Genomic DNA, 120,824 nt, shown 5'->3' on the forward strand with positions numbered 1-120,824 from the left:
AGGGCAGGCATATTATAAAAGAAGTATTTATTGCAGTGTATGTTCATCAGAAATGAGTCTAAAGAAGGAGTAGAAAATCATCCATCTTCCCTCCATCTAGAAAAGAGTTAAACTTTGCTGGGATGTCCACAAATTTCCTTCACTATTTAAAAATGCATGAAATACAAACAGAATTCAGAGTCATGTATATATAGACTGTGACATCCTATTTTTTACCCCTCACTTAACGTGGTACCACAAATAATTAATTTCCTGTGCCCCTCATCTTTGAAAGTAGATTCCTAGTGACTCTTCCATACTTCAGTTGTCCATTCCCACACTGTTGAAATTTTGGTTATTTCAGATCTTTTGTTAATGTCAGTGATACTGTGTTGAACTGTCTTTTGTATAAATCTTTGACTATATCTTTGATAATTTACTTAGGATAGAATTCTAGCAATTGGATGGAGCAGAGGGGTCTCACATTTCTGGAGTGATTACCAATTGATATCACCTTTTAGGAGCATATATCAAGGGAATGCTTCTCTCTAACCCTTTAGCTCGTGTCCCGGTACATTTACTGAGCCTCCATGTGAACAGTAGTGAGAGGACAGGGTCATGGCAAGGGCCTCTGAATGTACCCGGATCATTGTGTTTCTATGCTTAGTCTTCTCTCTGCTTCCCCTTTATCTCCCATCCTTTATTGACTCATTTCCCCTTGTAGTCAGTGTTTTTTGGAAACACTATTTTAAAATAAAAACTTAAAATAAAAGTTACAGACAGGTCTTTTTTGTGTGTATGATACACAGCAGTGATTTGCCATCCTAAAGTGAACAAGGCACAATGTTCAGGGATTTGTTGCTTTTTAAGAGTGCAGCCATAAGTTACTTATTCTTATCCATGTCACGGATGGAGATCAGATGACAAAATGTGTTCTGTTGAAATAAAGCCATTTTAATCCCTCATTTTAGACTCTTAGGAGCCCAGCAGGCAGAAAGAGCTTTTATTCAGCTTCCTTTCCTACCTGTTAGTGTGGGGCCCTAACATTTGACTATAGTCTGAATTCTCAGTTTACCTTACCTCTCTGAGTTTTTCATTCATTCGTTGATCGTTTCCTTCTTTTTTTTTTTTCCTTCATCATGTCTCATCATCATGCTATCACTTTTTACTGTTAAAGAAGATAGTTTTTTGGTTTGCTAGTTTACTAATTATTACATATTTTAAAAGAGTCCTTCTTTTTGATCTTTTTTCTTTTCTGTTGCTAAGTGGACATTTTTAGAATGCCTGATCTTTCAGGAATACAGTGGGAATCAGTTTTTCTTGGATGAGATAAGCTGAAAGAGGGTGTAAGAATGACATTGCTGTGATGAACTCTTGATCTGAATAATGTAAATATAATACGTAGTCCCCAGAATACTTTTGCTTTGGAATTCAGTGATATACTTTAACTATTCACCAAGTTACCTCCTCATGCTGAAGCCTTATACCTTCTTCTTGTCCCCAGTCCTAGAACAGTTTCATGTCCAGTGATGGTCTGGGGCTTACATGCAGCTGGGTAGCTTGCTTGTTCCAATTACCTATCCTACCAGCCTGCTAGGAGATGTTTTAGTCACACACACACACACACACACACACACCGCCTTTTGCTTGAGGCACCAAGACCCTCGCTTGAATACCAGCATGTTATCTGGGAAAGTGGGAAGTACATTAGACTAGTATTTCCATCTAACGAGGTCTGTCTATATGGCCCACTCTTGTTGGAGGTCCCTAGATACTGTGGGTAACTAGACCAAATGGGTAATCATTTGAGGGATAATCAGGAATTGACTTCCTTTGCACAGGAATAGGGAATATCAAAGGACCTGGTTCACACATCCTGGGTTGCATCCTCTTCAAATGTAGTATACACTGCCTTACAAGGTCATTTTCTGCTCTGAATGGAAGTAATTTCCCTGCCTTCCAGACTGAATCCAAAGCATTTACCCTCCTTCTAGCTTCCTTATTTGTTATTAATTCTTGCATTTTCCTCTTGCTAAGTGGGTAGTCTGTTGCCTTTTCTGCCTACATAAGCTCCAAAAGCTGCTGAGTTTGGAGTCAGCATTAATATAAGCATGATGTGTGGTCCAGAATATTCCTGAGTTGGAGAGGCTACTTTTACTCTACTCCTGCTTCCCAAAGATCTCCCTTTTCAGGCTTCAACATGCTGGGGCAGAGTTGGGATTCTGACTCTCCAGGCCACCAGTGTATCCATTAAGTCCTGGATAAGAACCAAACATTTGAGCTTAGTAAGCTAACAGCTGAAAAGAAATGGGAGATTAAGATATGGGTAGTTTTAAAAGAGATATGTTTATTTGGTTCATGGGTTGATGGGGTTGTAGCCCATGGACTTAACGTTCTATTTTGCTTTTCCCTGTACTCAGTTCTATTGTGTGTTAAAGGATCAGAGGAACAGGCTGGTGACCTAGGTTTTGGTTCTGGCCATTACCTGTGTATCTTTGGACTAATCACTTAACTTTTCTGGGCTCCTTTCTTTACCAATAAAGTTAGAAGTTAAGATTAGATGTGCTGTAAGGACCCTCCTAGCTGTAGCGTTCGGCAATACATCCCACTGTTTCTTATGTGGCACTTTCCCTTGGAAGCCGTGTACCTTCTGCTTCATCGTTGCACACCCTCATCCCGCCCCCAGCTCTGGGAGTGGAGACTATGCACGGAAAGGGGGGGAATGAGGGAAGCAGGATGCCACACCATGTCCTCCTGGCCTCATTGACTAGAGAGAAGCCTGGTTCCTCCATCTGGTGTTCCACCTGAGGTCAAAATATACTTCTCACCAGAGATGTGCTGTCTGTGGCCTTAGGAACTCACAGTTCACTATTCAGCAATAAAGAAGGAAGAGAAATTTGTATCTTCAGTTTCATTGCTTGTGCTGTAAGGTTTAACAAGAGATAAGCACAAAATGGAAATGAGGCAAGTTTGCCAAGTATTGTAGATGGGAAGATAATGAGAAAAAAGGAATGAGTGTTTCTCATTTTAAGGATAGGAGAAATTAAGACTATACTATAGAGGACTGAATAGAATTAGGTACTTTAAAAGGAAAACATTAAACCAATGAGTTAAAAATATTCTCTCTTTTTTTATGTTGTCATGACTGCCTAAGAAAATTTGAGGGATCCAGTGTTAACACATTGTTACCCATCCGTAAGTCCTAAAACATGATCACCTCACAGGGAGACTGGGAAGTTTCTGGGGCCTGCATCTTGTATAACCCTGACTGGCCTTGGACTTTGTCCCTCTTACCTTTGGCATCTATAAGACAGACATGCATAAAATATAGTTTATATTCTATAAACTGCTGAAAGACATTTCTGTGTATCTATATATGTTCCCTATAACCTGACAAAAAATGTTTCCCTGTTCCTTTTTGTGCTTCGCTCAGTCCCAAAGAGGGTGTTGGTGTATTGGCTTTTCTTTGTGTAGCACATATTTGGACCAAATACGCTAAGCTTGCAGCTCTTTTTATAATAGTTACCCAGATACAGACATGAGCCCCCATTTTCTATCAAATTAGGGTCATTTTGTTGCATTTTGTTGCAGTTTAGTTCCAGAAAAAGTAACCAGATAGCCAAAAGGGAGGTTAAAGTATATTTCTCTGCCTCTGATGGATGAACCCTAACTTCATCTAAGATTCTGACATCTTCCATCATATCCCATAGAGCCAACTAGAGTCCCAGCAAGTTAGCTTAGTTTTTTTAAATTAAAGTAGGTATGTATGGGCCCTGGAGGTTTGGTAGGCCTGAGCTGTAGTAGCATACATGCAAATTCCTCTGAGTTCTTGGATGCAATGAGCAGGACTAATGTTGGCTCCAAAAAGGGACAGAAGATGGCTTGGGGTTAGTTTTTCTTTTTTTAAATGTTACACAAGTGCAGAGCAGTTGGCTGCTGTCCCCCTCTCAAACCATCAGCAGAGCTTGACCTTGGCCAAGATTTTGCCTCATCTTCTCGGCATCTCAGCACAGAGTTGCGTTTCAGCCCTGGAATGCTTAACCAAAAGCACATGCTGTAGTGATGGTTTCCAAAGAGCAAGTTTTTGCAGAAAGTCTACACCGTGTTGTCTTCTCAAAACCCTAGTTTTCTCTGAACCACCTACCCAATAAACCCCAAATGGCGATTCTTTGACTCTTTCTTTCTTCACAAAGGCTAAGCTCTTTGATGTTGTTAATAATACTTTATTGAAGCACAGTGTAATGAACATACAATGAAGTACAAATCTTGAGAGTACTCTGTGAATTTTGACAAATTGTATGCAGCCATTTAACCATTCAGGGCTGGGGTTTCTTTCTTCCTTTTCCTTTCTTTCTTTCTTTTTTTTTTAAAGATTTTATTCATTTGACAGACAGAGATCACTAGTAGGCAGAGAGAGAGAGAGAGGAGGAAGCAGGCTCCCTGCCAAGCAGAGAGCCCGATGCGATGCGGGGCTTGATCCCAGAACCCTGGGATCATGACCTAAGCTGAAGGCAGAGGCTTTAACCAACTGAGCTACCCAGGCACCCCTCCTTTTTTTTTTTTTTTTTTTGAGCAGCCACTCATCACAGCCTTTTGTTGGCCTGGACTAGCTCTGTAGGACCTTCCCAACCAAACCTGGGACTATATGCTCCTTGGGGGCTCCCAGCTCCTGGCCTAGGTCAGCCTGGCTCTTGGGAGCCCCTTAGCCTGCCCAGAGATCATGACCTCCTCTAAGTCCCTTGGCCAGGCCTGAAGATGAAGGGGCAGCTAGAAGCCCCAGGGCAAGGGCCCTGCCCTCTCCCATAGGCTGAGGCAGGTTTCAGAAAAGGCCATTCACTGCCCAGTGGTGCAGGGAAAGGAAAATGATGATTTGGGAAGTGAGGGGCTGGACAGTGAGTGAACAGACACTCAAGATTGGGAATCACGCGAGAAAAGGGTGCCCCATCTACTCCTCAATGTGAGAGAGTCAGTCCTTTTGCACACCCCACACCAGCATCCGGCTCACCTCCGTCATGCTCAGCACGTGGAGACCTTTGCGTTCCAGCTTGTCCAGAACCATGTGGGGAGGGTCACTGATGAAGTACTCAAAAGTTGTTTCCCAACACGCTTCTCTTTGAGGCCCCCCAGATGCCACATCAGCTCTGGAACTGAGGGCTCAGCACCCATTAGGGTGAGGCCCACTTCTGTGTGGATCTGGGTGCTGATGAGCAGGTAGGGCGTGATGCATGAGTCCCAACCAGGCCCCTACCCAGGGCTTTGGGCTCAGGGCACATGCCAATCCCACCAGCTCCAGGACAGTCCTAAGTCCAGTTACTCCAGCTCTCAGGGCTTGGGTTTCCTTCCTTCCTTCCTTCTTTCTTAGATTTTATTTTTTCATTTGACAGAGAGCAAGAGAGAGACCATAAGAGGGGAGAAGGTCACAGGGAGAAGCAGACTCCCTGCGGAGCTGGGAGCCTGATGAGGGACTCGATCCTGGGACTCCGAGATCATGACCTGAGCCAAAGGCAGTCGCTTAACCAACTGAGCCACCCAGGCACCCCGGAGCTCAGGTTTCTTACATTACATGAAACATCTATTCTGATGATGTATGGTCTTGGATTGGAAGGTTGTACATTCATCTACCTGAGCAAATTATTATACGAGTGCAAATACAGGTGAAAACATGAAGAACTGGTAGTCTTGAGTCTGGGCATTTTGCTCTTTTGTCATATGTAGTTGGTGTGGTTACTGCAACTCTTCACGATACTTGTTCTTTACAAGTTACTATTGAAAATAGGTAATGTGGGAGCACCTGGGTGGCTCATTTGGTGAAGTGTCTGTATTTGGCTCTGGTCATGATCCCTGGGTCCTGGGATCAAGCCCCACATTGGGCTCCTTACTCGGTACGGAGTCTGCTTCTCCCTCTCCCTCTGCCTGCCCCTCTCCCTGCTCGTACTCACTCTTTCTCTCTTTATTTTTTATTTAAAGATAAAGAAAATCTTTAAAAAAAAGAAAGAAAATAGATGTGTGCACATAGTACAAAAAAATCTTTTTTAATGTGTAATGAAAAGGGACTGTCCCCCCTCTCTACCCACCCCCCCCCCCGTCATTTTCCTCCTTGAAGGGAACCTCTGTTACTGTTCCTTGGGAGTTGTTCAGCCTGGGGCTGGGGGGAGGGGGAGTTTTGTTTTTTAAGTCCCAGCTTTCTTTGGTTGTTCACCAAGAATATATTTCTCAACCTTTCTCTTTATACTCCAGGCTGTAGTCTAAGGCACTTATGCAGAAACTTGGACCTACAGCCTCAGTATGACTAATCATGTTTGTCCTGTCCTATAAAATTCATTCTCTGTATCTGTCATCTGGCTCAAAAGTCCATGTTTCTCACAGGATTGGCCAGGAGTTGCTAATAGCTGGAGTTGGGTTTTTTAATTATTAGGCTCGCTACATCTAAAATACATATTTGAAGTGTTCCCTAATCAATTTTTAAAAATTCATATTTCTTTAGCGGGGCTTCTGCAACATACCTATCTGATAAGTTTTTTGTTTGTTTTAAAGTAATGTTGAATCCCAATCTGCAAGTGAACTATAGCCGGATCTCTAGACAGTCATGCCCCCACCCCACAGCCACCCAAATCAGACATTCAGAACTCCAAAGTTACAGACATGAACTGGCATGATTTTTCACCTTCACAGGCCATTCTTCTCTTTACACATAGGATTGACCTCAAATTTACTTTGAAAAGCCAACTTCTCTGGCAGGCAAAATTTGATTTGATTTATACACTAAGTTTTTCAAGAATATAAATGTCATGCAGAGCTGAGGACTTATATTCAGCCAGGAACAGTATTTTACACAATTTACAAGCTCCAGGGCCAGGGAAGGAAGACCTCTTATCCCCAGCCCTCTCAGTCAGACAGAAACCAAAACATGATGGATGGATGGCTCTTCTACGCCACTTTGAGCTCCCAGCCTTATTTTGTACTCTTTGCGGCAGGCGGGTAAAGAGTCAGGTCTTCCCCAGATTAGAGTTTCCCAAAGATATACAGTCCAGGGAAAGGAGTGAGGCTGTTTGTGTTTTCCAATTCAAGTCCCATCTGGTTTCCCTGGGGCCATTTTATCTGCGATGTTCTCTGGTGCTCTCTTCTTTGTCTTGCTGTTATCCGATCACCCAAGGCTTCTCCAGTCATCATTGTGAATATTCCCACTGGTCAGGGAGCTCCCTGTGAGCATCCTTTAGTGCAGCTGTCACATTTGAACAGTATCTGCTTTCTGACAAGCTTGAAGACAGAATGAAGGAAGTCGTGAAGAAGTGAAAAACACGAGTGCCTTTGGGACTTGGATCAATAGCTGTGAGTTTAGTGGCCTGGAGGCTGATTCCCAGAGCGGGCAAGGATCTCTTGGTCTCGGCTCATGGTCTTGGTCGTCCATGCTGGAATGGTTCCCTAAGCCTTTGGTTCCAGCATTTTCTAGCCAGGGAAACAGACTGAGGTAAAATGCTTGCTGTGTTTTAAGTAGATTCTGCTCGCTGCAGCCAGTAAGCCCCACAGCTCGGGAGGTGAATGATCCTTCCCGAGAGGGTTCTGTTGCGCCATGCCTCCTGCCTCCCGCCCCTCCCATGCTGCCCGCCCCAGCCCTCCTGCTCCTTCCCTCTGAACTGACTCCACTGGTGTCATGCGTCCGCTTGCTGCTCCCTGGATGGTTTCTCTTCAGGCCTTTCTGGTTTTAGTACTCATTATGCTTTTATTGGTTTTCGCTGTCTGCTTTTTCTTTCCCTGAAGCTGTTTTTCCTCATACTCTGTATCTTTCCATCTCTTGTGTCCACTCTGTCAAGTGCATGTCTCCATCTGCTGCTCCTTGTCTGACTCTGACATGGCTTCTCAGGTTGTTTTCTTTTTTTTTTTTTTTTTTAAGATTTTATTTATTTATTTGACAGACAGAGATTACAAGTAGGCAGAAAGGCAAGCAGAGAGAGGAGGAAGCAGGCTCCCTGCTCAGCAGAGAGCCCGATGTGGGACTCGATCCCAGGACCCTGGGATCATGACCTGAACTGAAGGCAGAGGCTTTAACCCACTGAGCCATCCAGGCGCCCCCTCAGGTTGTTTTCTTGCCCGCACGTTCCCGTAGCCTGCTGGGGGACAAAGTTGACCCTGGAAAGAAGTCAGGTACAGGGACTTCGAACGGACGATGGAGGAGCCTATCCCAGTTGTGGGGTAGGTGGCAGCACCAGTCTGGGTGGTGCTGGGCAGTGTGGCAGGGAAGAGGGTGAGTCAGAGGAGGGTGGAAGTAAGTTGGGGACACAAATGATGGCCAGCACCCTTCGAAGGTGATAATCAGAAAAGGAGGTAGAAGGCGGCTGGGTGGCAGCTGGATGTCACAAGAAAAAGCTGAGCAGGAGCTACACTAGGGGAGAAAACCAGGCGAGCGGGACCTGCTGGAGATGCTACAGCCCAGCTCCACCGAGCAGAGGCCAGCAGCGGTGCGGGGGGGGGAAAGGGGAACCTTAAAGACCCTTTCTCTCCATGCATCTCTGGTCCTTTTCTTCTGTTTCCTTTCATGCTCCTGCCCTCATGTTATATTAGCAACAGAAAACAAAACAAAAAGCAATCTGTCTTTGAAAGGGAATGGTAAGATCTGGAGAATTGAAAGCTAGATGCATGTACTTCCCTGTTTGCTGGACTCCTGGGCCCCTTTGCCCACAGGCTGCTGGAGCTGGGAGAGTTAGCCTCTTCCTGGAGCACCTCGAATGGAGTCCCTATAGCATTTTGACTGCTCAGCCGGAGTGCCCGCGGCAAGGGCAGCCCGCAGTGGTGCCCACCCACGGAACCCCTCCACGCACCTGGGGCGGCTATTGGCCATGCCCAGCTGGAGGGATGGGGCTGGTCTTGAGCAGGGCCTGGGCTGAGGAATGGCTTCTGGCCCATGATGCCAGCCCTGTCCTGGTCTTCTCTGCCCCCCAGCAAGTGAGCTGCAGAGAGGCTTGTGGTTGGAGAAGGAGAAAGGAAAACTCTTCCCTTGCTTAAAAAATGTTTGAAGAGGTAATAAACACATGTGGCAAAGAAATCAAAGGATACAAAAGAATGTATGATGAAAAGTCTCCCACTTCTCAAGTTCCCCTCCTCAGGCATCCTGGATGTACCAATTTCTTGTACATTCTTCTTACTTCTCCTTTTTAGGTCTGCTGTAATCCAGAAGTTTTTAGGTTCTTGACCCAGTGGAATATTTCAAATTGTTTGGATGTACATGTATGTATGTAATGTGTGTGGAGGGACTAAATGATAATAAAGAAAACTGTGTCTCCGTTTATTGCCAGTAATTCTTGCTGGGGCAGGAACGGTTTAAAATATTAAAATAACTAAATAAACTCTTAAAATGTTAGCACTAGAAAGGACCTTCCAAATCCCTTGTACCAAAGCCTTCATTTCAAACACAAGAAAGAAGCCCAGAAAGTGACTTTTCCAGGGTCACCAAGTGAGGCAATGGCACTTTTAGAGTGGCCTTTAGAAAAATAGGGATCCCAAAATGAAAGACAAATGATTGGGCATGGGTTTAGAAATTTCCTCCATTGGATACAAACATCGGGAAAGAAATCAGTAGTTTCCAGGAAAAGCCTGAAGTCACATTCTAATTGAAAAACAGCACACCGGCGTGCCTGATGCTGGCACATACACACAGCAGTGGCAGCGGACAGAAGATGAAAGTCAGCAAAGTCGACTGTCTCTCCTGCTGAGCTGGGCAGAGGCTGTAAGAGGCAGCATGACGTCACTCCCCTCCTGGGGAACATGCACCCCTTGGACCTGGGGTCACTGGGCCGGAAGCAGAGACAGGCATTTTTTGTTGGGCAGGAGGGAGAAATGCCCACCCAGACTCAAGAGGACAACCTGTGCATGGAGCCCAGATCAGAGATGCTGAGGGTGCGAGGAGGGTGTGCCTGGCCATGCCACCAGGGAGCTCTGCCACTGTGGGATCCAGGAGCACTGGCAACCCCAACTGTTTACGCCACCTCCCAGGAGGCAACTCCCCCACCCCCATGATTTATATGCTGACAAAATGGCAGGATAATTTTTAAAAATTCTGCCTGCTTTGACATTTGCTCCAGACACTGAGCGATTTCAGTGTCCAAACCCAGATTGATGGGCCTTTTGATGGCTTCAGTGAGAGGGGACATGTATGACTATAAACACTGGCAGTAAAAACCCTCAATTGCTTTGAAATGGTAAATTTCCAGGCAATGTGGATCTGATGTTACACGCCTCCTGCATTAACAGCTTTTTCTTCCTGTTCAATTATTTTGGCTGGTAAGGAAGTGGAAATTACACTTCAAAATATATCGATGGATATTTTCAGCCTTGCTGAGAGCTTCAAAAGATGTACCAATCCCAGGAACATTCCCTTATTTTCCACCTCCAAGTTTGTCAGGGAAGATGGAGGTACCAGCTACAGGCCCAGTTAGACTAAAGGAGGCGCAGGAGCAAGGCCGGGGGTCTCTGCATTTCAGATTCTCTCTGGTCTTACCACATAATCTCTTTCTCAGCCAAATTTCACTCCAGCCCTAAGTCTAGGGGTCAATTCTAATATGTACCAGGTGATGAGGTCCTTGATAAAGAAATGAGTATTCCCAAGAGCTTGGGTCCAGGGCCTTGAGACGTGGCATCCAATGGAGGTGGAAAAAACCACCAGTTCTCTATGGCTTCATTTTCACTCGAGGGATCCAGAAGTCCTAATCTCTGATGCACATGGTTCTCTCCTATGCCTAGGTGCTGGGCGCATGCGCAGCCACCCAGCACATTTGCCCCAGTTGTGCTTCTGGTTTTCTCATCTCTACCTGACCTGGCTCCTTCCACTCCTCTTCCTGATCACCAGACCTGGATTTACAGCTGCTTTTGTGGACAGACCGCAGAGAGCTTCAGTTCAGTTGAACATGCCTCCCAAATCTGTTCCTCCACCTGCATTTCCTGTTTCAGTTAATAGTGGGTTACCTTACACCAAAGCACTTGTCTGCTACATGAGAAATGTGCATGCTATTCTTCATCCCTTTCTCTAACCCCACTTCCAACAGATCACCAAATCCTTTGACTCTGCCCTCCCTCTCTTTCCTCCAGACTTTCTGCCCTAACCCAGGCCCACAGCACTGCTTGCTTGGACCATCACAGTATCCTTGTCACCCCCTGCTACCACCTGTCTCCAGCCTCCTCACTAAAATTTGTAACCGATCATGTCACTCCCTGGTTTAAAATCTTAGATGGTTCTCCATGGCTTACCAGAGTAAGTCCAAATGTCCTACAAAGACAGAGAAGACATTGGTTAACTGATCAATGCCTACACCTCTGCCCTTGTTACCATCACCACCCCCTACCCCCAAATCCCTCGCCATTTCTTGAGCTCCCACACACTTCCACATCCTTGTGTCCTCTGTTTGCCTCTTCCTCTTCCCAGAACACCCTTTCACTCTTGCCTACCCGCCTGCCTTTTAAGATTCAGCTCTCAGATGACTTCTTACTTGGAGAAGCCCCCTTTGTGCTTCGAGAGAGTTCCATTATATCCTCTTATGGATGTGTTTTTCCCCATGATCAGTTACTGGGCTCCTCAGAAGCTGCGGTCCAGGTTTTGTTCATTTTCATGTCCCTAGAACCTAGAATTGCCTGGCATGGTAGGCACTCAAGAAGGAAAGGAAAGAAAGGGACTGGGTATACCACCCTATGTAAGCAGGCTCTGTCATCTGAGCAGGCTTGTGGGATTTTCATGAGACAGAATGGAGAGTAGCAGCAGCCCTTGGGTGGACCCTAGGTATTTACTCACTCATTCACTCGTTGCACAAATATTAGTGCTGCCACGATGTCCTAACACTGTGCTAGAAACTGGACAAAAGAAGGCCGCCAGGCCCTGCTCAGAGGAACTCCCATTCAAGGGTGAGAGACAGGCATGTGACAAACACTGCCCTGGCATTTTGGGCCATCTGTTTGGCTCTGAGGACCTTTGCCACTCATCTCCTTAGAGGCTGTGGAGAGAGTAAGGGATGAAGTAGAGCACCTGAGAGATGGGGAGGTCAGGAAGGCCTTGCAAAGGGCTCTGCCTCCAGGACCAATTCTGCTGACCAGCTGGCTTTATTTGTACATTTCTCCCTTGTAGAAATTCCTTACTGTTAAGAAAAAGCATTCTTGGGACGCCTGGGTGGCTCAGTTGGTTAAGCAGCTGCCTTCGGCTCAGGTCATGATCCCAGTGTCCTGGGATCGAGTCCCACATCGGGCTCCTTGCTCGTCAGGGAGCCTGCTTCTCCCTCTGCCTCTGCCCCATTCTGTCTGCCTGTGCTCGCTCTCTCTCCCTCTCTCTCTCTCTCTGACAAATAAATAAAATCTTTAAAAAAAAAAAAGCATTTGACACATTTCTAATTAACCCTCAGCCTCTGCAATCTTATTATTCCCAAATGCAACAGCTGGCTCCTTTCATGATTAGTAATAATATTCCTGGAGTTATCCACCAGAACCAGGGTCACTCCTCCCAAATTCTGATTGGACTTTCTGCTCCCCGTGCCCCACCCTGCCATCCTGCGGCCACAGCATTTGGCCCCGGTCCTGGGGTTGCAGGGAGGGGGGCAGTGCTCCCGAGGAAGCACTGTTGGGGAATCTGAGTGAGTCCCCACACTGGCCCACACTGACCCCAGAGGAGTCACCCTTTCTCAGCTCTACTCCTGCACACAGCTACCCGCTCCTCTTCCCTCCCTCCGTTCCAGCAACAACTACTTAATAAGTTCGTACTATGTGTGGCTATATGCCGAGCTGTTCTAAGTGCTGGGGAGACCATAGGGAACAAAACACAAGTACTCCTGGCCTCATGGAGCTTACACCCCAGCGGCAGAAACTGATCTGAAAAGCCAAATAGAACGATGACTGATAAGACTCTTGGAGTTCCTTTTTTTTTTTCTTTTAATATACTTGACAGAGCACAAGCAGGCAGAGTGGCAGGCAGAGGGAGAGGGAGAAGCAGGCGCTCCGTCGAGCAGGGAGCCCGGTGCGGGGCTTGATCCCAGGACCCTGGGACATGACCTGAGCCGAAGGCAGATGCTCAATGACCGAGCCACCCAGGCGCCCCTTGGAGTTCCTTTCAAAGAGCCAGGTCCTCTCCTTGATGGTTTATAAGGAACTTAGCTTAGAAATAATGTTCCCTTAGGTGGTGTCTTCAGTGCAGCCCGCTGGCTGTGGGGATTGTTTGTGCCACTGATCCCCCAGTGGGGGCTGAGGGACTCCTGCAGGCACCAGCCCCTTTGTGCAAGGGAGAGGGTCTGGTTCCCCCTTCCTCACAGGGTCATTGTGAGTATTCTGAGATCTTGCTTTGGCACAGTGCCTGTTGCCTGGTAACATACGCTCTGTTCACCATGTCTGCCTCCTTTGCTGCTTAGAGCAGACATGGTGGTCTAACAAGTCCCCCTCACTCACCGTCCGGGTCCCTGCTGCAGCTGCAGACAGGGCGAGAGGCTTCCAAGCTGACCGAGTCGCAAGGGTAATGGGTATGATGGCAAGAATGGAAACCCAGCAACAGCTGGGGTCCCGCATGCTGCCTCTCCCCAGCCCCCTCCAGGCTGCTCAACACAGACTGTGGAGACACAGGCAGCCGTGCCCCGATGTGGCAGGACAGTTATCCTTGTTGGGCCTGTCCAGGGTCTGTTCTCCTTCCCAGCCCCAGTGAGCATTCCCCTGCATGTGCCCTGGGCAGGCCTTTCTAGAGCCCCATGGCCAGGAGCCAGCAGCACTGCCTGTGAGAGGCGCGCGGTGGGGTGGGGGTCTGGAATGGGGATGGTTACCAGCACTGGAGTTTCTGTGCCTTATTTCCTACCTTTCCCAACAGTGCTGTCAGTTAACGGCTGTCAATGCCCCTTATAGGTGAAGAAAGGGTAAGAATTCACCCAAGCCACTCTCCTAATAAGGGACAGAACCAGCATTTGAATGCGGGTTGTCCAAGTCCAGAGCCAGGGTTTTGCCTGAACTCCACAGCCTTTCTCCCCTCTGTGATCCACCCACACATCAAATGCACGGGGACAGAGAGCTCCCTGGGGCCTCTGGGAGCACGGGGAGCACTTGGCTTTGCCCAGTTGAGGCTCCTGAGTGCTGGCTTTGACAGCTTTGAAAGAGAAGAACCATGTGGGGAGCAGTGCCACATTTTGGAAGAAAATACCCAAGGAACTAGCGGTCCTAAAGGGCACAGTTGGAGGGACCTTGGAGGTCATCTCCCCGCATCCCTCATTTTCCAGAGGAGAAAATGGAGGCCCCTGTGGGGAGGGGAGGTCCCTGCGTGCAGAACTTCTGACCACCCTGCAGACTGCCCAGTGTGCTTGGAAGCCCTGTACTGGTGCCCAGATACCGGCAGGGGGAACAGACTTGAATCCAGCCCCGCCTCCTCCCTGCTGGGTGGCTCTCGGCCACTGACACTGAGAGTATCCCCAAGGCCAGGTCTGCAGGTTGTGTTGCGGGGCTTCAGAGATCGCGGATGTGGGGAGCCCGTTCAGCACCTGGCCCCTGCTGGGTACCCAGTGAACCTCAGCTATTATTACCACCCTGGTTCAGTGAGTGCCGGGCAGCACCAAGTCTCTTAGGTGTCGCTTTGCTTCTCTGGTTTCGCGGGACTCCATTCCTAGGACTAGGGAGGAAACAACGCCCCCTGTCATCATTGAACACTGAGATCCATCTCGGGGAGGACTGAGCTTCAGCTCTGTACCTATTTAGGATTAAAATCCCTTGGGCTGTAGCTGAGGTGGCAGCCCCAAGTTCCCAATGTGCCTGTGGCTCCAGGCCCATTGCTTAACCTCTGCCTAGGTCAGATTTCTGTCAGCTAAATGAGCATGGTAGTGACCTGCCTCCTTACCCCCTACCCCGCCACGGGAAGTTTACTATGTCCATCTGAGGGAGGGATGGCTGTGAAGTCTAACGTCATTCAGAGAGGCTATGTCCCTGTGGGGTTTTTCTTGTGGTGGTGACATGGGTGTGTGTTGGGGGGGGGGGGCAGACAGACTTCTCTTCCAGAGAGACAGAGCTACCAGGGAGTGACAACTGATACAGAAGTATAGCATCCTCGCCACTGAACCCTGGGGAGTAAGAGGTGAGACCTGTGGAAATCCTGCCAAATTCCACCTCTTCCTTCCCTCCCTCACCTCATACAGCCCTCCTTCTAGAGCCACCAGAAACCCCATCAGCCTGACTGCAGTTTCTAGCTTCATCCCCCATGCCTAGGCGTGAGTTTGGAGCTTCTCACTAGGGGTTGATGTAATGTCTTTGGATCCCACATCCTCTCACCTGGTTTTCTCAAGACTAAAGGCAATTAGGCACAGGCCAGGCTGGGCTGAGGGAAGCAGCCAGTGGCAAGGGAGGGCCATCCTCCAAGTCTTTCCACTCTGCTGACCCAAGAGCCTGTGTGGAAGTGGGGGTACGAGGAGGGCAGTTCCCTTACATTTCCTTATGGTTTGGGAATGCCCGTGGGGCTTGACTCTTAGGCAGCAAGCTTTTCCTGGCTTCCTACAGAGGGCATGACCCCTGGATCAGCCTCATGATTCCTGGGGAAACCAGGAATGGCTTGGCTTGACAGTGGTTTTCTCTATGGAGATGAATCCTGGCCCCTCTAGCTGTCTAATTAAACTTCCCAGGCAAGAGACACCCAGGAGAGCAAGGCTGGCCCACGGCTCCAGGGCCAGTGGCATCTCCATAGCATCTCCTGTTGTTCTTGACCTCCACCTGCCTCGGGCCTCAGATTCCCTGCTAGTCTTTGTGAGACCCTCTTTGTACACTCTTTCCAGGGTCCTATTCTCGATGTGGATGTTTCTGGACTTGTTGACGTACCCTCGCGGTCTTGTTCGGAGTGAGGAAGAGGGTACTGCAGTAGCGACCATGATCCTTCTGCAGCAAGAACTCATTAGGTTTTTCTTTCTTCATTTTCCTTCATTCCAACAGAAATGGAATGAGCCTCTCTTACACGCACGGTTCAGTCCTGCATGCTGGAGAAATGGGGGAAAATGAGTGCTGCTGATGGAGGTGGTTGGGGAAGACATGGGCTGTGACCTCACCTTTGCCTGAGTCCTGAGGCTGCTTCGTTTAGAGTCGGGGACCTAATGTGGACCAGGACACTCTGTGAGAGCCAGTGTCCAGTAGCACCAGCAAGAAGCAAACTCCGTGCTAACTCTGCCCACGTCCAGGGACCAGCCTGCCCAAAGTCAACTCCTAAGTCCCTTCCAGCATCCTGGGCCCCAGCAATATCGGGCAGCTCTTTTTTCTGGAACACATCAAGCACTGCCATCCTCTGGACCTTTGCTCTCACTACTCAGGCATCCAATACCTTGCCCTGCCCTGCCTCTTAAGAATTTATTCAGGGCGCCTGGGTGGCTCAGTGGGTTAAGTCTCTGCCTTAGGCTCAGGTCATGATCCCAGGGTCCTGGGATCAAGCCCCGCATTGGGCTTTCTGCTCGGTGGGGAGCCTGTCCCCTCCCCCCTGCCTGCCTCTCTGCCTACTTGTGATCTCTGTCAAATAAATAAATAAATAAATAAATAATCTTTAAGAATTTATTCAAAGGTTTATTCACCTTCTGTGAGAAGCCTCCTCTAAGACTACCTTGTAATGCATTATTCCTTCCTTTGTGATCCCTGCTCAGTTTATGGGACATTTACCCACTTCGAGTCTGCTCTGTGCCGGACACTGTGTGGAGCCCACCTTGCCTTCTGCTCTGAACACAAGCGGTTCACATCGGATTCTCAATGCCTCCGGGGCTGGGGCCAAATCTCTGTGATTTCTGTGTCTGTGTCTCACCACTGTGTTTTGCACTCTGTGGAAAGTGCAAACGGAGAGATGGCTTCTAGACTGGGCTCTGCCCACTAATTAGTCGTGTGGCCTCGGGCCAATCTTCCAGCCTCTCTGGTCTCCTTTCTCCCTGACAAATAGCGGTGATGATACCCATGGTTGTTCAGGGGACAGTGAAAGGTCTGGAGAGAAGACTCCTGAAAGCTGGGAGCCCCAAGCCAGTGAAAGATGTGGGGGTAGTTGTACCCCCATCCTTTCATCGGCGGCGAAGCCGATTCTCAAACCCTCCGCTCTCTTCGAATGTCAAGTGCACCAGCTTCCAATCCCTCCTCGGGGCGGGCCTTTGGGCGGCTGGGAATCCTAGGCTGCAGAGGATTCCGGGGCAAACTCCAGACTCTCCTCCCGCACATCCGTCCCTTCCCGAGGCCTCGCAGAACACTCCTTAAACCCGGCGCCGGAGCACAGCTCCGAGCGCAGCCCAGAACCGCAGCTTCGCGGCGCGGGCCCGGGCCGGGGTCGCGCATCTCCAGCCGTGACTCAGGGCCGCTCGGGCCGGGGGTGCGTGGAGGTAGGCGGGACCGACTAGGGCCGCGCGGGGGCAGGCGCCGGGCGCTCGGTCGCTGAGCTGTGGGAGCAGAGGCTGGTTCTGGCCGGTCGCCATTCCACCGCGGGCGTCTGGCTCGCGGGGCCTTGCTCCAGTGCCGCTTCGCACCCGCCGTGCTCCTCTACCCGTGCGCCGCGGCCGGGGCAGCCCGCGGGGGCTGGAGCGCGGGGCGGGCTCTGCGCGCGAATGAATGGTCGCCCGGGGGACGCGCGCGCTCGGGGCTGAAGGGCATTAGGACCGTGAGGATCGCTCCGCGCTCCTGTCTCTCCCTATCACCCCCCACCCCCCACCTCTCTCCCTTTTCTGCTCTGCAGGACTGAGCAGCCAGGCGCGAGCGAAAACAAACAGCAGGGGCTGCGAGCGTCCCCACCCCGGCCCCGAGAGCAACCGGCCCGGGTCCCCACTCGGGGCGCCCGCCCGCCCACCATGAGGAAGATCCGCGCCAATGCCATCGCCATCCTGACCGTAGCCTGGATCCTGGGCACTTTCTACTACTTATGGCAGGACAACCGAGCCCACGCAGCATCCTCCGGCGGCCGGGGCGCTCAGAGGGCCGGCGGGAGGCCAGAGCAGCTCCGCGAGGACCGCACCATCCCGCTCATTGTGAGTACGCCCTGCGCGCCGGGCGGCCGGCCGGGGAGCCGCGGCGCGCGTCCTCAGCCCCGCGCGGCTGCAGAGGGCGCGGGGCAGGGGGCTGCGTGCCCGGCTCGCCCTGCCGGCTTTGTATATGTTGGAGCATTCCTGTCCGTTGTTATGGCAACCTCTGTTGGGCCAGCCGGGCCAGGGCGCACGGATGGAGGGAGGGTGACAGCGGATGGGGGCTGGGAGAAAGTGCTGCAAGTTTGGTGGGCCCGGCGAACGCGCGCGACTGGGAACGTGGCTCTCTCAGCACTGCGCGGGCGGAGCCGGGGGCTGGAGGTCGGGGGCCGGGGACAGTCCGCACCTCGCCAGCCCCAGGAAGGCAGCTGGACCTTGAGCGTAGCGAGCCGGCAGTGGGAACCTCGCGCGGCTGAGCGCGTAGGAGGCGGTGCGCAGCCCCTCTCTAGTCTCCCGGGGGCAAAGGACGTGGGGTGGGGGCGTTGGGTAAGGCAGGGTCGCTAGGGGCTGCGCCGGGCTTTGCGCCCCCATTTTCGGCTCGGATCAACTTGAACTTGCTTCTCTCGCACGGAGGACTCGAGTTCCCACTGCACCCGCGGTGTTCTCTGGGTCCGGGAAAGGTCTCTCTTCCTGTATGCGCCCTTCACCCCAACACGAGGGTCCATCACGACTGGCGAGCTGGCAGTGTGTGCGCTACGGCTGGGAGATTCCCTCTCTCGCGGTCTACTCCGCGATGCGCTAGTGGGGAAACAAAGGTGGCGGAGCACGGCTGGGGCCTCCGCGACGTTGCCGGGGCCCTAGGCGCTCCGGGGACTTGGGCTGGGGCGTGCGGAGACCCCGTCGCCCTGCAGGGGGCGTTGCTGTCGCCGCCTCCGCCGGGTCCCCGGGTGACTGCCCTGTGTGGCAGGGGCACCTGTTGAGGCGGGAGGCTCTGGGACCCGCGGAGAGGCGCGGTCGGGGGACCGCGTTCTTCCGACAGGGGCCGGTGGTGGGCGAGAGCCTGGGGCGACCCTCGGAACAAGCTGCTGCGCTGGGGCAGCTCTGCCAGAAGAGGACCAGGAAGAGGGAGAGCAAAGTGTGGGGCCAAGGGGGGAGAGTAGAGCTGGGTGGCCATTCTGATGGAAAAGATCTGGGCCTGGGGAGGGAGGAGTGCGAAGCTCCTCTGGGAGGGGAGATGCAGGTTCAGGAGGTCGAAGGCTTGTGTGGAGTAGAATCTGGGATATTTCTGCAAAGGCAGCTGAGCCCCAGGAATATGGGGAGGCGGGTGTCAGTGTGGAAATGTTCACATATTCCCAACCTGCCCCAGATGCCGTGTCTTGTCAAACCCCCCCCACCCTCCCCACCTCTGGAAGACGTAAAAAAAAACCCTGCAGGGGAACCGTATTTCCTAGCTTTGCCTCTGGAGACCTTGGGGTTTATGGGTTTTCTCCAGCCCCCACCCCCAACTCCCAGATCCCTGTCCAGCTGAACTCTGTGGGTGAGCCTGATTAGGTGGCTTGTTCCCTTCTGAGCCCAGGGTCGCTGTCACTAGGAACTGTTTCCAGAGCACTTGAGGATGTTTGGACGGAAAGGCTGATGAGCATAAATCTTCCAGTGTAAAGACTCCAGGGTATTGGGATCTGGGCAGACTGACAGAGTGGAGTGGGAACTGGCCAAACCAGTAGTGGCCCCAGACCTGCAGGGAGCTTGTGCAGGACCCATCCGAGAGACCCTGTTCTTACACCCTGAGAGGGCCAGCCCAGGTCTCAGGGTAGGGGGGCTTGGATGGGCCGGGGAGAGGCAGGCTGGCCAGATGTTCTGTCCTTCGCTCTGGTGACGCTCTAGTGACGTGTGGGGAAGAGGGTCTGAGGTGAAGCAGGAGGGGGAGGGGAGAAAGGAAGGGAGAAAGGAAGGGGAAGGGAAGGAAGAGAGCCCAGGGAAACTGTCGGTGGGAGCGGAGCTGGAGTATGGATCTCCTCACAATTGTCTCTCCTTCAAAATCCTGACCTTGCTCTTGGACCTATCCTTACTCCTCCTTGCCCTCCAATATGCCGGGAGGGCCGCTCAGACCAAGAGCCCTGGAACGGTGCAGGGGCTGGTGAGGGGGGGCGGGCTCTGCTGGAGGCCCCCGCCGAGTTTTGAGAGGAGGAAATTGGAGGTCGTGAGGGGGCGCCCATGAACAATCTCCGGCCCGCTCCTTGTTCCCATGGGGTTCGACTTGCTGCAGATTGGAGCAGGGCTGTGAACTGGAAGCTAAGTTTAAAGTGTGAAGGATTATCAAGAAGATCCCGGGAGCCAGGGAGTGGAGGTGCAGGAAGAGAGGGAGAGTGGGAGTTCCGGGGAGCGAGCCACAGCCTCTTCTCCGGCCACCGCGGGCCCTGGCCAGCGCCCTCTCTGTTCTTTAGTTTTAGCTCTGTTCTGCTGCATAGATTGGTCCCCAGTCACACACCTCCCTAGACACAGCCTTGCATTGTCTTCCTATCTTCCGAGGTATTTCAGTTCAGGAGGGTTATTAGTCATATAGGCTGTCACGCAGGGACTATGCTGGAAGCTTCTTACATTTCCATATTGATGCACACAGCCAGACTTAATAAGTACTTGTTAGGCGAATGAAGTAGGATTTCTGCCCGTCTCTGGGAGCAGCCAAGCTTCACCCCCCGCCCCAGGTCCCCCATCCTAGTGTTTTGTTTCTGGCTCCAACCTGAGCATAACTAAGGAGGTAGGGGAATGCATGTTCATCTCCCCTGGGGGTTGAACCCTTTGTCCTGCCTAAAAGAGGCAGGTGCCTCTGAGGGTTGCTTTCTCCCGGAACGCTGTGGTGAACCTCTCACTGGTCTCCCTGCCCTTCTAAAACATGTCTCTATCTAGTTGGGCCAGGACGCTACATGTGGGTTTTCAAATTCTTAGGGAATGATGTGGCCAGCGCTGCTGACAGAGGCTGAGAAAATTCAGACAAGCGTCATCATCACTCCCCTGGGGAATTGGAGAGCAGAGCTGGGAAAGGGAGGGTCTGCCTAACAGCCTGGGGCGGGGGCGGGGGGGGGGACACGCAGCTCTGCCTTCACAATGTCTGGGCTATTCGAAGCCGGCCAAGTTGCTTCTAGACCTTGGAGGCCCTGTTTGGCATTGTGGGGTGTCGGCATAGCAACCGTATGGCCCGGATTTCTCAGGGAGGTCCTGATTTTTAATATTCTGTCCTGCTGTCAGCCCATGTGTCACAAATTTTGATGTGAAAAATTGGTTATGGAATGTGTAAAACTACAGGGAGATACTGACTCCGTCCCTAAGTGTCTGCTGACGATGTGGCAGGACTCGTGATTTTTCCATGCCGTTTTTTCTGGGCAATGCAGTGGGTTTGGGGAAATCCACTTGAATCTACATTGATGCATGCTGGCCCCGGACAGCCGCTAAAGCAGGCGGCCGAGCAGACGCGGCCGAGCAGACACGGCCGGCCTCCGGTCCTCAGACCTCGCAGTCGGGAAGAACATTTGTGATTGGTTTGGCACCCAGGTTTTCCATATGCTAGTTCTCTAAGAGGCATGGGTGGGATGCTAAGGTGCTACACGGAATTTCACTTTGCAGGCATATTTTTAAAAGACTGTCCATTACGAATATTTTCAGGAAAGGGGTACTCATTTGCAACATTGCCTGTTTGGAACCGTGAAAGTCTTAGGCATGAGGTTTTTTTTTTTTTTTTTTTTTTTAAGATTTTATTTATTTATTTGATGGAGATAAAAAGCACAAGTAGGCAGAGCAGCAGGCAGAGGGAGAGGGAGAAGCAGACTTCTCTCGACAAGCAGGGAACCCGATGTGGGACTCGATCCCAGGACCCTGGGATCATGACCTGCACTGAAGGCAGACACTTAGCCAGCTGAGCCACCCAGGTGCCCCAGGCACAAGTTTTCTTATCCTCCAGTTCGAATCCTGCTGATGATTATGGACAAAATATTTATATCTCTGGACCTTGGTTATTTTATGTCAAATGGGGGTTAAATGATTTCTAAGGTTTGTTGATCCTTAGACAAGCTCATGAGAACTTCATTTCTAGAAGCAAATAAATTGGCTTCAAGGGAATTTTCCTGAGGGGCGTTGTGAGGTTTATTGCTTGTGGAGGGACAGGTCCCTGTCAGGAGGAGGTCCTGCAATGACCCCCGAGGCCTCAAAGGGATCTCTGCTCACCGAGCAGGAGGGGACACAGGTGACGGACGGCTTTCCTGGTGCTGTGCCCTGAGAGTGGAGGCTTCAACAAGATCTTGATGGGTTCATATTTTATTTATCATGTGTGCATTTCGGAACTGTGGAATAGGGTTTGCCTAAAAGACAGAAAATGATTTTATATTTCATTTGTCTAGGTGCCACACACAAGACAGAGGATGGGGAGGGAGATGCATGTTCACCTGTAGCTCCCCTTGCCAAAGTGCTCAGATTGGGAAGCACCTGGTCTTCCGTCACTTGGGTCTCAGCCTGGGTCATGCTGAGACCTTCCTGTAGGACTTGGGGACAGCACAGAGGCACCAAGACTGGTAAGGGCCTGAGAGCCCAAGAGTCACCTCCCTGGGAGGCCTGAGGCCCGAGGTCCCAGGATTCTAAGGTGCTGCTCACTCTTCAGATGGGCGCCATTATTTCTGTGCAGTAGCAGTAGTTCCCGCACTGGCTGCTCCAGGCCTTGGGCCTGGCTTTCTCCTCTGGTAGTCGAGTTTACCAGCTCTGGGAGCAGAGGAAGCCCTTGGGTCTGGAAATGCCACTTCAGGAGATGTGGAGGGGCGCAGGCCAATCAGACAATTTCCTGGGTGCACTTGCAGACGGTGTGCAACGGCTCTGGAAATGGCCTGCAGGGTCTTGGTGTCTCTCCTCTAAATAGACACTTGTGCTCTTTGATTCCTACCTGTCTGGCCTCTGTCAAGGCTGTTACCTCTGTGTGATATTTATGGAGGCTGCGTTTGTTGGCTACTTCTATGGTAGATGTCTCACAAACTTCAACCTCTCAGATTCCCCTCAACAACCTGACAAGGTAGGTGCCATTATCAGGTCCGGCTGACATATGAGTAAACCGAGGCTTGCTTATCCACAATCAGGCAAGTAGGAAGTGCCTTTAGAACAAGGTGTTTCTGCCTGTGAGGCCCAAGTTATGTCTTCTTTCCCCTGAAGCATCTTTAGGGCAAGACCAAGGCTGATGCCCCAGCGCCTCTTTCCTGGAGTACTTAGATCCGTGTTGTGTTGACTCCATAAACATTTGGTGGGGGAAGAAACGCAAAAACCATTGAGAAAAGATGTTAGCAGTAGAAAAGTAGGATTATGGGTAATCCCCCATCTGTCTTTTGGCTTTTCAACATTTTTTTTAAGTAGGCTCCATGCCCAGGGTGGGACTTGAACTAATGACCACGAGACCTGAGCCAAGATCAAGAGTCAGACGCTTAACTGACTGAGCCATCCAGGTGCCCCTCAACATTTTTTTTTTAATATTTATTTATTTATTTGAGAGAGAATGAGAGAGAGAGAGCGTGGTAGGGGGCAAAGGAAGAGGAAGGGAGAAACCCAAGCAGACTGTGTGCTGAATGCAGACCCTGACGCGGGGCTTGATACTATGGCCCCGAGATCAGACCTGAGCTGAAACCAAGAGTCAGACGCTTAACTGACTGCACCCGCCAGGTGCTCCTTGACGTTTTTCGTTTTTGTTTTTGTTTTTTTTAAGATTTTATTTGTTTATTTGACAGACAGAGATCACAAGCAGGCAGAGACGCAGGCAGAGAGAGGAGGAAGCAGGCTCCCCGCTGAGCAGAGAGCCCGATGCGGGGCTCGATTCCAGGATCCTGGGATCATGACCTGAGCCGAAGGCAGAGGCTTTAACTCACTGAACCACCCAGTGGCCCCACCCTGACGTTTTTTATAATAAACATCTTTTAACATTATAATGACAAAGCCCTTTGGGATAATTATTTTAAAAAGTATTCAGTGCTGAATAAAATCCCTCTCGACTCCTCGATGGAAGTAAACTTCTTAACCACATCTCACACTTCTGACTCTCCCGTCAGTGCTCAGGATTGAGCCAATGGAAAAGGCAAGAGGTTTATGTGACTTATTCCGTAAGGCATGAAGGAATAGAACTAGGGCGAGTGGGTAGAAGTTGCAGTGAGAGAGGACAACTGTCACTGAACCATCCATCTCTGGAACAGTCCAAAGGATGACCAGGGTTTCTCTTCACCCCCTGTCAACAGGTCAGCAGTTTCTTCGCAGCAGTTGCCCGGGAATGAGAAAAGGCTTGCTGTCCGTCCATCTCCTAAGACATCAGGCAGCTCTGTGATGGGGTTTGAAATAGGGTCCAGTTCTTACACCACAAGGGACCTGGCGCTGTAGGGAGCAGGGCTGGCTGAGAACACGGAGGCCAAGCCAGGGAGGAGGATGACTGAAAGACCCATAATGGTCGGCCACTGTGCTGTCCCCTCCCTGTTCCTTTGGAGCTACCAAGTAGGCAAGCAGTGGGGGGCGAGGTTGGTTGGAGGCAAAGCCACGAAACAGCAAACGTATTTAGTGTCTTTCCTGCTCCTCAGAATGAGGCCCACAAAGCTTTCCTGCCCAACTGAAGCCAGGCCTGCCCATCTCCCCGACAATCTGAATTTCAGCTATACCTTAGAACAGTATCTGGCTGGAGACAGTGTGACCACCCGCAGGATTTTTGTGAACATATCAGAATAGGTAGGAGTGGCAGCCTGGAGTATTTTGGAACTCAGGGGGCAAATGGGAGAACGCTTTTCGATTATACTCCCTAGGCAAGATAAGGCTCAGGCCACATTGGGAAGACATGGAGGCAAGTCTGTCCCAGGGAGAGCCTTTCAACTCTTCTGGACCCATTAGGGAGAGCTTCAGGTGTGGTTTAAGGGCCCCAGTGTCTCTTTCTTGCCATTCCATGAAGTGAGGTGTGACTCAATGTACATTAGGAATAGCATGTCCCAGGGCTCAGAGGTGGGTGACATCTCTTGACATGCTCAGAGTGTGACACCTGCCATTAGAGGCCCTTGAAGGGTCAGGACCTGGCAGAACAGAGTGGCCCGAGATGGAAACAGGTGTTGGCCACAGGGGAATGAAAGTGTGAGGGGATGGAGAGATGATGTGGAATGAAAACCAAGTGACCCACTTCTAGGGTTAGTCTTGCCCCCAAGGGGTGACGTTTTCTTAGGTGAGTCACGCCCCCTCTCTGAGCCTTCGTCCCCTCATCTGTCAGATAAGGGTTGAACTATAGGACCTCCGAGGCACCTTCCAACTCAAACCATCCTTAGCTTTGTTTACCTACTTCTGAAGAAGTGAGGTGGCCCCAAACCAGGGCTCAAGGTCTGCTAGTGCTTAGATGAAAGAGAATAAGGCCATAAGGTGAGGTGTACAAAGAGCCAGGCCATTCATGTGCAGAAGAGCATGAAACCTTCAAGGTTTCATAAGGAATAAGCTGGACCTACTCCGCCCCTGTTCTCTTCCCTTCAAACGCTGTCTGATGGAGCTGCGCAGCTCCCTTTCTGCTACACTAGAAGCCTGCGGTATTTGTGTGTCCGGGTTTGCTCACAGACACACATGTAGGGGTGTCTGTGGGTGGACTTCAGACATCTGGGCCATCTGGGGAGACCAAAAAGAAACCACAAAGACCCCTGAGCAGAGAATGGATAGTCCTGCATCCTTGCACTTGAGTCAGAAGACAGGTGTGGGATTGCCCTTAGGCCACAACCTGGAAATGAACATCGTAAAAATCAGTTTAAGGAGATCAGGAAGTTGGCCATCTCCTGGTAGCCTTTCACTTTTCTGGGGTTACAAATCCGGCAGATTCGAAGAAGTGAGATGAGAGAATTGCTAGGAGCTGCAGCTCCACCGAGAAGGGACGACGGTTGACAACAAAGGAACCAACCAGGAAAGGCCATAGGAGTTTGGAGCAGTCCTCCTCTTCCTGAACAAACACACACTGGTCAGAAGTGCTGATGGCATCATTATTCCTTCTCTTGACAATTATTTGCTGAACGCTTACTATGTGTCAGGACTGTTCCAGGCTCTGGAGATAACAAAATGGGTAAAAGGCCCTGGTCTTGACAAGCTCGCATCCTAGTCTGGGAGAGACCATAAACAGATAAATATACAATGCATTAGGTGTGGAGTGGGGGGCAATACCATAAAATAAATACCATGAAAATAAAGCCACAAAAGGGGACAGAGAGAAGAAGAAGGATGGCCAGGAGAGGCTCTCAGATAAGATGGTGTTTGAGCTGTGGCATGAATGGAAAGAGAGCCATATGGGCATCTAGCGGGAGAATGTTCCAGAGGGCCAAGGCCCAGGGCACAATCTCTGCAGGGTGTGTGCCCAGGGCACTTGGCTGGGACAGGCTCAGCAAGGGTATAAGTGGCCCAAGGTGGAAGTCTGGGTCATTAGGCCCGTAGGCTGTGGGGAGGAGGCTCAGGAACATGTCCCTGAGTCATCAGAAGTGATAAATTACACCCAGTGTACAGGCTGGGTACGTCAGCGGACTGTCATTCTGTTCAGAAAATCTTCCAGAAATGTGATCAAAAATAATGGAAAGTGTTGATTCTTTTTTTTTTTTTTTTAAAGATTTTATTTATTTGACAGAGAGAGATCACAAGTAGACAGAGAGGCAGGCAGAGAGAGAGAGAGAGAGCGAAGCAGGCTCCCTGCTGAGCAGAGAGCCTGATGCGGGACTCGATCCCAGAACCCTGAGATCATGACCTGAGCTGAAGGTAGCAGCTTAACCCACTGAGCCACCCAGGCGCCCTGGAAAGTGTTGATTCTTAAAGAGGTAACTAAGTTCTTCGAAAAACAGTCTATGGCTGGAACCTGGAACATTTCATTTCCTTATAATGTGAGATCAATGAGGTACTTGTGTGTGCTTGTATGTCTCTCTCTCTCTTTCTCTCTCTCTCTCTCTCTCTCTCTCTCTCTCTCTCTCTCTCTCGGCTGGTGAGGGGGAATGGAGAGTGCTGGTGCCTGAAGAAATTTAAAAGACAAAAGATAATGGGGCCCTTGTTGAAATACTGGAGTGACGCAGGGTGGGGGAGGGCTCTGTCTCGGGAGGGAGAGTTCTGTGTGGGAAGAATTCCTCCATATGGTGGTACCTGGTCGAGTCCCCCTTTGTTTCCTCATCTGCTTCACTGCGTTCTCCTCAGGTGCATTTGGGACCCCAGAAAGGATGTTTTCTGGCAATGCAGGAACTTGGAAGTCTTGTCCTTGTGTACAAGCAGGTTCCCCTTCTGTACCGGCAGAACCCCGAAGGCAGAAGCATCCGGGGCCTTCCCTTAGACATGGACGTGGGCCCCCAAGGCCTGGCAGGATCAAGGACCCCACATGGCTTTTTATCAGGCAGGCAGTGGAAGAAAGGGGCTGCTTTCAGGGGCAAGACCGCTCTGCCTAGGCCTGTCTGAGACTGTGTCCACTGATGTCCAGGTGGCTTCCCCAGTGCCCGGTGGCTGGTATGATAAGGCTTCATGTGTTCCCGGACAGCCGCCATTGCTGTCTCTGTGGTTCAGGTCACACACCCTCAATTCCAGACCGCTGTCAGTCATGCCCTTTCAGAGGCTGCTTTTCAGAGTTCAGATTTTCATCCCTTTATCTTCTCCCAGCAGTGCTGGCTTTTAGCTTCTTTCAACCAACTGTTGGGGAGTACTTCTGACATTCCAAGGTCTTTCATCTCAAGGGGTTCTGGCCCAGGGAGGCCACAGCCAGAAGGGACCCATGTTGTCAAGTTGCCAAGTCTTCAGTCGGTTTTGAGGGGTGGGGGGTAGCTTTTGGCGCCTCGCACTTCTCTGACCAGGTTCTTTGCTTAGAAACGAGCTTTTCCCCTCCAATTGAAGTTCCTCCTTGCAGGGTTGGAAGGGGATGAGGCTGAGGGGAGTAGGAGAGGTTGGGGGCATTATCCAAGTGTTTGGGGTAGAGCCCTTCCTGAGGCTCAGGGAGAAAGAAGATGCAATCCATTAGTGATGTCTGAGCTGGTGTTGATGGCTTAAAGGAGTCAAGTGGTAGGATTGAGCCAGAGCCCCCAAATAGTTCACCAGACCTGAGGCCAGAGGGAGAAAGGGAACCCAGGGAGAGAGCACACACACTGCAGGGACCAGGGAAGATGATAGAGGACTTTTGGGAGCCATAAGCCAAAAGGGATGTGCCAAGTAGAGCCTGGTCACAGGGCATCTGGTGGAGGGTGGCCCCTGTCCCTGGGTAGCCAGAGCGCTGCATGGTCCAGATGTGCACTGACCACTATGTGACCACAGCCACATGTGGCTACTGAGCGCTTGACGTGTGGCTGATGCAAAAAGGGGAACTGAGTTTTAATTTTATTTAATTTTAATTGATTTAAAGTGGAAAAGCAAACACTCATTTCAGTTATTGGGCAACTTTTAGGAGTGTTTGGAAGAACTGAAGTTTGTGGAATCTACATTTTGAACTGTAAAGTTTATGAACTGTCAATATGGAGCAAGTATTTCCTGTGAAAATTTAGTGTCTCAGTTGAAATGTGCTGTAAATGTGACATACACTGAATTTCAAAGACTCAGTACAAGAAAAGGATTTTAAAATATTGACTACATTTTGAAATGATAATATTTGGATGTATTGGGCTAAATGATATACACTATTAAAATCATTTTTATCTGTTTCTTTTTACCTTTTTAATGTGGTTATTAGAAATTCGTAAATTCCGCGTGGCTCGCCTTCTATTTCTTTGGGCTGAGCTGGTCCTTACACGTGTTCAGAACCATCTCTAAAGTGCTAGGAGGTTGTCGGCAGAAGGTTTTATGTAAAGTGAAGAATGTAACTACATTCCCAATTTACCTTGACTTCGGGGTAAGTCCTTTCTGGTCCTGCCGCTGCAGAGTCTGGTTCCTAACGCATCGTCATCTATGGGCACGGGACACCTCCCAGCATGGGCCTTCGTCCTCATACCATCATTAAAACCAAGGCCAGTGTTTTCTTGAAGCCTCTTCTCTTTTCAAAATCCCTTCTAAGCTCTCGCTGTGATGAAAATGGGTTTTGGGTAGGAGGGGTCGGAGCAAGGGAAGCAGGGAGCATTTTACTCCCTTGGAAAGTAGAGGGATTAGTTCTAGTCTGTTGCTTTCGGTGTTTCGTCTTTATCCTGTTAGAGCCAGAATGATAAATAGGTCTCGGCTCCACGGCCAGGCCAGAACCTGTGGAAGAGGCCGCCTGCAGCCCCGCGGGGAGAAGGTTGCTGAGGCTACCTCAGGACTGAGTGGGAAAGAGGCAGCTGATTAGCCATGTCTGTAAAGGGCACGGACTGGGACTGTAGAACACGTGCTTTGTATATCTTGATTCTGCCTGATGAGGTTGTCTTCTTAGAATTTTCCTCCACTTTAAAGACCTGAGACATGTTTTAAGAAGTTGGCCACTTAGAAGAAGCAGGGATGAGGCTTGTGCTGAGTTAGATGTGCAGAGGGGAAGTTGATCATCTCAGCTGGTCAGAACCCTAACCAAGGAGATGTGACAAGAGCTTTAAAACACTGTGTGGACTTTTAAAACACTTGTTCACTGACTCAGAAGAGGTGTGTTGGCTGTTGTCTGGGACCAGTCTACTGGCAGGATAAAGACAGATCTGTAAACCCAAGGAGAAGGGTAGACACCTGGAGGGGCTGGGAGAAGAGAAGAGGCTTGGTTCTTTTTCCTTTTTTCCATATCTTCCCTCCCTTAAAAGTGGGCTCTGAACTGGAGAACATCTGCTTCTTGGTGCCACATTTCTGGTTATGGCTTTGTTTGAGATGCAAAATGAGAGTGGCCAGGAGCACAGCCCCTGGAGCCGTGTTCCAGCTCTGCCACTTACTGCAACTTATTTAAACATGCCCTGCCTCAGTTTCCCTATATGTAAAGTGGAGATACCAGAAGTCCCCATTGCAGATGGTTCCCATGAAGATTAAATGAGTTAATCCCCATAAGGTGTTTGGAATCATGCCTCGAGCGTAGTAAGTGCTACACTAGCATTGGCATACAAGTTAGTAACGATGATATAAATTATCATCATTTGTTAGCTTGTGTATTACTTATTTAAAGCTGTGTAACAAATCACCCTAAAACTGAATGGCGGAAAGCTGCACAAATCATTTAGTCTCTCTCTTCTATGGGGTCAGGTATCTGGAAGTGGCTTGGCTCCGGGTTTCTCAGTGAGGTTGCAGCCAGACGGGAGCTGGGGCTGCAGTCACCCAAGGGAGCGAGAGCTACTCTCTCACGTGGCTGGCCGGCTGGTGCTGGCTGTTGGCTGGGGGCCTCCGTCCTTCTCCATGTGCGTCTCTCCACATGTCTGTTGGAGTGTTTTCATGGTGTGGGGGCTGGCTCCTCCTGTAGCAAGCAATCCAGGAGACCAAGGCGGGTATTGCAAAGACTTCTTGACCTAACCTGGGAAGTCACATAAGCAAAGGAGTGATGTGATCAGAGTTACATTTGGAGAGACCTCTGTGGCTGTTGCTTGGAGAAGAGACAGGGGAAGTACAAGGGCAGAAGCACTTTCTGACTGCCTGGTAAGTGGTGGGAGCCTACCAGCTGGGTTTCATATACTTTCCCCTTTATCCATCATAGCAGGCCTATGGCCCGAGTATTACTATCCCCGTTTTACAGACAGGGAGCCTGACTCAGATTGGGCAGGTTACCTACCAACAGAGCCAAGAGTTACCCGGAGTTGCCTGGCACCAAAGCCTGGGGAGACACACGACCTCTCAGGATGACCCCCTCGTGATGCTGTGGCTTACAAGGGAAAACACTTTGTGAAGGATCTTAATTCCTCTATTTCTCCAAGTCAGGATAAGGAACCTGAGAAAGCCAGACAGGGGAGGAACAGGCCCTGGTGATCTCAGCACCTGCCAGAGCTGGGGGTGGAGTTGGGTGGGTAGGTCAAGGGGCTGGGGCAAGGTTTGGAGGATTGTATGGACCAAAAGGGGTGCGCTGGGGTGAGACCCCCACACTTGGCTTAGTCTCTCCAAATTAGCAAAACTTCTGAGGTCAGGGAAGCTTTAGTGTTACGTGAGCCCTAGAGATTTCCACGCAGAGGGATCAGGCCTACCCACCTGCCAGCTGGCAGCAGTAAAATAAATGAATTAGACCAATATACATCTGTGCAAATGGAACTTAAAAACATGATGTTAGGGGCGCCTGGGTGCCTTAGTGGGTTAAGCGTCTGCCTTTGGCTCAGGTCATGGTTTCAGGGTCCTGGGATCAAGCCCCACATCGAACTCTCTGCTCAGCAGGGAGCCTGCTTCCCCCTCTTCCTCCATCTGCCTCTCTGCCTACTTGTAATCTCTATCTCTCTGTCAAATAAATAAATAAAATCTCTTAAAACAAAACAAAAAACAAACAAAAAACTCCATGATGTTAAGGATGCCTGGGTGGCTCAGTTTGTTAAGTGTCCAACTCTTGATTTCGGCTCAGGTCATGATCTTGGGGTGGTGGGATCGAGCCCCGTGTCAGGCTCCACACTGGTCATGAAGCCTGCTTACGGTTCTCTCTCCCCCTCTCCCTCTGCCCTTCCCTTCCTGGGCATGCACTCTCTCTCCCTCTAAAAACAAAACAAAAAACACCACACGATGTTAGAGGGGGGATTGCAGATGATTTTGTATACTTTTATGCAAATTAGAGTAATACAGTTGTGCTGTTGTTCCTGGATGTAGGTGAGTGTGTGTGCATATATCTCTCAAAGTGTAACAATGGACTAAAGAGGAGAAGCAGCACACTTAGAGCAATGAGTGTTCCTGGAGAGAGACGGAGGAGGGGAGTTTGATTTTATCTGCAATGTTTTATTTCACTTCTTTTTTTTTTTTTTTTTTTAAAGATTTTATTTATTTGACAGAGAGAGAGTAGGCAGAGAGGCAGTCAGAGAAAGAGGAAGAAGCAGGCTCCCTGCTGAGCAGAGAGCCCGATGCGGGGCTCGATCCCAGGGCTCAATCCCAGGACCCTGGGACCATGATCTAAGCCGAAGGCAGAGGCTTTAACCCACTGAGCCATCCAGGCGCCCCGATTTCACTTGTTTTTGAAAAGAGAGGCTTGAAACCAATCTGACAAAATGTTAGTAAGTTGTTAATTCTGGTAGCTGTGCAGGTGATTCCTAGTCTTTGTACTTTTTAGAATTAAAAAACAAAAACCAAAACCCAAAACCTTAAGTCTAAAAACATTTTAGAAGGAAGGGAAAGAAAGAGCGGGTGCCCCAAAGTTGCTGGGTCTGAGCTGCATGAAGATGGAGAAGGAGGGTAGTGGAGGGAGGGTTGAAGGCAAGATTCCTGCCCCCTAGCCCCCCAGAAATCCTGTCACCCACATAGCACCTGAAGATCAGCCGAGGAGGGGCTGGCATTGGAGGTAGTGGTGCTGGAGAAAGCACTCCCTCCAACAAAGTCCCAAGAGTTGGGGGTACAGGGGTCCGGGGGGAGGGAAGGGTGAGGGAGGGGGAGCCCAGGCAAGCAAAACTGAGAGCCAGAGCCTGGGAGTTCCATCTGTGAAAGGACATGAATAGTAAAAATGGGTTCTTCACTTCTTTTGGGGTGAGGGGATGACAAAGTCTTGTGAGATAGATTAAAGGTATGAGGTTTCTGTCTATTGTTCTTTTTTCTCCCTTTAGACACTCACATGTTTAATATACAAAAGACAGGAATTCGGGAAGGAGACGAAAATCACTCCAAATCCCATGATTGGGCTTACTATTACTAACATTTTGGTGAATAATCAATTCAGATCCTTTTTGGTGGATTTTTTTTTATGATTTATTTATTTATTTGACAGAGAGAGACACAGCGAGAGAGGGAACACAAGCAGGCGGAGTGGGAGAAGGAGAAGCAGGCTTCCCGCCACCGAGCAGAGAGCCCGACGCGGGGCTCGATCCTAGGACCCTGGGATCATGACCTGAACTGAAGGCAGACACTTAACAGCTGAGCCACCCAGGCGCCCTGCTGGTGGATTTTTAAAAATGAAATCGTTGGGGCATCTGGGTGGCTCAGTCAGTTAAGTGTCTGCCTTCCGCTCAGGTCATGGTGTTGGGGTCCTGGGACCAAGCCCCGTGTCTTGAGCCTGCTTCTCCCTCTCCACCTCTGCTTATGCTCTCTGTCTCTCTCTCTCTCAAATAAATAAATAAAATCTTAATAAAAAAAAAGAGTTCGTATATTTTATGCTGTTTTGTAACTGTTTTTTTTCATTTAGCACTGTATCATGAACACTTTCTCTGTCATAGTCTTCTTCCGAATTTTTTTTTATGGCTGCCTAGATTTTCATTGGGTGAATATTTATAGATTATATAATCACAATTCATGGACACCAGAGATTAGGTTAGATTGGATAATATGAAATTGTTGGTTTTAGGTAAAAAATGGCCAACTATTGGCAGTTTCAAATGATTCAACCAAATACATTTTCTAGTTTTTCATTTTTATGAACAACACAGCAACGAACATCTTTATGGGTGCACCTTTACGCATAGCCTCAATTAGTTCCTTAGATAGAATCCTGGCAATGGAATTGTTGAACAAAATATCAAGCATTCTACTAAAGACAGATCGGATAGGACTGGGATTAGGGAGAGGTGAGTGGGGTGAGTGGTTTAAGTCAGGGCCAGATCTGTCCATATCTCAAATGTTAGTTCTTGCTTATTCTGGATATTTTGCAGTAATTATAATTTTTAAAAATATTTCTTTAAAATATCTATCTTGGGGCACTTGACTGGCTCAGTTGGTCCCCTACAATTTTTTTTTTTTTGGTAGGCTCCATGCCCAGCATGGAGCCCAATCTGGGACTTTGAACTCACAACCCTGAGATCAGGACCTGAGATCAAGGGTAGGATGTTTAACCAACTGAGCTGCCCAAAATAAAATCTTAAAAAAAAAAAAAAGATAAAATATCTATCTTGAGGAGCACCTGGTGCCTCTCTGTGAATGAGTCTTTTAAAAAAAGGAGAAATGACGGGGTGCCTGGGTGGCTCAGTGGGTTTAAGGCTCTGCCTTTGGCTCAGGTCATGATCTCAGAGTCCTGGGATGGAGCCCCGCATCAGGCTCTCTGCTCAGCAGGGAGCCTGCTTCCCCTTCTCTCTCTGCCCACCTCTCTGCCTACTTGTGATTTCTTTCTCTGTCAAATAAATAAATAAAATCCTTTAAAAAAATATCTATCTTGATCCCTGAGTTTGTCTAGCGTCCCCTTACATTTCACACCCCTCGTGAGTACCTCGCTGCCTCCCCCTGCTCTGGCCCCGGATAGCAATAGTGTTTCCCCTGTGGCATCGTCATCATGAGTGAGGCTTGTAAACTTCTCAAAACAGTGTTGGTGTGCTCAATCAGCATGTTTATCTCCTTTCAGAAAACATGTGTCGTCGAGCATATGACAAGCGCCAAGCTAGAAGTTGGGTTGCCAGGGTGCGTTATGTTCCTGCCCTCAAGCTGCTTAGGAGTGTAAGGGAGCCCACCGGGGTGGGGAGTGGGCTGGGTGCCATTGCAGGACAGGACCTGGATACAGCGAAATCTTTGCCTCGTACAGCGAGGGGTGATGATGTGGGCTTAGTCTTTCATCCGGGCACATTCTGGTTGCCCACGGAGCGAAAGGGACATGAGGCAGGAGGTGCGTCCTGAGCCAACCATGCGGCATGGAAAGCCTAGTTCCAAGTCATTCTGTTAGTAAGATCGTAGTCTGCAATGGGAGGAAGACCAGGCGGAGAATGAGCCTCAGTGGCGGTGGAGAGACACTGGGATACTGGGGTTCTGCCCTGAGCCCCATATCTGTCTGTTCCAAAGTCACACTGACCATGGGAAGGCCAGGCTCCTGCGGTCCGCTCACCCTCCCAGGGGCGCCTGCTTCCTTGGGTCATAGATAATGGTGACATGGATGTCAAAGGTTGATTTCTTCTTTTTCTTCTGATTTTCTTATTTTTAATCGTGGCGTAATATACATAACATGAACTTTACATATTAACCATTTTTAAGGGTCCACGGTGGCATTAAGTAGCATGAACCCTCACAGTTTGTGCATCCATCATGACCGTCCATCTCCAGAACTTTTTCATCATCCCAAACTCAAACTCTGTCCCCATGAAACACAAACTCCCCGACCTCTCCTTCCCCACCATTCTACCTTCTCTGTGAATGTGCCGATTTTAGGTGCCTCCTGTAAATGGAATCGTGCGGTCCTTGTCTTTTTGTGACTGGCTTGTTTCACTGAGCATCATGACCTTGAGGTTCATCCATGTTGTAGCCCGTGTCAGAATTTCCTGCCCTTTGGAGGCTGAATAATATTTCATCATACGCATATACCACATTTCGCTTCTCCATTTATTCATGAATGGATACGTGGGTTGTTTCTGCCTTTTGGCTGCTATGAATAATGCAGCCAGGAACATGTGTGTGTAAATATCTGTTTGAGACCCTGCTTTCAATTCCCGGGGGTATAGTCCCTAAAATGGCATTACTGGATCATATGATAATTCCATTTTTAATATTTTGGGGAACTACCATCCTGTTTTCCTATTCTGATTATTTTTGCCAGATCGGTCAGCTGAGGCACCAAGCACAGTGCCTGACACACTCACAGTGCCTCATGAGTGTGCAGTGGACACTGGTTGCCAGGATGAGGCTCCTAGAGATGGAGTAACTCACCCAAGGCCCCACAGCTGGAGGTGGGGAGAGGGGCCAGAACACACTGGAACCCTGGGGCCAAGCCCAGAGGCCAAAGGCTATCTCCAGGCTGCACCTGCTGTGTGAGAAGGCCTGGCTTTCCTTGGTTCTGGGAGAAGCCTCATCCTCCCTACTCCCGCCTTCCCTCCCCTGGGGACAGAAGCTGAAGACACAGCCCTTAGGGAGCCCCCAAGCTTCAGAGCAATCAGCTGCAAAAGTTGCCAGTGACAGTCGTGACCCTCAGGAAAAGAAAGGGGCAGACAGGTCCAGTTTCGGTCACCAGAGTTCAGGAGGAAATCTCAGCTTGGGCAGCTCAGGGCAAGTGAGAACGGGGAGCATTCGCCACATGCCCACAGCATGCCCCGAGCACCAGGACTGCTGCTGCGTCTCAGCCCAGTCACGTTGTAGACTGCTTTTCTTCAGCTGTCCCTCGCACACCAGTGGACAGGGTCAGCAGTCGTACGTGACCTCTGCGGCGCCTGGTACACGGTGAGCACTCCCAGAGTCTGCCGATGGTTGAGCCCGTAGGGCGCCTACGGTGCTCCAGGCCTGGAAGACCTTGATGCACGTTCTCAGATATAACTCTGCGAGCTAGGGACTGTCCCCATCTCTACCCTGCCCCATCTCCACCAGCCAGATGGAGAATCGGAGGGTCGGAGAGGGAGTGACTTGCTGTTCTTGCTGACTTGTTGGATGTGGTCAGCTGATCAGTCACAGTGCTGGGCTCAGAAGCAGGCGTCTGCACTCCTCACCACACGCTTGTCTAAGGAGAAGGGAACCTGTCTCAGCTCTAGACCTGGGCAGGTGGGATGCTGCAAGGGAAGCACCTGCTTGGATCCCTGGCGTGGGAGCGGTGGGGAAAGGGACGCAAGGAAAAGGCAGTTCCCAAGCTGGTGGACCCCAGCGCCCTGCTTGTCTGCCCTCCCGGCTCTTCAGTGTTCTGTGAGCTCTGGCAGTGGAAATCTCTTTCCTCTGGCTGTGTGGTCATGACACCAGCCCAGCCCTCCAGCCTCCCGGGCTCTATAAGCTCACGTGACCCCGGGGAATCTGTGCTTGTTTCAAAACGATGACATCACTCTCTTTTCTCGCAGGACACTGGCTTGTGGTGTTTCTGAGACCTGATATTTCTCAGGCCTGGGGACCCCAATATAGTCCCCCTTCACTCCAGACACAGCCCTCTGCCCGGGCATAGGGGTGCTGGGTAGGAGCTGAGCCTGTCTACACCCCAAGCCACTATGGTCGTCATTAGAAAAACAATATTCATTCTGAAATGACTTCCTGCTGGTGAGAGCTTGCATACACAGAGCTCCTCAAGGACCAAGTGCTAGGACTCTTCCTTTGCATAAATTACATGTTGGGGTTTGCCCCAGAGGACCTCTGAGAGATACTGGAATTGACATAGATTATGTCTACACTAGCTGGTTTTTTCTTCTTTACATGTAGACGGTTTAAGCTGCATGGTGAGGCTTTATATCTTTCAGAGGGGCTTGGAACCCAAGACCACCCTTGTCTTCCAGACATGAACTCTGTGTAGTTCCCTGCACAGTCGGCTGGACATAGCATTGTGCGTGGGAGCCAGGCCTGATTTGAGATCCCCACCTTACTGATCTCTTTCGTTCCTTCCGTCCACTGTGCCCCAGCCACACAGCCCTCCTGTCTTTCCACGGGCGCCTCAAGGTGTCCTGCCCAGGCCAGCCCCCACTCCCAAGCTGACTGTGGCTGGCTCCTCTGCTCAGCCCTCTGCAGCCCTTTACCTGTTTTACTGCCTTCCACACACTTATCACTCCCTGATCATGCTAGCAGGCCCTTTACTGCTCTTCATCTCACAGTTCCCTGGAATGTGTTGCACGCGAGAGGGGAGATGGTGTGGCGTGCACGTCTGTACCACCGAACAGGGCCTGCTCTGCAGCTACCTGTAAATATGTGTCCTTAACCACGGACGAGTGACTGACCTCTCAAACCTGTTGCGTCATCTGCGCAGTGCACAGGAGTCACGAGGATTATATGAAAAGAGCTCTACCACCCCCATGGGCTGTGGCCCCCAGTAGACACGTGAGCCAGGGACTGTCCATCTGGTTCACCCAGGCAGTGCCTGGCACCTAACGGGCTTGCCAGATGTGTGGATAGAACTGGAGGGAGGCTGATGGTTCGGGGCATGGCTGCTGTTTCTTTGCTCACAACACGTCCCCTTGCAGGCTGTATCACCAGGTCTGGGTTGTCAGGACGTCGGCGTGTTTGCCAGGTTCACACCTGGCCTCTTATAGGTCCCGATTCTTGGGCTCGCGCAGGTGAGGAGCTTGGTGTAATCTGCCAGGAACTTTTCCCGGGTCGGGAAGAGAGGGTGATGGGGCTCACGGGAGCTAAGACCGTGGACTCTGCCAGGGTTCAAGTCAAGCTCCACAACTGACTAGCTGTGTGATGACGGACAAGTTACTTAACCTATCTGTGCCTCAGTACCTGCATCCCAGGGTCGTTATGAGGACTGGATTACGTACTCTAAGTAGTCTCTTCGAATGGTGCCTGGCACTCGGTAACGCCACCTTACCTTACCTGTGCTGTTGGTATCTCTCTGTTTTCTCGGCTTCCCTGTGTCATGTCTTCATGTATTAAAGCTGTGGTCATTACGCACCTATCATGTGTCACGGGCTGTGCCGGGTGCTGGGGGGTCAGAGATGAATGAGATGTCCCAGCCCCTGTCCTGGAGGTGTGGGAAGAGACGATGACGGGGTCATGGGCAGATGCCAGGGGAGGACATACCTAACTAAGAGTGATTTGGCTCAGCCGGGCCCCTCCTGCTTTGCAAAAATAGATTCTAGGTGCTCACACCTGTCCTGCTGAACCATCTCTCTGGCCCTGTCCTGGATCCAGCATTGTCTTCACAGGGCCATGGAGACCCTGCATCTCGTTCATATCTTCCAGCCAATCCCCTGCTGCAGTTCCTCCAGGAAGGGCTGCCCGCTCTTCAGCCCCAGGGAGCAGGGAGTGGTAGCTGACGAGCCACTATCCAGACTCAAGGGACCATGGGCCGCCACCATCAGGGAGGAGAGATACACAGAGCTGTCCTGGGGATGGGGATGCGGGTGGAGTGGCAGTGTTGGCCGCCAACAGATGGGTATCAATGAGGGAAGCACAGTCCCGGGTCTACTCTGGGCCACCACTTGAGGTCGTCACCCTGTTTGGTGTGTTCCAGGAGAGGGGAGAGTCAGGAGCCAGAGCCAGTAGGCCCTATCCATGTGGCCTGCTCACTTGGGAACAATATTCCGGAGCAGAAAATTTGCTCCCCACCCTGCACCCAGCACTGGGGCCTTGACTGAGCACCTGCTCATATGCACAAGCTGCTCTTCCAGCAAAGCGTGGGCACTGGCAATTCCTGGACACAGCGAGCTCACTTCCATGGCTTACGGCGAGCTGGGGCAAATTATGTCTCTGTCCTGTGTCTGTTTATTCACCTGCAAAACGGGGGCAATGAGAGCAAAGTGCCTCTGTCTGGAGAAGATTGCTGTGAGGATCAGCCGAGATTGTGCATTAAAACGTGTAGTATTGAACTTGGCTTTATTACCCTTTATTAGGCTGATGTCATTTATTTTGGCTGTCATTTTCCAGGGACATTCAGGTCATACCCAGAGCTCAACCCACACAGAAATAGGATGGCTGTCATGTAAGAAAGATCCCTCTTTTCCAAAACAAACTGCCCTAGGTACCACATGTGTATTTCTCTTTTAGGGGTGCTATAGTCATTGCACAGAGAGACCCATCCAGGTTCCCTCAGACTCTGGACACCTGAAGGAAACTGAGGTTCTCTCACCTGTCCCTCCCTTAGGGACCATGTCGTCCCTCACGCAGAGGCGCTGTCTCTCCTAGGTACACACCCAATGTTCCTCACTAACTCTGACTTCTCTGTACTTCTGCTCGGTCCCGGCATGTGGCTCGGGACCACTGCGACTCTGTCCCCATATCTGCCTTCAGCTCAGTGTTTTGGCCCAGCCAGGGCAGCCTCACTTTCCGGCTTCCTGAGAGAGATTCTCATTGGCCCAGCTCATCCTGCTAAGCCAGACCACAGAGATTAAAGGTCACTAGTGAACCCCTAGATGGGCTGCCTTTGGGTCAGGTGCCCACCTGGGCAAATGGCTGGATTAAAGTGTTCGGAGTCACAGACTAGGGCAGCAGGGGGTCTGGGGATGCTGGGTTGAAAGAAGGGCAGAGGCCTTTGGAAAGGGGTGGAAAAGGGAATTCTCTGGAGTGATACTGATGTTCGATTTCTTGTTGGAGATTTGGATCACACAGGTGTGTGCATTTAACAAAATTCCTCTGAAGATACTCTTAAGATCTGTGCATTTTATATGCACTCACACACAACCTTAAACAGATGTTGATCTCTAGTTAATGACGTGCATGCTGGCGGGATTTAGGGGTGAAATACAGTGAGGTCTACAGCTTCCTTTGAATACACTGGACTGTGCGGATGGACAGAATGGATAGAAGGACAGATCTATGAGGAAGTAAATACAGCGAAATACTAATGGTAGAACCCAGGTGGTGGGTATAGGGGTGTTCACTCTATAATTCTTTCAACTTTCAAACATTCAAACAATTTTCAAACATTCAAAAATGTTTATGAGACAATGTGAAAGCTTTAATAGGAAAAGAAAAAGTATGTGAGCGGGCAGGCTCTGTCATCCCAACACTGTGCTCCTTCTCCAGGACACCTGTGCCCCAGGCTGGCTATTGAAGGCCCAGCACAGGCTGACCAGTATCTCACTCGTATCAGAAGCTGAGAGGAGTTGATGAATAATTGAGAGGCTCTAGGATATGTGTAAGGCACCCACCACTCTTGGTTGTCCAGATCAGGCCCACATCCAGCCGGGTCACTGGAGAGGGCCATACCTGGAGGCCATTCAGGATGTTGCTCACCTTTGGATGGTCTTTGTAGAAGTGCAACTCTGTGCCACACCCTGACTTTTATAGTGAGTGTCTCTTGTGTCGTCGCTATTGACATCATTGTTGTATGTCCACAGCGTGAGCGTCCCCAAGATAAAATCTCTGTCTCAGAGCCTCGGGTCTGGTTGCTTTTGCAGCCCAGCATGGAGGGCCTCTCCCAGGTGCTCGGTCAATGCTTACTGGCTACATGCAAGGACGAGTGTATTGTAGAATTCAGCGCAGAATAGAAGCATCTCTCTCCCGACTGATGGGCAAGCTTTCTTTTAGCAAACAGTGAGGACAAGCAGCATGTGGTGCTTCCCTTTTGGTGTGGGTAGAAATTCAATATAGCAATTACAGCTGCTCTGGTGGCCTGGGGTCCCTCACTGGGAGTGGGAGGGCTCCCTACTCCTTCCCTTTAGTAACTCTGGGGTTTTTGCCTTCCTATGTCTAATGCTACAGGGAATACATAATAAATAAATGAATAAAATCAAGGTCAATTCTTTGATTTTGCTGTGAGGAAAATGATGCAGAGAGGTCTAGTGACTTGCCCGAAGGTAAGCAGCCGTCTGATGGGCAGCCGAGTCAACCCAGATTCCGGCTCTCCCGCCTCCACAGTCCTTTCTCCCGGACCACACCGCCCCCCATGCTCAGATCTGAGCCAAAACCACAGCGTGGAAATGACGCAGCTGGCCTGGAGTGAGATGGGCTGACCCAAGTCTGGACTGTGGGGCCCAAATCCAGTAGAGAATTCTCCACTTGATCCTCATCTGGGTAGTGAGTGATGAGTTCTGAGGACTCAGACAGAGCCCTCCCTGGTACCCTGAGCTCTGAATGGTCCCTGAGGTCTCCTGAGTCCCGAAAGACCATGGTGCTAAGAAACCACCTTGGCATCGGTGACCTCCCAAGTCCAAAGCAAACCAGCAAAAGTATCTGCCGCCACCTCTCTCAAGTCCTGGCGCCCTGCTTTCCAGTGGGGACGGGAAGAAAGCCCAGGAGGGTCTGAGGAAATGACCTGGAGGGCCACCTAGTGGTCTGATTTACAGGAGGAGAGAGGGTCCCTTGCTGAAAGTCACTGGGCTTGTTCTGGCCAGCTGATGGGGAGCCGAGGGCTGGGATTCAGGCCTCCCGGCCTCCGGCCACAGCTCTTCCCACAACAACATGCTGCCTCTTTAGAAAGCCGCAGGACAGTTGTTCTGCACTGGGGCAAACCAGAAGGCAGCTGGAATGGGCTGACCGCCAGCTGTGAAGACACCTCTGATGCAATCGCTGGTGAATGAATTCAGCAGAGACGCCGCCAAACCTGACCCGCATGGACAGCTCAGGCCCTCTGGGCCACAGCACTCCTGCCAGAAACCCCAGCACCGGAGTGTCCCCAAAGCCCCACAGGGCTGGTGGCACTGCCTCCGTTTACCCCTTCCTTGAGGGAGCTCCGAGGCTGGCCCAGCATGTTGTAGCCCCGGACCTTATAGGACTCCCTCGGACATGATGCGATTCATGGGCCCCTCACAGGGTACATCCTTGAGGACCAGAAGTCTCCATTAGGTTTCCTGAATACTATGGATTGGAAAATAGTCTTTAGGGCATCAGACACTTAAAAACTCAACCCAAGGTCTGTAAAAGTCAGCACCTGGAGAATGAGAGCGTGCGTGTGTGGCCCAGGCTCCTGTTTTGAGTCTGATGTTGACGCGGACTTTTTTCCTGGCCAGTGGACAGAGATCATTCGTTGCTTTCTTTTGGGGCCTCTGAGGGATGCTGAGGGGCTAGAGGCCTTGGAAAGGCCGAAAAGGGCTGAGCCTATGTGTAAGTCTTCGCTTTGATGGGAGTGCCATTTTGGAGTCTCTGAGGGTAAGTTAACATGAAACGAGTCATGGGGCAGGTATAGGATACCTGGAAGGCTGGGAACCAGCCACATCTGGTGGTCCAAACCCCTGAAGGCCTCACTTTGCTGGAAGGTTGACTACAGTTCTCCTGCCGCCCACCTTCTGTCCTGTGGTTACCCTTTGGCAGGAAGAAGGGGGATGCCTCCAAAGGAGCCCTCAAGGACCACTTTGGCTTCCGTGGTCATGTTGGAGGGGGTGGAGAAGACCCTTGGATTTACCCTCCCAGTGAGGTTGACTCAGAGACAGGAGGCAATTCCTTTAAAGGAAACGAGGGTGCTCTTTAAGGGGTGCCTGGGTGGCTCAGTCAGTTAAGCATCTACCTTCGGCTCAGGTCATGAAGGACTGAATCTGCTTCTCCCTCTCCCTCTGCCCCCTCCCCCCACCTCGTGCTCTCGCTAGCTCTCTCAGTCTCTTTCAAATGAATAAATTAAAAAAAAAAAATCTTAAAAAAAAAAAAAAAAGAAACCAGGGTGCTCTTCAAAAGGGGAAACGGATGCTGGCTTCCCAAAACAGACTGTCTTCCATGCCCAGTGCAGAAATTGTTCTGAGCTATTTTTGTTCATTAACTTAATATGACCATATGCTTTGTTGGTCAATGCCAATGATCTAATATGTATGATTCTTTTTTTTTTTCATTTTTTCATTTTTTTTTTTAAAGATTTTGTTTATTTATATGAGAGAGAGAGCATGAGCAGGGAGAGGGGCAGAGGGAGAAGCAGACCCCCCCACTGAGCTGGGAGCCCCATGCAGGGCTTGAACCCAGGATCCTGGGATCATGACCCAAGCTGAAGGCAGACGCTTAACCGACTGAGCCACCCAGGTATCCCAATATGTACCATTCTTAAAAGCGAAAGACAGTGCCACGGGACTAATTACTGTTGTGAACTGGTGCGTGCGTCTCTGTCGTCAGAACTCCTCTTTGTAGGTGTTCCCAAGTTTGCCCTTTGGCCCACACCGTCTCGCTCTGTCTTCCCAAGGTTCCTGGGACACAGCTATGCTACATTCAGTCCTTCCAGGAGAAGGACACTTTGCCTCTGGAAACTGACATCTTGGATGGCCTTACAGGCAAACAGGAAGGTGGGGGAAGAGAAAACCCAGGACGTCAGCAAGGAACCCCCAGCTGCCTGAGCCGGGAACAGCTCTCCAGGCACCGTCTCCGCAATCATCTATCTTTGGTGCCTCCCCAGAGGCACTAAGACAAAAACATCGGCATGGGCTTTGCCCTTTGGTTTCACTGTTGATGATTTTAAACTGACGGAAGCAAATAAGAAGGTTATAAACATAACAAGGTTCTCATTGACCCCTAGATGCTATGGTGGAAAGTGATTGAAAGATTCGCATTAAGAATGTGACTCCCGAGAGCACCTTCTGGCGCTCAGAGCTGCAGAGGAAAATTCCCTGTACGCTGCACCTCTGGGCTGGGAGCAAAATCACAGCCCAAAAGCTAATGGTCTCAGAAAATCATCAGCCCTTGAAAATGCGGGTGGAGGATGAAAATGTGATTTCAGCCCTCTCTGTAAAGAATGAAATGCCAAAACCCTCCATCCCAGTTCCACTACCAATGACAGTTAAATGGTGTCAGAGGAAGCAAATGTCACCTGGGAAGGCTCCCCAGAGCTTTCAGGATGCATGGAGCTCCCTGGACGCCTGTGATTCTTGGAGGAGGTGGGGACGGTGGCCCACAGCGCAGGAGAGAGGATTGGAGGTCTTCCAGACCAACTGGGGCTCACCGATTCTCCTTTCGTGTTTAAATTCTTAGCTCCGGGGGCGCCTGGGTGGCTCAGTGGGTTAAGCCTCTGCCTTCAGTTTGGGTTATGGTCTCGGAGTCCTGGGATCGAGCCCCGCATTGGGCTCTCTGCTTAGCAGGGAGCCTGCTTCTCCCTCTCTCTCTCTGCCTGCCTCTCTGCCTACTTGTGATCTCTGTCAAATAAAATCTTTTAAAAATAAAAATAATAAAAAAAAAATCTTAGCTCCATTGGTCTTTGCCTCAAGTTAAGGGATAAGAGAGATTCTTTTTGGAAGGACTGGTCTTTTTGGGTTATATTTAATATTTTCAAATTTTACATAGAGATGTTTGAAGTTTGTCCGCAAAGTCTCTTGGGGGGACTCACGTCTGACCTTCTCACATCTCGACCCTGGGGGTCCGGGTAGACCAGGTAGTGCAGACAGCTGGGCTGGGGCAGAGACAGCCTGGTGGGACTAGGGCCTGTCCCACCTGTCCTGTTCTTTGGGGCCAGGGCAATGGGAGGGCCCCGCTCCCTCCACAGACATACATCAGGTCCAGACCTTGGCCCTGGCCCACCAGGCCTATGTTTGCTGACTGCTGGGCCCAGGAGCTCAGGCAGGGTAGCCACGTCAAAACTCCCCTCTGCCAGGAGGGCTGAGAATGACGTGGAACATGAGCTTGATGTGCTGGCTTTCAGGTCCTCTTCACCCGCTGTGGAGCCGCTCTTGAATTTCTCCATTTTCTAATGTGTAAGGTGGCTATCATGGTAATACACAGAGGATTATCAAGTGAGATCGTGTACTTGATGTTTCTTTACAAACTATCAAGTGTCTTAAAAGCATAAGGAACCTGCCATCCTTACTGTAGTGGGTGCCCCAAGTCCCCTAATGGGTGTGATGTCACAGGCAAGGCTCTGTAGGGAAGGATGTGGGTGTCCCTCCTAGGCACAGACCAGGAGGCGTCCTGCTGGGTCCCTCTTTCAGACAGGAACCTGGGATGGGATAGGGGACATATGGATGGCTTGCCCTCAGCCTCAACACCAGCTTCTGTTTGTGGAACTTTAACTCGGTGCCGGGAGCTGTGCTGAGCGTTCTACACCCACCATGTCATTGTCTTCTCCCAGCATCCCTGCGGGGTAGGGACTGGGGCACAGAGAGGTGAAGTAAATTGCCCAAGGCTGCACAGCTAGTGACAGAGCTGGGACCGCCCCCACCAGGTTGTCCCCTTCTTCAGTTAGTGTTCTTAGCCTGTATGCCTGACCACCTCTTCATTTTCCATGATGACCTCTGTGCTGGCCCGGATGGGAAAGGGTGTCTCGGCCTCTCAGGGGCATTGCCTGTGCTGGGCCCTGTGCCTCCGGGGAGAGAAGACGGAAGCCAAGGCGGGCAGGGTAGGGAGTGAGAGCACCATCCCAGGATCCTGGGGAGCATATCTGACTGCTCTTCCCCATTTATGCCCCGAAGACACCAAGGGGGGACTCCCTCCATACGCTTTGCTGGTCTCAGTGGCCCTACCCCTGCCACCCTTCTAACCCCGCCTCGACCTGGCCATGCTCTCTCTGCTCTCTGGGGAGGTGGAGAATTATCCCATCCTCCCATACATTTCTTTTCCCAGCCTCACAGAGCTACTTCAATCCCTCATCCTTTGCTCTTTACTCTAGTGATGCTGGCTTCCCCTCCCCCATTCGGCGGGCAGGCACCCTGAGGGGCAGCTGGCAGACGGCCCTGGGGAAGACAGGGTGGGCTTTCTGGGCAGCCTTGACCCAATATGGAAAGGCGCTGGGAAAAACGTTTCTTTGAGTGTTGTTCATCTTCCTCTACAAAGAGCAATGCTTTCTTAACAATTTGCGATGAGCAGTATATCTGTAGGTGACAAGAAATTTAGAGAGAAGACATCGCCTCCATTTGTTAAGCCCTAAGTGCATGTTGGGCACCTGTAGGCTCACACTACACAAATCGCAGTCCTCACAACCCCCGAACTGGCACTTTTCTTTTCTGACCCATTCTACAGATGAGGAAGCTGAGACTTAACTGAAGTGAAGTATCTTGTCACTGGTCGGATGGCCAAATCGGAAGAGGAGAGAGGGTCAAACCACCCCGTTCTGTCTTGCCCCAAAGTCTTGGTTCGAAACTTGCCCGCATACTGTCCCAGCGCCTTGCAAAGGAACACAGGCACTGAAATAGACATATTAGGGGTCGCACTGATTCCCCGCTCCTGTCTCCACCTCTGGATTTCTAAACCAGAGAGAGAAAGGAGCTCTTCATGGCTCATCTGTAGGGTTTAGCACTTTCCTTTCAGACAAATGACTTCTTTTTTTAAGGTGTTTTGGTTTTTTGTGGGTTTTTAAATTTTTTTATTTTTTGAGAGGAGAGAGAGAGAGAGCACGAGCAGGGAGAGAGGCAGAGAGAGGAAGAACCAGTTTCCCTGCTGAGCAGGACCCCGGGATCATGACCTGAGCCGAAGGCAGACGCTTAACTGACTGAGCAACCCAGAAACCCCCAGACAGACTATTCCTTAAACAGGTTTGGCTGTTTACTCCATAAATATTTCAGAATACAACTGGACAACCCCAAGCCATTTGAGCCAATTAGATAGTGGTTTCTTCCTTGGCTAGCATTTATTGAGTATTTAACATATATCAAGCATTTTGTGTTATTTTTATTTTGTTCTCATACTAGTCTGAGTTAGGTGGTGATATTGTTGAGTGCAGTACATGGTTAAGCACTGGGCCCTTAAAATCAGGCTACCTTCTCTGCTGCTTGCTAATCATCTGACTTGTGCAACCAAGGGCAAGTCACTTAACCTTTCTGTGCCCCATTTCCTCATTTGTAAAATGTCATCCACAGGAGAGTTGGGAGGCTTAAATGGATTAGCCATGTAAAATACTGGGACACTTGGGTGGCTCAGTGGGTTAAGCATCTGCCTTTGGCTCAGGTCATGCATGATCCCAGGCCCTGGGTTCGAGTTCTGCATTGGGCTCCTTGCTCAGTGTGGAGCCTGCTTCTCCCTCTGCCTGCTGCTTGTTCACTCTCTCTCTCTCTCTCTGTATGTGACAAATGCATAAATAAAATCTTAAAACAACAACAACAATGTAAAGTACTTGGAACCACTAGTGCCTGCCATTGTAGTAAGCCTTAGATACTGCAGACCACTTTACAGACGAGGACAGAGGAAGGCAAGTAACTTGCCCAGCTACCCTGGGAGAGCGGGCATTTTAATGCAATGAGTCTAATGCCAGGACTCATGCTCTTAACCACGACCACCTACCTCTTAATGGCCCCAGTTCCCTTCCTTTAAAAAAATATCACTTTACTGGGATGTTTGGCTGGCTCAGTTAGGGGAGCATGAGACTCTTGATCTTGGGCTTATGGGCTCGAGCCCCACAGTGGGTGTAGAGATTGCTTAAAAATAAAATCTCCAGGGGCGCCTGGGTGGCTCAGTGGGTTAAGCCTCTGCCTTCGGCTCAGGTCATGATCTCAGGGTCCTGGGATCGAGTCCCGCATCGGGCTCTCTGCTCAGCAGGGAGCCTGCTTCCCTCTCTCTCTCTGCCTGCCTCTCTGTCTACCTGTGGTCTCTCTCTGTCAAAAAAATAAAAATAAAATCTTTAAAAAAAAACCATTTTACTGAGGTATAACTTACATACCATGAAATGCACTCGTTTTAAGTGTATATTTCGATGACTTTTACTAAATTTATAAAGTTGTGCAGCCATTACCATAATCAAGTTTAGAACCTTTCTATGATTCCCCGCCCAAATCTCTCCTGCCTATTTGCAGTCACTTTCCAGTCCCACGGACCCAGGCAACCACTAATCTACTCTTTGTCTCTATGGATTTGGTTTTTTGGGGTATTGCATATAAATGGCATCATTCGGTATGGGGTCACGTGTCTGGTTTCTTTCACTTCCAGTGATTCTTTTGCAGTTTGTATCAGTGGTTTTTTTCTTTTAATTGATGAGTAGTATTCCGTTATATGAATAGATCACATTTTATTCACTCATTCGCTAGTTGATGGACATTTAGGGTATCTCCACCTTTTAATTTGTATGAAAACCTTTTAAACTGTATTAATTTATTATGAAAAATTTCAAACATACCGTGAGCCCCGCAGACCCATCAACCACCTTTGACAGGAGCACCAGCACCCACACGGGTGGTTTTACGTAGACCCCCACCCAGACATCGTATCCTTTTACTCTAACTTCTTCCTCCAAGCATATGAATTTGCATTTACTTTTTTTTTTTTTTTTTTTTTTTTTTAAGATTTTTTATTTATTCATTTGACAGACAGAGATCACAAGTAGGCACAGAGGCAGGCAGAGAGAGAGGAGGAAGCAGGCTCCCTGCCGAGCAGAGAGCCCGACGCGGGACTCGATCCCAGGACCCTGAGATCATGACCTGAGCCGAAGGCAGCGGCCTAACCCACTGAGCCACCCAGGCGCCCCAAGAAATTGGAGGATAAAGAAAGTTCAATGTCATACAAGCGTGCAGACCCAGAACTGGAGACCCCGGCCAGAGTCAGGACTGGGACGAGGCCGTTCTCACCATTGCTGTTGGTGCTGCGGTTGCTGCCAGGTCCACCTCCAAGAGCTGTTCTTCCCCAGGGCCCTGGGGACGGTCTCTGATCCCTCTGGAAGCCATCTTGCTCTTGCCTACTCAGAGCTGAGGTGGTGTTTGAAGGGTGCTAGAGAGGCTTTGAGTGTACCTTGGGGGCATGCCCAAGGAAGCACCTGCAGAATTTTCACAGCATGCACCCTGAGGCTGGAGGGAGAATGGGGTAGGCTGGCTTTATATGTGATGGCCTGGGTGTCTCTGTCTTTTGAAGTGCTGGGCATCAGTTTGGGGCCCCCAGGAGGAGGGCCGAAGATTAGGTTTTTAGTTTAGTTTTGGGTGGGAGTTGGAGGTGGAGGAGGGGTGCTGGTCCACTGTGGAGGCCCTGGACTGGGGTCCTGCCCAGACCAGGAAGAAAAGGAATGCCTGCCCAGTTGCAGAGGCCAAGGACATTGGTTGGCCAGTACCTTCTCAGGTAGCAGTGCTCGGTTTTAGGGCTGCACGCTGTGCTCCTAACCTTGGCCTAGCCAAACAACACAGGAAGGACTGGAGCTTGGCAGATCCCTCCAGCGGATCAACAGTCACACGGCAGGCATGGTCCCCATTTTACAGAGAGGACATCAGGTCAGACAGCTCATAAGTGGCAGAACCAAGAATAAAAGCCCATGCTCTTTCTTTGAAAAAGATGATTAGATTTTTAAAAATCACCAAACCGTGGGGTGACTCCGTGGTTCAGTCCACTGTTGACTCAGGTCATGATCTCAGGGTCCTGGGATCGAGCCCCGAGTCTGGTCACCCTGCTCAGCAGGGAGTCTGCTCCTAACCCCCAACCCATTCTCTTTAGCATGCTCTCTCTCTAATAAATAAATAAAATAAAATCTTTTAAAAATTAGATAAACCACAAAAGCTACACATGCCTATTTCAACAAATGCAATAATACAGAGCTATCGCAAGGAGATATTAACTGTCCTCCTGCCCCTGCTGGCCACCCCACTCCAATACCGTCTACCTGAGCTTAACATTCACAGCCTGCCATGTGGTATTCTTTTCCCTATCATCACAGAAATGCACACACACAGACATAGCTCTCTCTACCCTGTGCTCGTTACACAGGAGATGGAATCTTACCCTTACAAAAGATCCATCCAATGTGCTTTTCCCCTTAAAATACTGGGGACATCTCTCCAGGACAGGGTGCTACGATCTACCTCATTCTATAGAACAGCCTTATGACAGTTTGTATAATGGGTCCCCGCTAGTGGACATTTGGGGTGTTTCAAGCCCTTGCCAATATACACGACGCTAGAAGAAACATGCATATGTGGGACTTTACACACTCGTGCTTTTCTTTCTTTTGTGTAAAGCTCCCAAATTGGGATTACCACTCAGAGCTCCATATGTTCTATTTTTTAAATTATTTTTAAAAAATATTTTATTTATTTATTTGCCAGAGAGAGAGAGAGAGAGCACGAGCACATGGGTACTAGCAGGGGCAGAGGCAGAGGGAGAAGTAGGCTCCCAGCTGAGCAAGGGGCCCGATGCAGGACTCGACCCCAGGACCCCAAGATCATGACCTGAGCCAAAGGCAGATGCTTAACCTACTGAGCCACCCAGGCATCCTATGTTTTATCATTTTTTTTTTAATTTAAGACAATTTTTTTAAGCTCTGTAGGTTTTTTTTTTTTAAGATTTTATTTATTTATTTGACAGAGAGAGAGGTCACAAGTAGGCAGAGAGGCAGGCAGAGCGGTGAGTGGGGAGGGGAGCAGGCTCCCCGCTGAGCAGAGAGCCTGATGCGGGGCTCAATCCCAGGACCCTGGGATCTGACCTGAGCCAAAGGCAGTGGCTTAACCCACTGAGCCACCCAGGAGCCCCTAAGCTCTGTAGGTTTTAAATGTAAACACACCTTGCTAAATTATTTTCCCCGGAGTGGTAGAAAGGAATCCTGCTAGCTGTGCTGTCTGTAGCCTCCACAGCTGTGCTTGGTTCTCTTCCTTTTCGTGTCTGCCTATCTGACAGATGAAGATGGCGTCCTCTTTCACTTTGATTTTCTACCTCTCAGTTGTCTCATATGTTCATTTGCATTTCTTCCTTGAGGAATTGTCTGTGTCCTTTGCCCATTTATCATTTGGTTGTTTGTCTTTTTTTTTTTTTCCCTGAGTAAGCTCTTAGGCCCAGCATGGGGTTCAGACTTGACCCTGAGAACAAGAGTCCCACGCTCTACCGACTGAGCCAGCCAGGCGCCCATGTTTGTCTTATTCATATCAGTTTGGCAGAGCTCTTAAACATATTTCAGGCATTAATTTTTTATCTGTCAAGTGTATAAATATTGACTTATTAAATAATAGGATATTATTTGTCTTTTGAATTTGTTAATAGTACTCCTGCCATGTGAAAATTCTTGATTTTTGTGTAACCCAGTCTAGCTACCTTTTTTTTTTTTTAACCTGTTTATGGGCTTCCTGCCCTCCTTAAGGATCTTACTCACTGTTTGGCTATTTTACTAAATTTTATTACAATATATATTCTTCCATAGGTATATTTTATTTTATTATCTTTTTCTTCAAGTTTTTATTTAAATTCTAGTTAGTTAACATATACAGTGAAATTGGTTTCAGGAGTAGAATTTAGTAAGTCATCACTTACGTACAACACCCAGTGCTCATCACAAGTGCCCTCCTTTTTTTTTTTTTTTTTTTAAAGATTTTATTTATTTGAGAGAGAGAGAAAGAGAGGGCGCACCTGCGAGCACAAGCAGGGGGAAGTGGCAGAGGGCGAGGGAGAAGCCCCAGGACTCTGGGATCTGTACCTGAACCCATCTAGCCCTGCCTCCGGCCACCTCCCCTTCATCAGCCCTCAGTTTGTTCTCTCTACTTAAGAGTCTCCTATCATATGTACATTTTAAATTCATCTGGAATTTGTTTCAGTATCTGTTGTGAAGCGAGGGCCTAATTCTGTTTTCTTCCATATGAATAGCCAGTTATGTCAACACTGTTAATGCCAGACTCTCTTTTCCTCCCCGAATTAGAATGCCCATTTGTCATATACTGAGTTCTTCTATATATTATTTCTAGATTATATTCTGTTCTACTGACCTGTTTGTCTTTTCCTCAGCCAGCTCCATATCGTTTTGATTAGAGAGGCCTTGGATTAGGTTTAATAACTGGCAAGGCAAGTCTCTCCCATTGTTTTTGGCTTTCTTTTTTGGGGTGGAGGGGGTGGGATGGAGAGATCAGGGCTCTTTTCAGATGTTTGTTCTTCCCAAGGAACTTTCAAATCTTTTTGTCAAGATGAAAGGAAAGAGAGAGAAGATGATGGGTGTTCCCTCTGGAAGGGTATCCCGTGGGTGTTGGCATGAGTTTGGGAGTCTAGGCTCCCACCACCGGACCCCTGGACAGGGCTGTCGCCGGCCTTGGCTGGCCTTTGTGACCCCTGGATCACACAGGAGCGCTGTGAAAAAGATAAAGGCAGCTTTAGGCTGAGCTGGGAACTTCTTTGCAGAGGATTGTTGTGTTTTCCCTCGGAAGAGAGACACAAATTCATGTTATGGTCATTGGGTTTGGTGATTATCTTTTGGTTGAAAACCGATCATGGGTTGGAGAGAACTTTGTGCTGCTTGACAGACTGAGGAAAAATGCCCTGTACCTGTCTTTTTGGGTATGTGGGTAAGTTCTGTTGGTGCATTTTTATAAAAGATGTCGGGAGGCAGAGTTGCTAGATGGGAGGGTGTGCAGAGTTAACATTTCAATAGCTCCAGCCAGACTGCCTGGCCCTGGGTTGGGGGGGCAGCCCTCCTAGGCTCCCAGCATTCTCCCCACCTTGTCCAGGGTGCCTGTTTGGTTCTGGGGGTGGAATCCGGGTTGGTTCACTGAACAGCTGCTTGAGAGAGCTACTGCAGAGAGTGGGCGGCAGCCGTGGGGCTGACACAATACTCCTTTATCCACCCCCCCTCCTCCCTGCCCCTTCACCCCCCACCAAAGGCACAGATCACACAAGTACGAGGCACCAATTTTGCATTTCCCTTCTGGTTCTTCTTCCTGTCTGTGGAACCGGGGCCAGCTTGAACACTTTCCAGCAGTAATTCTCCTTCTGCCTTGCAGCTTCCCCCCGCCCCAGTCTACCCCAGCACCCCCTGCCCCATTGCTCTGGAAGCACTGGTTGTGTGACAGTGGCCTGGGAGTACTGGACTAGATTCTATCCCTGGCTTTGTCTGTTTTTGTTTTTTTTTTTTTTCTTCAAAATCTATATTTAACTAGTTTGGCCCTAAGGGGAATTAGCCAAGTCAGGGCTCGAGTGAGCGCCAAAGGCTTGGGATTGCACCAGGAGTTCCGAACCCGGAGTCCAAGAATGGACCTCTGGGAGTTTGTGAACGTCTCAGGCCGCCCGCAGAAGCATGTGGGGCTGTGTGGGCTTTTTTTTTTTTTTTTTTTCCTTAGCTTTTAACGGTGTCTCAGAACAGATGTGTGACCACAGCCCTTCTCCCCAAAAAGAACCTCTGCCATGAGGACAGGATAAGTAACTTTATAAGCAAGCAGAATAAATGAATGGCATTCTAGAAACCCAGGGAAAGGTCTTAACAAGAAGGGATGGGAGGGGGAACTGTATGCAAAATTTTGTGTGAATATTGCTTCTGAGAATAGAACAGAGAGCTTTCATTAGATCCCCAAAGTGTTCATAACTTCCAAATTTAAGAATCACAGATACAGAAGCTCAACAACATTAAAGTATTAATGTCATCTGAGAGGATAGATATTTCTAATAGAAATTTTTTTTTTTTTTAAAGATTTTATTTATTTATTTGTCAGAGAGAGAGGGGGGGGGAGAGAGAGCAAGCACAGGCAGACAGAGCAAGAATGGCAGGCAGAGGCAGAGGGAGAAGCAGGCTCCCTGCTGAGCAAGGAGCCCGATGTGGGACTCGATCCCAGGACACTGGGATCATGACCTGAGCCGAAGGCAGCTGCTTAACCAACTGAGCCACCCAGGCGTCCCTCTAATAGAAATTTTTTTCAAAATGTAAATATCCATAATTCATTGTAGAAAATCTGAAAAACTGTTCTGGAAATCTTCTAAAAGTCACTTATAATCCCGATGTCCACTTTTTTTTTTTTTTTTTTTAGGATTCCTCTAGAATGTCTGCTGTCTGTCTCTGATTCTCTCACTCTCCCTCTTCATGTATGTTCGTGTGTATATGCAAACTTAGAATCATAATGGTTTTTTTTTTTTTTAAGATTTTATTTATTTATTTATTTGACTGACAGAGAAGACAAGTAGGCAGAGAGTCAGGCAGAGAGAGAGAGGGAAGCAGGCTCCCCACCGAGCAGAGAGCCCGATGCGGGGCTCGATCCCAGGACCCTGTGATCATGACCCCAGATCATACTGTTTTTTTAACAAGATTTTTTCTACTTATTATTTTATGAGCACTGTCACCTATTGTTAGTTTTCTAAAACAGTTATTTTTCAAACTTCTCTTAGGAGTGGAACCCTTATTTTCAAGCCAAATCTTATGCAGAAAGCTAAAATATGAACTAAAAGATGTGAAGGTCTAGCTAACACACAGGGAGAGAAGAAACAACTTGAAAACCACTGTTCTAAAAAATGAGTTTTAATGGCTACATGGTATTCAATCATATAGATGTGTAGTGTAGCCAGATTTAGCAAATAAAAATATAAGACATCGAGGTAAATTAGAATTTCAGATAAACGTCAAATAATTTTTTAGTATAATCATGTTCCAATTTGAATCTCAGAGAAACAATGAGTTCTTTTTTGGAATAAGCAAATCCCATGCAATATTTGGGACATACTTATACTAAAAAATTATTCATTGTTTATCTGAAATTCTCATTTAACAGGGCATCCTGTATTTTACAGGGCACCTTATGATGTGCCCTAGTTTATCTAACCAAGCTCCTATTGTTGGACATTTAGATTATTTCCAGTGTTTTACTGGTATTAAAAAATACTGAGTGATATATCTCTGTACCCCCATCTTCATAGATGTCTTATCTTATAACACCCTAGAATCAGAATTGCTAGACCAAAAAGGTGGTAAGCACTTTAAAGATTTTTGGTACCCGTGCCATGTTGTTTTCCACCAAGGAAAAGGTACCCTCAAGAGCGGTGTCTAAAAGAGCCTGTTTTGGGGGTGCCTGGGTGGCTCAGTGGGTTAAAGCCTCTGCCTTCGGCTCAGGTCATGATCCCAGGGTCGTGGGATCAAGCCTCGCATCGGGCTCTCTGCTCAGCAGGGAGCCTGCTTCCCACCCCCCTCTCTGCCTGCCTCTCTGCCTACTTGTAATCTGTCAAATAAATAAATATATCTTTAAATAAAAATAAAAGAGCCTGTTTCTGGAGGAGTTAAATACGCACCAATCCATTATTCGTGATTCGTTTTGGGTGGGTGCTGTGCCCTGGCAAGACCCTGAGGCAGTCAGCTTCAAAGCTGGCAAGTTTGATCCTTGGGGTCCAAGATAGCTAGACTAGGTCTGCTTAGTCCAACAGCATCTGGATGCTTGGGGTCAGGAGTCAGGGCTGATAAGAAATAGGGTAGAGATGTGCCGGCCCCTGGGGAAGGGGTCACTAGGATAGACTTGACCCAGGAGAAGTGAAAACAAGCTGTACAGAACTAGACCCATGGTAAGGCATTATTTTTAGTAAGCAGCCTCGCATTCCATAAAGACAAATATTCCAAGGAGGGGAGAGGCCACAGAGGAAAAACTCTCAAAGGAGGTTTTTTTCCACTTGAAAATAAACATTACATAAACACAGTAATAACCAAAAGGATAGAAAACCATCCGTAATCTCCCGCTCCTAACAAACCAGTTTCTATTTTTCAGTACGCCTTTCTGGTCAAGCTCCGTCATTTTCAGAGAGCTGCAGTCGCCCAGCGTCTGGGATTTATATGCTGTCCCTTTCCTCCAGTTACCGAGCCAGCACTTTTCTGGGCCACTCCAGAGCTTTCAGAGCTAATATTATTAACGCTATTTTTTCTTGATTTCACAGGTAATAATTATTCATTAAGACAGATTAGAACGTCCAGATAAACGAAATGCAGTTGAGATGCCCATATTAATTTGTAGCTCGCTTTTCTTCACTTCACTTTCTATGGCGAACAGCTTCCCATGTTAAAAAAAAAAACAACAACACATTTCTACATCTTTTTAAATGATGGCAATATATTCTATTGAAGGCCACACCATAACTTACTGAACCAATTCCCTATTACGGGAAATCTAGGATTTTTTTTCTCCACAATCTTTTGCTATTATAAATGGAAACCATTTTAATAATTTCCTGAGGAGGAATTCCTAAAATTGAATCCTACGTATACATCATTTTCAGACCCTTGATACATACCAATAAGTTTACCTCTAGAAGATTTATACGAGTTTTTACTCCCTCTAATAAAGCATGAGAGCGTACTTGTTTCCCCACAGCCTATAACAATTATTGTAAATGGCTGCTAAATATTCTTTTCAATTGATGGAACGTAATTTACTTACTCTTTGCCCCAGTGTTGACATTTAGACTGTTTTCAAATGTTCATTCTTATAAATAAGACCATTGTGAACATCTTTGTGCCTAATATTTGTCTATGACTAATTGAGTGATTAAAACAGGAATCCTAGATGAGAGGGCACATTTACTCAAGTTACTCCCTCCTTCCAAAGGTTAAAATTTAAATCTTCTGGATATATGGGAGATTTGGGGCCCAACTGGCACCCTGCCATGACTAGGGGAAGATAATGGATAGAATAAAATAGAAAAGGCCGTGTGCCAAAGGCTATAGCACTAGAAATGTAGTGCCAGACTGTTTTCCAAAAGGGTACTAATTTAATAACCATTCTGGTGGCTTAAAAACAATTTAATGTAATATTCAAAGATATTAGTCAAGGAAGAAAAGCACTGCCCACCATTAACCCCCAACAATGTCATTCCCCACAAAGGACACTTCAACTGCAATAAAACACACATTTCTGTTCCTCCCGGACTCAAAGCTACCATGCCCATCTGCCCAGCCCGTGCACTTGGCAGGAACCACTGGTGGTGCTCCGGGGGGAACCCACTTCCTGCAGCTTCCCCACCCCAGAGACCCTGTGTTTTCCCACCTCCCGCCTGAAGCTCAAGGAAGAAACAGGTTCTCTCTTGGTGACACCCGACAAGAGCTGGGGACCACTCTCTTGGCTCCCGTGGAGCGGGGAATCTCAGGGGCACCATGTACACGCCTTCTTGTTGGGAAAAACATCCCCTGAGCACCTACTGTGTGTCAAGAACAGCAGCAGGTCCTAAACAAAGCAGCTCTTGGCTCTTCAGAGGGGTTCCAGGATCTGTAATAAATACATATTGAAGAACAATGGGGTGAGTGGATGTTGTTCCAGATCATTTCAAATTCAAGATGGAGAGACCTCAGAAAGCATCTTGCTCAAACGCCTTCCTTTTGTTCTTTGATTGTTGAATCTTTGTTTTTAAGTTTTTATTTAAATTCTAGGTAGTTGGGCGCCTGCGTGGCTCAGTGGGTTGAAGCCTCTGCCTTCGGCTCGGGTCGTGGTCCCAGGGCCCTAGGATCGAGCCCCGCATCGGGCTCTCTGCTCAGCAGGGAGTCTGCTTCCACCTCTCTCTCTCTCTCTCTCTGCCTGCCTCTCTGCCTACTTGTGATCTCTGCCTGTCAAATAAATAAATAAAATCTTTAAAAAATAAAATAAAATAAATTCTAGGTAGTTAACATACAGGGTTATATTAGTTTCAGGTGTGCGACTAGTGATCCGGTATTTCAATACCTGGTGCTCATCGCCACAAGGGCACTCCTTAATCCCCACCCCCTGCTTAACCCCCCCAGTCCCTCCCCGATGGTAACCACTGGTTCGTTCTCTGTAGTTAAGAATCTGTTTCTTGATTTGCCTCTCTCTCTCTTTTATTTTCCTCCTTTGCTCATCTGTTTCAAACCCCCTCCATTTATGAGTCATTGAGAGAGGGCTTCCCGTGGATGTGGACAGGGTGCAATGATTTTATTTAATGCGCTCAAAACCCCTGGGCGGTAAGCATCATTACCTCCTTTCTGCAGCTGTGGAAATGCTGTTCACAGAGGGTACCTCAGGCCTGCAGAATGGCTTGTGGGTTAGCTGAGGGACTTGACTGACAGCCCTTTTCAGCTCCCCTTGCCCCTCCCGCCCCTTTCAACCAAGCTACTAAGCTAAGCACTCCATACAAGGAATTTTACAAGAGGTTTTTGTAAAAAGCTAAAAATGGACAAGTGGTAAAGGCAATGTCTGACTACCGTCCTCTTCAGAATGTTCCGTGGTCGGTGCTTAGAGCACAGGTGAAGTTACGGCCCTGCACCAAGGCTTGCCTTCTTAGCCCTTCCCCCAAGCCCCATTTTCAGCTGTTAGGCTTGAGCTTTGGGGAGAAATCAGGAGACGTTAAGCTGGGCCTCCAAGCATTACCTGGATGTTGAATTCATCTGCTAGAACACACACCCACACACTCGAGGGCTCAACCATCATGTACTGCTTCCCTCCTGCCTCCACTTTGAAGGGTAGCAGAAAACACCACCCAAAAGATGCCACTTTGGTACGTTGATTATTTTGAGCTGTAGGCATTTGAAAACCAGCAAATGCAGGAAGATGCTTTCTCTGAACTCTCATCCCCTGCCTAAACACAGATCCTCCAATGGGAACTCACTGGTCATAAATCCCCTTCCTAAGAGTTTCAGCGGCCAAGGAAGACTGACTCTTATCATGGGAAAGAAGACTAGAAGTCAATACCACACGTGGGCAAACTGTCACAAACCACCACACCTCCCACCTTGTCCTCTAAGAGCCCATTCATCATCCTAAAAACCATTTATTCTCCCCTAAGAGGTCTACGTCCTCCTCCCCTTTCCCTCTCAAGATGGTGTGTAATCCTGAATTCCGAGTGCCTTAGGGAGTTACTCATTTTTCTCAGTATCATCCATGTATACATGTTAATAGACTTCTGTTTGTTTTTTCTTTTGTGAATCTGTTGTGATTTATAAGAAATGTATCTTTGGTCTTGGTCTATGGTGCCTGGCTCACAGCTCCCAAACGCTTGGAATGTCCAGGGATAAGAGCAATGGGAGCATGCTCTATGATAATGTCGGGTCTCCTGTCCTCACTCATGTTAATGAGGTGACCTTGGATGGGGGCTGGTTGCTACGGGAATGAACTCCTTGAACTGTGAATAGGGGAGTGGACCTTTCAGTCCCACCCCCTAATTTTTGGAGGGGAGAAGAGGCTGAAGGCTGAATCAATTGCCAATGGCCCATGATTTAATCAATCACACCTATGTCATATAAGGCCTCCATATAAGCCAAGAGGAGGAGGTCTGGAGAGCTGCCCGGCCGGAGAACCAGAACTCTTTCACATGCCACCCAAGCTCCCCCCTAACAGAAGCTCCTTTGTTTTGGATTTTGCCCTATGTATCTCTTCATCTGGTTGTAGATCATATCCTTCAGTAGCCGGTGATGTAGTAAGTAAGCTCTGAGAGGCTCTAGCAATGTAACTGAACCCCAGGAGGGGGTCGTGGGTTTGTAGTCAGTTCGTCAGAAGCACAAGTAACAACCCGGGCTTGTGACTGGCATGTGACGTTTGGACTGTCCCTGGGCCTGAGCCCTCTACCTGTGGGATCTGAGGCTGTCTCCCGATACACAGTGTCAGAATTGGGTTGATAATCCTGTCATGTCTGAGAAATGCTTGTTAGTGGAGAAAACCCTGCCATGTTGGAACTGTGTCCTAGAACACTTTGTGTGTCTTTTATTTAGGGAGTCTCAGCTAAGAACTCAGAAAGGTAGAGGGAAAAATTACTTTTTTTGCCCTGTAGCTTCCCTTCCCCTCCTCTCCATCAGGAGTAACCTGTTCCTGGCTGGTACTTCTGCCCCCAAATATTTCAGGTGAGGAAAGTCTTACTTTTCATCTATTTATATCTGAGATTCATTCTGAAGATGATGATGTTGATGATGATAATAACTTAGCTCAATTCTTTTATCTTAGGTAGAGAGGAATTAAGGTTCATCTGATTTTTATAAAGAATTTTATTGTAGGGGTGTGTGGGTGGTTTAGTCGTTAAGTGTCTGCCTTTGCTCAGGTCATAATCCCAGAGCCCTGGAATGGAGCCCCATGTCAGGCTCCCTGCCCGGGGTGTGAGGGGGTGCAGAGAGAGGAGGTGTCTGCTTCTCCCTCTCCTTCTGCCCCTCCCCACCACTCATGCATGTACCCTGTCTCTCAAATAAATAAAATCTTTAAAAAAAAGAATTTTATTGTGAAAGAATACTTATTTATAAAAACCAGGATTGTGTAAAGGAAAAGGTAAATAAAATTCTTCAGTCTTCCAGCCCACTCCTGTGCCGCTTTCTGGAGGTGACCACTGTATACCAGCTTCCCATGTATTTTTCCAGATACACTTATACATTGACACACACATATGTTTATGAACTATTTATTCAAAATGAATCATAGTGTACATCCATAACTTATTCTAACATTTACTTAGAATCCTACTCAAAGGATAAACTATAATTTAAGGACTTTTTTTTTTTTTTAGATTATTTATTTATTTATTTGACAGACAGAGATCACAAGTTGGCAGAGAGGCAGGCAGAGAGAGAGGAGGAAGCAGGCTCCCCGCTGAGCAGAGAGCCCTATGTGGGGCTCGATCCCAGGACCCTGAGATCATGACCTGAGCTGAAGGCAGAGGATTTAACCCACTGAGCCACCCAGGCGCCCCATTTAAGGACCTTTTAATCTATTACCTAAACTAAGACAAATTCTAATTCACAGGGGCTCCTGAGAGCACAGGTGTATACTGGAACTGTCTCAGGAAAACCAGGTTTATGTTTACCTAAAAACGGAACTTCTACTGAGTCAAAAAGTAGTATTTAAAATGATGTTGTCAAGAGTGTCTGGTTGGCTCAGTTGGTTGAGCATCTGACTCTTGGTGTTGGCTCAGGTGATGATCTCGGGGTTTTGAGATGGAGCCTGACCACACCCCCACTTTGGGTTCCGTGCCCCCACTTAGGGCTCTGCATGGGGTCTGCTTGAGAGATTCTTTCTCTCTCCCCTGCTGTTCCTCTCCCCAACTCACGCTCTCTCTCTCTCATATAAATAAATAAATTAAATTAAAAAAAAGAATAAAGTGATGTTGTCAAATGATCTTGGTCATACCAATTTATAAAGTATTAACATATAAGGGCTTCTATTTCTTCAAACTTTCAAAATCCTGAGCATTATATATAGTTATTCTTGGATTTGCCAAATTAGCAAGAAATTATCTTATTCTAATTTGCATTTAATAATCAGTGAAGTTGACTATCTTTCATTTCTCCTTTTTTAAAAAGTATTTTATTTATTTATTTGACACAGAGAAAGAGATCACAAGTAGGCAGAGAGGCAGGCAGAGAGAGAGAGGAGGAAGCAGGCTCCCCGCTGAGCAGGGAGCCCCATGCCGGACTCGATCCCAGGACTCTGAGATCATGACCTAAGCCAAAGGCAGATGCTTAACCCGCTGAGCCACCCAGGCACCCATCATTGCTCCTTTTTTTTAAAGACTCATTCACAGAGGGGAACCTGGGTGGCTCAGTGGGTTAAGCCTCTGCCTTCAGCTCTGGTCATGGTCTCAGGGTCCTGGGATCGAGCCCCGCATCGGCTCCCTGCTCATCGGGGAGCCTTCTTTCCCCCTTTCTCTGCCTGTCTCTCTGCCTACTTGTGATCTCTCTCTCTGTCAAATAAATAAATAAAATATTTTTTAAAAAGACTCATTCACAGAAATTGAGAGAGAGAGAGAGAGTGAGCACGCACGTGAACACACACATGTGCTTGCAGTGGGGGAGGGGCACAGGGAGAGAATCCTTCAAGCAGACTCCCCAACAAGCCGGGAGCCCCACAGGGGCTCCATCCCACAACCCATAAGATCACGACCCAAGCTGAAACCAAGAGTCCATGCCCAACCTACTGAGACACCCACGTACCCCTCTTTCATTTCTTATTGGTCATTTGTATTTCACATTTCTATGAACTACTTGTTCATATCCTTTTTGTCTACCTTTCTTTTGAATTATTGGTTCTTTTTTCATTGATTTATAAAAGCTCTTTGCATATTGAAGGAGTTAGTTCCTTGGCCTATATTTGGTTAATATTTTTATACCAGTGTGATGTATGTATCTTGACTTTGTAGTATTTTTAGCCTTATAACATTTTTAAATCTTTATGTACATTTTTTGGGTAACATTTGGATTTTATATCTGAGATTGCAAAAAACAAAAACAAAAAGTAAGTTTTTCTTCATATATTTTAGTTTCTTTTTTATTTTACTTTACTTTTTTAAAGATTTTTTAATTTTTAAGTAATCTCTACCCGCAACATGGGCCTCAAACTCACAACCTCCAGATCAGTAATCACATGCTCCACCAACTGAGCCAGCCACGCACTCCTAGTTTCTTTTTAAATTTTGAGCCACCTAGAATTTATTTTGGCTTAAAAAATAAATTCAGCTTTATTTGTTTTCTCTATTGTCTGGTCACTTTTCCTAACATCAGTCACTGAATAGTACGTCTCTCCCGTCCCCCTGCCATTCGAAATGCAATTGTACCTTGTGCCAACCCTCCATATGTACTTGGTTCTATTTCTAACCTCTCTGTTTTCTTTTATTGATTTGTTTGGCTTTATACCAGTAGTATCTTGCTATATAAAGTCTGCAATCTTTCATATGTCTTAATATCTGGAAGGTCTATTTCCCTATCTTCAATTTTTTTCAGATATTTCCTGATTGTTCACTGCTATTTAAATTCTTCCGGCTTGGGACGCCTGGGTGGCTCAGTTGGTTGGACGACTGCCTTCAGCTCAGGTCATGATCCCGGAGTTCCAGGATCGAGTCCCGCATCGGGCTCCCAGCTCCATGGGGAGTCTGCTTCTCCCTCTGACCTTCTCACTCATGCTCTCTCTCACTGTCTCTCTCTCAAATAAATAAATAAAATCTTTAAAAAAATAAAATAAAATAAATTCTTCCGGCTGAATCCCCCTCTCTCCCCACCACCCCCAATACAGTTGTTATTTGATCAGGATTGCATTAAGTTTGTAAATGAAGTCAGGGAAAATTTCATCTTTGTATCGCTGAGACTTTTTCAAGAATGAGTTACACTTCCCATTAAGGCTCTTTTTAAACTACAGGGTGGTCATCAAGGAGAACATGGACAAACATATAGATTAAGCGGTTCATTTGGTTACATTGCAACGCATGACATAGTCATTGAATTACAGCTTATTAGAATGAGATGCATAACACTTTGTTTCCATTGATCCCAGCCATGATCAGATGATTTTTGCCTCTGATTTCTGCTTGAATAAAACAGCATCCTGGGACACCTGGGTGGCTTAGTCAGTTAAACATCTGTCTTTGGCTCAGGTCATGATCCCAGGGTCTTGGGATCGAGTCCTGCATCAGGCTCCCTGCTCAATGGGGGTTCTGCTTCTCCCTCTGCCTGACGCTCCCCCTGCTTGTGCTCTCTCTAACAAATAAATCAATAAAATCTTTAAAAAAATTTTTTTTAAACCCTGCATCTTTAGCATATCCTAGAAGAATTCATCGAAAGGGCTCTGTTCATTAAAAAGAAAATCTTAGTATTAGCCTTGTTTCCAGATTTTATGGCTGTTTTGTATATTGCACCTAAGTAAAATGCTGGGCTGTAGGGGGAGGTGCCAATCTAGGGACACAAGTTGTACTCGCCCCCCGCACTGCCCCTTGAAGAAAGTCACATGAGCCAGGCTGCTTTTTTTCCTGTTCCCCTTCCCCTCCTTTTGCTTTTTGCTTAATTTGATTTTAAAAGTCTGCCTTTGTAATGAACACTCTCTCTCTCAGAGGGTACAACCTAATTGTTTAACTTTACTAATTATATTAATTATATACAAAGTACAGGTAATGTACTTCTAAACTTGACCTACCATGCCAATAACGTACAGTGCCAGCTCACTACACTAATTTGGCTCTTTGTTCTAAAAAGTGATATAAACTGAGGCACCAGGCCACAATCAACCCCTGCTGAGTACTGACCGGTGGGATTTGATCCTGGCCCAGCTGGGATCGTCAGTGGGTGAGGCAAGAGGCTGCTGACGCTCTTGAAATCATCATACTGAATGTGTTCTGTGTAGTACATGGCCTGCGCTTGCTTGTATTTTTCCATTTAATATCCAATAGGTTCAAGTTCAGTAGACTGAATACGAAACACAGAAATTCACCGATAACCTACAGACACAGACATGTGACACCTGCGTGATCTGCACCGTGTTTTCGCTGGAAGGTTGTTTGTGGGGGTCTGGGGAGTCCCGAGGTGGGCCTGTCTCAGCTGTTCCTTCTGCTCACTTCCTTTCTCTTGGCCGCAGACCCTGGCACTGTTTTGGGGGTGGGGGGGTTGGTACCTTCAAGCAGACAAGAAGCGGAAGAGGATTTGGCTTTGTCCCCTTTTTCTGCGGCTACAGCTGCAGGTCGTCAGGACCCTGAGGACATGCCTGGCTGGGAACACCAAGGAGGGCCCCAGCTGACCCAAGGAAATTGGGTTATGTGCTGTTTGGGTCTGACTAATACAAACTCTCATACTTCTCACTTTTTCCGTGTCCTTTCTAGCCAAAGCAGAGAAGTGTTTCCATGCCCATGGCAAGCCAAGAGATGACTGCGCTGGGCAAGTCCGCCTCTGAGCCATGAGCGGATGCTCAGAACCCTGGGCGCAGTGGGGAGGCAGCCTCCAGCCTGCACTTGTCAGGGCCTGGTTGTGTTCTGGGCACCAGAGGCCAGCTTGTTTTGGAGCCGAGGGACTCAGAACTGGAAGGGGGTGCCGAGCCCATCTGTGCCTAGGAGTAGTCTCAAGACAGACAGAGAAAGCTTTGTGCTTAGGCCCTGCAGCCAGACAGGCTTGATTCCAGGCCCAGCCCAGCCACTCAGCAGCGGTGTGACCTTGGCATGTTGTTTTATCTCCCTGGGCCTCAGTTTCCACTACTGTAACAGCAGGCTCAAGGGAGCACCTGTTTGGCAGGACTACTTGAAGCTGGAAATAAGCACCTAGCATAGCACCCAGCTCACAGTAGGCCCCCAGGGAGCAGTCAGCTTCGACTTATTACTGCAGGAGAGCCCCCTAGTTCTTTATGCTCAGCAGCAGCTGTGACTGGGGTGGGGGTGAGGGGTGGCAGGGTTCCGTACTACTCAGGCTGGGTAAATCGATATGCGGCTGGAAACTGAGCTATCCCACCACACGTCCCTAGCATGGCCCGCCTTCAGAATCCCTCCATCGCTGGATGACCCCTGAGCCAAGCGAAGTGTGGAAAATGGGACCTGAGGATCTTGATTAGACCAGGAATCTTCCTGAACAGAGACCATCTGGGGAATGCACTCTCCCTCTTTCTTGATGAGACCACTGGCGTCATAAGGCTGGGCGGTCATCAGCGTGCCCCGAGAAATTGGGCTGTGGTGGCAGATCTAACTGGAAGCCCAAGCTGGGCTTCCCAGGAGGCCCTTACCCTGTGCCTCTCGGTGTGGAATTGAACTAGAGCCTTCAGGGCATGTGGGCCTGTGTTTGCAAGGTGGTGGTTTCTATAGCAACAAGAAAGGCTCCAGCTGAGTCCAGTTGGCTCTGCTGATGGAGAAGCAATACAGAGGCCAAAACCCAGACTCGCCGTGAGGCTTCTTGGGAAGGGGGTCAGGGGAGATGGCCTCCAAGATCCCGTCTGGTGCTTGGTCCTGTGATTTCACCAGCTCACCGTTGTGCATCTCTATAAAGCAGCAGCTCAGCCTTGCTAGGCTGAACACCTGGAGAGCTTTAAGAACTCCTGACCCTAGTCTCCCACCTGTAGAGAGTCTGATTGAATTGGTCTTGGGTAGGGCCTGGACATTGGGATTTTTTATAATCTTCCGATTCTTCAGATTCTAACGTGTAGCCAAGGTGGAGAACAACTGGTAAAAAGGCAGGAGAGCAAAAACATAATTAATAATTATAATTTATGTGCCAGATAGTGTGCTAAGCACGTTATTTACATCGTCTCCTTTAATCCTCACAATAATCCCCATTTTTCCAGATGGAGAAGCACACTCAGAATGGGTTAAGTGTCTTCCCAAGGCCAGAGAGCAGTAAACACCAGCCTTCTACCCCAGAGCTGTCAGATTTCAAAGGCCTGGCTGGTAACCCTTACATAACTGCTTTGGAGACCATGTGAAAGGGGACATGGGGACATGTCTGGGGCAGGCCCCTGAGAGACCCTTGATACCCAGGTGAGGTTTCCTGTACCCAAGCTGAGATCCCCAGCCCCGTGCCAGCCCTAGCATCTTGTCTGGTTGGATAGGAGGGCGGGCAGGCCAGAGGGAGTTGGCTGCCTCCCCGGTACCCAGCGGCTTGCTTGTGGGGAGGCCCGGTGAGACCCGCCTTTTCATTTGGGAGAGGTGGAACCTGACACCTTGCCCTCAGAGCTGGTGAATCATGTGCTCCGTTTCCCAGCCTTCCTGATGAATGGTAGTCTTTCAACTTGGCACTGCAGCATCAGATGAGGCTTTGTTCCCAGGGGGGAGGGGAGTGGTTGGAAATCACATTTTGTTCACCAGGTGTTTGGGGTTTAGAGCAGATGCAGGAAAAAAGTCAGGAGCCGTCCACAAAATAGGACCAGGGCCTTTTTACTTGCAGTTTCATTGATCTTGAGTGAAAGGCCAGCCCAGCAGGTACCTGTTTTACTGGCAGTAAAAGGAAATTAGACAACAGTTATTTAAAAGGAGTGTGAGTTGTTTAAATCTACAATTTAGAGGTGCACGGATGCTTTAAAAGGAAGTTTACAGGGCTAGGGGATTTGGGTTGAACTGTTTTTGATAAAAAACGATGTGGAAAATATTTTCCTTTCTTATTTTAAACCTTCCCCTTTGCTGTTTGTTTCCTAAATTAGCAGTCAAGAAGAAGTAAGCAAACCTAGCTGGAAAAAAAACTGAAGCCAGTCAGGCAAGATTCAAAGTTTAACGGAAGTGACGGACTGAAAGGAAAACTCTCCAAGATGAGACATAATTCTTCCCATTTTGTAGAGCAGAGTCATTATTTCAGCTTATACAATTTCAGATGTGATTGACTTTGTTGGATATGGAAGTGCTTCCCAAAAGGACAGACCGGGGAGGAGGCCGCCATCTAAACATCTAAGCCTTGGCTGAGAGCTCTTGGAGGAGGCTGGAGGGCTGTGGGAGGCCCAGCACACTGTCACTCACCATCTCCCTACCCTCCTTCCTTGTCAGGGCAACTCAGGAGACCCTTAAATTGTGGTCCGGTTGGAACCCCCCAATCTGAAACCCTGACCACAGCCCTGCCTGCTGGGGAAGGCAGGGAATGCCTCACCTGACTGGAGGCTCAAGTCGCTGGGCCGGATGCTAGGGATCATCCTGGTGTCTTGGAATGGATGGCTGCCACCAAACTGTGTCATTGCCATCGGTGGCTCATTTTTTGGTTTTGTTTTTTGATTTTTTAAAAAAGATTTTATTTCATTTTTTATTTGATAGAGGTCACAAGTAGGCAGATAGGCAGGCAGAGAGAGAGGGGGAAGCAGGCTCCCTGCTGAGCAGAGAGCCTGATGTGGGGCTCGATCCCAGGACCCTGAGATCACGACCTGAGCCGAAGGCAGAGGCTTTAACCCACTGAGCCACCCAAGGGTGCTGGTTTTTTATTTTGTTTCTTACTTAAAAAAAAAAAAAAAAAGATTGATTGATTGATTGATTTAAGAGAGAGAGTGTGTATGTGCTTGGTTGAGAGCACAAGCAGGGGGAGCAGGAGAGGGAGAGGGAGAAGCAGACTCCCCACTGAGTGGGGACGCCAAATTAGAGCTCAACCCCAGGACCCTGGGATCATGACCTGAGCGGAAGGCAGATTCTTAATCGACTGAGCCACGCAGGTGCCCTTGTTTCTTACTTTTGGAGAATGGTTTTCTATTCATTGCAACGACTGAAGGACTGACATCTCTGTATTTTTGGTTATTAGAGAAGATAGTCAACTCAAACTAGTTTAAGCAAAAAAAAAAAAAAAAAGGGTGGAACAGAGAGGTAGCAGGTAGACAGGTAGGGAGGAAGGTAGATAGGCAGATAGATATAAACATATACAAAAAACCCCACAAAACCCCAAGATGAGCTGGGATCAGATATAATAGCCCCAGGGAACCCCAAGTAATATCACTATAGCTCTTTCTTTCTGTCTCTTGGCTCTGATTGTTTCTTCTTGGCTTCATTCTCCAGACAAAATTTCTCTATGTAATATGTAAGAGGACTTGCCTTCCATGTTTAGCAGTGATGACAAAATGAGCTCATCTTATAGCTCAGTCTCAGCGTGGATTCTGATTGGCCCAGGTTGAGTCAAATGACGATTGCTTCACCAGACTCTGTAAGAGATCAGCCTAGCCTGGGCCTTGTGCCCACCGTGGTTGTGGTGATCCAGATGGGACAGGAGGACAGTGATTAACAGTCCTGCCAGGAGACATGAGTGGGAAGGAGATCCCCAAGGCAAGCAGAAACTACCCTGCCACCAACTTGGTCCACATCCATTCCAAGGAATGTGTTAGCCAAGTGCACATGCAAGGGAGGGGAAGGGACGAGTAGGGTCATGACCGTTCATTGTTCACATATTCATTAACCATTGATTTTGAATTCTACCAACAGGCACTGTTCCAGGTTTTGGGATCCAGCATTAAATAAAACAGATGATCCCTGCCCTGGCGACTCTCATATTCTTGTGGGGAGAAGCAGTCAGAAAGATAAAATAACTAAGCAAAATATACCTAGAACATCAGATGACAGTAAGTGCTAGAAGGAAATTGAGAACAAGGCAGTAGGATAGGGAATGTGGGGCTGGGGTCATAGTGTTACAGGTAGGGGGGCGGTTAGGGAAGGCTCACAGGAGAAGGGAGGTTTGAGCAGAGCCTTGCAGTGGGGTGAAGGAGGGAGCCGTGCAGACATCTGGAAGAGCCTTCCAGAAAGGAGAAGGAACAGAAGGGTTGAGGGGAAGGGGGCCAGCAGGCTCAAGGAGCATAAGGAGGCTGGTGTGGCCAGACCAGAGCCAGGGAGGGAACAACACCAGAACCTGAGCCCCTGAGGGAACTGGGCCCTTGCTCATAGTGTCCTGGGCCACCACGAGCTCTGCCGGGGCCTGTGCGGAGGGAGAGGGAGAGGGGAAGCCCCTGAAGATCATGTGACCTGTCAGAGGATTCCTTTTTGTTCACTGTGGTTTTCTCCCCTGTTGATTATAGGTAAGTTGAGAGCAGGGACATTATTTAGGTATTCATTCATTCTCTCATTCATTCCTTTATTCTGCAAACATCCGTTCAGTACCTACTGTATGCTGGGTACTGGGAGCTCTTTTTTACCATCTAGTAAACAAGAAAGAGCAGAAAAGCACAGATGTCTGTGAATTCCACAAGCAGCTCCAAGCGCCCTCATCCCCTCCAGAAAGGGCAGCAGGACAAGTCCCATAGAGTGACTCCACCTGGCTCCAAGCCCAGGATCTTGGGTCTCCCAGGCTGATCCCTATATAGCTCCTCATGGTCCCGCAGCCTAGAACCAAAAGATGCATTGACCCCTAGCCAGCGTGCTTAGTAAGCAGTATGAGTGGGAAAACTGGGGAGAAGGGGAATAACATTCCCTGGTCCCCAGTCTGTGGCACGTGCCCCATCTCTGGACTCCTGTTCCAGCTAGAGTTCGGGTGGGACCGGCTTCCACGGCCACTCTCCAGCTACCCATGATCTGAGGCTGAGGGTGAGGGTTTCTTCCTGATCTTGCGTGGCCATGTCCAGCATGGGACAGGGGAGCTGTGAGGGGTGATCTAGGTTCCCAGATTTCTGGGGTCTGTAGGGCTTTTGTTTATTTCCATCTTCCCAGCCTCTTGCACGGTGTCCGCACACACTAGACTTGGAGGAAATATTTGTTGACTCAGCACCAGTGGTGAGCCCATAGGACACCACTGTGGATACGCAAGGCAGTGGTCTCGGTCCGGCTATGGAGCATCAGGGAGGACGTCACAGGCGACCCCTGCGTGTGTTCCTGGGAGGACCAGGAGTCTGGGACTGCCCACCTCTGCAACAGGCAATGCAGGAGAAGCAGCAGCCTTGGTCTTCAGTGCCGAATTTGTTTTGAGATGTTGAGTTTGCAGAACCCAGAGGAGAGTCAAAGTCCTGAAAGTCTCAAGATCAAAGAACAGGGCCAAAGGGGAAGGAGCGTTCAAGAGCTGGGAGGAAATGAGCTGCAGTGTAGGCGTGTGAACAGGTAGAAGAGCTCTGGGTCTGTTCAGGGAGAGGCCAGGGAGGCTCCAGGGAGACAGGAAGTTACAGTCCTTCCTCTGTGTCCCCTGTACTTGGCTGACTCGGGGCTGGCTGTGGGCCCCAGAGATGTGGGTCAATGTGAAAGCAAGGCTAAGACCTCTGGGAGGGGGAAGGGACTGTGTCTCCCCAGTACCCTTCTTCACACGTGAAGAAGGTGGCTCATAGGTGAAGTGTCTGACCTTGGAGGACCATTGGAGCGTCACCCAGGCTATGGGTCTGCAGAAGGGAGCAGAAGATGCTTCTGAACAGCGTCTTTGAGGATGTCTAGCACAGTCTGGAGGCTCCGGAGGGAAATTCTCTGGTGCACCTTGGCCCAGCCCTCTGTCTTCCACAATATTCTCTACCACCCTGAGGAAGCTTCGCCTGAGGCCTTGAGGCTCAGGAAGGCAGCAGGCTGGGGTGGGAATGAATTCAAGCATTCTTTTTTTTTTTTTTTAAGATTTTATTTACTTATTTGACAGACAGAGATCACAAGTAGGCAGAGAGGCAGGTGGAGAGAGAGGGAGAAGCAGGCTCCCTGCTGAGCAGAGAGCCTGATGCTGGGCTCGATCCCAGGACCCTGAGATCATGACCTGAGCCAAAGGCAGACGCTTAACCCACTGAGCCATCCAGGCGCCCTGAATTCAAGCATATTTAAACAAATGAATGAATGATCAGATAGGCCTTGGAACTTGCCTAGGGGTGTCCCAAGGCCTGGTAGATGCACAGCTCTCAATCCATGTTTCTTGGGTGATGGGTGAGTGTGGGATGAGGACTCAGAGGTTTCCTGAGCCCGCAGTGTGGCCAGAAGTCCTACATAAGCAAGCACAGTTATTTCCCACAGTTGCCTCGCAGGGTAATTCAGTGGCATATTCTCTGTTTGGGAGTTTCTGCAGTTTTTCTTTTATTTTACCTCAGACATCAACTGAAGGCTGCTTTCCATTTCTCTGACCTGGGCTGGGAGGAATTGCGGGGGCAGAGTTAGCATCCATCCTTCTCCCAGGTGGGAAGGACCCAGAGGACCTCTCATGCTCACTCTCAAAGTTGGACAGCTTGGGTCCTTCTAGCAATCCAGGGGTCAGGTCAAAACAGATTTCCTCTCCTTCTCCCTCCCTCCTTCCTTCCTTCCTTCCTTCTGTCTTTCCTGAAATGGATTTCCAGCCCATGGGGGCTGTGCCACATCTGTTTAGCCCTTGGCGCGGCACCAACTCCGAGTATCAGTCACAGCGAGGCCACCGCAGAGGTGATCACTATCCTGAGCACCTGTGTCTAGCATGGGGCTGGGCCTGGTGGACGCAAGGAAAGCCCTCTCACCAGCTCCGACCTGAGGAGCTCAGGGGCTGGCTCCTAGCACAGGGTGCCCCTGGAGGCCAGAACTCGATAGACAGGCATCCTTGAAGGAGCTACTCGCTCCCTGGAGCCTTCTGCATTCTGGTCTGGTGAGGTCCGGGGCTAGGCTTTCATGGAGGCCCTGGGCTGCTGTGGATGTCCCCCAGCATCACCCAGCACCTCGGTCTCCTTTCCCCAGGTCTGGCTGCCTTCCAGGGACCATCACTCTGGGGCGAGCCCTGTGATGGGGTCCTCATGCAGGGTTCTGGGTCTGAACAGTCCTCACCCACCTTTCCACTGTCTCTGGGGGCCCACAGGTCCAGCCTGGGCTGCTGGGCAGGTGGAAGGTTTGCAGTCATGATGTGCTCACCGTTGATGCTGTTTCGAGGCACTCTGGGGGAACATCTAGCCAGCAGTTTGGTTCAAATAATGAGATGTCAAGATCCATCTGTCTCTCCATTCATCTCAAATGTGTCCTTCCTCAGGGTCTTTCATGGGGGGACTTTGGGAGCACAGAGTGGGGTGTGGCTAAGAGGAGAGGGGCTGGGCCATGGCCAGTGTCATCCCTCACTCCCTGGCACTTAGCAGCAGTGGGCCAGCCGCTCTGACATGGGGCGAGGTCAGCAGCAAGCGCCATCCCCGAGAAGAGGCATCACTGACCACATTTGTGTTCTCACAGCTCTAGCATGAGCCACAAGGGGCCTGCGTGTCCTCACAGGTAGCTCTCTAAACTCTAAACTCTAAACTCTAAACTCTAAACACAGCAGCTAGTCTAAACTCTTGGTGTCGCACTGCATGCCCAGTCTGGTGTCAGGCCCAAGTTCATCCCTAGGATGCTGTATGTTGCTTGGCGACCAGCAGCTTGGCTGGTGGTCCCCTCAGGACACTTCATATTGGGGTCACCTTCTCCAAATCCAACAAAGACCACTGGTCAAGAGACTGACCTTCAGGGTCGGAACAACCGGTATGAATCCAGAACTTGTGACTTATTAGCTCTGACCTTGGGCTTTAAAAAAAAAATAGACTTAATGTTTTTAGAGCAGTTTTAGGGGCATAAAACAGAACAGGAAATACAGAGAATTTCCATATGCTCCCTGTACACGTGGGGGTACTGTTTTTAACTTCTTTTTTTTTTTAAGATTTTATTTATTTATTTAACAGACAGAGATCACAAATAGGCAGAGAAGCAGGCAGAGAGAGAGGAGGAAGCAGGCTCCCTGCCGAGCAGAGAGCTCAATGTGGGACTCGATCCCAGGACCCTGGGATCATGACCTGAGCCGAAGGCAGAGGCTTTAACTCACTGAGCCACCCAGGCGCCCCTGTTTTTAACTTCTTGAGTCTCAGTTTCCCTATCTGTACAAGGGGGGTGGAAATAACCATCTCCTGCTCACAGAGTTGGGATAAGGTACAAATGAGGTAACGCTGCTGGCCCCACACAGTGGCTGCTTTATCCTCCTGCCTGTCACTCCTCTGATGCTGACCTTTGTCTTAGGTGACAGGAACACCTTCCAGAGGCTTCGATGAGAAGGCCTACCTGGCAGCCAAGCAGCTGAAGCCCGGCGAGGACCCTTACAGGCAACATGCCTTCAACCAGCTGGAGAGTGACAAGCTGAGCCCCGACCGAGCCATCCGGGACACCCGCCATTACAGGTACAGCCTCTCTTGTGCCCTGGAGGGAAGGGCTGGCACCTGTCAGCTCAATTCTGTTCCTCACATGGACTGAGGAAATGAGAAAGATTTCCTCAGGCTCTGTCTGGTTGTCAAGACCCTCAAACCCTCACCCTCAGTTATTCTCTTGCCTCCTCTGTTTCATTGACCTCCGGAGGGCCTGAGATGGCCATGGAGACTTGGCGGGTGCCGGTGAGGCCCCTTAGCACCTCAGTCTGGAGTCCCAGGGAGCGTGAGCTGCCACGGGACTACAGGGAGGTCGGAGCTGGTGGGTGGGCCTACTGATGGTGCCCGAGGTGAAGAGGGGCCACCGACCCTGCCCACACTGTGCAAGGGATTCTGGGCATCAGAATCCCTGTCCTTCTCCTCTTCTTGCCCTGTGGCCTCCATTTCCTCAGCAGTTCCCAGAAACGCTTCCCAGCCTTGCTCTTGGTTCTCCCAGTGTGGTAGGTGGGAGAGGCCCCAAAGCAGGACTAAGGACACCTTCCATGATGATCCCCACTCTGACTCCACTTGGTGTGAGTGACCGACTTTGGGCAAGCCATCCATGCCCCCTCCTTGGTTCAGGCCTGTGATGTGTCCTGTCTAGATTATAGTCACCATCTCCAGTGCCCTCTTCCTACCCTCACCTCTGGGAACAGTCTGAGGTCCTTACCCTGAAGCGCAAGCCACCTCTCCTGGCCTGAGCTACTGCTCCTTTTCACCTAGGACTTGATGCTCCCACAGTCCTCTACCTTCCTGTCCCTCCCCTCATCTCTATGCACACAGTTTCCCCTGCCCAAATCCCCACCCGCCCTTGCATTTTCATAATTCTTCTCAGTGACCTCTCCTCTGGGGAAGCTTCCTTGCCAACCCAGGCTGGTTTGGAGGCTTCCTCTATGCTCTGTGCACACAGGGTTGTTGAAGCAGACTCAGCCACATGCCTGCAGTATTGAGTGACCAACAAGGGCTGTGTTGGACTCAGCTGTGTACCTAGCACCAGGCTGGTCCTGGTCTAAGGGTAGGTGGGGATGATGCAGGTCAAGATTGATTTTCCTTCTGAAGCGCGTACTCCGCAGCACAAAAGGGGTGTGAGAGATAAGGGTGCAGAAGGGGACATGCTTCTAGCACCTTGGAAGGGAGCTTGAAATCCAGTGGACTGGGCAGCCTTCAGGGTGAGATGGACATGGAGTTGGGGGAGCCCCAGACTGTCCTAACTGTCCTGATACTCAGCACTGCCAGCCTCCAGAAACTCATGCTACCAAGTACGACAATAATCCTGCCACTCAGAAAGCATCCCCCGCCCAGGTCCAATGGCCAGCTCAGATCTCAGTTCTTTCTCTGTCAGTCCTGGTGCAAAGTCCACCTGCACTGTGGGGCCTATAAGACTATGTCCACACAGCCCTACTTGAGGACTTTTCCTGGCAACCCTGGCCATGGCAAACCTTGACCCCAAGGCCTGGAGATTCTACAGACCCAAATCTCTGAACTGATACAGGGTTAGCTTGAATCACCTCTGCCCTCCCTCCCACCAAGCCCTCCTCATACCTTCTCAGGTGTTCACTAAAGAACTTAAAGGAGGAATTCCTCTTGGGGTGACACGGGTTTTAAAATGAGACTCTTCGAATCCAAAGCAGGGGTGTTGAGGCCAGTCTCCCTTCCTGCTTCCGTGTGGCTGCCAGCCGTCCCAGAAGCCTGAGGTGGATGGGGTGGGTTGGGGGTGCGTGCGCCCGCGCATGCGTATGTAGGTGGAGCAGCAGACAGAGGTGCGGGCTCTCATGTGCTGGGGGTGAACCTTGCTCTTCTCCCTCCAGACTGCAGCTTCTGCTGGTCTCTAAATTGTCAGGCTAGTTCCTAGTCCAGCCCTCAGTCTAGGGAGCCCCCCTCAAGGGGAACAGAGAGACCAGGCAAGACAGACCTTCTTGCATCACAAAGAAAAAACCCCACCAGCCCCAAACTTGAAACACAGGCCTGGGGCAAACCTCTTCGGATGCTCTTGGCTCCCGGGACCAGGATAAATTCCCATCATCACAGTTGTAAATCCCAGAGAAATGTAGAGCGGAGAGAGTTGGAGGAGGCCGGTAGGGAGGACGTCAAGTCAACTCTCCAGATGGGATACGGGTAGGTTGGCCCCTTTCAGGTGAAGAATGGGCATCACTATCCAGATTCTCTCCTTCCTGGGCACCAGATGGTTGGGGTTCATAGTCACTGTCCCTAGAGGTCAGTGTTGGGGGGCCCGGAAGGCCGGAGGTGGCTGCTTCTCCCAGCACTCCCCATCTCAGCAGTCTCCCCCCCACCCCCAGTCTACATGCCTCTGGGAGGATGCACTTGGGAAGCCTGGCTTCTCAGGGGGCAGAGGTGAATTTCCCTACCCCTCCACCCACCCCTACTCCCTCCACCCCCTCTCAGGGAGAACATTTTTAAAAGCCTCTCAGGATTCCTCCCATGGGGGTCCCCGGCTGGTGGGACTCCTGCCTTACTGAACCAGTCTGCTCTGCCGGGCAAGAGATGGGCCTGGGAATTCAGCTGTAAGCTGCTGTCGGGGCGTGAATGCCAGAATGAAAACACCGTCCCTGCTGGAGCAGTTGGAGAGCAATTGTCATAAAGAAGATTGTCATGAAAACCAGCTGCCTTCCCGCCGGCCTCAGGAACACGCATAAAAGCACCCGCGGAAGCGACAGGGATGGAGGCTGGCAGGGATGGATTGTTTTAATTCCCTTTCCTGAGGAGGGGGAAGCCAATAGCTAAAAATGTGGTGTGAGACAGAGAAGAGGAGCACAGAGCCGCTGGGGAAGGCAGCGGGTTGGCAGGCACTGTTCAGGGTCTTCTCGAGGCTTCTGTGTGCTCCAGGAGTCCGGGCCCCCGGAGCGGTGAGGCTGCGCCCCTGGCCCGGGTCACCAGCCAGCTGTCCCTGCTGGGCAGTGAGAGGGAGGGAGTCACGGGAGGATAGGAGAGGGGCGATTCCTCTCCAGATCCTCCAAATGTCGTGAGCCAGGAGAAGAGAAAGAAGCTACAGGATGCCAGACACAAAGCAAAGGCTGTCCCCCCACCCCCACCCCCCGTCTCCTCCATTTTGTCTCTCTCTGGCAGGCGGGAGATCCAGCTGCTGGCCCAGGGCTGCGTCCCCAGGCCTGGAGCAGTGCCCACACAGTCATGATGGTCAGGGCCCTTCTAAACAGCTCATTGACAGGGGCTGCGAGGTCTTTGGTAAAGATGACCAGGCCTGGGAAGCTGCCTCGGCCTGTGGCTTCCCTCCAAGGACTCCAGGCTGGATGGGCTGAGTGGGGGGAACGTGGGCGGGGAAGGGCAGCCTCACAGCCTGGCTTCAGGCTTGCCTTCTCTGTCCCACAGAGGTATTCCTGGGGGCAGCAGGCTGGACAGAGAGAAGCCTCAAGCCTGCCCTGAGGAGGCCCTCACGGTGCCCTCTGACCCCTATGCTCCATTCTCAGTTGCCCGTCTGTAACCTACTCTGCGGACCTGCCGGCCACCAGCGTCATCATCACATTCCACAATGAGGCCCGCTCTACCCTCCTGCGCACCGTGAAGAGGTAGGCCCCATCTCGGGGACCCTCATTTCGTGAGGCCTCAGGAAGCTCTGCCAAGCCCCTGCAGGGAGGGGGGCGGGGGGAACGGGGACATGGAGACAGGGCGCCGGGCCAGAGGGTGTGGGAGTCCTGTCCTTCTGAGAAGCTGGAGCTGGTGAATCAGGGTCAGGGAGGCCCTAGAAATCCGGCTGGGATTATTAGAATGCGCAAGGACAAGGTCAGGTCTGCAGGACGAAGGCAGATACTCAAGGGTCGGGAGCCAAGGGAGTCAGGGATGGGCACAGAAGGCCTCAGGAGGATGGATGTCAGCCTGGGAGGTGCCAGTCAACAGATTCAGAGGGAGGTCTCTGTCCTCCTTACCTTGGCCCTGTGGTCAAGTTTAACCCCTGCTTACCCCATGTCTTTAATGAGAATAGGATTTGGATTGTCCCAGGGATTGAAGAAGTTTGGGTTTCCTTTCCCAGTGAGTAGAGGAAGAGGAAGAGGAAGGATGATGGGAAGGAAAGCAGGTGGGCAGTCCCAGGCCCAGCTAGGGGCTGCCAACCCCTCCCCCTCCCCACCCTAGCCGGGGCTTATTAAGCAGCTACAGGTCCTGTCCTGGCGACTCGACTGGGGCCGTTCCCACAAACCATCTGGCCCATCCCAGGGTCAGCAGGTCCTCGGAAGAGCCCGAGGGGCACACCCCTCCTCAGCCTCTCACCAGGGCCTGGGAGTTTGGCTCGTGGCTAGTGTGCCAGTCCCTGAGCTGGGTGATGGGGGATCCCTGGGGCAGGGAGAGGTAAGTGGAAGGTGAACCCTAAATCCAGGCTCCTCTGTCCCCATCACTCCAGCGTCCTGAACCGAACTCCAGCCAGCCTGATCCAGGAGATCATCTTAGTGGATGACTTCAGTTCAGATCGTAAGCTTCTACCTCCTGTTATGTGCAGCCTTCCACACTCATTTGCCCAGAGTATGGAGCCCAGCCCTCTCAGGGTCGGGCTGGATATCACAGGCGGACCTCTGCCCCCTACCCGGGATCTTTAGTCTTTTCTAGGTGCCTTCTCTGACTCTGTTCCCAGGTGCCACGGAAGGGGAAAGAGTGGGGTTGTTTTGCCACTAGTGAAATGACATTTTTTAAAGACAGAAGCAACATCAGCAGCATCCTTTGTTATTACAAATGCCTTATGCTGAGGCTTGTCCCTTCAGTGTGGCTGCGGGGTGGGGGTGGGGGTGTTGGCTGGGCTCCCTGCTGACCTGCTGGTGCTCTCTGCTGCCCCCTGGGGGCAATGCCATAAGGAATCCTCAGTCTGGCCTGGGAGTGGGGCACAGGGCAATCCTTTGGCCATAGAGATGACCATGCCCCTGCGTACCTCCCCATCTTCAGCCCTTTCCCTGGACCTACTGTGAGACACCTTCTGGGCAGTTCCAGGGGCGACCAAACCTCTTGTGGTCTGACGTCCATATCTGAATGAGCTTGCTTCCTTCTCTTCACCTTCAGCTGAAGACTGTCTGCTCCTGACCAGGATCCCCAAGGTCAAGTGCCTGCGCAATGATCGGCGGGAAGGTGAGTTCTTGGACCCTGGGTGCCACTGCAGACCCATTTCGGTCTACACCTCTGCACCTCCCCATTCCCTTTTGGCACCATGTCCCACTAAGCCAGCATGCTCTTTCTGCATTCCTTGTGGCCAGGACCAAGGACTGTGGAAAGACCCTCCTGCTAGCCCGGGTCAGCCCCGGCCATGGCATGACTGTGGGCAAGTTGCTGTACTTCTGGCTGCCTGGGTTGTCTCTTCTGAGAAGTGGAGTTAATAATAGACCCTTTCTGTTTGCATGGCTGTTGTAAGGATTAAATGAGGTAAACTATATGGAAATGCTTTGAGAAAACTAAAGGGCATTATTTTTTTTTTTAAGATCTTATTTATTTATTTGACAGAGAGAGTGGGAGAGTGCGTAAGCAGGGGCAGGGGTGGAGGGAGAGGGAGAAGCAGATTTCCTGCTGAGCAGGGAGCCCGATGTGCAGCTCAATCTCAGGACCCTGGGATCATGACCTGAGCGGAAGGCAGATGCTGAGGCCCCCAGGTGTCCCCAGAGGGCATTATAAAGCATATGTAGCCTCACTTCCCATCTAGGGGTGTTTTGGGGCATTAGCCACATGGCCTAGTGTTGTATGTGGTGCTCTAGGAGACACAAGAGAACTACAAAACATGGCCCCTGCCCTTGGAGAACACATCATAAGGCCAAGGAGTCAGGACCCACCTCAGGGACAGGTTGGTCGTGATTATGTGCAGTAGATCAGAGACCCCAGGAGTGGGGCGTGATAGGGGAGAGGGCCTCGACTGGGTGATGGCATGGTAGAACAGGTGAAGGGAGCAAGGCAGGGCAGTCCAGGCTTGAGGGCTCTGCAGGCACGAGCTCTGGTCAGGCCCAGGTGCCCCTGTAATACTAACAGCCCTCCTCCCGAGTGCTCACCCATAGGAGGCATCCACTCTGCCTAAATCCTCACAGTCCCTCCTCCTAACAGTCCATTGTTCCCTTTTGCACAGAAGGGAAGTGAGACCTCAGGAGGTTCTGCCCAGGATGATCTGCCCAGGGTGATGAGTAGAGGAGCCAGAATTCCAACCTGGAGGTGGGAGGCTACACTTAACCTCCCTCTCTTCCTTCTTCCCTGGGAGAATCTGGGTCTGGTCAGCAGGGGAAATGGTGAGGTGAGGGTAGATGGCAGAAGACCTTGGAAGCCAGAGACAGGCATTTAGACTTGATAAGGCAGGTAGTAGGGAACCACTGCAGGTTTGAGAGTCGGCGGGGGGGAGAGTAAGAGAGAGAGATGCAAGGGGCATAATTGAGAAAGACCAGTCAGACCAAGGAGACCTTCCCAGTGGCATGGAAGAAGCCAGAGAGTAATTTCTCCCAAGCACTGGGTTGTAGGTACCTTTAGGCCCAGGAATATAGTGTTTCCAGGGGTTTCCAGTTGGTTTGCACCAACACAGGTGCAAACCTTAAGTATTTGCTAGCCTGATGGAGTGCAAGGATGGGACAGATGGATTTTTGCACAGATGGATGGATAGTCAGATGGATGGAGGCGGAGTACAGGGCAGAGGCACGGCCAGGGAACTCTCTCCCGGAAGCAACTGTATTCTGAGCTCTTAGAGCGAGTCCCCTCCATCTCCACGGCTCACGGGGCACCAGCAGCTGCTCTCTTAGCACCAGCTGGGCCTCCTCTCTTCCCGGCAGTCGAGTCCCCAGCCCTGACCGGGGAGCTGCCAGAAGTGAGGCCATTCTTTGACAGTCGGTGAGCCATCAGCAAGATTGTTTGGGGTGGGGGCTGAAACAGATCGGAATCTAGCCCGCGGAGGCCTTCTAGACACAGGACACTCTCCCCGGCAGGTGGGGGTTATTTTTTCTCTGAGTCTTTTAGCTAAGAAAACCCAAGCTCAGAGAAGTTAAAGAACATTCTTAAGGTACGTGAAGGGGCTGACACACTGACTCCAGCCTGCCTTAGTCTAGAAGATTCTCACCGGGTCACAGGTGATGATGCGGCTGAAGGGGATGGCCTGGAGATCCCCTGGTGGGGGGCGGGGCAGGGAGGAAAGGGTTTTGGTTTCTGGTTTTCTTTGCGTACCAAAATACCCTCTGTTGCACTTTCCATTCACTAATGCCTGACTGTTTACCAGTGTGTCCCCAGAGCCCAGAAAAGGGTCTGGCACAATGAAGGGCACTCAGAGAATGAGCCTGGAGTAATGATGGTTGATGAGTGGATGCAAGAAAAGAGAGGGATGGAGGACATAGTCAAATACAAAGTAAAGCTCAATCACAGTAACTCAGAGGAAGCCTTGGCCCCTGATGGGTGCAGAGCCCTGAGCCTTTTGAGGGATGGTGGGGAGACAAATTGGCCCTGTCCCCATACCAACCCCTGTCCACTCCCATGGCAGGGCTGATCCGGTCCCGAGTTCGTGGGGCAGATGTGGCCACAGCTGCCGTGCTAACCTTTCTGGACAGCCACTGCGAAGTGAACACCGAGTGGCTGCAGCCCATGCTGCAGCGGGTCAAGGAGGTAAGTCCCTCTGTCCCTCGGGGAGATCTGCCCCTTGGGACATGCCCACCATGTTCTTGGCATGAGGGCATGTAAACAGTCATTGACTTGATAGATAGGCAGAGTAGAAGCCTAAATGTTCTGCTTCCTCCAGAGTGATGTCATGTTAGTGAGCTTTCTCCTCTGAAAATGGGGGTAATTGTAATATTTGTCTCACTGGGTTGTTGGGAGAACTCATGTGGACATGAACTTGGGTGAGCTGTAAAGCTCCAACTAGGAATGTTGGGCTGGTATTCCTCCTGGAGGAGATGGGTTCTATGCTAGGGCAGGGGACAGCTTGGGGTCAAGGCTGGAAAGTTTGAGAAGGAGGAAAATGGGGGGATGGTGTTGTCAAGAAGAGATGAGAACAGGGGCCCCCTAGCACGTGCCAACAGTTCACTAGAAGGGGGAGGAGGGTAAGACAGGTGGAGGGAAGGATGAGGTGATCACAGGTCAACCATAAAAAGACAACCAAACTCAAAAATGGGCAAAGGATTTGAATGGACATTTCTTCAAGGCAAATACACAAATGGCCAACAAGCACAGGAAAAGATGCTCAACATTGTTAAGCCTTGAGAGAAACACAAGTCAAAACCACAGTCAGATACCGCTTGAGACCTATAGGATGGCTGTGACCAAAGGATGGACAGTAACGAGGGCTGTCGAGGATGTGAAGAAGTGGGAGCCCTTTCACTCATTACTAGTGAGAACGTAATCTGAGGCAGCCACACTAGAAAACAGCCCGGCAGTTCATCAAAAGTTTAAAGAATTTTTTAAAATTTATTTATTTGGGGACGCCTGGGTAGCTCAGTTGATTAAGCAGCTGCCTTCGGCTCAGGTCATGATCCCAGCGTCCTGGGATCGAGTCCCACATCGGGCTCCTTGTTCTGTGGGGAGCCTGCTTCTCCCTCTGCCTCTGCCTGCCACTCTGTCTGCCTGTGCTCGCTCTCTCTCTCTCTTTCTGACAAATAAATAAATAAAATCTTTAAAAAAAATTTATTTATTTGACAGAGATCACAAGTGGGTAGAGAGGCACACACAGAGAGAGGGGGAAGCAGGCTCCCCGCTGAGCCGAGAGCCCGATGCGGGGCTCCATCCCAGGACCCTGGGATCATGATCTGAGCCAAAGGCAGAGGCTTAACTCACTGAGCCACCCAGGCGCCCCTCATCATAAGTTTAAACACTGAGGGGCGCCTGGGTGGCTCAGTGGGTTAAAGCCTCTGCCTTCGGCTCAGGTCATGATCCCAGGGTCCTGGGATCAAGCCCCACATCGGGCTCTCTGCTCAGCGGGGAGCCTGCTTCCTCCTCTCTCTGCCTGCCTCTCTGTCTACGTGTGATCTCTATCTGTCAAATAAATAAAATCTTAAAAAAAAAAAAAGTTTAAACACCGAGTTACCTGATGCCCCTTCCACTGTGGGGTACACCCCCAAGAGAAATGGAAATATACCCTCCACACGCAAAAACTTACCCTGGAGTGTTCAGGGCACTATCTCTCAGAAGAGCCAAAAATGTGGAAACAGCCCAAATGTGTGCGGACATAACCACACGACTACTACTCAGCCATAAAAAGCAATGAAATAGTGATACGTGCTACAATGTGGATGAAAACACTTCCCTGAGTGAAAGAAGATGGTCACAAAAGGCCATGTGTTCTATGATTCCACTGAGGTGAGATGTCCAGAATGAAACAAAGCCATAGAAATAGAGAGGTGATGGGTGGTTGTCAGGGGCTGTGGGGAGAGAGGATAGGGGGGAGGTGACCTCCAACAGGTACAGGGTTTCTTGTTGGGTTGATGAAAATGTTCTGGAATTAGGTGTGATGGGTGCACAATCTTGTGACTATATTGTAAGCCACCGAATTTGTACACATTATATTGGTGAATTTCATCACATGTCAATTACAGCTAGTGAAATTGCTATAAAAATGTGAATTACACCTTGGAACAAAAAAGTCTATGAAAAGGCAGAGGCAAGGCCCGCACAGAGCTCTGTGGGAAACCATGGGTGGTCTCCCTGCTCCGCCTCCTCCCAGCCTTTTGTGGTCCTGAGACAGGGTGTGTGTGAACTGAGGGGCAGAGCTGGGTGATCTCCATGTTGCAGATAAGAGGATTTTGAAGGTCAGCACAGTCTGGGGAGAGATGGGCCTCTAGGCTGGGTCCCTTTGTGGAGGGAGAGGGAAGAGAGGGCTGATGGTGGTTGATAGTTTTGCATGAGGTGTATGTCATAAGCCCCCAACACCACTACCCCACGTCCCAAATCTTTAATAAAATTGACATTACCCCCCAATGCCTGAGGTGGATTTGTGTCTAGGAGGATGAAGGGAGTGGTGACTCTGACCTTGAAGCAGATGTGGCTTGAGAGAATGGCAGCCAGGTTGCACAGGGACCACGGAGTCCCTGCCGTCAAGCTGCTGGTGGTCCAGTTGGGAAGACTCAACCGAAACATGTACAAATGATGAATAAAACAGCAGTTCAGACCAGCACCAGAAGAGCCACCTCAGGCAGCATAGGATTCAGTGCCCCAGGAATTGTCTGGTCTGTAATTGTGAGAGCAGCTTAAAAGAGGAAGAAATCCTCAGCCTGCGGCAATCCAGCAGGGCTTCCCTGAGGAGGTGAGATCCCAGCAGGGCTCAGCATGATGTGAGAGGAAGAGGCTGGGAGAGCCCATGGGACCCCAGTGGGTCCTTCCAGGAGCCTGGCTGTGGGGCTGCAGGACAGCTCCCAAGATCCTGCCCAGTCCTGCGGGAAGGGCTGAGTGCCCCATGGTGGGAGAGAACTTCTCAGAGCAGGCAGCTGGGCCTTTCTTCACAGAGTCCCTGGCCTCACACCATCTCTCATTCCTCCCCTAGGACCACACCCGTGTGGTGAGCCCCATCATTGATGTCATCAGTCTGGATAACTTTGCCTACCTTGCTGCATCTGCAGATCTTCGAGGAGGTGGGTCCATCTCCCAGAGGAGGGGCTGTAGGCTTGAAAGGGGCAGGTGGGGGCGATCTAAAGCCTTGGTTTGGTGCTCTTCTACCCAGCTGTGCCAGAGCGTCTCACACCACCCCCTTACCTCGAGAAAATGGAAAGGGATGGTGGAAAGCTCTGGGATTGGGGACAAAGCCCTCTGGAACCATAAGTGACAGAACCACGCTAGTCTTGGGTCTTCCCCTCCCAAACACTGACACATCCTTTCCAAATGCTGCCAGCCCAGGGACCATGCCTACAGTCCTGGCAGAAGGACATGCTAGGACAGTGTCTTGTGTGAATTCCCAATACATACACCTGGAGGTGGTCTGGACCCAGGCTGTCGAATAGAAGAGCTATTAGCTACATTTGGCTATTGAGCTCTTAAAATGTGACTGGTCTGCATTGAGATGTGCTGTAAGTATAAATACACACCAGGTTTCAAAGTCTTATTACAAAAGAATGTAAAAAATCTCATGAGTAGTTTTTTATATTGATTACATGTTGGAATGATAACATTTTTGGATATATTACATTAAAATATATTGTTCAAATTAATTTCATACGTTCTTTCTTTTTTATATGGCTGCTAGAAAAAATTTTTTTAAGATTTTATTTTATTTATTTGACAGACAGAGAGAGAAAGACAAGCAGGGGGAGTGGCAGGCAGAGGGAGGGAGAAGCAGGCTTCCCACTGAGCAGGGAGCCCAATGCGGGACTCGATCCCAGGACCCTGGGATCATGACCTGAGCTGAAAGCAACCTGAGCCACCCAGGTGTCCTTAAAAAATTTCAATTACATATGTAGTTTGCATTTCTGGCTTGCATCATTTGCATTCTTTTGGACAGCTCTGGTCTAGACTTTATAGCCATGCTGCTATAAGAGCCATATTTGGCTATTTAAATTTAAATTAATTACAATTAAATAAAATTCAAATTCACTTCCTGAGTTGCACTAGCCACATTTCAAGTGCTCAATAACCCCATGTGGGTAGTGCCTACCATATTGGACAGTCAGTGCAGATATAGAACATTTCCATCATTGCAGAAAGTTCTATTGGGCAGGCTGCACTAGACAATCTGTTGCTAGGAGCTAGTGGGCAGAGTGGTTTTCCTATTTGGGGCCCAGACTTCCAAAAAATGGAAACAGCTGTTACTTAGATCTTAGAGTTGAGTGGGGTTCTGAAGTGAGCCAGGCGTTTCTCCTTTGGGAAATCACCTCAGGGCCTTTGCACTTGCTGTTTCCCCTGCCTGGAATTCCATTTCCCCAGATACCTGCATGGATCAGACTTTCAGGTCAAAAGTGATCTCTTTAGAGAGCGTTTCCTGACTACCTTTACTAAAATAGCATGGGTACCTCTCTTTTCTTTTCAGCACTTTTCACCTGTGGCAGATTATTCCTTTATTGATTTCTTTTTGTAGCCTCTGTCCTACCCAGTAAATCAATGAGGTCAGGGACCCGTCTCCTTCTGAGTGAAGGAATGATTGCATGAATTGCCCAGGGTCCTCTGCGAGCTGGGCTCTGATCAGGGGAGACCAAGGGCTGGTGGAATGAAGGGACAGCAGCTCTGCCCTGAGCTCTGTCCTCACCCCTCTCTGTCCATTAGGATTTGACTGGAGCCTGCATTTCAAGTGGGAGCAGATCCCTCTTGAGCAGAAGATTGCCCGGACCGACCCCACCAAGCCCATAAGGTCAGTGCTGCTTGTGGGCTCTGCAGAGACCCCTTCCTTCCCTGGGCCAGGGGCATGGGAATCTGCAGGGGGGGGCCACATTTCAGTTGCTGGTGCTCCTGAGGGCACACTGTCTAAGTGCTGACTCGGTTCTAGGCCCAGGGACAGAAAGGACAGAGGCCAGGGAGCTGCTGGATGTCCTGCCCCTGTGACTCTGCAAGTGGGGGATTGTAGGGCAAATGACCTGGTGTTCTGGGGCCATCTAGAAGGGCTCCCAGCCTCTCCAGTTCATGTGTTGCCTCTTTCCTCTCCTTGCTCCCAGGACTCCTGTTATAGCTGGAGGAATCTTTGTGATCGACAAGTCCTGGTTTAACCACTTGGGAAAGTATGATGCCCAGATGGACATCTGGGGGGGAGAGAATTTTGGTAAGTTGGAAATAACACTAACAGTGACAACAATAACAGATAACCATGCTCGAACACATTCTATGCATAAGGCCCTGTTCTACACATGTATTCATTTGTTTAATCTCACAGCTCCTCGAGGTATGTATTATGTCTCCATTTTACTGATAAAGAAACTGAGGCACAGATAGGTTAAGTAATTGGTGCAGTGGTCCAGAGCCAACAGCTCGTAAATATCGAGATGGTCAGGGGGAGCCTGTGGTCCCACAGCTAGACGTGTGTGGAAGAACAGAAAGACTGTAACTGGGGCTGCAGCTTAAACCCACAGCTCATTTTTCTTCCAGAAAAGCCAGTGGGAGTGGGGAGTGCGGAGTGCAGCCGAGTTTGGTGGTTAAATGTAAGGATGGGGCCAGATGGCCTGAGTGCAAATCCTGGCCCTCCCACCTGCAAGCTCTCTGGCCCTGGGCAAGTTAAAGCCTCCCGAAGCGTCGGTTTTCTCAAGAGGTTGGTATGAGTGCCAACTGGGAGATAGGTTAAGACACAAGGCACGCTGCTGGCGGCCATCATCATTACTTCCGGGGCCAGGTGAGCCCTCTAGCTCCAGCAGAAAAGGGAAGAGCCCAGAGAGCTCCCAGTGTCACTGGCAAGGTTCTGTTAGATAAAGGCCTGATACAAACGGATCAGCCAACTTGGGTACTATAAGGGGGTTTATAAAGAGACTGTCCACACAGTGTGGGTGAGACATAGGGAAACTCTGGGACAGTGTGGCCCTGGGCTGGGCTAATGACTGCTGTGAGGTGTGGCCATCCCTCAGTCTGGAAGATGGGGAGGGAGTGCCCCCTGACAGGAGCTGTGGTCTTGGGGCACCCGCAGCCAGCCCATAGCCCAGGCAGAGGGTGTCGGGGGAGATAAACACCCACCCTCCCTCTCCCCTGTCCACGCTCTGACTGACGCTGCCAGCCCACAGGAAAGAAGCCAGTGGTGCAGCCCGCTCGACAAGGAGTGGGGTGAAGGATGGGGAGTGACCCAGGGGTCTCCTGTTCTTCGCAGAGCCCTCTGTTTCCTTGTTCATCCTCACCAGGTTTCTTGCGACATAAATACGGCCAGTGGTATCTCACCCATTTGACAGGTGGGAAAACTGAGGTGAATGCTGCCTTCCAGATTTCAGTCAGGAAGCTCCACATCTGACGGGTGTGCGTAGTGCCCCCAACTTCAGTGTTGTGAAGGGTGATCAGAGCAAATTCTGTGTTTCTGAGAGGCGAGGAGCAGCTCCTTCTACGATCTCCTTGATCAGGACACAGATGAGCCACGGGGCTTTTGTTGTTGTTGTTGTTTTTTAATTAAGATTTTATTTATTTTTTTGAGAGAGACAGGGATAGTGACAGATAGGGAGAGAGCACAAGTGGGGAGCAGAGGGAGAAGCAGGGAGAAGCAGGCTCCCCACTGAGCAGGGAGCCCAACACAGAGCTCAATCCCATGACTGAAGCTGAAGCAGATGCTTAACCCCTTCATCGGCTGAGCCGCCCAGGCGCCCCAGCAGTGGGGTTTATCATAGGTCTGATCTTAACTCACAACCAACTGGAGTGGAAAGAGGCATGGAATGTTCTCCACTTTGTAACTTATTCTTGGAAACCATTTGCATACAGGCATTTGGAGAAGTAAATTCTGGGAACCAGGGTGCACTGACCCTTCCCTTCTGACCTCCTTCCACATGTTCTGGGCCCAAGTGACCTCCCGTGTGCCCTCAGTCTCAGCCTGAAGGGAGCTTCGGCAAAGCGAGTTTCCTGTACAGACACCGAGGACTGGGAAACTAATGGTCTCTCCTGCATCCAGGAGTCTTTTTCTTTCTTCTTCTTTTTTTTTTTTACAGCTGGTGATTGACAGAGGAACAAGTAAATGATCAAATGGCTAACTTCAGATTCAGCCTGAGGCAAGGGCTCAGTGGTTGGGGAACTTGAAAGGTGAACCACAGAGTGGTTCCGGGAAGGTTTTTCTTTCTTAGAAGAAATTCAGAGAAATTTTTAGGCTAGCCTTGGTGCTCACACGTTCAGCTGCTGGGAGCAGTTTTGAGTCAGGAGGGCTCTGCTGCTGGTAGGTTTGGGCCTTTCATTTCATTCTTTTGTTGAAGGAAGGAAGATGCCCAAACTGAGACTCCTTCCTGTGTCCCCTCAGAGAGCCCCAGAGGCAAGTGGAGGTGGCAAATGTGAAAACCTTGGGATTCCCGTTAGAGGACCTTTTAAAAGGTAGTCTGATCATGTCGGTCCTCAGCTCAAGACCCTGCAGGGACTCGGTGCCATCTCTGAGAGCAAAGCCCGCAGTCTTCATGCCATTTGCCCTTCCCCCACAGCACTCCACCAGCTCTGCCCACATCTCCTGCCTCTCTCACCTGGCCTCACTCCACCCCGAGCTGCCTCCGCCAGGCCTCCTAGCGGCCCTGGAACTTGCCGCCTACTCCAGCCTCCACAGCTTTGCCCTTGCTGGTCCTTCTGCCTGAAATCCTTCTCCCATAAAAGCGACATGACTTGCTTCCTCACCTCCTTCAGGTCTTAGGTCAGATGTCCCCTTTGGATGGAGAACTTGCCAATCAGATTAAAACTGTAGCCCACCCCAGCCCCAGGGGCTCTCTTCAGCCCTTCCTGCTTCATCCATCTCCATTGCTCTTAGTATCATCGGATAGACCGCATTTCACTCGTTTTCTTGTCTACTTGCATTTTTGTCCCTTATTTTAGTGACTTCTTGTCGCCTACCCATGAATGTGTAAGGATTCTAGAACAGTGTATGACACATAATTAACAGGTGCCCAGTAAAATTTTGCTGAATGAACTAAGGGATCTGATTCAAACAGTGTAGCTTGCTGGACAAAATGTGAACTTGACATTGTAATTCTGCAACAGGGTATTTGGGTGGTCTTGGAGAGGTTAACATGTTTGAGCTTCCCATGGCTCAGTTCACAGAGCATGGGACTCTCAATTTCAGGGTCATGAGTTCGAGCCCCATGCTAGACATGGAGCCTCCTTAAAAAGAAGAAGTAAATTTTTTTTTTTTTTTTTTTTTTTAAAAGATTTTATTTATTTATTTGTCAGAGAGAGAGAGAGGGAGAGAGAGCAAGCACAGACAGACAGAATGGCAGGCAGAGGCAGAGGGAGAAGCAGGCTCCCTGATGAGCAAGGAGCCCGATGTGGGACTCGATCCCAGGACGCTGGGATCATGACCTGAGCCGAAGGCAGCTGCTTAACCAACTGAGCCACCCAGGCATCCCCAGAAGAAGTAAATTTTTAAGAAATTAAAACAAACAAAACATCAGGGTGATAATACCAGCTTCGCATGCTTGCTGTGAGAATTAGACCTGGGTTCTAGAGCATGGCACATAGTAAGGGCTCAGTAAATGAGTGATGGTGACGTGTTGTGGGTGGTGACAATAACAGCATGGACAGTGCAGGCTGGCAGGATGAAGTGACTTATTAGCATAACCAAGTTAGTCTGGTAGGAATGGAACCAGAATGCAGCTCTTCTGTCCCCGAGGTCATCCCTAGTTCTAAATTTCACTTGCTGACCCAGCTCCAGAGCTCTTCCCAGGAGAAGGAACACAAGCCTGGCAGTCTACAGGCTGCCCTAGGGAACCCCATCAACATGACCATCCTTGCTATACCACATGTCCAGCCCTGGCCCCTGGCCCACATCTGGAAGCTTCTTCTGCCCACAGGCTGGACAGAGACGGGTGTTAGCTGAGGGGTAGGCAGTGGGCCCTGACAAGTTGCACCAGGTGAGAACCCCCCGGCCTGTCCAGGGACAACGAGTGTCTGTACTGCCAGCTGGGGGGAGGGAAAAGGGACCAAGGCTAGAAGTCATGAGTAAATGGTCTTTCTTTCACTTTTTTGGTTTTTTTTTTTAAGATTTTATTTATTTATTTGACAGAGATCACAAGTAGGCAGAGAAGCAGGCAGAGAGGAAGGGAAGCAGGCTCCCTGCTGAGCAGATAGCCTGATGGGGGGCTCAATCCCTGGACCCTGAGATCATGACCCGAGCTCAAGGCGGAGGCTTAACCCACTGAGCCACCCAGGCGCCCCTCTTTTTTTTTTTTTTTTTTTTTTAATTAAAAACAAAACAAACACAAAACAAGGGTTGTGTATTTTCTGGGATAGGAATGAGTGTTTTAATGTCAGAGGTGTCTGTCCAGCTGTAGGGTTCATATGAAGGGATAAACGGAAGAGATTATAGGAGGTGCAGCCAGCTGCCCAGGTGGGCCCTTGCCAGAAGTGACAGCGGGGCGGGCAGTTTGCGACAGCCTCCTCTAGGAGGCAGAATGGCCACTTGCATCTCCCAGCCCTAATGGCGGTCCTGCACAAGCTCATTCAGCATCCCCACCACTATCACAAGGAAGCGTGTCTCAAGGGGACCAGTGGGTGCCTGTAAATGGAGACCCCCTGGGCCAAGAGGGAGGTCTGGAGCCAGGAAGACACCAGCCGGAGTGGCCTTTGGCCTGGTTGGTGGCTGGTGTTTCAGCCTCGTGAATGCCCAGAGCAGACTGATGAGCAAATGTGTTCTTCCTTAGCAATGTCTGGATGGGGCTTTCCAGGCAGAGGCTGGAAATGATGCTGCCGTTGATTCGGTTTTTCTTCTCCTCATGGTCTTGGTGCTGCTGCAGGGCTTTCCCCGCTGCTCTTCCAGGGCTCAGATGCGGGCAGGGTGTATGACCGTCGGCAGTGGAGGGTGTGTATATAGAGGGGGGTGGCTATGTGTGGTGTGTGTGTGGCAGGATGTGTACGTGTGTGTGTGTGTGTGTGGTGTGTGGGGTGGGATGTGTGGAGAGGGTGTGTGTGCAGGGGGGTGTGGGGCGGGTTGTATATGAAGGGAGTATGGACGTGGTGTATATGGAGAAGGTGTGTGTGGGATGAGATACGGGGTTGGGGTGTGTGGACAGGGATGTGTGTTGTGGGGGGTGGGGGTGTGCACATTCGTGGACTGAGCAGTCAGGAACGTGTGCAAGGGTGGGCACATCCCATGTAGATGGGCCCAGAAACCCCGAACCCCACCTGTGCATCCAAGCAGACACCCGGGAGGCTAGCTCCTTCCCACTTTTGCTCCATGGGGACTTGCCAGGGGCTCTTCCCTCCTGACGGCTGCTGTCTCCTGCAGAGCTCTCCTTCAGGGTGTGGATGTGCGGTGGGAGCTTGGAAATCGTGCCCTGCAGCCGGGTGGGCCACGTCTTCAGGAAACGACACCCCTACAACTTCCCTGAGGGCAATGCCCTCACCTACATCAGGTAGGTGACAGTGCAAAAAGTGCCAGGCTAGGAGCCAGGCCACCTCGGTCCGAGACCCCACCAGCCCTGTTGGTCTTTCCTGCAGCTTTAGGCAGCTGCCCCTCCCCCTTTCTGGGCCTCAGTTTCCCCATTTGTTCCTTCCAATTCTGGGATTCCAGGTACCCTGAGGGGTGGAAGGATGAAACTGAGAGTGTTGCCACCAGGCCTCCCTTGTCTTTTTTTTTTTTTTTTAAGATTTTATTTATTTATTTGACACAGAGAGAGAGTTCATAAGTAGGCAGAGAGGCAGACAGAGAGAGAGGGGGAAACAGGCTCCCTACTGAGCAGAGAGTCCAATGTGGGGCTCGATCCCAGGACCCTGAGACCATGACCCGAGCTGAAAGCAGAGGCTTTAACCCACTGAGCCACTCAGGTGCCCCAGCCTCCCTTGTCTTGACCCTCTTTGTCCATGAGCTTCTTGGAGAACTGGCCCAACACCTGACCGGGGGCCACCCTCCAATCACCAGGCCCCAGGTTCTGGTCATGGGTGTCATGTCCTGAGCCTGACCTGGTCAGCGTCTACCCATCCATGTTCCCAGCCACAGGGTGCGCTTGGCCCTAGAGTCCAGCCATCCTCCGAGTTCCCGGTGGGGATGGAAGGGGAAGAGGGTCCCGAGGACTCCCCTGGGAGGACAGTTCTTTCGCTTGTCAGGCCTGCGCTTCCTTGCTTGCCACAGTGGCTCCCCAGTCTAGCTAACTAGATGCTTTATTATTTTGATTTGCTTCCCCCAACCCCATTTTTTGTTTCTATAATTATAAAAGTAATCCATGTTCACTAAAAAATGCAAGCTGTACCAGAATATACAACACATACATATCTGTACATATATGTGTTCTTACTCTGCTATCATATAGAGAGGAAAAAGCAAAAGTTCCTTTTACCCGATCTGACTCCTATCCCACTTGTCTCTCCAAAAGTAACTTCTGTGACTAGGTTTCTGATCTATCATTTCAGGCCTTTTAACTCCTTTGCATATAGGCAGTTCACGGAAAGAGAAGCACATACACACACACACACACACACACACACCATAACTTTGTGTTTTTCTATAAACGGGGTCACGCTGTGTGTCCTGTCGGCAGCCTGCTTTTCTGCCACTCCACCCTGAATGACAGGCGTCCTTCTGTGTCCATACCTGCTAACCGGGGCGTGCCCTCCATCCCGTAGCAGCGTCATATAAAAACCGTTGTTCTACGGATGGGCATTCAGGTCGTCACCCATGTTTTATCAAACAAGTATTTGGTACGCGTTCCTTGCGCCCACAGGCAGGCATTTCGGCAGAACAGAGTCCTCCAGGGGACTGTAAAGGGTATGCGGACATGCGCTGATGGAGGTTCACAGACCCGACTCATCTCTCCCACCCCAATCACTATTACTTTGTGTCACCCCGCACGGCACAGAGCGGGTCTCGGTCCTCACTCTGTCACCTCCCTGGTGACTTTGTTTTGTTCCTTCCTCCCCTTTTAGGAACACCAAGCGCACCGCGGAGGTGTGGATGGACGAGTACAAGCAGTATTACTACGAGGCCCGGCCCTCGGCCATCGGGAAGGCCTTTGGCAGGTGGGCCCCTCCACCAGCCCTGTTTGCCTCCCTCCACCCACGTTAGCACAACCAGAACAAAACACAAAATGGTGTGGACGCCAGGGAAGTGCTCACAGTCTCCTTGGTAACTGAGCCCCTCCCCGCTGGGCTCTTGGGAGTGGGGGGCTCTGGTAGGAGAGGCAATGTGGGGCAGGACCGGGCCCTTGAGGACCATGCAGCCGCGTGGGGAGAAACAACAGCCAGAGGAGGTTCGCTGCGGAAGAAGAGCTCCCGTTCACCAGCCGCCCTCAGGAGAAAGGACATCTGTGGGAGTAGTCAGGGCCGGGCCGTCTGCAGAAAACACTTGGGGTCTGGCCGCCGTTCAGAACACGCCTATCGTGATCTTGTTAGCCTGTTTTCCTGTCCTGGGCTCATATGACGACAGTCTAGTTAAGCATTTTCAAAATGTAGATTGGTTATGAAATCAATTTCATGGGTCGTGACCGACATTAAGAAAAAAATCGTAGAGAACACGATAGATTGGACCAGAGCAGAATAGAAAAGAACAGTTGATTGCAGTTAAGGCTAAGTATTGTTTGGTGAAATGTCTTTCAGTTAGATGTGTGTGTGTGTGTGTAGCTATATACGCATATGGGAATACTCGATCACAGTGTGAGATACATTTATTTCTAAAGGTTGTGATCAGAATATTAGTGATTGTCTCCGAATCTTCTGCACTCTGTTTATTCTTAGCTATATCCCTTTAAAAAATTACATCACTATTTCTTTCCGTGGTGAACTAACCTTTACTGAAGATCTACCCTGTGCTAGGCTCTTATCCTGTCTTAATTCATTTGATTCTCTGAAAACCTTCTGGGAGAGGTGGTCATGTTTACCAATGGAGAAACTGAGGCTCAGAGAGGCGGTGAGGGTCATCTGTTAGTGGCCATTCCCAACAGGATAGCTGAGGACACTGGGGAGAGGAAACTGTGGCATCCAGGGGCACCTCAGAGGGATCTCATTTGCCAAAATTCCTGAAAGACCTTTAAAGCGTGCTTTTCTTGTTGGACCCTTTCTGCTGAAATTGGAATGCAGGAAGGGAAAACTTGGAATTCCTTAAGGCTTTGTTTGAGGACCAGCTAGGGGTGCACTGAGGTCTCAAGGTGTGAGAAGTCAGAGTCAAGCAGGGCCCCTGGGGGGCTGCTCTGATCCTTGAAAGTGCACAGGAATTTGGGGAAAGAAATGAGGAATGGCGAGGAGACCTGGGGGGACCTTGCAGGTCAGACAAGGATTTTTGGCAATTGGCCACGGCTGGAGGGCAGGCTGGGACAGCTCCTGGCCCTGCCCCGCCTGGGGTAGGCAGAAGGAGGGGGCCAGCCTCCTGGGGCTTCCTCCCTGCGCCTGCCTGCCAGAGCCTGAGGCTTCCCTTCTCTTTCAGCGTAGCCACACGGATTGAGCAGAGGAAGAAGATGAACTGCAAGTCGTTCCGCTGGTACTTGGATAATGTCTACCCAGAGCTCACGTGAGTATGGCCCTCAGCTTGCGCATCTGGCCTGGCTGGGGGGCCAGCGGTTTGGGGGACCCCCACCCTGAGATTGCCCCATCTTGGGCAGTCCGGCTCTTTCCAGCTATCGGTGTTTCATCTGCATGTGAAGGCTCTGGTGGGGGAAGGGGAAAGAGTTACAAGTAAGACGGGACAGGAAGCAATTTTTTTTTTTAAAGATTTTATTTATTTATTTGACAGACAAGAGATCACAAGTAGGCAGAGAGGCAGGCAGAGAGAGAGGGGAAGCAGGCTCCCTGCTGAGCAGAGAGCCCAATGCAGGGCTTGATCCCAGGACCCTGAGATCATGACCTTAGCCGAAGGCAGAGGCCTAACCAACTGAGCCACCCTGGTGCCCCGGAAGCAATTTTTTTTTTTTTAAGATTTTATTTATTTATTTGACAGAGAGAGAGAGATCACAAGTAGGCAGAGAGGCAGGCAGAGAGAGAGAGAGAGAGGGAAGCAGGCTCCCCGCTGAGCAGAGAGCCCGATGTGGGGCTCGATCCCAGAACCCTGGGATCATGACCTGAGCCGAAGGCAGAGGCTTTAACCCACTGAGCCACCCAGGCGCCCCCCCGGAAGCAATTTTTAATAGACTGGGCCACAGAGCCGGAAATGGGCCTTGTCCCCACAGGGAAACAATGCTGCATTACGTAGCGAAAGCTGCAGAAATAAAGACATCCCTTTTGACTCTGTTCTCTCCCTTCTGGGAGTTTATCCTCAGGAAGTAAAGCAACCGAAGCAAAAAAACTATTGACAAGAGCTGTTCATTCAGCATAGGCTTCTTGGCTGCTATGAAAAATCTAGAGATAACTAATGATAAGGGGTGGGTTTAGTGAGTCCCAATGCATGGATCTGAGCAAACAGTAGGTGTCCATTAAGATCTCAATCAGAGAGACTGCAAAGCCCCAGGGAAATGTTTGCTCTGACAAACTGGAAGTAGACACAGATGGGGGGCACCGGACCCACGGCTGCTTCTGAGCGTGTGTGCAAGCTCCCTGGCTAGGGGTGAAGTGAAGGCTGCTGTATGGCCATGAGGCTTCCTTTTTTCTCATTTCAAAAGCCTTCTCAACCACCTGGCTCATGGCCTCATTTCCTTCGGGTCTTGACTCAAATGTCCTCTTTTGGGGGAGGGGGAGCTCTCTGAACAGTCTGTGTTTGCAGAGCACCCCCTTCCCCAGCATCCCCTGTTTAGTCCATGCTCACCACCCTCCAGCGCCTATGTGGCCAACTCATTTCCTTGCCCCCCCCCCCCGCAACGTGACAGTAAGCTCTGTGCGGGTAGGGGTGTGATCTGCTTTGTTTGCTGTTGGTGTCCAGCCCCTACGACAGGGCCTGTCACAAAACGGGCACTCGATATGTATCTTTAACCGAACAAATTGCATAGTCAATAAGCCTTAATAGTAATAACTCGGGAATTAGCGTTCTCCTTTCTAGAGCTGTCACCGTAGGGAACAGGTAATTCCATCAATGTCAGTCGCAGCAGTTTTCCAGAACACTCCACCCCTCAGAGCCTGCAGGTCCTTGAAAAAGACGACTCCCTGTTCTTTAAAGGCAGCTTTGTTTTTTGGAAAAGAGCCATAGTTAGGTTGTCGCCAAGTCCAGTGAAGAAGGCGATTACCCCCCATAAGGTGATCCTGGCTCCCTGATAGAGCATGACAAGGACTGAAACAAGTCAAGAATAAACTGACACTGGGAGCCAGTTTCAAGGATTTCAAAACAGTTCAAGCAAGAGCAACATCTTTTATTTATTTTTTTTAAGATTTTATTTTGTTAGAGAGAGAGTGTGTGTGTGTGTGTGTGCGCACAAGTGGGGTGAGGGTCAGAGGGAGCCCGATGCGGGACTGGATCCTGGGACTCCAGCATCACAACCCAAGCTGAATGCAGACGCTTAAAGCCTGAGCCACCCAGGTGCCCGAGAGCGGCATCTTTGAGAAGAGCTGGCGGCCTGGATGAGCCAGCCCCCAGATGAAGGCTGTGAAGGGAAAGAACATTATACATTATTATATATTTACAAAAATATAATAAATGGACCACTTTCTCCAGTGGCCACTTTTAAGGGAGGTAGTTTCATTCAGACATGTCATTTCTGAGGCAAAAAACAATCGTTTCTTTACATCCTGTCAGAGTTCAGACAACACTGGGATGGAGCCCCGGGCTCTAGACCTTGGGCAGGAGCTGGGAGGCCCATGGGAGACACGGGGAGGACCGGGAACATGCCTTTCCTCTCCACACCCAATCCCCATGGACAGGGTCTCATGTCATCCCCTGAGGACTGAGAGGAAAAAGTGTTTTATAACTACCAGAAACCTGGATCCATGACGATAGGACAGTAGATGAAACCAGCTACGTGAAGTGAGGAGTATGAGTCTTCTTCTGTTTCTTCTGTCAGTGTGGGGAGGTTTTATAAAACGATCCTGTGTCGGTAATGTAGAAGCCATGCACCTCATTCCTGTCCAGGTTACCATTCCCGGTCCACTCTCCAAGTTCTGCCCAGGGTGAGGGGCCAGCAGCGGCTCAGTCGTTGGTGAGGAAGGACTTCTGTACGCCAAGTGATACAAGCTCTCCTCCAAACAGGGGAGCCTAATGGTTGGCCCCACTTGCAGACGGTCAGTGGGGAAAATGAGGTGGCGAAGGGAGAGGCCTCTGTTTTGCTAGGCCTGCCTCAGTCCCTGCACAGCTCTGCCCCCTGCAGACCGGAGTTCTGCTGGCCTCAACAACAGCAACGTAGTCCTTTTGTTCGGACTGTCAGGAATAGTAGGGCAAGCTGTGCACACCACATGCGCCAGGGCACTAAGCGCATCGTGGATATCGTACATTTATTCTAACACTCCCTGGCAGATGGCAATAAAAGTCTTCTAACAAGACCAGTAGATTATGATAGTTTTCTAATAGATGGAAGTAAAAAGTCTCGAGGAAGGGACACTTTTGCTCTTTCTACAAAGGTATTCTAAGGGCTGATGGCTGCCCCGCTAGGAGGAGGCCCACAAAGAGGGAAGCAGATGCAGATGTAGTCGGGCTTGGCCAGGAAGCCGAGGGAGGGTGGTAGAGACGACCGTGACAGCAGCTCCAGGGCTGGGACCACAGGGACACCTCACGAGCCACTGCGGGTTTGGAGATTGTTGCCCAAGCCTCATGTATCCTCCCCTCCGGCCCCCAAGTATCAGTAGCCAAGCCTTCCTGCCACTGGCTGTTGCCACATGTAGACAGTGCCCACCTCAGCTCTGGAAGCCGACCACCCTGCACATCTCCCTGAGGACAGGGCCAGGGAGAGGAAGCGCGCAGAAGGATCTGGAGCAGCCTGGGCTGCATTCCTGAGCGGGTCCGAGGGGCCTCAGCAGGCATCTCTTCTCCGCAGGGAGGGGTAATAGAACAGGTTGCCCCTGGATGAAGCAGAGTAGGGGGAGTCTTTGCATCCTAACACCCTCGCCCTCAGGGGAGGTTACGAGTTCAAATCCTGCAATGATCGGTTGGGTGCTGCAAACCAATCAGGTGGGCAGCAGTGAGAGGCTAGGGAGTTGTGGGGACCGTGGCCAACTGGCATGCAAAAGCCTGTCCCCCAGGGGACAGCACGACCTTGTGTTAGTGCCTTGAGTGCCTCGTGGGAATCCAGGGTTCTGTGTGGCCTCATCTTCCTTTTTCTCAAGAGAAGCTGGATTCAGATTTCTTTGTGTAACCTTCAGATTTTTAATACTGCCAATTAGCTAAAAGCCACAACAACCACGCTATGTAGGACAGACAAAATGTGTTTGAGGCCAGAGCTTCTCCCCAGTCCCTGAATCAGAGGCCTCCCTTGACACCTGCTGGCATGCGCCCACCTGGATCCCAGGACCGAGAGACAGGAGGGGGCAAAGAGCTTGAGGAATGCCATGCTCCGGCTGGCCTGGGGTTGTGTGGAAATTTGGACTCGGAGGGTCTGGGTTGGAGAGTGACTCAGAGGCTGGTCTGGGTACCCGGGACCTGAGGGTCCTGACTCCTAGCCCTTATCCTGTCTTTCTCTTCTGCTCCCAGCCCCTAACTGTGCTGGCTACTGGGAATAGAGCTGCCCTGAGGCCCATCTGCCCAGAGTCCAGGGGGATTATGCCAGAGCTCTCCTTTCCAGGGCCAAGCCTTAGGAAACCTGCAAGCAAGAGTCGGGGTGGGGGGTGGAGAAGGACTGGGTCCCTGGGGGCAATCTGGGGTCTTGACTGTGGACTGTCCAGCCTCTAGGTGGGTCCAAGTCTCTGCTCAGGGTCAAGGTAGGAAAGACAGATTCTGATCCAAAGGAAAGGAGGATGAGGCGCCTGGCTCAAGTCAGTAGAGCTTGCGACTCTTGATCTCGGGGTTGTGAGTTCAAGCCCATGTTGGTGTAGAGATTACTTAAAAGTAATTACTTATATATATATATATATTTTTTTTTTTTTTCAAAGGAAAGGAGGATAGACAAGGAGCAGGGAGGATATAGGTGAAAGAGGACATAGGTGAAGGAAGTAGAAGAGGGAAGGGGAAGGAGAGGAAGTGGAAGGTGCAGTGTTAATGGTTGGCAGGAGGGGAAGGCATCCAGAGGAGAAGGACAGGGTAAAGGGGGGCAGTGAAGAGTTGCAGAGAGTCGAGGGGGCTGGGCCGGGGGGTGGGGGGCAGAACACTACTGATAGGAGCCTTTCTCGCTGGGGAGGAGCTTGGCGGACTTGGGAACAGAGAGGGGCCTTGTGAACCAACTGACATTGCATCTAATCTGTCCCTGGGGGGCTGGGGTCATTGCTAGACCGGGACAGGATGGGGAGGGTATTTATAAAGGCTGCTTGGTGGGAGATGGCACCTGATGGGGGGCGCTGGAGGGTCCCCAGGCATTTCTGACCCCTCCCAGAAAGGAGGGGTGGTCCTTTTATTCAAAGCTTCAAGCACCTTTATATTAGGGGGTCATAGGGGGCATTTTATTATGGGTCATATTCATTATTATCTTTTTTATATTTTATAATATATATTATATTTTAATCTTTTATATTTTATATTATCTTTTTTATATTACTACTTTTATTAGACTTCCCTCTTATCTCTTTAAACGCCATATTCCCAGGAGGGATTGACCCTGATGCTCTGTGAGACAATAAAAAACCAATAAAGACGACTGAGAAAAAACATGAAAACGTGTTCGGGACCATATTTAGCTTGGGAGCCAGCAGTTTTCAACCTGTGGTCTAGAATTATGCAAATTCTCAAGAGGGACCTGGCAGGAGGGTACGAGAGAAAGTGAAGGTGTCTTCCTGAGGCTCTGTGAGGGTGGGTTGTGGTTTGGGGTTTCTGGGGTGTTCCAACCAGCCCTGAGGAAGGAGGAGCTGGCTTGGTTGAGATCAAAGAATGCCAAAAGTGTTATGATACCCCCCTCCCCAGCCCACTTAGGTTCTCTTTGGATAGAGGTAACAAGAGGGGGTTAAGATTAGGTGCATGGCCACACTCTAAGCCCCATCACTCGCTGGGGCCATAACCCAAGAGTGTGTGTGACCTTCTAAACCCAGGAATACAAGCCTGCATCAGCTGGGCCCAGCAGCCTCCTTGGGTTTATTAACCACAGAGTAAGACAATGTGTCATGTAGGGGTGTGTTGTGTGTGTGTGTGTGTGTGTGTGTGTGTGAGAGAGAGAGAGAGAGAGAGAGAGGGATGTGTGTTTAAGCATATTTTCCTGTGCATTTTAAAATAATATTTAAAATATTTTGAAACACACCTGTTTTATTTAACAGTATGTTCTAAACATCTTTCTGTGATATCAGATATTCATTTGGAGTCATTTTCAATGACTCCGGGGCTTTCCATCTTACAGATGAATCGGGTATTTAATTAGCCTGTCCCCTATCATTAGATATCTATGTTTTCAGTATAACCAATCACCCTGCCAACAGCCCCAATATTATTGCCTCAGGATAACAAAGTTCCAGAAGTAGGATTAGGATTGTTAGGTCAAAGGTATGTCCATTATTTTTGTGTGTTTTTTATTATTGAACTACAGCTGACATACCGTGTTGTATTCATTTCTGGTGCGAACGTGGTGAGTCAGCAATCTCTGCATTATGCTGTGCTCCCACGATAAGCGTAGTCACCACCTGTCACCATGGGTCGTTATTAGGGTAAATTTGACCATATCCCCTAGGCTGGACTTTTCATCTCTGTGACTTATTTTATAACTGGGCGTTGGCCCCATGTAACCCTTTTTATCTATGTGTGCCCATTTTTGAGGCTTTGGATACACAATGCCACACTGCCCTCCAGAACTGCAGGGAAGGAGAAGGTTTGATCCCACAACTATTGCCAACACTGGGAACTGAGATCATCGATTGGTGTTGTTACACTAGAATACATATGAGATATTTTATATAAATAAATATCTAGAAATAACGCATGTTATTATATATTATATTTCATGCACATAGTTATGGTAAACAGACAGTGGGAACTCTCAGATATGTATTTCCTTAATCATTAGTGAGATTGAACGCATTTTCCCATTTGTGGGTTTTCAGTTTGCCGCTCTGAAGTGACCTCTTTCCTCTCATTTTAAGATGTCATATTCAGTCCATATTTAGGCCTCAGTCTCTCGCCCAGGTTTTCTTCTTTCTGGTCTGGGGAGCCCTGGGTTTCTGGTCTGAGCTCTTTCCCCAGGGTTCTCTCAGGCTCGGCCTCCAGGGCTGCCTCTGGGGCTCCCACAGCAGCTCAGACCCCGTGGGGCGAGACTCAGTCTTCCCAGAGGCATCCCTGTTCCTTCTCCCGTCCCCTGCCCTCCTGCCCCTGCTGGCTAGGCCTGCTCCCCAGGGCCCCTTCCCCGAGACTGAGACCAAGAGCATGGTTCCCTGGGGAGCTGACCAAGCTCTGCCCTTACTCACCCCCTGGCTGAGGGGTGAGTAAGCCTAGAGAGGGCAGAAGACAAGCCTGATTGCTCCCTTTTCTCTCAGAGTCCCCGTGAAGGAAGTACTCCCTGGCATCATTAAGCAAGGAGTTAATTGCTTGGAATCCCAGGGCCAGGACTCGGCTGGAAACTTCCTGCTTGGAATGGGGATCTGCAGAGGGTCTGCCAAGAACCCCCCAGCACCCCAGGTAAGCTGCTGAGGGCCTTGAGGTTAGAACCAGGAGGGGGGAAGGGAGCCTGGGTCATTGTCCAGGAGTTGGGGTGGCAGGGGAGGGGGCTTCCCTTGGCTTATTCTCATTTTATCTCTGCTTACACCCTCCACAAGCCCACATTCCCAGGGACCACGCATACTGTCCCCCCCACACTGCTCCTTGGGTCTGCTTCTGCCACATTTCCCTTTTCCCATCTGTTGCACAGTTGCCCTCTGGATACCACCCATGTTCTTGGAGGGAGAAATGCTACTCAGAGGGCACCTGGGTTCTCTCCGGGGATGTGGCTATGGTCAGCATGAAGCGTGGCCAGACATCCAAGACTCCTGTGTGTACGTGTGTGTGCGACACAGGAGGGTCGTGGAATCCCCTAGCTGCCCTGGTCCTGTCTCTCCCTGTCCCCCCTACCCCCCATAGCAGCCCTTGGTACATTCCGGATTGCCCTCCGGCCAGCTCCAGCCAATCCTTTTATTATGGAAACTTTAAAACATACAGCAAAGTTGAAAGAACAGTACAGTGAACACCCATATATTCACTCATATTATTTAGAGAAAATTGTCCCAACAGAGTATTTGTCTTATCGTTTACCCGCTCCCCTTCCCTCACCGCATCCTTGGACTTGGCCCTTCCGGTCCCGGTCTTCTAGGCATGGCTGTTCAGTGACCATCTCATCCAGCAGCAGGGGAAGTGCCTGACTGCCGCCTCCACCTCCGTCACCCCAGGCTCCCTGGTCCTGCTGCAGGGATGCAACCCGAGAGAGGGCAGGCAGGTGAGTCTCCTTACCCACTGAGGTGTGCAGGCTGGGTGGCAGCTCCTGGCAGGGGAGCCCTGGGCTGAAACAGATGGACTCGAGCCCTTCCAGAGGGAGGGTCAGTCCAAGTCAGCGGCCAGGTCCAATCCGTTGTACTCATGAGGAAACACTTCTTCGAGTAAATACTGTTAAGTGTCCATCCTGCCAGCCTGTGAGCTCCACAAGGGCAGGGGCCATCTGGCTTGGGTCCCTAGCCCCTGACAACCACCGCAGCCCAGCTCAAGCTGGCTTTGACCAAGAGCTGGTGATAGGAGTTTTACACAGATGGTCTCACCTTACCCTTGTGCCACCCCGGGGGTTTGGGCCCTTGCGCCATCCTCGTCTTACTGGTGAGTCAGGCTTGCTGAATTTAAGAAACAGGTGTCAGAGGAAACCCAGCTGGGAAGGGATGGAGCTGAGATTCAAGGTCAGTGTGACCCCTCAGCCCACGGTCTTAACCCAGAACTTAGTAGATGCTCAGTAAGTATTTCGCTTGTGGCTGCCAGGAAGGTGAAACCAAGATACCCCGATTTCCAAGCTGGCACGACAACCTCACATGAGCACTGCCTTTTCCATTTGTCAAACCCTCAGTCACCCTGTCTCCATGAATCCTGGAAGTCAGGCCAAGCCCACCCGTCTGGGGAGAAACTGGTATTCCGAGAGAGGATATCACTTGCTCAAGATATGCAGTGGCCAGTGGCAGAGTCAGCCCCCTTCCTGGCTGGGGGGCGGGGGGGAATCCCTCTGCCCAAGGTATGGGACATAAAGGCCAGAGGTCTGCTCCAGCCCTTCCACTGCCCACACCGCCCGGGAGCCTCCTCCGTGCTTGACCCTGGCCAGCCGGCGGGACAGTGGAGGGCTGAAGAGAGTGTCTGGCTGCAGGGTTTCCTCTCACCCTTTTCCTGTTTGCCTGGGTCAGCTCTTTCTTTAGGGATGACTGGTAACTTGCTATGCCGTTCTGGAAAAGCAGCCAGATCCCCTCCCTCCAGCCTCTGAGTGTGTGTGTGTGTGTGTGTGTGAGAGAGAGAGAGAGAGAGAGAGAGAGAGAGATCGATCTGCTGGCTGGGCCTGTTGGACCCTTCTGACATGTTTCTGACTGGCAGATGACGTTTGTCCTGCTCCCTCGGGCTGCCTGCCCTCCGCCCCTGCCCTGCAGTGAGGGATGTCCTCAGGTTCTTCTTCACTGAGGGCAGCAGACCTCTCCCAGGGTCAGGCTTTGAGCCCACTTGCACCCCTCCTTGCTGAGGACAAGCGAGGAAGTAGCTCCTGGGAAGGCCCCCACTTCCATAATTCTCTGGAGCTCCATCTACTCTGCTCCTGCAAGGCCTGCCAGGCCCCCAGCTGCATCTGGGCCCCCCGGGCCCTCTCCTCCCAGAGGATAGGATGAGCGGGTCTCCCATGCGGGGGCCTTCCAAAGCTAGGCCTCCCTTCTTGGTCCACCTCCAGCTTCCACGGCCGCTGGGCATCATGGGTCCGAGTGGCTCTGTGTCCTGGAGCCAATAGGATGGAGTCGGCAGGCCCCAGCACCCCCACCTCTCTGAGCCTCGGTCTCCTCCCTGCCCGCCTTACAAGGTGCCTGTAGGAACAGAGGCTGAGGAGATAGGAGAGGGCCGTGAGGGGCGCTGTTTCTCTGACCAGGCCCAGGACTGAGTGGCCAGGAGAGTGCTCGGTGGCATGGGTAGAAAGTGAGATTCCCGTGGTTTGGGGGGTGCCCCCGGGGATCTAGTGATCCCTTCACTCATCCTCACATTCCCACTTTATAAATAACACTGCGCTGGGTCCCTGCCCGTGCTTGGGAATGGACGGCTCCTGTTGGCCATGGGCAGAAAGGAGGACAGGGTCCAGCGAAGCCCAGGAGAGCGGGGAGCATGGCCAGCCCCTCCCGGGAGGTCGGGGACTGGAAGAGCACAAAGCAATAGGATGCTGTGAGTTCCAGAGGGACCAAGGCCCTGTCCTACGCACTGCCCAACTTTTAGGCCAGGGACCCCTCTCCCCTAGGGCTGCGTGGGCACCCCACAGGCCCACATTCCCAAGGGGAGTCCACACCCCCCACCTTCCCTCCCAAGTCAGTTCCCTTCTCTGCCCACCCCAACCCCTGCAGCCCTAGGCCTGGCCCTACCCCCACAGAGCGGGGGAGCCGGGCGTGGGGGGGATGGGGGCTCCTCACTTCCTATGCTGAACAGGCGGGATACAGGGAGAGGAGAGATGGACAGACAGATCTCTCTCACTATTTATACTTCCCTGAGCCTTGAAGCCTGGGCCAGCCTCTCATCTCCTCCCCTGAGTCTTCCAAAGGACACTCTGTCCTCCACCCAGGCACCCCCAGATGTTCCACAGGAACACCTCTTTCCCCTTCATCAGGTCTGGAGAAGGGGAGGCCCAGGAGAATACCGTAACGAGGACCCCAGGCCTCCCACCATCCCGCAGACCCTACTCCTCATCACTGCAGACAAGGTGGCTGCCCCCCACCCTTCCGGCTCTTGGCCACCTGTTGCACGGTTACAGGCCGGGCCAGAAGCTCTGAGCTGCAGGGAGAGGAAGTCTTGTGGGAAGAAGCCGTAGACTCCCGTGCCCGCAGGGAGGAGTGGGGTGTGCTGCAGGGGTGGGGCTAGCCGTCCTGGGCAGGGCCTGGGGAAACGGAGAGCAAGAGCCCCACCTCTTGGAGGGAGCAGCAGCTCCGCCCCGAGCTGCCCTAGGCCACACAAGAAACTGGGCCCCTGTCTAAAAGGAAGCTAGAAATGCAGATTTTCATGGGACAATGAAGCCCAATTTCAAATAGACACTGTGCAGGCCCAAAGAAATACAGATTCATTCGGCCCACGGACTTCGATGTAGACTTCTGCTGAGCTATGGAAACAAGCGTGCATCAGAAGGGAAGGGGTTTAAGGCTGCTTGGGGGTCGGGGAGCTCTTGTGTCAGGGACACGGTGGGGCGTTGTCCTGGGGATAGGCCCCTTACATCCATGCAAAATGAAGTTCTGGACATTATTGTTAATCTTTGTGTTTTTCTCCCCCGTTCTTCCCCCCAGAGATGGAGGAGAAAAGCCTCTTTCATCCAGCACTCGGTCAGCGGCCTCTGCCTGGAGGCCAAGCCCGCCCAGCTGGTGACCAGCAAGTGCCAGGCCGACGCCCCGGCCCAGCAGTGGCAGCTGCTGCCGCACACATGACGGTAGCCCCGGGCCTCCTGGACCTTTTGCATGAGACTTCGGGACCGGAAGCGGGTTAGGGTGGGGGAGTGTAAAGCCGTTCCCATCTCCTCACATTTCTGCCGGACTCATCAGCAAACACCCCTGCCACGACACACGTCTCTCCAAAGCTTGTTTGGGGCGGGCGTGGGGAAGCAGGCCCCGATGCGCTGGCTGCCAGCCTGGCCTTGCCCCAGAAGAGAAGGTCAGGATGCTGGACTGCTGCTGGACAGAGACTGGGCAGACCCCCCTCACCCCCCGGCCCTTTGTCCCCTTCCCTTTACCCTCCTGGGGTCCTGGACAGTGTTTGGGGGGCCGTCCCCCATTGGCTGGGGAGAGCAAGGACAGAAGCCCGCACAGGGCCCCTCCTGGGTCACAGGGCCTACCTGTGGGATCGTCATGAGAGGAGACTGTGGACAACATGGATGGGGAGGCTGAGGGCTGGACGAGGGGCAGCCTGAAGGCAAGTGGAGAACAGGAAGCTGGTGAGAAGTTTGGTGGCCTGTCCCAGGCAGGTGCTGGGTTGAGTGTGGGAGGGATGGGATCTGGAGCAAAGGATGGATAATTTGCAGAAGGACATGGATGGAAAAGCAGCAAAGCACCAGAAGAGTTAGTTTCTTCCCAACAACCTATAGTTCCTCCCAGGCTGTGTCAGTCCCTGGGCATTGTGCCCTCCCTGTGCTCTGGTCTCCACGTTCCTACCAGAAGCTGCAAGAGCCCTCATGGGCAGCCTTGGGACCCGGTTTATGAAACAGATCCCACTTCTGTTTGGCCGTGCGTCAGGCCAAGACCTCTTTCTTGGGCCTTAAGACCAGCTGGGGTCGTGTCCCCTCCGCCTGGGCCCATGGTGATGACCCGGTGAGGGCAGGCAGCCACCGCACACCACAGGAACAGCCCCATCCTTGTTCAGGCCTTTTGACTCCTGCCTTCTCGAAAGCCTTTACCTCTGTAAATACAGCGTTGGGATGTTGAAGTGGCTGGTAAGAACAGGACCTCCCTTCTGGAGCTAAACATTCCCCAAGACTTGGGCAGTAAGTCGTGGAGGCTAAGACTCATCCATACCCCTCCCCACTGCAGGACGGAGGCCTGAGAAAGGGTGGGTTCCCACAGTGAGGGGGGAGGCTGGCAGGTGGCTCCTGTCTGTGTGCAGAGCCCCTAGTTCCTTCTCACCGCCACTGGGCCCACGGCCTGGTCTTGGAAACGTCCCTGCTATTTCCCATTTCCTCTTCCCCAACCCTGAGGCTCAGGCAGTGTGAGCTTTGGCAAAAGACCAGGAGTATGCGGACCCCTGGGTATCCCCCTCCCAAAGCAAATCAGCCTGGGGCTTCTAGGCAGTTCATGGATTCCAGAGGGCCTGGGACTCTCCTCTGAAATTGTCCCCCAAATCGTGCGTGTGTATGCATATGTGCATTTCCTGGGGAGAGGGTCCACGGATCGTCCCAGCTTCTTGCCGAGGTCCATGATCCCCAAAGGGACTGAGCCTCTGCTCTGGACTGAAGTGACACCACCGCCCCCCCCCCGACCCCACCCCAGTTGAGCTGCCCTTCTCCCTCCCTGGCATTCCTAGACTGCTAGTTCCTGCTCCCCAACGCGGCCCTCAGGCCAGCAGCCCCACCATGGGGGTCTCAGTGGCTTCCTCTCACCCCCCCGGCTCTCACCAGGCCCCCTCAAGCAGTGCTCCTGGGCCCCAGCACGGGGCCACCATCTCCCGTCCTCTGTCCCTGTGTTTCCTCCACCCCCATCTCTGTTGTGCGCATCCCCCCCACAGGCAGCATGGACCCTTGGGGATGGGGAGGGGGCACAGCTTCCTTCTTTGAATGTAAGGGGGCTGCTGCTGGGAGAAGCCCCTGAGAGCCCCCTCCTTCCCGGTGGTCAGAGTGCACCTGTCAGCCATCCTTTGTGGGACTCAGCCCCGTTCTGTTCTTGCTTTTCCTCTTCTTGACCAAAGCATGTGCCACTCGCTGTCCCTGAGGGCCTCATCTTTATAAAACACACACCTGGAATAAAACCACTTCTCACACGTACACGTGCATCAGCGCCTTTCTCTCTCTTACTCCGAAGCCACCCTCCCCCGCCTCATGGGCAAGTTGGGGCCTTGATGGTGTGAAACTGAAACTGAAGTTGCTCAGGTCTCACCCCCTCCCATACCTGACAGCCTGTTCCTCTGCACCTCAGGGCGTCCTGGATGCAGCTCCGGGAAGGGGACCAGCAGGTGTCCCTGCTGCTGTGGCAGCCTGGGACCAGAGGCCCGCTCCGGCTCCATGGCCTCATCTCGGGACCCTACTTGGGCTTTGAATTGGAAGCCACGGGCTTTCCCTGAACGCCTGCTTTTTGCCAACCCTCGCTCCTTCCCTGGGTGACAGCCCCAACCTCACAGAACTGCCCTCCCCCGCCTCTACCACGCAAGAAGGCAGTGGGGAAATGCAGGTAGGAATCTTCCTGGGTAGAATCAGCAAAATAATTCCAGAAAGAGTCCTATCAGCCCAGCCTTGTTGACTGGGTAGCAGATGCTCTGCCTAAGGTTTCCATGGAAACCAGCGGAAAGCCCCCCAGCGCTCCTGTGAGCAGAAGCTGAGCCTTAAACGCTGCCTTGCCGCACATGTGCACTGTGACGGGCAGGCTCCCTGCCCTTCCCTGCGCGCAGCCGTTCCTGCCCCCCGCCCCCACTTCAGCGCAGGACCGCTCTTTTGGGGTTCCCAGAAATTCTGACCACCATGCTCCGGGCTGGTGACCGTTCCAAGCTCATAGTATGGCTGCAGAGCCCAGCTTGGGCTGACTGGGCATAGGTAACAATTCACTGAAGACTCTGGCTGTAGTCTCTATCTGTCCATCCTCTCAAGGAACACATCCCATTGCCTACCTTCTCAGGCCTCTGTCCTGGCCAAGCTGGGCCAGCTCCCCACATTCCTTCTGTTTTCCTTCCCAGCCTCCAGGGGCTCTGGTGCTGCTTCTCCTGAGTCCTGCTCTCTTGCCTCCTCCAAACCTACTTCTCTGAAGTCCCATTTTTCTCTTCCACTCCGACAGGTGGGGAGGGCAGGAGGGACACGGGCATGAGGCCAGCCTCCCTTTTATCCAGGAGGGAGGGGTGCCTCTGTCCTTGGGCCTCTGTGACTTGCCTTCAGTTTTTCCCAGAGGCTTACCCCGCGCCCCTCAGGAGAGGGCTTCCATCTGCAATTGGGAGAGATAACATGGGCAACACCTGTCTTCCAAGGGGTCCGGCACCCCAGGCCTGTGGACAAATCTTCCATCACCGAGCAGGATGTGGTCCTCTCCCACCAAGAGAACAGGAGAGGAAACCTGGAAAGGAGAAGCTACAGTTCGTGACACCCACAGCTTCATTCCCGACAGTGCTCCCACAGTCCTTGGTGTGTCCCTGCTGTGGTTGGGTCTGTTTCCCCCAGGGGGAGGGAGGGGTCCAGGCAGCTTCTCAGCTGAAAAGGTCTTCACTGCTGGGCAAAGAGCTCAGGTAAGGCAGGTGGGGGCCCTCTCCTGGGCCCACAGCTGGGCTGTGTGTGCTGCCAGGACGGTGAAGGCTCCAGAGCCATCTGAGGACAGCCTCTGCCGTGGGACTTGGCCCCATGAAGTATGAGGAAGTGTGTAGATGGAGTGTGGACCCCAAGGCCCTCATCAGCCAGTCTGTCCCCACTCTGCCCTGTGGCCATGTGGTCTTGAGTCCCTCCCGTCATCTCTCAGCCTTGGGTTCCTCACCTGGAGGAAGGGGTTGCTCCTAGCCCTGGAGGGGTTTTGTGGGGAATGATTAATTCCACAAGGGCAAAGCATCTCTCTAAAAGCCTAGTAAACATGGATTCGTGCCGCTATTAATAAACATTTTTGGAGCGCCTTCTACGTACTGTGTACTTTACCAGGGGTGGTGACACAAACATAAACAAACCAGAAATAATCTCTGCCCTTAAGAACATTCTAGCAGGAGACATGGACAAAGAAACAGGCTCCTGGGATACCACATGATAAAAGCCACAGGGAAGGCAGAACTATGGAGGTAACAAGGAGAGGCCTCTTGCTGGGGGCTGGGGGCCAGGAGTCCTGGTGCTCCCTGGACAGCTGCATATGACCTTCTGGGCAATGCCTGCTTGGGCTGGGCGGAGGGCAGGCTGGATGTGGCGTGGCGGGATCTAGTCATGCTAGCCGGGCTGGTGGCTTGGCAGGTCTTGTGGAATTGCCTGGGCTCATCACCTCGGTGCACACAGCATCATGGGGATATAGACCAGCCTATAATCATAGGAGGATTCTAGAAGGAAGGTGTGGCAGTCGTGTACACCCAAACAGATAAACCCTTTGCTTCTTGAGCTAAGGACCATTCCTCCAGGGCTTAGTCTTCTTTGGTGAGGCCAGAGGAAAGGATGGGGAAATAGGTAGCCTGGAGAACTGGGAGGTTCTTACCTGGAGAGAATGAATACGACTAACCAGGTGGTGTTCTGGAAAGACTTGTTTTCTCCTTCCTCCTCCGTTCAGCTTATCTCTGGTGCACTCAAGCCATCTGAAAACCGAGCCTGTCTCTCAACAATTTGTCTTTCAAATAAATGTCTCTCAAGATTTGGCCCCCAGATAAGCTGTGGCAATCACAGGAGGTGCTTGTAGGCATGTTTGTCTCCGGGGTCCCCGCCCCCCCCACCTGCTGACTCCGAATTTCCTTGCGTGCCCTGCAGCCTCGGTGATACAGATGCCGCTGGGCTGGGCTCTTCGACCCTCTATAGCAGGAGGGATACCTGGAGGCTCAGGGAGGAGGAGCCACGCAGGGGGCAGTCAAGATGAGCCCTGGCTCTGGGGTGCCTGGGTGGCTCAGTGGGTTAAAGCCTCTGCCTTCGGCTCAGGTCATGATCTTAGGGTCCTGGAATTGAGCCCCGCATCAGGCTCTCTGCTCAGCAGGGAGTCTGCTTCCCTTCCTCTCTCTGCGGGCTTCTCTGCCTACTTGTGATCTCTGTCTGATAATCTTTGAAAAAAAAGATGAGCTCAGGCTCTGGACTGACTACTCCAGTACTCGACCTCACTATGAGCAGGAGAAGCCAAGAGGAAGGGAGACCACCGCCATGCTCCTTACCAGCAGAAGGCTGTAGGAGCCGGATATCTGAGCCAGAACGGGCCCCTGAGGAGAGCAGGGATGGAGGGATGTCCCCAGCTAGGACACTTCATCTGAACAAGAAACCAAGGCTGGCAGGAGAGTCTGGGGTTCTGGGTCCAGGACAGGACCAGGAGGGAAACGTCTCCAGATGTGGTGGCTTGGGCCTCCCCTGGGGCCTCTCCCCACCAGCCCCCCGCTGAAGTCCCCAGCTGAGTCAGAGGCAGCTTGCTGAAGTGTGGGTGGTCCTTAGACCCCACAGCAGTCTCAGACACTGCCACTCACGTTGGCAAGGGTGGCCCTTGCCCAGGGATGACCGCTCCCCAGAGCCTCATTCTCTGTGGCAGTAGGAGAGCGGGGAAGGGTAAGGTTAGATCGGGTCACAGTGAGAGGTGGGGGCAGCAGGTGGAGCAGCAGGGCGGCCCCAAGGGGCTTTCTCCTGGATATACAGTGCCACCTTAGCCCCGTGCTCACATCCTGCAGCCGTCAGGTGGAGACTGATGGCCTCTTGCATTATGGGGGATGGCCGGCAGGTGAGCAGGCTCTGGGCAGAGGTCTGAAGTCCTCAGGGATGCCTCTCGTGGATCGTGCAGTCTCTTACCCCTGTGGCATCTTCGTCATGAATGTCACTGAGCCCACGATGATGTGCTGAGCGCCAGCCCCAGAGGATATACGATGGGCTCAGAGAGTCCTGCAAACTCCCAACAGTCAACGCTGTCCACTACTAGACACCGGAGAGCCAGGCCAACCTTAGCTCCCGCCCTGTGTCTTTCATCCTGTGATCCAGCCACACTCACCTGTGACATTTCTGGAAGCTGCTTTCTGCCTTCTCTTGCCTGTGATTGCTGCTCCTTCCACTTTCCACCTTGTCATCTCCATGGGTCGATGCTACCCGTTTTTCCAGTCACATGGCTGCTCCCACAAGGAAACATTCCCAGGTCTCCCCCTTGTCTGAGGGCATCCCTCCAACGTGTTTCTTCAATGTCTTGGATGTTCCGTCCAGCCGCAGTGCTCACTGTCCTCCATTTGCTGTGATGAGGACTTGCCCTCTCGGGTCCTTATTTGTCCTCTCTTTGTGGTCGCGCTGTAGCTCTTGGATAACAGGACACGTGTCTGCTCCCCGTAGCCACAGCTCCGAGCCTGGCTCTCAGAATCACAGTAAATGCTGGCTTGCCAAATGAATGAACTCACGGATTCTCCCTGGGCTGTGTCTTTGTTTTGTTCTGTTTTAGTGACAAGGCATTTTTACATTTAGGAATTAGGACAATGCATACAGAAAGTCCCCAGTCCATATTTGTTCATTTCCCCCCTCCGGATAAGCTTGAGATCTTCACGGCTCTACCCTTGCTAGTTAGTTGTCTCCAAGCCCTCAACAGCGAGGCGCTGGTGATGCTGTGGGCTGCCACGGATGGAGCGTTTCCTGGATACCCCAAACTTGATACTGCTACAGGTGCTGGTCCCCTATGTCCCCTGGGAGGGAGGTCCTGGTGCGCCTACTTCCTGGATGAGGGAGCGGGCGTTTGGTCAGAAGAAACTTGCCCAAGGACAATAGCGAGATTTGAACTTGGTCCCAGAGAAGTGAGCGTTGTGCAGGCCCACAGAGCAGCAGCATCAGCAGCATCCGGGAACCTACTAGCCATGCAAACTCTTGGGCCCCACTCAGACCTACTAAATTAGAAACCCATCCCCAGAGGCTTCTGAGGTTCACTGGAGTCTGAGAGTCACTGGCTTGGTGACTAGGATGGGTCCTGGTCCCCTGACTGGAGGGCATGGGACGAACCACCAGGCACAGAGCCCTGGGCTGTGATGGATCTCTCTGGGGTCAGTGGGGGGGTGGTCAGAGACAAGGGCCAAGGCTCACTGCTGAGCCCCATGCCCCATGCCAACCTTGCTTTGTGTGATTTATGAGTTTCTGTCCCAACAGCAGCCACAGAAGGCTGACGTGTTTGTAGACGAGCTCTCCCACCCCAGAAGTTTCATTAATCAAGGCCTCAGTAGTGGTGCGCCCCCCCAGCCTGGAGGATGGGCAGACGTTCTATTGTGAGTGATATGGCTCAGTCCTTTCTAGGGACCACCTGAGCGGTGACGTTCATGTACTCACCAGTCACTGAGACTCCCACATGTTCACTTCCTCCTCACAGCAGTTCTGTTGGCTGAGGATTCTCATTACTCCTCCGTTTACGAGCTGGGAAACTGAAGCCCAGAAAGGCCAGCACACCTGCCCACGATTACCCGAGCCGGAAGGGGTAGAGCCAGGATTTGAGATCATGAAGTCCGCCGCAGGCTCCCTGCCCTGCACCGTGCTTTACTGCCTTTCACATCTGAGCTCACAGCCTCGTACCAGCACCTACACTCGTGTATTGTTCTGTCCCCGCCCTTGTACTGCGGAAATGGAGGACCCTTGCAAAGCTCTCAGTCTCAGCCCAGAGCCCACAGCATGGGTCCCGCCACCCGACAGCCTTTCACAGCTGATCGTGGACACCGGAGGGCAGGTGTGGCCAGGGCTGGCTCATCACCTACAGGTGCAGGAAAGGCTGCGCGGCCCATGAGCCCCAGGTCACAGGCAGGGGATCAGGAGCACCAGATGCCGTTGACCAGAGAACGTGACTGTCCCTTTCACAGCAACAGAAGCAATGGCTGCTGGCTCTGCCCGGCACAGGTACCTTCTCCAGAGCTCAGGGAGGTGAGACCCTCCGCAGGACCTGGCCCCACGGGCTCAGGGCTGCTTTGCCGCACTGTCTTTCTCTCTGTGCGCCGGCCGGGGCTCGTTTTCCAAACGCATTCTTTCTCCTTTGACACTAGCCTTGTGCTTGTGTAGGTTGCTTCTCCTTCTGCAGGCCCGCCACTTTGGCTCTATAACCCTATGGCAGGGAGCGGAGGGTGCCTCGTGAAGCCCAGGGGATCACCCACACTTTGTACTGGGAGCCTGGGTCGCTGTGTGCTCATCCGGCAGCTGGGCTGATTTTAAATTTACTCTATGCAAACGTATCCACTCCAGTTACTTTTGGCTGATTGACTGGGTCCGGCAGAGGTGGAAGGGAGAGTTGTAGCCTTGCAGTAGGAGAACATTCACTCCAGCTCTGGCCCAGCCATCCATGAGCTGGGTGACCTCCGCCGAGCCACCCAGACTTCCTCAACCACAGCATCCTCAGCTGAAAAATGGGGCTGACGTGGGGGAAGATGAGATGAGAATATGTGTGTGCTCAGGCCTTGGAAACTGGAAAGTGTGGGCCGCGGTGTGGGAGCCACGAGGGAGCGTTTCTCTGACCCTGGGGCAAGGCTGTGGATTTTCCAGATGCTGAGGACATGCACCAGCCATCAGAGCTCAGTCATGGGGGCCTGCAGGGGTGGGAAGCTAACTAGGAAAAAGGACTTCAGACTAGTGGGGTAAGAAAAGGCTGGGAGCCAGAAGGGAGACTGAGGCAGGAAGAGTGGCTCTCTCTGGGGTCTTCAGAGCAGAGCTGCCCCTCTCTCACCCGCGTCCCCCACCCAACATGGAGTAGATCTCATGGGGCCTGCCCCACGGAGCAGAAGAGCTGGGGACTGGGCTGACTGTCCTCACCCAGGGCCTCTGTCTGTGGAGGACACACAGGATGAGGCCTGGCTACTCTCAGAAGGCCTCAGGGAGGATGACCAAGCCACACTGTTGAGAAGGCCCCACAGATTCTTGTCAACGACACGGAGAACGCCATGGTTGGGAGCCCCCTTCCGGCCCAGGGTTCAACCCACTAGCAGGACAGAAAGAACCTGGGCTATGGAGTCAAACCTCAAGCTGAAGCCTGGCTGTTTCTGCTAGTAGCTCGGCCACACGTGGCAAGTTACCTTCTCTTTCTCAACCTCAGTCCTCTCACTGGGGAAACAGGGAGACTACCACCCACTTCTTAGGGGTGTTGTGAAATTTGACGAGCTGACAGTTGTGGAGGGGTTGGCGTAAAGAAAGAAAGGGGGGCACGGTGGCTAGAGGAGTGTCCACCCTCTTTGAGGGGATATTTGTCTTTTCACAGCTGGACCACCAGACCGTCACACACAGAATACGGTCAGTGTTTGTGAATGAATGAATGAGGCAGCGAATGAATGAATGAAGCTCTGTGTGAGGCAAACGCATGTCCCTGGGAAGGCCTTGATTCCAGGCTTAGCCCCAGCCCTTGCCCAGGGTGCCCAGGACTCCAAAGGGAGCATGTATTCAAGATAGATCCACGTTAGCCTAGTTAACTTTTTTTTTTAAATTTTATTTGACTGAGAGAGAGCACGAGTAGACAGAGAGGCAGGCAGAGAGAGAGAGAGAGAGAGAGGGAAGCAGGCTCCCTGCTGAGCAGAGAGCCCAATGTGGGGCTCAATCCCAGGACCCTGGGATCATGACCTGAGCCGAAGGCAGAGGCTTAACCCACTGAGCCACCCAGGTGCCCCTAGCCTAGTTAACTTTGCAGACTGACAAGTCCTGGCAGGCGAGGAACTGAGAGCTGGGCATATAGGTGTCCTTTACAGGCAAGCATGCCGGAGACCATCCCTTAGATTCTCCACCCCCATCCCTACCCCCTGGGTCAAGGGCCTTCCTAGAGGTTCTTTGAGCGTCTGTGCTGCCGCCTTTGACCGTGAGTCACGGTCGTGTTGGGGGGGCTCGTGTTCTCCTATACTCCCACTAGCCTGCAAACTGCGTCAAGAAAAAGACGTGTCCACAGCACCTGGTACAGGCCGAGCACCTGCCAGCTGCTCCGTAACTGTGTGTTGAGTGAATAAAGGAGTCTAATAAAACTTGCTATTCTCCTTGAGGGCCCAGACGCTCAGGTCTTGGAACACAAGGTCTGGGACACATGGCAGTTTGCTCTCAGCTTTCTCTTCTAATCTGGCTGTTGATTCGGGTTTTTAAAGAATCGGGTGAGGTCTGACCAGCGAAAATTCCTTTTCATCAGTCACAGGAGACCCAGCATTTGTAAGTTAATGCGAGATCGGTGCCTGATTAAACAATGCATGTGAGGACAAGGGGAAACAGCAGAGATGATGTGGCAAATTCAGATGGGGATGCCCAGACCTGGGGAGAAAAGTGCCTTACATACTAATGAACGTGTCAAAGGCTAAGGCAGTGAAAACTGCAGCTTTGGGATTATCAAAGGTTTTAGTTTAACCTGACAGCAGAGAGAAAGAACAAAGACTTCTCTGCGTACCAAGCTATGGTCTTCCTGAAGCTTTTTGGGCCAGGGCCAGGTCTCAGCTCAGAATATGGAGTCTTTAGTTTATTTGCATACAAATTGCTAACATCAACAAAGTCTTAGCTCAAGCAATTTTTAAGTACAATGTTATTGCTTCCCTGAAGGCTATAACTCCTTGGTTTTTCTCCTCAACATCCTTCTCACTTAGCAGCCATTCGCTTTGAGCCAGATCTTTCCAGCCCTGGAGTGTCCAGGGGAGTGGAAGGAGCCAAAGGAAGGGAGCACACAGAAGGGAGGAGGTGGTTGAGAGCAAATCGAACCTGCTTTTCAGGATGCCCACAACTGGACCTGAGGGTTTTAAGTTTTATTTTGTTTAATTCTCAAGCCAGCTTGGTGGTGGTGGATGGGGGCGGGGGGTTGCACACTATTACCATCTCCATTTGTAACAAGGAAACTAAAGTCGGGAAATGTTCTATGAGTCGTTCAAGGTCACACAGCCGGGAAATGGCAGGGCCTGGATTCCAAGGATGTCTGACTCTTAGAATTACGTTCTTAGACTAAAGATCCCTATAAATCACTTACCTTTTGTAACTCTTTAAATATATAAGACAGTCCAGGTACGATTTTTTGATAGTGTGGAGGAGCTACTGGCTTGTCCCTGTATTCAACTCTGAGTGTGCTGGGGACGTTTCAAGAGTTATCACCGGGGTAGGGCTGGCTACGTAATTTGTGGGGTTCAGTGTTAAGTGAAACGTGAGTCATCTCATTCACAAGTTCTTAAGAATTTCAAAAATGATGAGAGCAGAATAGGTCCCTCGAAGCACCAGGCCCCGTACAACTTTTAAGTGCTTAGGTTGTATGCCTGTGAGGCTGGCCCCGACTTGGGGTTCTGGGTGGAACCTGGCATTAGGTCTGGCACATGATAAACATTAAACATGTTGTCTAACTGAATGAACCAATTCAATAAGTATTCGTCAACTGTTACGAACCGCGCCATGTTCTAGGCACAGCGGATACAGCGGCAAGCAGTACATGTCTGATCCCGCAGCCCGTGGAGCATATATTCGAAAGACAGAAAAACAAGTGAACTGAAAAACGTACAAGAGCATTCCAAGATACTAACCGGTGCAATGCAGAAAAATAAACAGGGCCAGTGTGATTGTGTTGCTAGGAAGGTAAGAGCTAACTTTTTTTTTTGTTTTAAAGATTTTATATATTTATTTGACAGAGATCACAAGTAGGCAGAGAGGCAGGCAGAGAGAGGAGGAAGCAGGCTCCCTGCTGAGCAGAGAGCCCAATGAGGGGCTCGATCCCAGGACCCTGAGATCATGACCTGAGCCAAAGGCAGAGGCTTTAACCCACTGAGCCACCCAGCCGCCCCAAGAGCTAACTTTAGACGGGGCAAGAGTTGACATTTGACACAAGACCTGAGCGACAGGAGCCAACGGGAGGATTCTCTGGGGAAGAGCGTTCAGGCAGAGGGAGCAGGGAGTTCAAGGCTTTGCAGGACGGGCCCTTGGCCCTAATTAATGGATGAGTGTGTGGAGTGGCTGCATCCCTATCGGAGTCCCGGCGTGGTAAACTAGGACCCTGAGGCGTGCCCCTCCATCTGTGACAGTCCCCTGCCTACCTGTCCCTCCTCATGTGCTCCTCACCCTCTCAGTGTCTGTGGCAGTCTCCTTGGAATTCTGCAGAAGCACCAACCTCTTTCCTGTTTAGAGCCTTTGCACCGCAGATCCTCTGCCTACGACACCTGACAACCACCCCCCGGCCCCGTGCCTGCCCCCCTCTGTGTGGATCTTTCTCATCTTTCGGATCTCAGCTTATGCCAAGCCTTAGAGGGGCCTCTGCCCATCCAAGCTCAAGGAACTCAAAACACCATTCTCTCTTGGGACACCCTAATGATTTCCTTCATAATGGTAGCCACGTTAGGGTCTAGTCTGGCCTGTCAGCACCATAAGGGTATCATGGACCAGGGTCATGCCAATTTCATTCACTATGAACCTGAACTGAGGTAGTAAAGACAAGTTGACCCCCAAGCCCCTCACTCCTTTTTACTGGAACCAGTGTTGATAGGCAAGCGCAGGTGAGAGTAGCTCCTTGGTGCCATTTCTCAATTGATTAGAATCACTAAATGATTTACCAGTTAGTCCACAAACAGAAACTGAGAACCAATTATTTGGAAGGTACTAAAGATTCCAATATGAAAGATTAAATTCCTCCTTCAAAGAACAGGGATTATTGAAGGAGGTGGATAAGTCACACCGGCAATTTCACACAGTATGATAATAGCCATGATGGAGGACCGTACCAGCGCTCAGAAGCTAGATAAGTAGAGGATTTGGTAATCACGGAGGGCTTCCTGGAGGTGGTGATGCCTGAGTTGTACCTTAACCTATGATACCTTAACTCTAACCTAGGTTAGAGTATGTGGGCCTTGAGGAGGCAGACATGCCCATTAAAGGCAGAGAGTGTGCAAAGGCATGCAAGAGATGGTGTGGCATAGTCGTGGAGCTGTACAAAGTGTGGCCAGAGCAGGAGGGAGGGCGACTGGTCGGAGCCAAGTTTGACAAGTGGGCAGGTGTTAATCATGAGGGACTTGGGGTATCGAGCTACAAATTTGGATTTTAAGAGTGATAGAGAGCTGTAAGAATTTTAAGCAGGAAAGTGACATGATCAGATTTTTCATTATAGAAAAACCTCTCTTCTGTGACGGGATAGAAGACAGACTGGGAGAGAGTAGCGGGGGAAGGGGGGCAGCTATACTTGTCAGCAGGCCTGCCCTTCCTTTCCTGGAACATGTGCCTTCCCTCATGCTGTGGACCAGAAGCTTCTGTTTTGTTAGAGACTGTCTCAGTTATCCATCGCTGTGTAACAAATACCTCCTCCCTTAGGGACTGACAACAACTGGCATTTATTTTCTCAAAGGTTCTGTGGGGCAGGGATCTGGAAACAACTTAGCTGGATGGTTCTGGCTCAGGGACGCTCGTGAGGTAGGAGTCAGGGAGTCAGCCAGGGCTGCCTTTGTCTCCAGACTCAAGCACGGCTGGACAATCTGCTTCCAAGCCCACTCACGGGGCTGTACAACACGTCAAGCTGGCTGCCCACAGGGAGTGGTCCGCGAGAGTGAGGGAACATGAAGATGGATGTCACAGTCCTTTTATGACTGAACACTGGAAGTGAGGTGCCATTGCTGCGGTGGATTTCTGTTCCTCAGAAGAGAGTTGTTCCTAAGTGCAGCCCTCACTGAAGAGTAGGGGTCCACACAAGGGCATGACTTCCTGGAGGTGCGGATCCCTGGGGGTCATTCAGAGGCTGCCTACCACACGGATCCCACTTCTTCCATCGGTCGGGTTACCCACGCTGGGTCAACCAGAACACTTCCTTGGGATTCGTGAACTCAACCAGAAAGATGAATGTGAAGCGAAGCTCAGAGACTCTGTGGACAGCCATGTTGCCCACTAAATGGAAGAAGCTGGTCTTTGGGAAAATGGAGCTGACCTCTAAAGGGGGTCAGAGATCCGAAATGGTAGGCATTCCCGACTGTCCATGTTTCTGGCTTTATTTGACCCTGAGATTCAAGTGTGTTCTGGTCGTTCCTGTAGTTTGGACTCTGACCCAGTGAACCACACCCCCTCTATTGCTGCCTCTGCCATTGGTGGCCGGCAGCCCTATGGGAGACAGAAGGGCTGTTTTGGATGGGGTCAGCAAGGAGGGCTGATGAGTTCCGTCTTGAGCCGGCATGTGTTTTCAAGATGAGTGCCTGCTCTTAGGGAACAAAAAAGTTAACCTACCTACATGAGGAACATTCATGTTGTTGCCTCCTTAACTCTGACCTTGTGACCAGCTGAATGCTACAAATACCCACATTCAAACCACATTGACTCAGTAGAGAAAGACCCAATTTTGCAAATAGGCAATGCTCACAATCCCCTTGGGGGACTGGTTGGTCCTTGATTAGGAAGGCACTGAAGTTAGCATGAAAAAATCAGCTGTCAAGTGTCAGCCTAATGAGTCCTTCTGACTCCTAGCACAGTTCCTTTGGTCCCCTGTAGGATGGCTCACTTCCCAACCAAACTGAGGACGATTATGGAGAAGGATCGAGACGCTCGAAATTGGGTATGCAGAAGACACATTTGCTGTTCTCTAACAGGGACGACGTGTCAAATGCAATTACCCACGCTGAGGCTGAGCAGAGTTGACAGCTTTTTAAAAACTGGAGATGTACAGCTGTCGGAGGTGGGAATGCCCCCTTTTTTTTTCGGCCATCCGTGTCCAGTCGGAAGCAGACAAGGGAGATGGCTAAGCAAAGGTGGTTAAATTCCCTCAGAATGTAGTCTGAAGTGCTGGCTCTGTTTATATCCCTGAAGGAAGTTCATTAGCATGTGTCAGAAATGCAACTTCAGGTGCCCACCGCACCCTCCCAGGATGGCAGATTGCCAACCTGACGCAGCACAACCAGCTCAGCCCCCAGAGGTCCTCCTGCCTGAGTGGCCAAATTGTAGAGCAAAGGCTTCATTTGTGACCCAAATATGTCCTACTTGGAGAATGGGGCATTCCCTCCCTGCCATTTCCTCCCACCGGCCTCAGGTGGTGGGGAGGGAGCTGGGCAGGGTCCAAGGCTGGAGAGTCATGAAGGGGAGGCGTGGAGATAGAGGAGTGAGGGCCCAGTGCTCCTCGAAAGCCTCAGACAGGACCAGACTGGCCATGGAGTGCTAGGTGCTCGCCGCAGAGGAGTGAAGACAGGATTGTCACTGCATTCTCAATGGTTTTTGCTTTTCACTTTTCATTGTGGAAAAGTTCAAGCACATCAAAAAGCAAAGGAATTAATAATGCTCACCATCCAGATTCAACAATGATCAGTTTATGACTAAATCTTGTTGCATCTACATACTTCTTTTTTTAAAATGGATTTATTTATTTAAAGATTTTTTTTAAGATTTTCATTATTTATTTGATAGACAGAGATCACAAGTAGGCAGAGAGGCAGGCAGAGAGAGGGAGGGGGAAGCAGGCTCCCTGCTGAGCAGAGAGCCTGATGTGGGGCTCGATCCCAGGACCCTGAGATCATGACCTGAGCTGAAGGCAGAGGCTTTAACCCACTGAGCCACCCAGGCGCCCCACATCTACATACTTCTACTGGATTATTTTGAAACAAATCACAGATATTATGTCATTTTATTTGAAAACATTTCAGTACCTCCTCTAAACGATACCTTAAAAAAATAACAATACCATTACCAAAACTAAAAAGCTTCACAATAATTTCTTAAGGCTGATGGAACCCATACTGGTGAGAGGAGGAGGGCTCTTGCACTCCCTTCTTTTTCACCCTTGATTTCTAGCAGGAACAGTGGATCAAATGCAAAACAATGGGGAAAAAAAGGCGAAGGTGAAGGATCAAAGCAAGACAAGATTATGCCCACACTAGGATCATCACCCACGTATTTTGCAACTTTGGTAGTTTTATTAATTTTTAAATTTAAATTCAATTAATTAACATATAGTGTATTATTTGTTTCAGAGGTAGTTTAGTAATTCATCTGTTGCATAGAACACCCAGTGCTCATTAGGTCAAGTGCCCTCCTTAATGCCCATCCCCCAGCTACCCCATCCCTCCAACCACCTTCCCTCCAGCAACCCTGTTTCTTTTCTATAGTTAAGTCTCTTATGGTTTGTC

General features: G+C 50.6%; 1 protein-coding gene and 1 pseudogene across 1 annotated transcript; one reads left to right on the forward strand and one right to left on the reverse strand.

Annotated features, from left to right (window-relative positions):
* Positions 1 to 4,692: 4,692 nt before the first annotated feature.
* LOC111148722 lies at positions 4,693 to 15,873 on the reverse strand (annotated as a pseudogene).
* Positions 15,874 to 17,762: 1,889 nt separating this feature from the next.
* LOC111148599 (polypeptide N-acetylgalactosaminyltransferase 16) lies at positions 17,763 to 106,952 on the forward strand. The gene is made up of 15 exons (XM_022505302.1): positions 17,763 to 17,939; positions 72,720 to 72,877; positions 76,324 to 76,422; positions 77,250 to 77,317; positions 77,897 to 77,962; positions 80,328 to 80,449; positions 83,316 to 83,403; positions 85,025 to 85,109; positions 85,411 to 85,514; positions 90,630 to 90,756; positions 92,264 to 92,356; positions 93,756 to 93,839; positions 100,784 to 100,925; positions 101,593 to 101,715; positions 104,765 to 106,952. The coding sequence occupies exons 1-15, from the start codon at positions 17,763 to 17,765 to the stop codon at positions 104,900 to 104,902; spliced, it is 1,674 nt and encodes a 557-aa protein (XP_022361010.1). The 3' UTR covers positions 104,903 to 106,952.
* Positions 106,953 to 120,824: the final 13,872 nt, after the last annotated feature.

Source organism: Enhydra lutris, unplaced genomic scaffold (assembly GCF_002288905.1).
Source record: "Enhydra lutris kenyoni isolate GAN:26980312 unplaced genomic scaffold, ASM228890v2 scaffoldscaffold20, whole genome shotgun sequence".
Taxonomy (NCBI): Eukaryota; Metazoa; Chordata; class Mammalia; order Carnivora; family Mustelidae; genus Enhydra; species Enhydra lutris.

Excerpts from the sequence above, each read along its gene's own strand:
- LOC111148599 (XM_022505302.1), top strand. The coding sequence starts at position 17,763 with ATGAGGAAGATCCGCGCCAATGCCATCGCCATCCTGACCGTAGCCTGG. Across the intron at positions 17,940-72,719 it reads ACCGCACCATCCCGCTCATT|GTGACAGGAACACCTTCCAG; the intron begins GTGAGTACGCCC and ends CCTTTGTCTTAG. Across the intron at positions 85,110-85,410 it reads GACCCCACCAAGCCCATAAG|GACTCCTGTTATAGCTGGAG; the intron begins GTCAGTGCTGCT and ends CCTTGCTCCCAG.